At 52.0% G+C, this 137,926-nt stretch overlaps 9 protein-coding genes, 1 long non-coding RNA gene and 2 pseudogenes across 18 annotated transcripts; 3 read left to right on the top strand and 9 right to left on the bottom strand.

The window, feature by feature from the left end:
* Positions 1 to 3,246: 3,246 nt before the first annotated feature.
* On the bottom strand, positions 3,247 to 11,194 carry KLK5 (kallikrein related peptidase 5). Its single transcript, XM_059999789.1, is given in 6 exon segments — positions 3,247 to 3,654; positions 6,891 to 7,198; positions 7,201 to 7,379; positions 8,308 to 8,572; positions 10,395 to 10,476; positions 11,003 to 11,194. Coding segments are annotated over 5 exon segments (945 nt in total). The 5' UTR covers positions 10,438 to 10,476; positions 11,003 to 11,194; the 3' UTR covers positions 3,247 to 3,504.
* Positions 11,195 to 15,862: 4,668 nt separating this feature from the next.
* Positions 15,863 to 24,002, bottom strand: LOC132416415 (kallikrein-6-like). 8 transcript variants are annotated; one of them, XM_059999780.1, is made up of 6 exons: positions 23,792 to 24,002; positions 22,200 to 22,247; positions 21,568 to 21,724; positions 18,511 to 18,758; positions 17,293 to 17,429; positions 15,863 to 16,496 (listed from the first exon to the last, which is right to left on the bottom strand). In XM_059999780.1, the coding sequence occupies exons 1-6, from the start codon at positions 24,000 to 24,002 to the stop codon at positions 16,344 to 16,346; spliced, it is 954 nt and encodes a 317-aa protein (XP_059855763.1). In that variant the 3' UTR covers positions 15,863 to 16,343. The 8 variants fall into 8 exon arrangements, with proteins under 8 accessions (XP_059855763.1, XP_059855768.1, XP_059855765.1 ...); XM_059999785.1 differs by lacking the exon at positions 23,792 to 24,002 and adding an exon at positions 23,686 to 23,703; XM_059999782.2 differs by lacking the exon at positions 23,792 to 24,002 and adding an exon at positions 22,653 to 22,671.
* A 4,891-nt stretch (positions 24,003 to 28,893) lies between these two features.
* On the bottom strand, positions 28,894 to 33,510 carry LOC132416425 (kallikrein-7-like). Its single transcript, XM_059999799.1, has 6 exons — positions 33,474 to 33,510; positions 33,047 to 33,173; positions 32,433 to 32,589; positions 31,971 to 32,212; positions 31,609 to 31,745; positions 28,894 to 29,730 (listed from the first exon to the last, which is right to left on the bottom strand). Exons 2-6 carry the CDS (start codon positions 33,117 to 33,119, stop codon positions 29,575 to 29,577), a joined length of 765 nt encoding a protein of 254 aa, XP_059855782.1. The 5' UTR covers positions 33,120 to 33,173; positions 33,474 to 33,510; the 3' UTR covers positions 28,894 to 29,574.
* A 10,772-nt stretch (positions 33,511 to 44,282) lies between these two features.
* On the bottom strand, positions 44,283 to 50,567 carry LOC132416428 (kallikrein-9-like). Its single transcript, XM_059999801.1, has 5 exons — positions 50,430 to 50,567; positions 50,098 to 50,254; positions 47,374 to 47,639; positions 46,163 to 46,299; positions 44,283 to 45,749 (listed from the first exon to the last, which is right to left on the bottom strand). The coding sequence occupies exons 1-5, from the start codon at positions 50,470 to 50,472 to the stop codon at positions 45,597 to 45,599; spliced, it is 756 nt and encodes a 251-aa protein (XP_059855784.1). The 5' UTR covers positions 50,473 to 50,567; the 3' UTR covers positions 44,283 to 45,596.
* Positions 50,568 to 54,782: 4,215 nt separating this feature from the next.
* Positions 54,783 to 58,777, bottom strand: LOC132416422 (kallikrein-10-like). 2 transcript variants are annotated; one of them, XM_059999794.1, is made up of 6 exons: positions 58,644 to 58,777; positions 58,093 to 58,197; positions 57,203 to 57,386; positions 56,291 to 56,562; positions 55,973 to 56,103; positions 54,783 to 55,422 (listed from the first exon to the last, which is right to left on the bottom strand). In XM_059999794.1, the coding sequence occupies exons 2-6, from the start codon at positions 58,181 to 58,183 to the stop codon at positions 55,270 to 55,272; spliced, it is 831 nt and encodes a 276-aa protein (XP_059855777.1). In that variant the 5' UTR covers positions 58,184 to 58,197; positions 58,644 to 58,777; the 3' UTR covers positions 54,783 to 55,269. The 2 variants fall into 2 exon arrangements, with proteins under 2 accessions (XP_059855777.1, XP_059855778.1); XM_059999795.1 differs by lacking the exon at positions 58,644 to 58,777 and adding an exon at positions 58,494 to 58,586.
* Positions 58,778 to 60,892: 2,115 nt separating this feature from the next.
* LOC132417010 (kallikrein-7-like) lies at positions 60,893 to 65,270 on the bottom strand (annotated as a pseudogene).
* A 1,242-nt stretch (positions 65,271 to 66,512) lies between these two features.
* LOC132416435 (kallikrein-12) lies at positions 66,513 to 71,424 on the bottom strand. The gene is made up of 5 exons (XM_059999809.1): positions 71,388 to 71,424; positions 70,794 to 70,953; positions 68,611 to 68,849; positions 67,595 to 67,728; positions 66,513 to 66,668 (listed from the first exon to the last, which is right to left on the bottom strand). The coding sequence occupies exons 1-5, from the start codon at positions 71,422 to 71,424 to the stop codon at positions 66,513 to 66,515; spliced, it is 726 nt and encodes a 241-aa protein (XP_059855792.1).
* A 13,107-nt stretch (positions 71,425 to 84,531) lies between these two features.
* Positions 84,532 to 88,768, bottom strand: LOC132416431 (kallikrein-14-like). Its single transcript, XM_059999804.1, has 5 exons — positions 88,729 to 88,768; positions 87,731 to 87,896; positions 85,967 to 86,220; positions 85,520 to 85,656; positions 84,532 to 84,920 (listed from the first exon to the last, which is right to left on the bottom strand). Exons 1-5 carry the CDS (start codon positions 88,766 to 88,768, stop codon positions 84,765 to 84,767), a joined length of 753 nt encoding a protein of 250 aa, XP_059855787.1. The 3' UTR covers positions 84,532 to 84,764.
* A 10,804-nt stretch (positions 88,769 to 99,572) lies between these two features.
* LOC132416410 (cytoplasmic tRNA 2-thiolation protein 1-like) lies at positions 99,573 to 108,243 on the bottom strand. Its single transcript, XM_059999776.1, has 3 exons — positions 108,201 to 108,243; positions 104,152 to 104,695; positions 99,573 to 102,710 (listed from the first exon to the last, which is right to left on the bottom strand). The coding sequence occupies exons 2-3, from the start codon at positions 104,657 to 104,659 to the stop codon at positions 102,175 to 102,177; spliced, it is 1,044 nt and encodes a 347-aa protein (XP_059855759.1). The 5' UTR covers positions 104,660 to 104,695; positions 108,201 to 108,243; the 3' UTR covers positions 99,573 to 102,174.
* LOC132416453 (uncharacterized) lies at positions 102,623 to 123,493 on the top strand. Its single transcript, XR_011246314.1, has 3 exons — positions 102,623 to 102,731; positions 122,728 to 122,892; positions 123,111 to 123,493. It is a non-coding gene; the product is annotated as an uncharacterized lncRNA (long non-coding RNA).
* Positions 107,663 to 117,773, top strand: LOC132416878 (sialic acid-binding Ig-like lectin 7; annotated as a pseudogene).
* Positions 123,494 to 130,396: 6,903 nt separating the features above from the next.
* Positions 130,397 to 134,774, top strand: LOC132417009 (myeloid cell surface antigen CD33-like). The gene is made up of 8 exons (XM_060000623.1): positions 130,397 to 130,448; positions 130,515 to 130,892; positions 131,094 to 131,372; positions 131,605 to 131,652; positions 133,936 to 134,032; positions 134,379 to 134,411; positions 134,446 to 134,492; positions 134,719 to 134,774. Exons 1-8 carry the CDS (start codon positions 130,415 to 130,417, stop codon positions 134,772 to 134,774), a joined length of 972 nt encoding a protein of 323 aa, XP_059856606.1. The 5' UTR covers positions 130,397 to 130,414.
* The last annotated feature ends 3,152 nt before the right edge of the window (positions 134,775 to 137,926 follow it).

Below are 137,926 nucleotides of genomic sequence, written 5' to 3'. Positions count from 1 at the left end.
CCCTTTAGGTTTTATTCTCTCTGTTTTGAGCCCGGATATTGGAAGTCCGTGCCTGGAGCGGGTACTTAAGTAAGTCGTCAACAATGCAGGCTTCCTCTTGCTTCTTGCGATCGAATCTTTTTTTAAAAATAAGTTTGTTTATTTTATTTATTTATTTTTGGCTGCATTGGGTCTTTGGTGCTGTGAGTGGGTTTCTCTAGTTGCAGCGAGCAGGGGCTACTCTTTCTTGCAGTGTGCGGGCTTCTCATTGCGGTGGCTTATCTTGTTGTGGAGCACGGGCTCTAGGTGCACGGGCTTCAGCAGTTGTGGCACGTGGGCTCAGTAGTTTTGGCTCACTGGCTCTAGAGCGCAGGCTCAGTAGTTGTGGCGCACGGGCTTAGTTGCTACGTGGCATGTGGCATCTTCCCAGACCAGGGCTCGAACCCGTGTCCCCTGCATTGGCAGGTGGATTCTTAACCACTGCGCCGCCAGGGAAATCCCACAATCGAATCTTTATTTGTGGCTTTTATCCTCAAAGTGGCTGGTCTACCTCGGGCACCTACGTGCCAAGTGAGAAGAGAGGGAAGAGCCAAACATAAGGCTCTCCCTTTTATCGGCAAAACAAAAGCCTCCCAGGAAAACCCAGCTGCTAGGTTTCAGCTTACGTCTTCTTTTTTTAAAAACATTGATCCATGCATGACCCTCTTTTAGTTTACTTAGTTATTCATGCATTCATTTCCACAGATAATAAATATCTGTGAACCCAACACCCAGGCCCAGAACTAGAACACTGACTATTGTTTACATGTATCTTGACATTCCTTCCCAGTCTGTCCTCCTGTCTGTAGCTCCAACCCAAGTTATCTATCATACTTCAGCTTCTGTCTTACTGCTTAGAACTGGATCACATGGCCACCTGGTGAACATTTTTATTCAGGTCACGTGCCACCCCGAGCAACAGATGGTCTCAGGTGGCATGCAGTGCAGAGAATGATGACGATGTCTCAATTTAGCCCAGCTTGCTCTGTGCTGAGTCAGACAAGTTCACAATCCACGATGTCTGCCTCCTGGCCCACGCACTTCCCTTCTGATGTCCTGCTCACCCTTGAGCCTAAACCCGATCCAGGAGGCTTCTGGGTTCTGTCATCAGGAGTGATAAGCATGAGAATGGGGTGGTCGGAGCATCTAAGTACGCTGCTTCTCCTAAACTGTTTTCACCATAGTTTTAGCAAACGTTACATTAGGAAAAAGTCAAATGGTTTAAAACTGTTGAAGAAACTAGAAACTCTTCAAATGCTTATTCACTGTTAAAATGGGTAAACCAACGGAAGTACATTTACAAAATAATAGACTTGGCAACAGTGAGAAGGAAATGTTTACAACTATAGATGAAAATCTGGGCGAACCAGACAAATAAAATATTGACATCTGGATCCTGAAGACTGAAACTCGTGCCTCCGGATGCGTCCCTTTTCCTTGACTGCGCGCTGCTGCTGCTGGAAGGGTGACTGGAGGTTCCACCTACAGTAGGCGGCCCCACCTCCTCGGCCATAGCTGACTGGACCCAGAGCCAGCACCTCCCGTGAGCATCCAATCAGGTTTTTCCTCTCTCTCGACCGGGAACTAAGACAAGCCAATCACCGGAGCCAGTTATCAGGGGGATGATGGAAAATAGAGGATGCCCCTTGCAGGAAATGAGAAGAGAGAGACCGCGAAAGCAAGGTCACGTGGAGGAAGAGTGAAGGATCCCAGAGGCAGCTGCTTCTGTCCTGACATTTTCCAACTGCAAGTCATGGGTAGTCTGTTGTTAACGCACCTCCCTTTTCAACTCCGGCCAATAAGCAGCTCCATTTTGTTCTCCACCAACAGCCGGAATGATCTTCTTAGCTCACGTCACCATCTGGCTTTAAAACCTCTGGTGGCTTCCCAACCTTTTAGGAAAACAAACCAACCAGCTTCCGGGTATGTTGGTCTTCTTTGCGTCCGGAGAAATGCCCAGCCTGTCCCCATCTCAGAGCCTTTGCACTTTTGTCCTCCTATCTGGGACACCATTCACGGGGCTAGTCCCTTTTCATCCCAGACGTCTCAGCTCAAATGACACCTCCTCTGAGAGGCCCTTCATGTTAGTCTCCTGTTGCTGCTGTAACAAATTATCACAAATGTAGTGGCTTACAACACAAATTTACTGTCGTATTGTTCTGGAGGTCAGACGCCCAAAATGTTGTCTCACTGGGCGAAAATCAAGGCATTGACGGGCAGGGCTGAATTCCTTCTGGGGGCTCTAGGGGAGAATCCATTTCTGTGCCCTTTTCATTACCTAGAGGCCACCTACATGCCTGGGCTCGTGGCCCCTTCCTTCATCTTCAAAGTCATCAGTATAGCATCATCCAATCTCTCTCTCATTTTGACCCCCTATCCTGCCTCCTTCTTATAAGGACACTTTGGATTCTACTGGTCTCTGCCTCTCAAGATCCTTAATTTAATCACAGCTGCAAAGTCCCTTTGCCATATAAAGTCACATATTCACAGGTTCCAGGGATTAGGATGTGGTCATCTTGGGGTGAGGGTGGGGGTCGGAGTAGCTACTGCTCGCCCGCACCCTTCGGACCTTCCAGGGTAAATATACAACCCCCCAACGTTCCTCCTCTTTCCTCATGCCCTGTTCTCCTTTTATTCATATCACATACTTATTATAGTATATAATGTATTTGTTTTTTTTTTTTTTTTCTTGCGGTACGCGGGCCTCTCACTGCTGTGGCCTCTCCCGTTGCGGAGCACAGGCTCCGGACGCGCAGGCTCCGCGGCCATGGCTCACGGGCCCAGCCGCTCCGCGGCATGTGGGATCTTCCCAGACCGGGGCACGAACCCGCGTCCCCTGCATCAGCAGGCGGACTCTCAACCACTGCGCCACCAGGGAGGCCCTGTCTATTTTTTTATTGTCTGTCTTCCCCTACTACAGGGGGAGCTTCACGCAGCAGGAATTTTCCTGTTTTTCCCGTTGCAATATCCCCGGCATCTGGACACATTCCTGGCAGTCGATCAATATTTATGAATAAAATGAAAAGCAGATCGAGTGAATCTCTGTTTGCTGCAAGTGAAATAACCTAATAGAGTGAACGCAGCGGTGCCGAGGGGTGAGGGACTTGTCCCTGGCTGCCCGGCCGTTCAAGGAAGAGACCACACACGGAGCCCACTTCTCAGACGTTTTATTTCTGGGACCAGATTTGGGTCACAGCTGCAAAGAAGGTGGACTCTGGACCTGAGGAAGGAAGCACTGGGGAGACAGAGGTGCAGTGCAGCTCTCGCCCCGGTCATTATGGGAACTGTCTTCAGGATCCGACCAGAAGGACCTGTCCATCCACTGTCCGGGAAGGGGGACCTCGATTCCAGGAGACTGGGGGCGGGGCACTGGAGAGATGAACCACCTCAACATTTTGGGGAAGGAGGTGGTGTCTGGAAGGAGTGTTGGGGTCCCTGCAGGGGTCGAGGGAGGCCAGAAAGCCGGGTCCTAGGACGACTCATGCATTAGACTGGATAAGTGTCCTGGATCCACTTGGAGAACCGGCAGAGGTTGGTGCAGACGCCGGGTCTGCTGGGCTGGGTGCAGGGAAAGTCTCCCCAGGACACAAGGACCTGGAGGGAACCACTGCAGACCACGGGGCCTCCGGAATCACCCTGTGGAGGAGAGAGAGGGGCACAGAGAGGTGGTGATGTGGGGAGGTGAGGGAGGGAGTCACAGAGATGAAGAAGGACCAGGGCAGCAAGAATAGAGACACAGACAATGACAGCGAGGGAGACACATGTAAAAAGAGACACAGAGAGAGAATATTAATATCTCACCCCACGTTCACCCTTTGGAAACCCCCTCTGTCCCTGTCTACCCTCCCCCCAACCTCTTTTCCGTCTGTCTTCCTCATTGTGTGTCTCTGTGCTTCCTTCTCTCTCTCGCTCTCCCCTCCAACCTTTGAATATTGTGTTTCTCCTACTGGACACCCCTTCCTTTCCCTTCCTCACTCTTCACCCGTCCTTGACACCCATCCGCCTTGCACGTATACCTCACTTTTGCAGAGAGGCAGTTCTCAGCCCCTGGGTGAGGGGTTCTCAACCTGGGCGCCGCCGGCGTTGGGACCAGATGCTTCTTTGCTGTGGGAGGGTGTCCTGTGCTTTGTAAGGCATTCAGCAGCATCCCCCTACCCACTCCATGCTGGGAAACCCCTCCCTCCCCACCAGACAGCGGTCACGATGACGAAAAACATCTCCAGGCATTGCCATGCATGCCCTGGGGGGGTCAGAATTACCCTGGGGTTGAGAATCACTCCCTTGGACTAATTTAGGTTGCCTGTGCTTAATTCCCCATAGCTCCCTGTAATTACCCTTCTGTAATAATATTCAGCACTCTTTACTGTCATTTCTTATTTATGTTGACGCAAAATACCTACAACCTGGCTTCTTTCCCCATTATAATGCAGACACTCTTCCCCAGGCAAAAAAAGCTTAGCTGCCCCGATCGCTAAATTTCAACCTTTCTCTCATCATTTTTTGTTTGCCCTCGTTCCACATCCCTGCAGTTTCTTTTGCTCGGAAGGTAGTTAACTGCTCTGAGCCTTGGCTACTCGTCTGTAAAATAGAGTTAATAATAAAGGTTAAATGAGTAAATTGAGCTGATGCATCGGAAACACTTAAAAGAGTGTCTGGGGGCTTCCCTGGTGGTGCAGTGGTTGAGAATCCGCCTGCCGATGCAGGGGGCACGGGTTCGAGCCCCGGTCTGGGAAGATCCCACATGCTGCGGAGCGGCTGGGCCCGTGAGCCACAGCTACTGAGCCTGCACCTCTGGAGCCTGTGCTCCGCAACAAGAGAGCCCGCGATAGTGAGAGGCCCGCGCACCGCGGTGAAGAGTGGCCCCCGCTTGCCGCAACTAGAGAAAGCCCTCGCACAGAAACGAATACCCAACACAGCAAAAATTAAAAAAAAATTTTTTAAATAAATAAAATTTAAAAAAAAGAGTGGCAATTAGCTAACTGCTATTAGTGTTATAGTATTAGTATTATTGTTATTATTTCTTGCTTTTAGCGGCCACACCCAGACCACACTCTGGTATGAAAAAGCCACTGGAGGTCTAGGGAAAGAAAAGCAAGGTGCTACCCTTGGCTACAGAAAGGCTAGTGCTTTAAAATGCTGACATCCAAATCAGATTTGCCTTCTTCCGATAAAAACCCCTCCACCCATCCCTCTCTCCGGATGTGGGTGCTTCCAATGTTAAGTGGGGACACAGATTAAATTGGGAGATCTGGGGAGTTGCTGCAACTGTCACATTTGTGAGATTTGCGGGGGTGAGTGGGGTGGGTGGGGAGATTTTCCCAGCCATCAGAATGGGACTGGAGTGCTGTCTGAGCCCACAGCTTACTAAACACCAAGATTACTGAAACATACATCCTGCCAGCAGAGAGCTTGTTAATTTACATTCCTCTAGACCCTTCTGGGACCTGAATACAGGGAAGCGTCCTGAGCTGTAACAGTTTAATTTCTGTCATCCTCAACAAATAAAGCTCCCGTGAGAATACAAAGAAGGTCCGTACTGGGGATGAAGAAATATTTGCTGGACATTGGGTCCCACTCATCTCTCCAGCCTCGACCCCTGTCCCCCAAACACGCTGGCTCTTTTTTTATTCTTTGAATCAGCCGAACTCCTCCCTGCCTCAGGGCCTTTGCACATGCTTTTCTTGCCCTTAACCTTTGCAAGGCTGCTCCTTTGTGTCATTCAATCTCTGCTCCGATGCCACCTCTTTGAGGCCGTCCCAATCACCCTTCCAGATACTGCCCCCCATCACTTGCTTTCATAAAACTATGTCTTATTTCCTGCACAGCCCTTACCACTCTCTGAAATTACCCTGTTTATGCAGTTTCCTGACCATAGGATTTTTTTTTAACCTTTTTGCTATTCCAACACCTTTGTGATCCATCCTCTCTATTAAATATTTTCGTTTAAAAATACCGACCACGGGTTTCTGTTTTCCTTCCTTAAGACATTTTACTCGCATTTGCCAGAAAGCTTTCACACCACAGATTTTATGGGAATGAGACACTTCAGACTGCATCTGCCTGAAATGTGCCCAAATAACTAAGACAAAACTGCGATGTATATTGTATGAAGGGTGGCCCTTAGATGTGACATCTCTATTCAGGGCACATCCTGCCCTTCTATACAACACAGCCTTGATCTCTCCCTTGAGACCAGTGGCCATTAGCTACGTGGGGCCCTTGAGCACTGAAACATGGCTAGTCCAGACTGAGATATGCTGTCAGTGTGAAAATACTCATTGGCACGAACAAACCAAAAACAAACACACAAGGAAAAAATAGAAAAAGAAGAAAAAACAAATAAAACAAAAACAACCAAAAAAATACACACTGGCTTTCAAAGACTTACTATGAGAATAAAAGAACGTAAAACACTCCATTCATAATTCTTTTATATTAATTACCTTTTGAAATGATGGTACTTGGGATACATGGGATTAAATAGGGTATATTATTACAATAGTCGATTTCAGCTGTTTTTTACTTTTTTTACATGTAGCTACTGGAATGTTTAAAATTACATGTAAGGACTTCCCTGGCGGTCCAGTGGTTAGGACTCTGCGCTTCCACAGCAGGGGGCACAGGTTCGATCCCTGGTCATGGAACTAAGATCCCACATGCCCCACAGTGGGGGGGAAAAAAACCCCACAAAAAACAAATAAAATTACTCGTAAGGCTCACATTATATTTTTACTGGACAGCACTGCTCCAGAATGAGCTCTGTGAGCACCGATCTGATCATCGCAGGGTCCCCAGCACATAGCAAGGCTCCAGGTGACATGGTTGGTCTCAGTGTGTGTCTGCTGAATGAATGGAGAAGTCTCTAGCCTTACCTTGCAGGAGTCTCTGCCGGCCTGGTCACCAGCACAGAACATGGTGTCATCTATCTGATTTGGATAGGCCGTCTTGCACCTGTCCTCACTTAGCACGGTGATGTCCAAGCACTGGAGGACTTTGGGGAAGGGCCACAGTGAGTGCTGGAGGACGATGGGAAGGGGCAGAGTGCTCAGAGACAGAGAGGGGGAGAAGGCAGACACAGGTGGGCAGCGGAAGAGACCTGGACACTCCCCCTGGGGACTGCTGGTCGTTTCCCAGCCAGACGCCAAGCAGCTGGTCCCAGCGGATGGACAATGGGAGGCGTTGATGGCCTGACGTGTTGAGCCTCACAGATTCTTTTGTTCAGTTTGATGAGCGTCAGGTCATTGGAGTGGCCGGGGTGGGAAGAGCCAGGGTGGGGGATGGATTTGATCCCCTGAAACAGCTGCTGCCTGGATTCACAGATGGGTGACAGGGAACGGTGGCCAAGACGGATTCTGAAAACTCTGAGGAAGATGGTGCCAATCTCGACCGACTCTGGTCCTTACCCCCATATCCAATGTCAACCCCAATGCCAAACCTGCTCACAACCCCAATCTCACCCCATCCACAAATCCATCCCCGGCACCATCTTTATCTTCAACCCCATGCCTATCCCCATCCCAGTCACAACTCCAAACCCATCTCCATCCCCTCCCCAGCGCTAACCCTAATCCTCTCCCCACACAGAAACCACCCACATATGCAGTCTCAACCCCAGCTCTAACTAACCATGCCCAGCCTCAAAGCCAACCATCTCCAACCCCACCCATAACCCTAATCCAAACCCCATCTTCCATCCTACATCTATTCTGAAGCCCCACCCTATCCCCATTCCATTTTTATCTCCGCTCCATCCCAATCTCCACCGACCACTAATTCTAGAGCCAAACCTAATTCTATCTTCATCCCAAACCATCAGCATACGACCAAACCCAAATCCAACTCATTGATCGACCTCCAAACCCCACCCTAACCCCAGCCCCAATCTTCTACCCACCTCCAAATCATCAACATATGCATTCCCAACTTCAAATTCAGCCCTCTCCAATCCCATTCCTCTCTCTAATCCAGCTCCATCCTCATCCTGTCCCATCCCACCTCCCATCCCACCTCCAGTTCCAAAGCCAAACCAAATCACATCTCTATTCCTAACCATCCAGCATTTGCAATCCTAGCCCCGAATCCAATTCACCCCTAACTCCCAGCCAGTACCACAACCTCCTCCCCAATCTAACCCCATCCCCACCCCAGCTCTCCTCCCCAGCTCTACCTCCCCCTGCTTCCTCATCCCCGTCCCATCCCCCCCACCGCCATGCCCCATCCCCCCACCGCCATGCCCCATCCCCCATCCAACCTTCCCCCCTCAGCCCTCCTCTCGGAGCCCCCACTCACTGCTTTCGGAAGTGGGCAGCCGTGAGTAGCCACTGCGAGTCCACCAACACGGCCCCGCAGTACAGCTTGTTGGGTCCCAGCAACAGCGCACCCTGCCACGGCTGGCTGGGCCTCTCGCAGTCGGTCCCATTCACGAGGCGGCTGCTGGTGCCGTCAGACGCCCGGGTGTTCTCCCCGGCCCCAGGTCCGAGGTCCTGGGTGCTCCCGGAGGGCCCGACGGCAGAGGAGTCGTCGCAGGAAGCAACATCATTTGTGAGAACAGGCTCTGGGGGCAGAAAATAGGGGTGGGGGGGTTGCCGGAAACAGAGCTCGGGAGCGGGGCTTGGACTCGGGGGCGGGGCTTATAATCCAGAGGCGAGACCAGCCCGAGGAATTCTGACCCCCGAGGGGCGCTTTTGTTGCGGGGCGGGGCGGGGGCGGGGGCGGGCGGGCAGGGCTGTAGGGGCGGGACCTGGTTTTAAGAAGTGAGGGTGGGGGGCGTCAAGCCTTAGCGAATGGGGTCTGGGCTGGAGTCGGCAGAGCCTGAGATGTGGGAGGGGCTCGAAATCGACTTGGGCAGGGCCAAGGCCAGCGTCCTGCGGAGGAGTCGATCCTATAAAGAGCCCTGGCTTTGGGAGAAGAGGCAGGGGCCGGGTTCTAGGAGCTGTGGTCAGGGCAGGAGGTGGATCCTGGCCCAAAGGAGGAGAGCCAAAGAGGCTGGGCCTTTCTTGGGGGAGGGGCACAGCTCAAGGATCCCTGACTGTAGATAGAGAGTCTGGACTTGGGGTATGGATGGGGAAAAGCGGCAGAGTCAGAGCTTGTGGGCTGGGCCAGAGTTGGAGGAGCAGAACCAGGAAAAGTGCTGAGACTGGGGTGGGGCTCCCGTGGGGTGGGGGGTGGAGAGCAGAGCTATTTTACGAATTCTCGAACACAAATGTGCCTCCTGAATCATCCTGCCCTTCTCCCTCACACAAACCTGCAGATAGGGGCATAGATATCCTACCCCATCACCGGTTCCCCCATCGTCTGTTCACGCGGTCACTTGTTTATATCCTTGCTGAGGACCCCGACAAGTGAAACCCTTGCTGCTGTCTTCATTTATGCACACAGTCCAAGAAACAGGCACACAACGGCTGTCACAGACGTGCACACGCACAGTTACACAGGGAGGCGTGCGTCGTCCCCATAGGGACAGTTACACACGCAGCTCTGCCTCGCGGTACACACGCTTCCCAGGTACACACATTCGGGGGCAGCCTTACGTGATCTCACTCGCTCACACACAGTGTTTTAGTGACCTGTGTATATATGCCTCGTGTGCAGACGGGTAGAGACTGCCACTCACTTCCGCACACAGCGTGGTGGCATGTGACAAGGTTAGACTCAGTGGACCAAGCATGACACAGGGCAAGTGACCTAGCGTCATCCACCTTCACACAGCCACTGTCTCGTGGTGACAGCCTCTTCTGCACGCTCAGTCTGTCACAGGAGGGATGGGCGCTCCACACACACACACAGCGCTGCACCATCGCACGTACAGCCCCTACAGCCACACAGTCACACACAGTCACCCGTACATAGACCCTCAAGCAGCCACGTGTTTGCAAAGAGAGCCACACAAAATCCTGCACCCAGCCACAATCACACAATCACAAACGGCTACCCGAAGGCACCTAGCCACACATCTTCACGGTGCCAAGCACTTTTGTCACACACAATCCTGTCACACAGGGACAGAAACCAGCAGGCACACATACACAAAGCCACACACGGTAACACTCACAGTCAGTGACACACACACACCATCCTAAATGCACAAACACCCGGTCACACAATCCCATCTACAGCCTCAAAGAGTAGTCACACCTGTCACCAACGGTCACTCAGTATGGGAAAAGGCACCACACACACACACACACACACACACACACACACACACACGGTAGCAGTCATACAGCCACACACAATCACAAGTAAAGACAGACTCACATTCACCCAGCCTTGGAGCCATAACCAGTCACATGTGTTCCCCCAGTGCCACACAGAGAGTCACCGACAGCCCCACGACGCACAGTTACCCTGCGTGCACACACTGGGATTCTGGGTACCTGTCACCCCCAGAATCAGTGCTGTGATCAGTGCACCGACCATCCGCGCCCAGGGGTCCAGCTGTAGCCAAGGTCATTGCACCTGGCGGGGGTGGGGCAGGGAGGAAAAGAGAGTGGGGAGGCCCAGGTGATTCTGGGAACCCTTACCCACCCCCACCTTCTTCCCTTCCCTGTTTCTCAGAGCAGAGACGGACCACGAGGACATGGCCCACCCAGAGCGCTGAGATGAGTTGAGACTCAGGGCTTATAGACTTCAAAAGAATCAACATCCAGCATCCTCCAGTCTCCGAGAGAGGATGGAAAGAGGATGGGGGATGCATCCCAGACCAGAGCCAACGCAAAGACATCTCTCCCTTCCTATGCCCCGCCTCCCCAGCCCTCACCTGCCACGTCCCCCAGGTAGCGGGTGGGGGAACCCGCTCCCAGCGCCGCCGCCGCTGTCCTGCAGCCGCCTACGCCTCCGCTCCCGGCACCCGGCCTGGGTTATAACGACCCACTGATCCCTGGGGCGTGAGGCGCCCTGCCGGGCCTTAGCAACCACTCCTCCGGCCTCCCCCCATCTCCACCCCCAGAGCACCCCCTACCCAGTCCCGAAGGCCACTCCCTACCTCCCTGGCCCCGGGATGCGGAGGGGTCTCCGGAGGTCTGGCGTCTCACCAGCTCTGGAGCGCCCTTGGCGCAAGTGTTTTTCTGTCTTCCCCGTGCCTTCACTCATTCTACCTCCCTCCGCCCCCCTTCTCATCTTTCCTTCTTTCTGTGTTCCGCTTCCCTCGCAATCTTTCTGAGTCTCTCTCCGTATAAGGCGCCCACCCAGTGTCTCTTTCTGCTGTATTTTTTTTTTTTTACAGCTTTATTGTGGTAAAACTGAGGCACAAGAAATATACCATATTTAATGTGTACAGTGTGATGAGTTCTGACCCACACACTTCCAACCATCACCCCAGTCAAGATAATGAGCTATCACCCCAAAAGTTTCCTCAGGCCCCTTTATGTGTTGCTGTGATTCTCAATTCATCTCTTTCTCCACACCCCTGGGTCTCTCTCTGTATCTTTTCTTTTTTCTTTCTTTCTTTTTTTTTTTTTTTTTTTTTTTTTTTTTGCGGTACGCAGGCCTCTCGCTGCTGTGGCCTCTCCCGTTGCGGAGCACAGGCTCCGGATGCGCAGGCTCAGCGGCCATGGCTCACGGGCCCAGCCGCTCCGCGGCATGTGGGATCTTCCCGGACCGGGGCACGAACCCGCGTCCCCTGCATCGGCAGGCAGACTCTCAACCCCTGCGCCACCAGGGAAGCCCCTGTATCTTTTCTGTTATCTCTCTTTTCTCTGTGACACTACCCTTCTCTGTCTCCCTATTCTCTGTTTCTATCCCTGCATCATCTTCTTCTCTTTCCTCTTCTCCTTCTTCTTTCTTCTCCTTCTCCTCCCCCCCCCCCCCCGCCCTTTGTCACTGGCTCTGAGTATGTGTATCTTTGTGTCTTTCTGTTCCTCTATCTCCCTCACCCCCCGTTTGGGCCAGGAAGACTCTGGCCACTTTGCTGATGGACACCCCCTCAACCCCTTCTCTGCCCCTCACCCTGTGACCAGGGCCACCGGGCAGAAAGGGGCGGGGATCCAGTCTAGGCCCCCCGGCAGGTGCCTTACACAGCCTGTCTGACACAGCCAGGCGTGGGTGAGATTTAGGCAGGGCCACCTGTCAATGGGGAAAGAGACCAAGAGGCCAGGCTAGGGGGTGGGTGGCTCCCGGCCTCTTGGGAAATGGGGCACTGGGTAGGGAACCCAAAAGGTGTCTCCTCCCTCCCCGGTTCCTGGGCCACCCAGGGCTGCCTCTTCTGACCTCTTATGCATTCCAGCTCTTCTTTCTGTCTGCCCCCATACGCATCCATCTCTGTGTCTCCAAGTCTCTGTCTCCGCCAGGATGTAAGAGCCAAAGCCTCCTTTGACACCTATTTACTGAGCATCTACAGTGTTGCAGCCTCAGATCTGTCTGTGAAGAGAAATAGACAAACATGCCTGGAGATGCTGCCTTTGCAGAGCTCCATTCCTTGAGGGCAAAAGCAAAGCTGTCTTGTTCACTTCTGTAAGCCGGCGCCTGTTGAATGGGAGGTTTTAGAGCCCTGAGACTCGTTTCAGTGTATACGGAAAAAAACTTAAAAACATAAAATTCTGGGGTTTGTTTTGGCGATTGCAATGAATATTTCATGCATGAAGGGGACAAATCCAGCAGCCTACTTCTTTTAAGCCTACAGTCTTTTAAGTTTAGCTTACAAACCTTTTTATTCCAAATATGTGTTTTGATTACAGGAAGGGTTTTGTTGTTGGTTTTTGTTTTCGTTTTGCGTTTTAATTTTTTTAATTGAAGTATAGTTGATTTACAAAGTTGTGTTAATTTCTGCTGTACAGCAAATGGTACCAATGTTTTCTTTTTTCTTTTTATAAGGATATGGCTGAGTCTTTTTTTGTAATTTATTTATTTTCTTTATTATTTATTTTTGGCTGCACTGAGTCTTCGTTGCTGCACGCAGGCATTCTCTGGTTTTGGCGAGCGGAGGCTACTCTTCATTGCGGTGCGCGGGCTTCTCATTGCGGTGGCTTCTCTTGCTGCAGAGCACGGGCTCTAGGCACGCGGGTTTCAGTAGTTGTGGCACGCGGGCTCAGTAGTTGTGGCTTGCGGGCTCTAGAGCACAGGCTCAGTAGTTGTGGCACATGGGCTTAGTTGCTCCGCGGCGTGTGGGATCTTCCCAGACCAGGGCTCGAACCCGTGTCCCCTGCACTGGCAGGCGGATTCTTAGCCACTGAGCCACCGGGCAAGCCCCCAATGTTTTCTTAGGTCAGTCTCCCAAGGCAAGAGAAATAAAAACAAAAATAAACAAATGGGACCTAATCAAACTTAAAAACTTTTACACAGCAAATGAGGTAAGTCTTTATAATAATGTTGGGTCCCATTTACAAACTAAGTTAATTAAATATCTTCAAGCATTTAAAAACTACATTTCTAAAAAAACCAACACACTCCATCTCTTCTGGAAGTCCTTCAGTTTTTAGGCAAACCTTCCAGAGCATGTAAATAAATTTATACATCTATGTGTATTTTACTTATAAGTATGATCAACTGGGACTTCGCTGGCGGTCCAGTGGTTAAGACTCTGCACTCCCAATGCAGGGGGCCCAGGTTCGATCCCTGGCCAGTGAACTAGATCCCACATGCTGCAATCAAAAGCCTGCATGCTGTAACGAAGATCCTGCGTGCCGCAACTAAGATCCTGCGTGCCGTAACTAAGATCCTGCATGCCGTAACTAAGATCCTGCATGCTGCAACTAAGACCTGGCACAGCCAAATAAATAAGTGTATATAAATATTTTTAAAATATAAATATATATATAACTATTTTAAAATATATAAATATTTTAAAAAATATGATCAACATTGCATTCTTTCAAGTATCTCAACACTGAATATAAAGTTGGGATGACCCTAACTTAAAAATCACAGGGCAATGACCCATTCCAAGTTGAAGTCAGAAGACTCTCCCCACAGTAGATAAAATTCTAGTAGACATACAAACACCTTCAACACCAAACGTGCAGAGATTCTGCTTCCAACAATATTCATGTTAAGGGTCGGGCCTTCAAACATTTCCATGCTCATTTTGAAAACATTATCAGAATTGGAAGAAGATGTTAGCAGAGCAGTTAGGACCCCAAACTCTGGCGCCAGCCCCCCGGCATTCAATTCTGACTTGACCACCTACTGTCTTCGAGACTTTGGGCAAACCATGTTACCTCTCTGTTATTATTGTTAGTATCCATTAAGGAAGATGATTTCCTCTCAGTTAACGGAAGTTGATTTGGGTCTGGACGTTCATTGATTGGCTTCTTCCTGGTGATCCCAGTGAATTTCATGCCCCTATTTATTCTTCATAACTTCTGAAAGGGGTCGGTCAAGGTGGGCCCGGGCCATCACGTGACTTAATATTTTCATGTACTCATAAAAAGTCAATTACTCCCTCCCATCGCAAAAATTTCACCTTTGGTAAATTTCACCTTCATAAAATTTCACCTTTCTTTGGTTCTTGAGGCATCTAAGTGTGCTTTTTCTCAAATCTAAAGACCTTTAGACTCGAGAGACCCTGTTCTTTTCATATACTGCCTCTGTCTTTGGACCGCATAGCTCTTCTATCATAAAATGACACATGACTGACTTTGAATATCTCCTATGGTGTGGCCGCTCTGTGTAACGATTTCCAGCTTCGTTCTACTCTATGCTGGGCAAAAATAAGGTTGCGATAAATGTTTGTGAAGCAAATGGACCGTTGTGTCTGATTCTCCCTCTGTTCCTAAATATTTCTCTGCTCGAAACTTCAGCTCCCATGTTGGACCCTCTTTTCCCTTTCTCTGGGGAGCCACTTACTGTCCCATTCGTCTTCCTGGGAGGATGCCTGGCTTAGATGGCGTTTTGTCTTTCTTGGAGATGGTGCAGTGGGGGTCAAGAGAGGAAGGCCTCTCTGAGGACAGGGACAGACCTGGGGCTTGGGGATAGGCGTGCCTGCATCAGGGTGGGATCACGCGCGGTGCACGTGGGTGGAAGAACCCCAGAAAGCATGTAGAAGCCTGGGTCCTCACCCAGTTCTGCCTGTCTGCCCCCCTCCTTTTGGGGAGGGCCTCCAGTCTCTACACCTCCCTGCCCATCCCCCTCTCCTCAAATGGACTGCAGTGAGATCTTTCAAATACCCACATCTGACCCTGTCCTTCTTTTTCTCAAGACCCTCAGGATCAAGGTCAAGTGCTTCTGCCTTGTACTCAGGGCCCAACGCCATGTTCCAGTGACCTACTTTCCCAGCCACGTCACCTATTTCTCTGGCCTCAAACCCCAGCCCCCACCAACCTGGATGATTTGCCATCTCTGGAACACAGCAGATGTTCTCACACTCCCAGACTTTTCTACCGGTCATTAGCATCTTGAGTATGCCACCCACCCAGACTTCTCCCCACGGCGAATTTATATTCAGCCCCCCTTCCAGCTGTCCCAGCCCCAGCCCCTGCTCAGCCCTCATCTTCTCTCCCTGCACCATCACTTCTACTCCCCCCTGGCCTCTGGTCCATCCCGCACATGGCCCCAGAGCTGCTTCTGCTCTCATCCCTTCCATGGCTCCCCACTGCTCTCAGGAGAAGCCCTAGCCTCTCAACCTGGAGTCTGTGGTCTTTTGGGATGTGGACCCTGCTCTCTTTACCTCCCATCACTCTTACCCACACACAGTGGCCTCCCAGCCCTCTCATCGCCCTGCTTTTGCTGCTACAGAGGGAGTTTAGTGGAGAAAGCCACCCCTCAGGGCTAGCTAGGTGGAGGAGACAAGGATGTCTTCCCAGGGAGGAGAAAAAGCAAGTTGGGCTGTAAAAGGGAACTAAGGATATCTGGGCTTCAGAGAGGCAGAGGTGGGATAAAAGCAAAAAGTACCACTAATAATAAAATTCACTCTTTATTGTTCACACGGGTGTGCCAGGTACCGCGGTATGTGTTTCACGTGTTTACAGCCTTGAATCTCCCCAACAACGTAGCCACCGCCTTATGAGGGATATACGATTATTATCCTTATTTTAGAGATGAGAAAATCTATGCACTGAAGGAAGGCACTCCCGCGGTTGCACGGCTAAGCAAGTGGGGGAGCTGGGAGCCCAGCTCAGGTTCAGCCAGACTGGGGACCCCTTCTCTGTAGGAAGAAGTCGAGCCCGTGGAATAATTGGGGAGGGAGAGGTGCTTGGAAGGGATTTTCCTGTGTCTCTTAGTGGCAGGCTTGAGACCTTAGCTGGTGTTCCCATCACTCCTCGTGATGCAAGGATGGGACTGGAGCAAAATCAGGGGGGACTCGTGCTGTGGTGTCATCACTTGTATTAAGCATTAAGGGTCAGATCTGGGCAGGTGGGGGAAGGTCAAGAAGTGCAGGTCACCTATCAGGATCAGTTGGCCTGAATGGTTTTTCGGATCCAGTGGCCATATCTGCAGACGTCGGTGTAGACGCCTGGCTTCTCCTTGGATCCGCAGGGGACGTTACCCCATGACACAAGGCCTCGGAGACGGTCGCCACACACCAACGGACCCCCAGAATCACCCTGTGGTTAAAGAGGGACAGAGTCAGATACAGGCTCGCAGAGAAGGAAAGCCAGACAGAAGGAGACACAGAGACATGTAGAGAGGGGGAAAGACACTCAGAGATGGAGAGAAAGACACACATACGGGGAGAGAGAGACAGACAGACACAAAGTCACAGATAGGAAGATAGAAGAGACTGAGGGAGACTCAGAAACACAGAGATCTCTAAAGAGAGGACAGATGGTCTCAGAAATGGGGCTCATCTGCCTGCCCTTTCTTTGCATCCAACTCACTGTGTACCACTTTTCTCTCTCTTTGTCTCTTTCTCCCACTTGGCTGGTCTCTGCAGATCCTTCAACGCACAGGGCTCAGTTTTGGCCTCAAAAGGAGAAATCCAATGGACGATGGTGGCAGAAACCCAAGTTCCAAGCATTTGGGAATCGGGATGGAGCCCCGTCTCTCCCCGGCTATGGTCCCCCTTCTGCACAGTGTGGTTATTTCCAGGCAGACCTTGTGGGGATTCTGTTGGAGCAGGGACAGCCTCCTGGCACCATCTGCCTCCCTACTGTGTCTCTGTGGTTCCTGATCTCTTCATCTCCATCCTTGTCTCTGCATTTCCTGTCTCTGCTGACTGACTTTTTATCTCTGCCTGTCCCCGATGGTGTTTCTGTGTATCAAATTGAGTCTCTCTCCCTTATCATGCCTCTGATTTTCACCCAGCCTGTCTCTGTAAAGCTCTAGTTTGGCCTGTGTATCTGTCTCTTCCTGCCCATCTCTGTCCTTGACTATGTAACTGGTGGGTCCTGGCGTCCTCACCTGGCAGGAGTCCTTCCCGAGCTTCTCATCCCCGGCACACACCATGTTTTGGGTGATCTCGCCAGGGTAGGCACGCTCACACTCCTCACGGGGCACCAGGTGGAGGTAGGCACACTGGATGATGTTAGGGAAATCACCTGCAAAGAGAGATGGGCCAGGATCACTTCACAACCCACCCTTCCCATCGATCCTCCAACACCTATAAATCCTCCCTCCCCTATTGGACCCTATTTCCCAATGGTTCCCTTTTTCCTGTTTGTCGCTCATTCTCAAAACCCACTTCCATTGCCTGACTCCTGACTGGTCCCTCTTTCCATCAGTCTTCCCTCACATTGGCCTGTCTTCCTCACTAATTACCCCTCCTCTACCAGTTCTCATTTCCTATTGGTTTTTCCTTCTCTTAGTTCCTGCCTTCACTTGTCTCGTTTCCATTGGTCCCACCTTCTTCAGTAGTTCAGCTGACCGCTAGACCCTCTTCCTCTATTAGTCCCTCCTCTGTTATAGCCCATCCTCCTTCATTGGACCCTTCTTGCCCATTGGCTCATCCTGATTGGTCATCACTTGACTTTTGGCCTTTCCTAACTGGTCCCTTCTTTCCCCATTGGTTCTCCCTTCTATTGGCCCTTCATCCAAAGGTCTACTCCCTCACTGCTTCTTTCCTAAATGGCCTCATCCTCCCCCATTGGTTCTCCTTTCCTTTATGGCCCTTCCCTCACTGGCCTACCCTCACTGGTTCCTGCTGATCTATTGTTTCTCCTCTAGTCCTTCTTCTAGTGACCCCTCTTGACCACTGACTCTTCTCAATTGACCCTTCCGCCATTAGCTTTCTCTACACTGTTGGCTTTCTCAGTTCACGTCTTTCAGCTGGCTCCCCTGCTTCTTCCATTAGTCCCTCCTCCATTTATCCTTTTTTGATCATCAGTGCATCCTGGTTGGTCCCTTTTGACAACTGGCCCCCTTCCTGATTAGTGTCTCCACAGCGACCCTCCCTCCTCATCGACCCTTCATCTTATGGCCCACATCTCCATACCTTCACCTGTGGGTCTACTTTCTCCATTGGCTGTTCACTCATTGGCCCAACTCCCATATTTGCCCTCCCTCCCCATGGAACTTTCACCCACTCATACACTACCCCATTGATTCTCACCGTTAACCCGCCTCCCCGTGACCCATCACCCATTGATGATGGGTCAACTGCATCATTCTCCCCCTACTGACCATCTGCCGTCTTGCCCCAGCCTAGGATGTGGCAGCTGGTGTGGTTGGCTGCGCAGTCCCTTTCCAGGGACAGGGGCTGTATGTGTGCAGAGAATTTGGCTGGACGTGACAGGCGCAACAGCATGATGTCCTGGTCATGGGTGGCGGGGTTGTAGCCAGGGTGGACCACAGTCCGGACAACAGAGCTCTCCTCCTGGAAACTCTCCCTTTGCTGAAGGTTGTGCTTCCCCAGGTAGACCTGAAGATTCCTGGGAAAGAGAAGGGCTGGGTCTCACCTGGGGCCCTTGGGCTGCAGCTGAGGCTCCAGAGGGGGCTACGGTGGGAGGTGGGGTAGCCTGGTACACCATGAACCATCCGGTCTTCTCCCCTCACAGTCTTTCCAGCTCAGTAAATGACAGCTCCATCCTTCCAGAATAACCCGGAGGCTATCCTTGACTCTTTATTTCTTGACTCACCTCCCAGCTGTCCAGAAATCCTCTTGTCTCTCCAAAGCATAGCCAGAATCTGACCACTTCTCACCTCTCCCATTGCTGCCATCTTGGTCTGAGTCACCATAATCTCTTACCTGGACTACGGTCTCACTGGACTCCTGGCTTCTACCTTTGCCCCTCCATAGTCTGTCCTCCACAAAGCAGCCAGAGCTATTTTAACAATATAAGCCAGCTTTGTCCCTCCTGTGCTCAGAACCCTCCTGTGACTCCCATCTTGCTCAGAATAAAGGCCAAAGTTCTCACTGTGGCCTACAAGGTTCTGCACAATCCGTCCCCATCACTTGTCAGTTATCTCCCAGTCTCCCCCTTCTCCTTCTGTTCCAGCCACACCGGCTTCCCTGCCTTTCCTTGAACACAATAGTCATCCTCTCACCCCAGGGCCTTTGCACGGGCTGTTCTCTCTGCCAGCAACTCTTTCCCCCAGATATCTGCGTGCCTCACTCCCTCACCTCCTTCAAATGTCACCTTCTCAGTGAGGCCTTCCCTGAAGACCCAATTAAAATGCAAGTATCCACCCCAACAGGCAAGTCCTAGCTCCCTCTCCTGGTTTCCTTTCCACCAGAGAACCTAACATCACCATCTGACACACTATATACGTATTGTTAAATATGTACTTGTTTTACTGTCTCCCTCTGCCACAGCCGTGCTATTCGATCGAAGTTTCTGTAAGGATGGAAATATTCTCTATCTGCACTGTTTGAAACAGTGACCACTGACCACGGGCGGCTACTGAGCCCTTGAAGTGTGGCTAGTGGATTTGGAAATTCGTTTCATTTTTATGAATGTGAATTTAATTGGCCATGTGTCGCTAATGCCTACTGCATTAGATGACAGAGCTCTAGAATATCAAGGTGGGATTTTTGTTTTAGGCAGATACATCCTCCTCGGTGCCTAGACCAGTGTCTGGCGTAGGATAGGTGTTCAATAAATATTTGTGAAGTGGATCAAAGCATTACTCCCTCGCTCAGAAACTTTCCATAGCTCCCCATTACCCTCAGAATAAAGCCCAAGTGCCTTATCCCACTCTCCTCTGACCCTCAGTGAACCAGTAACTTTCTTTTCTTAGAACTCTTCACAGTGTTCCCACTTCTTTGGTCCTTGCGTTTCCTCTGCCCTGGCTGCTCTGCCCCCTTTCTCATTTTCCATGCCTCAGTTTGAATTTCATCTCATCAGAAAGTCCTTCCGGACGCCTTCTTCCATCGAAAGCAGGTACCTCTGTTCTTTTCTCTCATGGAACCATCCCTGTTTATTCGCCTTCATTGGACTTAGAGTCATTTGTAATGGTATGGTTTGTCGAGGATTCTAGAACTGTCTTCCTGCACCTTTCTGCTCCTGCGTCCCCGAGGGCAGAGACTCTGGGTATCTCCCCATCTGAGTCTTTGCTGAATTCCCACTGCCCAGCTCAGATCTGGCCCTTAGTGGGTGCTGTTGGCCAATGTGCGCTGAATGAATGAATGAGGATGGTGGGAGTGATGCCAGGTTTACCAGCGCTTGGGGGAGACCACCCTGGGGGGGGGTCCTTGTGTCCATGACCCTGCAAGGTGAGACCCCTGTTGGGGTCTCTCCCAGCTCCCACTGGGATGTGACACTTGCTCCTTCTCTGAGCTTCAGTTTCCTCAGAAGCCAAGAGTCCCTTATTGTGGGGGATTCCAGGAAAGGTATAGAAACTGCCTACCTGGGTACGTGGCCCATAGTTAGCGTGGAAAAAAATGGTGGTTCTTGTTCATCAAACTAGTGGTTATTAGTGCCCTGAGGATTAGCCCTGGGTCCTTTACAGTCCTCTATCTATGCCCACTTTTTGGATGATCTCATCCCATCCCGTAGCCTTAGATAACCACCTGTTTGTGGTATTTCAAGCCTTAATGTTTACCTCCATCTCTGACCTCTCCCCTGAGCGCCAGCAGTCAGCCTGGCATCCTTCCTGAACACCAGCCAGGTACCTGAGACTCACCTTGGCTAAAACAAAATGTCTGATGCTCCCCCACCCATATCCAAACTGCTCCTCTTTCCTTCTCCCCCGACTCAGAGAAAGACACATCCAAACAGCCAGTTGTTCTAGTCCCCTCCCCGGACAAGCCCTGCTTGTTCTCTTTCTCTCCCATTCCACACCACCAGGTCCTGCTGACTCAGCCTCAGGACCCCTCCCCGGGTTTTCAACTCCGCTCCATCCTCGGGGCCACCATCCTGGTCCATCTCAGGACAATGGCGACAGCCTCCACGTGCATCCCTTCATCCCCCGCCCCGTTCACTTTCCAGAGTTTTTTTAAAAATGGAAATCAGATCATGCTGCTTCCCTGATTAAAATTCTACGTGGCTCCCCCCAGCGCTTAGAATTAACTCCATCGCTCCCTACAGGGCCCTGTAGAAGGTCAGTTCATCAAAGCAGCAGTTTTCTTGTTTTCTTCACTGCGATATCCCCGCAGTGTATTTAATAATCAATTAAATACTGGCCAGTTGAACCTGGTTATCAGATGGCCTCATGATGGGACAGGGGGATGTGTGAAGTCTGCAAGACGCCCGCAGGGTCTAATTGCAACCACTCCTCATTCACAGCGTGGAGACTCACGGTTTTTTGCAGTGGGCAGCGGTGAGGACCCACAGTGGGTGAATGAGGACCCCCCCACAGAGCAAGTGGCCTGAGGCGTAAAGGGCAGCTTGGTAGGGGTGAGACGTCTGCTCACAGGGTCCACCATGCAGCACCTTATTCTGTTCCTCTGTCTGGGCTGAGGGAGGGAGGGTCTGAGTCAGAGAGAAGGTCTGGAGACATCAGGTACCTCCCCCCAAGGTGAACCCCATTGCTGTCTTGATCATCAAGATCTTCTCCATCCCCTGCCCCAAACCAACCCCATCCTCAAACTCTTCCTCAAACCCACCCCTTCTTCATCTCAATCCCCATCCCCATCCCCAAAGCCATCCCTAAGCGTTCTTACCTTTAACCCCACCTCCAGGCAATTTCCCCGTCTCTAACCCCATCTCCCAAGCCAAGCTCATCCTCAAACCCTTCCCCATCTTCACGGCCACCTCCCACCCCTTCCCCATCTGCATCCCTCGTCCCTAATTTAACCCCTGTGTCTTCCTCATTTGAAACCCAGCCCCCTCCATCCTCATGTGTATCCCCATCCCAGTTCCAATCTCTTCCCCATCAACTACCCCCACCCCATGCCCAAAGAGCCCCCTGCCCCTCCCTTTTTGGCCTACCTGCAGCGACCAGAATCAGTGTTACAATCAGCGTCTTCATGGCCATTCCTGAGAAGGGAAGCCAAGTGCTCCATGAGTCCCGGCCTCAGACTTCGCCCAGTCTCCTCCCTCTCCACCCGCCTCCTCTTCCCCTTCCTCCCCGGCCTGCCCTGCTCTCCTGAGCCTTGACTTCTGTCTTCCCCATTTAGCCTCTTGATTTCTTGTCTCCCTGACCCATGTCTTCCATCTGAGGGTCCCCCGGAGGCGGGTGCCAGGGAGGACCCAGAACCCGCTGCTCACGCGCACCTCACATGATTCTTCTATCCTCGGCTTCAGTCTGCCTGCTTAGTAACAGGAGGAGGGAGGGCCCCTGACGTTCTTCCCTCTGTGGGATTTCTCCTCCTCCCTTTGGCTCAGTGCTTACCTGTTGCTCAACCCCACACCTGTAGGTTCTGGTGGGAGGTGTGATCTTACCTGCTGGGGGCCGGCTGCCTGGGGGTCGACTCTTGGGTTGGGGGCAGGGACAGTACGTGTCACAGGCAGACAGAAAGGGAGACAGACAGAGAGTCAGAAATGCAGGGAACCGCGGAGAGAGAAGTGATGCTGAAAACACAGAGGACGCCTCGAGAGTCAGAGACGGAGGGCAGAAAGCAGAGGATGTAGGGGCTGTGGCGCCCAGGGCCTGGCAGACAGACACCCTGAGCTCCCTGGCCCTCCCGGAAGACACTGGTCCTGTCCTCAGATGCTCCTGGTGTGTCCTTTTAATCTCTGCCTCCCCGGGTTCCCGAGGCAGGAGGGGGACCCGCCCTTTTCCTCCTCACCCAGGCCTCCCACGCATATTCCTCCCACCCTCCCACAGCTCCCCGCCTGATGGCTCCCCGACCCCGGCTTCCAGGGAGGGCAGTGCAGGTCCCTGAGTGCACTGGGGGCCCGGGTTCCCAGGTCTGAGGGAGGAGGGGGCTGGGGGCTGAGTATTCCGGACCTTCAAGGAGAAAGGAGCTGGGAGTCTGCACACCTGGATCTAAAGGAAGGAAGGGCAGAAGCTTGTTCTCCTCAGTTCCTAGACTTCTAGGTCCTTGAGCAAGAAAGGATCTGAGGGGCTTCCGTGGTGGCGCAGTGGTTAAGAATCCGCCTGCCAATGCAGGGGACACGGGTTCGATCCCTGGCCCGGGAAGATCCCACACGCCGTGGAGCAACTAAGCCCGTGCGCCACAACTACTGAGCCTGCGCGCTGCAACTACTGAAGCCCGCGTGCCTAGAGCCCGTGCTCCTCAACAGGAGAAGCCACCGCAGTCAGAAGCCCGCGCACCGCAACGAAGAGTAACCCCCGCTCGCCGCAACTAGAGAAACCCCGCAGGCAGTAACAGAGACCCAGTGCAGCCAAAACATAAATAAATAAAAATAAATTCATTAATTTAAAAAGAAAGAAAGAAAGAAAGGATCTGAGGACCCAAATGCCTGCGTCCCAGGCAAACACACAGAACCCCCTGTCCTCCTGGACTCCCACCTCTCACGTGTTCTGGGGCCTGCAGGCTGTCACTCTTGGGTTCAGCACCCTTGGGCACCGGGAACCAGGCCCCACGGGTTCAGTGGGGTTGGGGTGACTCACGCACCTGCCTGTAAGTCCCTCTGTGGGTGCTGGAGAACCTCAGTGTCCTCGCGAGACACAGCAGAACCAGCCAGCAAGAAAGCGTGTGTCACCAAGCTGGTACCCGCCCCTGCCCCAGGCTGTGGTGTGGACCCAGGCGCTGTGGGGAAAGGGCCTTCGAACAATCGGGCTTTGTCTGTCCCCAGCACCCAGTGCCATGCTCCTGTCAGCTCCATTTCTCAAGCTCTCTTCCGGGCAGGTGGACGGCCAGCTGCATCAATAGCTTCCCTTTATCTCTATCGGACAGTCCTGTTGCTGTCCTTTGAGTGTCCACCCACCTCTGCCCGGATATCAGGACTCTTGACCCGCCTGGCCCCCCTTCTCCAAGTCTCTCGGTGTCCAGCTCTCTCCCTGGCCATGGCGGAGGGTGCCTCCGTGTCTGTCTCTGTTTGTGTCTCTCTACCCCTCTGCCTCTTTCTCTATATTTTTCTCTGTATCTCTGTCTTTCCCCTTGATTTTCCAAGTCTCCGTTAACACTCTCTAAATCTCTCCTTACCTCTCCTAGGTTCCACCTGCGTTTCCAAGAGAAGCATGTGTACGCACAGGGGGGAGTTAGCTCCTGCAGAAGGGGTGGCGTGGGAGAGGGCAGCGGGGAAGCTAGCGGGACCCGGGAGGACTTCAGGCCTTGTTGATGAGATTTAACGTGTACAGAGAGACACAGAAATAAACGGGAATGCAGGAAGCGTGTGATGAGAAACGGGGGTCCAGGAAGCTATGGGGGGGATCCAGGAAGATTTGAAGAGGTGTCTTTAAACTTGGGCGTTTTAGTCAGGAGGAGAGAGGTAGTTAAAGGGTCTGGTGCCTGTAGGGAAATGGCAGACTGGCATGAGCTGGAGGAATGGGTGTACGTGCGGCCGCCTGTAGGGAAATGGGTGTGATAATCACAGGGACAGGCAAGATGGAAAAGGGAAGCTTTGGGGAAAGTCATTGAGCAATAAGTGCAACTGATATGAATAACGTCGACCTCAGCACCAGCTTGGGCCTGGCACTGTGGGTAGCATTTAATTCTTTCATTAAATCTAATTGCTAACACCTTTGCTTCTCCCCGTCACTCTTGGGATGAAAACCGATTTGGCATTTGATATATTCTCTGGGGCTGCTCCCCTCGCCCCCCAGTTTCCCCCAGGCCCTTCTCACTCATCTCCCCACTGAACCCAGCATCTTGTTCTCAGGACCCACCATCCTCCCAGGTACCAGGTTGGACCGCTCATGGCCCATTGATCCCCAAGTCCTATCCCACTGCCCCCTCTCTCCGTGTGGTCCCTTCTCTCCATCCCTATGTCCCCGGTCCCAGCTCAGACCTGCTTCTCTCCCACCTGGACCATTACCTCAAACTCTTCCCCTTCTCTGTGTCCTTCACTTGACCTCAGAGGCATCTTCCCGTGTCAGAGCTGACGTTGCCTCTGTCTGGCTCACAGCCCTGGCCTGGGTCCCCCAGCACCCACAGCAGTACTGGCCAAAAGAAATATAATGCCAGGTACACATGCATTTTTAAAAAAATAAATTTATTTATTTTTGGCTGCATTGCGTCTTCACTGCTGCGTGCGGGCTTTCTCTAGTTGCGGCGAGGGGGGGCTACTCTTCGTTGCGGTGCACGGGCTTCTCATTGCGGGGGCTTCTCTTGTGGAGCACGGGCTCTAGGCTCTCGGGCTTCGGTAGTTGTGGCACACGGGCTCAGTAGTTGTGGCGCACGGGTTTTGTTGCCCCGCAGCATGTGGGATCTTCCCAGACCAGGGCTGGAACCCGTGTCCCCTGCATTGGCAGGCGGATTCTTAACTACCCCGCCACCAGGGAAGTCCCCACATGCACTTTGAAATTTTCTAGTAGCCACAATTTTTTTTAAAAGTAAAAAAAAAAAAACCCAAAAAACAAGAGTTCATTTTAACATCTCATTCAGCCCAATACATCCAAAATAATAGTATTCCAATGTGAAATCAAAATACAATTTTATTTTTAAAGATTTATTATTTATTTATTTAATGTATTTTGGCTGCGTCGGGTCTTGGTTGCAGCACACGGGATCTTCACTGAGGCACGCAGGCTCTTTCGTTGCGGCGCGCGGGCTCTCCGTTGTGGTGCGCGGGCTTCTCTCTAGTTGTGGCATTCGGGTTTTCTCTCTCTAGTTGTGGCGCCCGGGCTCCAGGTCGCGTAGGCTCTGTAGTTGTGGTGCGCGGGTTCCAGAGCGCGTGGGGTCTGTAATTTGCAGCACAGGGCCTCTTGTTGAGGCGCGCGAGCTCAGGAGTTGTGGCCCATGGGCTCAGTTGCCCCGAGGCATGTGGGATACTAGCTCCCTGACCGGGGATCGAACCCACATCCCCTGTATTGCAAGGTGGACTCTTTACCACTGGACCACCAGGGAAGTCCCCAAAATACAGTTTTAAAGAGGTGGTTTGCTTTCTTATTGTTTTGCATGATAAATGCTTGGAATCCGATGTGTCTTTTACAATTACAGCACAGCTCAGTTGCAGCTGCCGCAGTTCACGAGTCAGGAGCCACCAAGGCGAGCGGCTGCCACATTCTCAGTGCAGCTCTACCCACTTGTGTTCTTGTGCTCCAGCCGTGGAGATTACTTGAAGCTTTCCTGAACCATTCCATGTCTTCTAACCTCTAGGCCTTCGCCTAGGCTATTCCCGCCTCCCGGAATGCTCTTCCCAGCTTCTCCTGGTAACAACTTGTCCTTCAAGTCTTTGTTTAAACATTACCTCCTTCAGGAAGACTTCCCTGAACACCACCCAACTTCCAACCCTCTGCAGATGGGTTAGTCACTCTCAACTAAGATCCCACAGCAGGTGCCTCCTTCATGTCACGCTGGAGGGTGACCGTCTGGATCCACACCCACCTCCCCCACTGGACCATGAGCTCCTTGAGCATAGGCGCTGGTTCTCGCTCACCTCTACGTCCCAAGCACCAGCACAGGACTCGGCCCAGAGGAAACCTGAGCAAATGTTGACCAAATGACTAAATGACTTCATTCCTCCCACGGCTGTTTTACACAAAAGAAAACTGAGGCTCAGAGAAAGGAATTTCATTGCTCAACCTCAAACACCCAGGAAACGGTGGAGCCGGAATCGGAACTCAGCTTCCAACATGGCGGTGGACATGGCGCGTCTCTTGGGGCCCCGTCTGGTCCCACCTTACTATAATACGGGATGGGTGGATTTGGGAGGAGTTACTGGGAGCCCTGTGGGAAAGGAGGGAGGTGGTAGGCAGTGGGGAGTGGAAGAACCTCTAAGGGAGAGAATGAGGTCCCCAGCTCTAGGCATTTGCCAGTGGCCTTCATGTTTCTGCCATCCCCACACGCCGCGCAGGCTTATTTATGAGATGTTTTTCTCCCAAGTGACACGCTCTGCAAAAGTCTTCAATAAAGAAAATGTTTTACAAGAAAACTTTACGAAAGTGCAAGCAGGGAAGAGAGCCAGAAGCCACGAACAATAAAAACCAACACTCAGGGGCTTCCCCGGCGGTGCAGTGGTTGACTCCACGCTTCCAATGCAGGGGACGCGGTTCGATCCCTGGTTGGGCAACTAAGATCCCACGTGCCGTGTGGTACAGCCAAAAACAAACAAACAAACAAAAAAAGCCCAACACTCATTGCAGGCTTATTCTGTGTCAGACAATGTTCTAGCACTTTCTGAATAGTAAACTGATACAATCTTCATAACAGCCCTGGGAAATAGGTGCTACTTCTCTCATTTCAAGGTTGAAGGAACAAGGGTGGGGAGGTGATGTGCTCAAAGGTGAATAGCTGGCAGCTGCCAGAGCTGGGATTGGCACCCGAAGAGCGCAGTTTCTAGAGTCAGTGTCTTTAACTATTACACTTTATCAGCCACCCAAAGAAAAATGAAGTTTTTTTTTTTTCAGTATGCGGGCTTCTCACTGGTGTGGCCTCTCCCGCTGCCGAGCACAGGCTCAGCGGCCATGGCTCACGGGCCCAGCCGCTCCACGGCATGTGGGATCCTCCCGGACGGGGGCACGAACCCGCGTCCCCTGCATCGGCAGGCGGACTCTCAACCACTGTGCCACAAGGGAAGCCCCATGTTTTGTTCCTTTTTAAACTTTTAGGTTGAATGTGGATTTGGGGTGGCTTGCTGGAGAGAGGGGAAGTTGATGGAGTTTCATGAGGGTGGTGGCCAAATACTCTTGACGTTCCTTAAACTTGACACAGATCCGGAGGCGGGAGGGGCTGGGGGCCTGGACTGCTGGGTCTGAGGGAGGCGGGGGCTCAGCCTCCTGTGCACAGGAACACCAGAGGAAGTTAAGGGATTCCACGGTGGCTCCAGGATTCCTGCAATACGGAGACGCGTGGGAGAATAGGAGGCTAGGAGAGAGGGGAAGACGGCGGAGCTTCAACAAGAGGAGAATGTCGACCAGGCGAGGATTCTGGGGGAGAACCTGGAAAGACAGGTAGGAGAGGTGAGTCCTGGGCAGCGGAGAGGCTCCCTCTGTCAGCACCTTCTGAGGTATGGCTGCCCACGAGACTTGGATGGCAGGAGTAGGGGCATGGCCAGGCTGAGTCACTGGGACTCCTACCTCCACCCTTTCTGAGGCCCCTTCCCTGCCTTCTTGAGGACGGGAGACCACCTACCTGGGTTCCCAGCCCCCAGCCTCCCCTGGCATCCAGGAGGCTGGGGGCTCACTTTTGGCGGGCCCCCGTGGGACGCAGGTGTCCTGTCTTCCTGCCAGCCCTATGCTTCCCCCACACCTTCTCCCTCTCTCCTAGTCTGTCACCCGTGAAATGCCCAGAAACACTTTCACGCCCCTTTCCACCCTGAAGAAGTAGACATATTCTCTCCTCCCTCCCTTTTACTCTCTTTACCTTCCCTTTTCCTCTTTCGCTTCTCCATTTTACCGATGAGGAAGACGGAGACCCAGAAAATGGGGAAAAAATATGCCGCTGAGCAGGGAGGCAAGGCAAGGGACCAAGAACCAGATACATTTTTCTCTCCTCTCTAAGGGTCTCCTCTCCTCCACCTTAGAGCTCCAGAGCTTTTCCACTGTTGTTTTTCAGGTTATAAAAGTGCATACCCGCAGAAAAGTAAATGCAAGGAAGCAGGCTACCTTCCCATGACTACCACCGTATGCAGTTTGGTACACATGATCTCAGGTTTTATTTTGTGAATATTTTCATTTTACATAGCAATGATCACATACACATATATTTCCGTATCTTCCTTTTCTCATTTAACATCACATAGCATAAACATCCTTGCATAGCACTAATAATTCTGCGTAATTATCCTTAGCAGCTGCATAATATCCTTGTCTCAAGCTAGCCTATTGTTTACTTAAACACTCCACTGATTCCGGACATATTCAGTGTTTCCACTGTTTTGCTGTGATAAATAATGTTGTGATAAATTCAAACCTTGCTCCACATTTTGGATTTTTTTTTTTTTTTTTTTTTAGTAGTATCTTCCTAGAACTAGAATTGCTGGGTCAAAGGTGGAGAACAAGGGTCCTGATTCACGTTGCCCAATCAACTTCCATAAAAATCGTATGAATTTACAGTTTCAGTGGCCGAAGGTGCTGGTCTCACTACTTCTTTACCAGCTCTGAGGTTTTTGTGTCTCGTGTTTTGGTTTTAAGTCCTTGCTGATTTGATTGACTTACACACATGGCATATTGTGGAGGTTCTGATATGTCTTTGAGGAAAAGTAAAGTCAAGTATGACTGTAGATCATTGACGTCCTTATTTCTGTGAATTTCCTGTTCAGGGTGTAGGGATGGAGAGATGGGAGTACGGAGAGATTAGCAATACGTGCTGATGGTGGTGTTTATCCAATCGATGTACTTGCAGACTTGGGTATAGACAGCTGGGTTGTTGGGTTGGCCGCAAGGGAAAGCTCCCCAGGACACCAGGCCTTGCAAAGTACCTTTGCACATCAGTGGTCCCCCTGAGTCACCCTGGAGGGGACAAAGCAAATTAGCTTCAGCTTCAGCGTGAAGTCCCGCCCCCACTCCTGTCTCATACACCCCCACGGTTGTCAGTCTTTGTCTTGCCAGACCCTGGACTTCCACCCCGGCCAATGGGGAGAGACTCATAGTCTCTGGGGACCAATAGTAGAGCAGGAATTAGGGCCATCATGGAGAAGACAAAGCACGTTCTCTGAAGACATTGGCTTGAGCCCCGGCCAATGGGACCAATCCCAGGGAAGGGGCAGGGCTTCCAGGGGGTCAGAGCCCCATTTCTTCCCCATCTTCGAGGACTCAGCGTCAAGCCCATGGGAGAAGGGGCAGTATCTGCAGGGAATGGATACATGGGCATGAAAGAGGGACAGGGTGGTCTTGGAAATCGGGGTCCTAACCGATGACACAATTCATAAGGCCCCGTGCAAAATGATAGTGTGGGCTCCCTCGCTCAGAAGGTATTAAGAATTTCAAGACAGCAACAGCAGTGCTTTAAACCGAGGGTGGGACTCTCCTGAGTGTGGGAGCGCGTGTCACTGTACAACTTGCTCATTCGTGAAGCCGGCCCTCACTAGCGGAAGAGAAGGATGTCCCATTCTCTAGGACGCACATTCCTGGCCCATCACCCCATCCCTAACACTTACCCTCCCACCACCCCTGACAGCTGAGGGTGCAGGTGAGAGCAAAAGGAGTGGAGGTACGGGGAGAGAGACAAAGAAAGGGAATCACAGAGAAGAGGAAGAGAGTTAAGCAAAGGATGGAGAAAAGAACGGTGGAGCAGTAGAGGGAGGACAGAGAAACACTTGTGTAGGGGCTGGAGAGAGCGGCAGAGAGGTAGGCAGATAAAAAGAGAGACAGGCTTCCCTGGTGGCGCAGCGGTTGGGAGTCCGCCTGCCGATGCAGGGGACACGGGTTCATGACCCGGTCTGGGAGGATCCCACAAGTCGCGGAGCGGCTGGGCCCGTGAGCCATGGCCGCTGAGCCTGCGCGTCCGGAGCCTGTGCTCCGCAACGGGAGAGGCCACAACGGTGAGAGGCCCGCGTACCACCAAAAAAAAAAAAAAAAAAAAAAGAGTGACAGAAGCAGACAGCCAATGGGGGCGGGGGTGGGTGGCAACACTGATGGAAAGAATGAAATGAAATTAGGTGTAAAAGGGAGATGTGGGAAGATACTGTTCAGAGACAGGGAGGGGGTTACAAAGAGGAGGGGAGAGACAGTTCTTTGCCCGGGACCAGGACCCAAGTGAGGTGAGTGAGACATTAACTTCGGTAATTGCAATAAACAGTATTTTCCTGCAATACCTTAAAATTGAATTTAATATGAAAAAGTCCATGATAAACACAGTATCCCAATTTTAGATAAAGGGTCGGTACAGGGCTGTGCTGAGACTTACTGAAGCCTGAGGTAAGTGGGAAATTCAGTAAGACTGATGCCTCTTTATTGAAAATTCTGACATTTTGTTCATCGTGGACTTTTGCATAGATTTTTTTAAAAAAATATTGCATAAGAATGTGATTTATCTTGATTACTGAGTTTTCTGGGCACACCCTCCCCTTTAAGGTTTGGGTTTGAAGCCAAGGCTTCACTCGCCTTCCCCTAATCCTGGCCGCATGTTGCCCATCCCCAGCCCCTCCCATTCATCTTTCTGCCTCATCCTCAGGGCCATACCAGCCCCCACTGGGCTGCCACTACTGACCTGAGCAGAGAATGGGATAGAGAAAGCTAGGAAAGCTGGGCTAGGGTGGGGCGGGGGGTGATGATGGAATGCTCAGCGCCAAGGTCAGGTGCAAAGATTCTGGATAGAGGGGGGAGATGGGGCTCTGTGCTGAGATGAAGCAGCCAGGGACCCAGGGCGGGGGAGGAAGGAGGGCTCACGTTGCAGGCATTGGTGCTGGAGTTGGGGATGCCAGCACACAGCATGGAATCTCCCAGCAAGTCCCTGTAAACCTTCCTGCAGTCTTCAGAGGAGATGATGTCGACGTCTGTGCACATGAGTTTCTCTGGAAAGGTCGCTGCAAGATGAGGGTGGGGGGGCTTGTTAGTGAGAGGCCTGGGACTGTGGACCCGTGGGTCCTGATGGGGAGAGGATGGGGGTCCAGGATCCTAGACCTTGAAGGAGGAGGGGGCTGGGGTGCTCAACATTAGGATGTTGAAAAAGGACCTGATTCCTGGTCTCCGGGGTCTGAGGGAGGAGGGGTTCAGGATCTGGGGCTCCTGGGTCACTGAGGGAGCCTCACCAATAGGGCTGGTGGTGGTGCCCCAGCCAGAAACGGTACACGTGGTCCCAGGGGGTTCACAGCGGGAAGGCAGGTTGACCTTCTTCACGGTGGATGACAGCTTGGCCGGCGTCCTTAGCTTCACCAGCATGATGTCATTAGCCTGGCTCTGCGTGGAGTAGTCAGGGTGGCGGAATGACATTGTGGCCCTGATCTTCTGGCCTCTGCTCAGGTATTCACTGCCCATATGCACGTTGTACGAACTGGGAGAACGGAGCAACATTCATAGCGTCACTGGGAGTGAGAGAGTGGGACAGAGACCCAGAAAGAGAAAAACAGAGATCCTGGGCGGTGGTGGGGGGGAAAGACAGAGACCCAGAGAGGGGGGAGGGCAGAGACGGGGGTCGGTGGAACAGAGACTGGGGGGTGGGCAGGGACCCAGAGGGAGAGCTGGAAGTGCTCAGAGCACCCGTGCCCACGTACTTCATCAGGCAGTGGGCAGCAGTAAGCACCCAGTGCTCGTTGACCAGCACGCCTCCACAGTAGAGCTGATTGCCTCTGAGCAGGGCCACCTGCCAGGGCTGGGCGCCTGTTAGACACGGCATCCCATCAATAATCTTCTCGCTCTTCTTAACCTGGGCTGGAGAGAGACATGGAGAAAAACATGGGTAGTAAGCCTCAGAGGAAGGCTGAGTCAGCAGCGGAGGGATATGGAGACAGACAGAGAGACAGGGAGAAATGCAGAGGCAGAAATGGAGAACAGTGCAGAGAAAGCAGGAGATGGAGATGGAGAGAGACAGAGGCAGCCCACTCAGAAACCCAGGAGGAGCATCTTGTCTGTCTGGGGCTGACGACAGAAGCTCATAGGAGAGACCCTGAGTGCAGAAGACAGGGCCCGGGGGACACAGAGACCCCAGGAGTCAGAAGGAAGCAGGAAGAAAAGTGGCAGAAGAGTCTTGTCTTCTGAGGGAGAAAGCTGCTGGAGCAGAGGGAGGTCCTGACTCAGGGACCCCTTGGAGAGAGGGGCCCTTGAAGAGGGTCACTGGGGATGATGGGAGGTCCAAGGGTTAGGGCAGCCCTCCCAGACCGGCCCTCACCTTCCTGTGCAGCAGATCCCAGGGCTAAGGACAGCAGTAGGGTCAGCAGGGCTGGAAGAAGGAATCCTGCCATGGTGGCTTCTCTGAGTCTCTCAGGGGCTGCCAGGTAGAGGAGGGGTCTCTTTTGCTGGGGAGAAGGACAGAGTTCAGGAAGCAGGAGTCCTGGCCCCCAGCCCCCTCCTCCTTCAGACCCAGGAGTCTTTCCCCTTGGGACCCAGGAATCTGGTCTCCCATCTCTCGCCATCCATAAGTCTGTATCCCTAGTTCCTTTTCCCCTAAGAGACCAGAAATTGCAGACCTCCAGCCCCTCATCTGGCAGAGCCGGGCGCGGGCGTCCAGGCTTCCCACTGCCCCCTCCCCTCAGGAACAGGAGTCAGCTGTCCAGCCAGCCTCATCGCCCCCCCCCCCCAATGAGGCCCCTTCTCACCTCCGGAGGGCCTGATCTGACGTGGGGCGCAGACTCGGTTGGGAGTCAAGTGTCTCCAGACCTGCCGAGGGCGGCAGCCTTATATCACGTCCAGCCCCCGCCCCCGCCCCCGCCCTCAGCGCCCCGGGATGCAGGTGGGAAAGGCTCTGAGACACTCTTCCTGTGCATCTGGTTATCTCGAAGCCCCGAGGCAGCTAATTCACTTGGCAGCACTCTACTTCTTCCACCCTCCCGCAGCACCCTCTGGGCCCAGCATCCCCGGTGGCCGCTACGGAGGCGGGAGCCGCAGGTGCTCTGGCTTCGAGGGGCAGATTCAAGGAGTGGCTGAGCTCAGGAAATGCGCTGTGACTTGGGTCCTCCTTTGGGGCCACTTTCTTGCCCCAATCCCCTCTCAGGGATGACCTAGAGCCCATACCGTAATTCTGACGAGCTTGTGATAATTTGTTCAGGCTGGAACCCAGTCATGTCTTTTGAACGTAATATAGGGTATGAATGAAAAAGAAAACGCTTTCTCTAACTCCACCCTGATAAATGCTTACGTTTATCAATATAGTCTCTGTTCTCCTGTGATACAGAGATTTCTATACATATTACGTATTTATAACAAAAAGGTCTGTACTAAACATTGTCTAATATAACCTTTTTCTTTATAAATTACCTTGAAAAATTTTTCCTCCTAGTATATTTATCTATTTAAAAAAATTTTGGAAATATGTATTTATTTGATTGTGCTGGGTCTTAGTTGCGGCAGGCAGGCTCCTTAGTTGTGGCATGTGAACTTTTAGTTGTGGCATGCGTGTGGGATCTAGTTCCCTGACCAGGGATCAAACCCGGGCCCCCTACATTGGAAGCTCAGAGTAGCCACCAGGGAAGTCCCTCCTCTTAGTGTGTTTAAATGGGTCTCCTTCCTTCTTAATGGTTGCATAACATCCCATACTATAGTTGTACCCTGACTTATGTAGTCTGTTTCAAATTGGAGTATTTTGGGATAGTTTTAATTATAATAATGCTGGGTTGAGCTTCCTTGTACATTCATCCTCGCTGATTGTGTTCACTCAAGCAATATTTACTAAGCTTATACTCTGTGCCGGCAGTTATTCTGGTTCCTGGGGACACTGTGGTCAGCAAAGTAAACAAAAATTTCTTCATATAAAAAAAAAAATTTCTTCATACAGCCTCTTGTTCTAGTGGGTGGAGACTGTGAATACAAAAGTAAATATATAAAATAAATAGTTTGTTAGATGTTGGTAAGTACTACAGAGAAAAATAAAAGCAGGGAAGAGGGTATTTAAATCAATGCCACCATTCAGCCATTTAACAATCATTTAATAAATATATTTTATAATTCCTATGTGCCTGCAACTTACTATTATGCATCAGAAGGTCAAAAAACATCTTTGTTATGCCACCAGACTGTATGAGAAAGCAACAGACCTGTATTTAGTTCAGTCACCTTGCAACTAATAATGAACAGGAAGTAGAGCTCTATTCTCAGTATATTTTCAAGGTCAACCAAGCGGTCACCCGTGATTATTTTTCACGTCTAATATTTGAGGCAGTATCGCCTTGCTTTGTTGCAGTTTGTGCTTTTTCAAAGCAAAAGCTCTGCATTAAAAATACAACACCGAGGGGCTTCCCTGGTGGCGCAGTGGTTCAGAGTCCGCCTGCCGATGCAGGGGACGCGGGTTCGTGCCCCGGTCCGGGAAGATCCCACATGCCGCGGAGCGGCTGGGCCCGTGAGCCATGGCCGCGGAGCCTGCGCGTCCGGAGCCTGTGCTCCGCAACGGGAGAGGCCACAACAGTGAGAGGCCTGCGTACCGCAAAAAAAAAAAAAAAAATACAAGACCGAGAGAAATGTACATTGAAAAGGAAAAAAGCAGAAACGTCACGTGGAGAACCTGGGAACAAGGAAGAATATCGTGGGGACTGTCTGAGTCACAGTGCACCTTCAAATAAAATAAATATTTAAAATAAATAAAATAAAATTTTAAAAATAAATAAATTTAAATAAATAAAATTTATAAAAAGATTTAAATAAAATTTTAAAAAAGAGCAGGGAAGAGGGATAGGGAGTTATTGGTTTCCTCCACTCTCAGGGACCCCTGGGGTTATAATATTAGGAAGATTCCACATGAACGTGACATTTGAACAAAATCTCAAAGGAGATGGTGGATTGATCCATGTAGCTCCTTGGAGGTAGTGAGTCCTAGGCAGAGCAAATGGGCAGGTAAGTTAGGCAAGGGGCATGCGTAGAATGTTCTAGCAGGGGAGCCCTTTTGACTGGAGCTGAATGAGCAGGGGGACAAGGACAGGTCATGAGGTCGGGGAGATAATAGGACCAGGATGACATAGGACCTTAAAGATCAGTGTAGGACTTTGGTGTTTACCTTGAGTGAGATGGGAACCATTATACCTGAAGGCAAGTTCCTAAAAGTGGAATTGACCCCAACTTCTAAATCAGACCCCCAAAATGTGATTTGTTCCTCAGCCCTGAGCCCAAATCTTACCTCAATCCTGACCCCTACCCCAACTCTATTTTTGTCCCATAGTTTGGCCCATAATAGACATTATTGCTGCCTACTCAAACATTCATTCCTTCTGTCTTTCTATCAGAGCCCCAATTTTGTTTGGATAATCTTTTATCCTCATGGTGATTGTAACCTTCACTGCACCAAGCAGAAAAGCCATTTCTGCCTGCCAGCGATTGGTTTAGAAATGAACGTGTGATGCAGTTCTGTCCAATGAGGAATGAGGGGAAGACCACTGGGGCACTCTCGGAAAGACTTTCTTATTTCCAAAAAGAGACGCCAGAAGAATTCTCTTTTCTTCTTCTTCAAGATGGTGCCCCTTCTGGATGTTCACTCTGGAGTGGTAGAAGCCTTCCTGGGACTGGGGAGAGAAGTGGCCGGTGGACCAAGCAAAAACACCGCAGATGGTCAAGCAGAGAGATGGAGTGACATAACGAGATTTGTGTTTTCTAGCTGCTATACGAAGGGGATTTTAAGGGGATGTGGAGACATGAGGAAACTATTGTTATTGTTCAGATGAGAGATGATGACTTGGATAAAGCCATTGGGGAGGTGGAGATGGTAACAGTGGATGGATTCAAGATGGCATTTAGGATAATCAACAGGGTTTGGTGATGGGTTGAATGGAAGTTGTGGTGAAGGAGACAGGTGTTAAGGCTTCAAGGTCTCTTGCTTGGTGGACGGTGGTACCATTCATTGAGAAGACACGGCTGGATATGACCAAGCACCTATGAGAGAGTGAACAAGACCTCACTCTTTTTTAACAGAATGCTGAGGAGGCAGGGGCTGAAGAGAGAATCCAGGGACTTGATGCATAATTCTAACTCCAATCCTTACTTTGACACAATTCTCAACACCAATCTTTTTTTTTAATAATACAATTATTTTATTATAAGCCTGAATATCACATGACACATATTCCAAAACTGAACAATGTTGTATGGGAAACAGAATAAATAAGCATATTGAAAGATGGTAGTCTATCTTCTCATCCACCACTAACGCTGGTAAAGGATACAGTCAAATTATAGAAATGTAAAAAGGTAACACATAGGTTTCACTTTGAATTCTGACCAAGCTTGGTATCTGACGGTAGAAGACGCATATACTAAGGCTCAACACCGATATTGATGCAAGCATGAGTTTTAACCCGAAACCTTAAGTCGTACCCAATCCTAACCCTCAATTCTGCTATATCCTTGACCAATTCTAAACTTTTATGTCAACTTGGAATCTAGTTCCTACCAAGTTCCTGCCTCCAAATATCAACTCAGGCTAGATTCCACCCCTCAATCAACCTTAACCCTGACTCGTGACTCAAACCCTGGATCCCTAACCCTAACCCAAACTCAACCTTGACCCAAACACTGAATGTCACCATAGCCTCTGTCCCAAACCTGACCACATGCACCAGTCACACCAATCCCAACACTCTGACTCCAGTCCCGGCCCTACTCTCATCTACAGCCCAATTTCTGCATGAAATCCCATCCCATTTCCATGCCAAACTCTTTCCCTCACCCCACCTTCACCTTTCCAACTCCATACCCCACCCGACTCCATACTTCCTTTCACACACTAAAATAAAGTTCACCACTTAACACCATACAGTTGATCCCACACTGACTAAACTCAAGTGAAGTCCCCAAAACTTCTGAGACACTTACTCTCATCAAATCCCAAATCAGACCCCAGAATTCGGATCCCCGACCCCACTAATTCCACTGTGGGACCCCGGGCATGAGGTGTGTCAACCCTCTCGACTTGGGCTCCCAAATCAAGGAGGGGCAGATGCTAGGCCACTCGACCTCACAGCGCCATGAGCCAGCAAGCTGTATCTTTCCCTCCTGGCTTCCCAAAGAGAGGAACTTTGGCGAGACTTCCAATCTGTTATCTGTTGTCCAAATCTTCATTCCTGGATTCTCTCTTCAGCCCTCTGCCTCCTCGGCATACTGTTAAGAAGAGGAAAGCAGACACTACTCTGGAGCCCTGCTGTCCACTCCTCAATCATCAGAATGTCTCTTCTGGTGTGCTTGGTATATATGTCTTTTTTTTTTAAGATTTAATTTTTTAAAATTAATTAATTAATTAATTAATTTACTTATTGTGTTGGGTCTTCCTTTCTGTGCGAGGGCTTTCTCTAGTTGAGGCAAGTGGGGGGCCACTCTTCATCGCAGTGCACAGACCTCTCCCTATCGCGGCCTCTCTTGTTGCGGAGCACAAGCTCCAGACGTGCAGGCTCAGTAGTTGTGGCGCACGGGCCTAGTTGCTCCGCGGCATGTGGGATCTTCCCAGACCAGGGCTCGAACCCGTGTCCCCTGCATTGGCAGGCGGATTCTCAACCACTGCGCCACCAGGGAAGCCCTAAGATTTAATTTTTTATTTATTTTGGCCGCGTTGGGTTTTTGTTGCTGCGCACAGACTTTCTCTAGTTGTGGCGAGAAGGGGCTACTCTTTATTGCGGTGCTCAGGCTTCTCGTTGCAGTGGCTTCTCTTTGTTGTGGAGCACGGACTCTAGGAGCGTGGGCTTCAGTAGTTGTGGCATGTGGGCTCAGTAGTTTTGGAGTACAGGCTTAGTTACTCCGCAGCATGTGGGATCTTCCCGGACCAGGGATAGAACCCATGTCCCCTGCGTTGGCAGGCGGATTCTTATCCACTGTGCCACCAGGGAAGTCTGTCTTTCTGTTGTTGTGGGGATTTTTGGTCGTGTTGGGTCTTAGTTGCAGCAGGCAGGCTCCTTAGTTGTGCCGTGCATGTGGGATCTAGTTCCCGGGCCAGGGATCAAGCCTGGGCCCCCTGCATTGGGAGTGTGGAGTCTTAACCATTGCACCACCAGGGAAGTCCCTGTCCTTCCGTGTTCTTGACTATTTAATCTGACTTTATTGCTAAACACTGGTCTTCACAAGCAGAGGGAATGTGTCTGGTGTTCAAAGGTGTTTTTATAAGCACCCAGCCCAAACCAGGGAGTGTAGGAGGTACTTAAATAAATACTGGTTGGCAAAGCGCTGTCATCCACAGATTAGTCAACAGCCCCGTCATTCCTTGTTCCCTGAGCCATTCAGCCACAGGGCGTGATAGGAAGAACTTGACTTCACAAGTCAAACAAACCCAGGTTTCACCAACCCTAGGTGCCCTCCTCGTGATCTCAGGTAAGTGATTTAATTTTTCCCAGCCTCACTTTGCCCCTCTCTAAAGTGGAGGAAAGCAAAATCTACTTCTCAAGGCAAGTGAAAGAATGAAATAATATGGGCTGCCTTACCTCGTCCTACCAGGAACGAGGCAGCTTCCATTCCTTACGCATCTACCATGTGATGTGTCGGATGCTCTGCAAACCACCTGTCTATGCGTCTCATGGGACCAAGCGAGGCCTGTCTTCCCCATTTTACAGATGAAAAAAGGGAAGTTTAAAAGAAGGTAGAACCCTCGTGCAAAATCAACGGCTCAGGAGGCAGAAGGGTCAGAATTCGAATGCTGAGGATTGCCCATAGTCTAACCATTGTACAAACCCACAATCTGAGAAGGACGTTTCCCTGGGACACTGTCACATATGCTCAGAATCTCTTTTGGTTAAAAATGAACTCGGAACCCCATAGCCTTGTTATTAATGATGCATGCCCCCACGTTGACGAGAGCCCCAAATCCCCAGTCCTCTCGTGCCCTTTGGGTTTGGTCCCACCCAGACACCCAGCTTCATACTTCCTTTGCACACAGACTTATGTCCTGATCCTTTGCCAGATGACTCATCTTCCAGCTCATGATCACACCTGAGAACTGGTATCTTGCTGTGCGGCAGCAGCTGTCCCTGACTCTAAGGGACCAATCATAAGCAAAGGGGGCGGGGCTTCCATGAAGGGGACAAATCCAAGGGGAGCCGTGAGGACTGAAGTTGCAGCCAATAGGAAAGAGAGTGTTATATCTACGGCAAATCTCAAGATGTGTCACCTTGGGGTTGGGGAGTTCACTGAGGGAGCATTGAAGTCAGTGGCGCCGTTCCGTGGCCAGCTGGGAAGACAGCACTGCTCCCCAAGGAACCAATCATAGGAGAAAGCAATCATGCTAGGGAACCCAGTCAGGACTCGAAGAAAAACAGCTGACTACCTGATCATCGGTAAAGTCAGCACAGATTCCAGGCACTGACACTGAGAAATAGGGCAGGGAGCTTGCGCACCCTCTAGACGCAGACTCTTTCCTTCACGGACGTATCCTCTCACTCCCTTTAATCCCCACCTTGTCCCTGCACCCCACCCTGCAGACAAGCGTTCCCAAGAAAACAACAAGGACAATTCAATTATTCTGATTCCTGTGCTGTGTCACCTGCAGGGAGAGTGTGCCTTCTCTGAACCTGCTTCCCCCTCTGTAGAGTTAGGGGTGCTGACTCTTGGGGATCACCCCACTGCCAAGCCTCCAGTCTCTACAGGGCGAATGAGGGAAGAAGAGGGTTTCAGAAGTCACTCACCTGGCATGTATCAGCCCCACTGCTTTCATTTGCACAGACCATACTATCTGTGACTTGCCCAGGGTAGGCATCTTCACACTGCTTCTGAGGAATAATTTCTACTTCTGTGCAGTTGAGGGTGTCAGGAAAATTCTCTGAGGGGGCAGAGGTTGCAAGTTCCCAGAGACAGCAACCCTTTCCCCTCCATCCCTGTCTGTAGCTAACCTCCCTTCTGTGTATCCACAGCTGCACAGGGTTTTCTGACACATTTCACAGGGCACATCACTTCTCACCACATGAAACAAAGCCATGGCCCCTGCTGTTTCTTTTTCTCCACCTAAAGCAGGACCTTTGGACCCTACCTTTCGTTTCTTGCCCTGAGTTATTTTCAAATTAAGGTGTCCCCTTGGGACACCTCTGACCCTTTCTAATCTTTCCATTCCCAGACCACCAGGTCTTCAATCTCAGCTAAATCCTACTTCCTCCAAATATCACCTCTTCCTAGAAGCCTTCCCTGACTATTCTAATGAACACAGCACATCTCGGGACTTCCCTGGCAGTCCGGTAGTTAAGACTTCTTCCAATGCAGAGGGTGTGGGTTTGATCCCTGGTCGGGGAGCTAAGATCCCACATGCCTCAGGGCCAAAAAAACCCAAAACATAAAGTAACAACTTTAAAGACTTTCCAAAAAATGGTCCATATCAAAAAAAAAATCTTAAAAAAACCCCAAAACACCACATCTCCATCACTCCCTATTCTCTTCCCCCCATGATATTCCATTATAGCACTTGACTGTACGTAATATTTCATTTTACATGTATTTGTTTATTGTCTATTTCCCCACCTAGCATGCAACTCCACATGGCTTTGTACACTACAGTACCTGGGGGCATATCAGATGCTCACAAAATAAGTGCTGAATTGTTAATCTTTCTTATTAACCTTTGAAGAATAGACTTGAGAAGGAAAAAATTCTATCTGGTGCCTCTATGTGCCAGAAGGTATAGGCCCACAATCTCATTTAACCCTCACAACAGCTCTTTGAAGGAGGAATGCTTTCATTCTTTCATCCATGCATGCTTTCAACAAATGTTTATTGAACACATACCGTACACCAGTCACCACCCTGGGCACTAGGAACACACAGTGAAGCAAATAGATATAACCTGAGCCCTCATGGAGCTTAAAAGTCTCTTGGATAATTATCCCAGTTTTGTAGAGGAGGAAAGTGAGGACAAGAGGTGGGAAGGGACTTGCCCAGAGAAAAGGGGCAGAGCCATGGTTTGAAATGACCTGCCTGATTCGTGAGCAGCTAGGTTTCCACAGCATCCCATTGTCTTCTTAGGAGTCAGACAGGCAGGGACCTGAATCTTGACTTTGCTTTCCTGACGAACCACATCACCTCTCGGAGCTGAGCCCCGGTTTTTTCACTGTGAAGCAGAGCAAGGGGCTACCTGAGCCCTGAAGCCCCAGAGGGAGGACCTCCATGGAGGTCCAGACCTGTGGGTCCAGAGCGAGGAGGGAGCTGGGGACCTAGACTGTGAGTCCTGGAGGAGGAAAGGCCTGGACTCCTGGGTGTGAGGGGATCTGGGGCGAGGAATCTTGGGTTCAGGAGGGAGAAGAGGGAGCCTGTTTTCCTGGGCCACCGAGGAGCCCACGTATCCTATGTCTGTTGTGAAGACTACGTAAAATCCTGTACCCATAAAAGGTCTCATAACTCTCCACCTTAAGGGAGGGATGCATTCATCCATCCACTCATTCATTCATCCATCCACTCTTTTGAGCCCTGTTAGCAACCTGTTCATTTGTTTCCTTTCTCCCACCACTCCTGTTAATATTCTGGTCTTTAAGGTTTCTAACATGGACCACTCGTGAACTTCAACATCACAATCACTTCCCTTTCTTTATCTACTCTACAGGCAAAGCTTTGCCAATGGCTTGGGGTCCACTGGGCCAACCAGCTTCTCCTCTCCCTCCCACTACCTTGGGGGCTGGTGACAGAGCTCCAGCTTGAGATGGTGCACTTCTGGCCAACTTGAGGGCAGTGATCTGCCAGGTTGATGGGCTTCACTTTGGGCCCCAGGGATGCCCGTTCACACGGTCAAATGAGCATCAGATCATGGTTGTGGTCCTTGTTGCTGCTGTTGTAGCAGGGGTGTGGGATGGACTGAGCCACAGCTGTTTCTTGTTCTGACCCATCTTTATTCTGCAGACCGTGATCTCCCAGGCGGACTGTGTATTTCCTGTAATGATGGGGGTAGTTCGGGAGCCAGGCAGGGATAAGGGCTCCCAGCCCCCTCCTCTCTAAGACCCAGGAGTCCAGGTCCCCTCTTCTCTCAGACCTCCATTCTCGGAGACCCAGTCCCCAGCTCTCGCCTCCTGAGGCAAAGCCCCAGCGCCCTTTTGCCCCAGGCTCCAGCCCACCTCTGCCCCCGGAATCCACAGTGGGCTGCTGTGAGGACACAGTGGTCATCTATGAGAACATCCCCACATATTAGCTGGACACCCTGGAAAAAGGCCGTCTGCCAGGGCTGGTAACGGGGCCTGCACTCCTGGCCCTCCAGCACCTCGGTCTCCTGTGCTCTCAAGTATCCTGCAGCAGGAGAGAGAGGGTTGGATCACCATCCACTGGGTCAGTGCAGGGGCCAGGAAAACCACTGTGGTTTCAAACAGATACACACACACACACCCCCTCCGGTGTTTGCCTCCCAGCTTGCACTTGCTGCTACACAGATACACGTGTACACTCATGGAAGCCCATGCGTCATCACACACAGAGTCACACACCTGAGCATGTGTCCACATGCCCCGTATACTCCTGTATCTGTGCCCCTAAGCAGGCAGTCCTGCCGGCTCAGTGCACTCATGCGATACCAGCAGAACTCAACACATTCCTACCTGCTGCCGCGTGCCCCATGCCTCCAGCCATGCCGCAGAAGCTCCCACACATAATTGCGTGCTTCCCATCTCCCCACATGCCACCACATGCACCCTCTTAGCCACCACCATGGAATTCCCACAGGCTCAGGTGCTCCACGAATGACTTCCGGGCCCCCCCTCCGCCCCCCACCTGCCCGGGATTCCAACGGCAAGAGCGGGAACATCTAGATCCAGACTCTGCAGCAGCTGTGGGATGTCCCATGGTGGGGTCCGGGAGACAGACAGGACAGGGCTGAGACCCTAGGGGTCTTGGGATTGCAGAGGAAGCAGAGCTTCTGGAGTAGTGCTTCTGGGTCCCGCTGGAGGAAGGGGCTGGGAACCCAGATCCCTGGCTCTGAAGGATGGGATGGGGCCCCAGATTCCTGAATGTGAGGGCCTGGGAGCTCAGGGGCTGGATTCCTACCTTCCGAGGAAGGAGGGAGTTAGGATCCCAGACGCCCGGGTCTGAAGGGAAAGGGAACTGGGAGCTGGGACTCCTCAGTCTTGGAGAGCAGGGGCTGGGGTGCGGATTCCTGGGCCTCAAAGGAGGAAGGGATCTGAGGCTGAGGTCCTGGGCCCTGGAGGAGGGAGCTCAGGGGCCTGATGTCTGTGTCTGAGAACTCTGGCCTCTCACCTTACAGAACTCGGGGGGCGGGGTTACCTACTGATTCGGATCCGGAGGAAGAGCACCCCGAACTTCAGCTCTGCCTGCCTGTACAGGCTCTGGAGCCTCTTAACTGGGACCACCAGCCTCCTAACCCAGCTCCTCCCACTTGGGGGCCGGCGGAGCAGCAGGGAACTGGAACCCTGGTTATGAGTGAGGAGAGGCTCAGGGGCTGAGCGGAGAATCTTGAGGGAGGAGGGGCTGGAATCTCTAACTTTTTCTTTTTTAATTGGGGTATAGTTGTTTTACAATATTGTGTTCATTTCTACAGCAGGTTCTCATTGGTTATCTGTTTTATACAGATTAGCGTATATATGTCAATCCCAATCTTCCAGTTCATCCCACCACCCTCCCCTCTTCCCCCTTGGCGCCCATGCTTGTAAATTGATAACAGCCACTATGGAATCGCTAACTCTTGAGGGCTGGGAGCGAAATAGAAATGGCTGGGGGGCCCAGACATCCTGGTCAGAGCAAAGAGGGGGTGAGGGCCCCTGACTCCTGGAGCTGAGGGAGGATGGGATTGGGGTCCTGGACTCCTGGCTCTGAGCGGGGAGGGGGCTGGGGCCCGGGACTGCTGGGTCTGAGGGAGGAGGGGGATGGAGGCCCGGATTTGAGGTCTGAGGGAGGAAGGGCTGGCAGCTGTATTCTTAAGTCTTTTTGGAAGGAGTAATTTGGAGCCTGGGTTTTTGTGGGAGGAGGGGGCTGTCAGTAACCTGGAATGGAAGACAAGCCAGTCTTCTTGGTCCTGACTTCTGAGGGCGGATTGGCAGATTCCGGAAAGGCAGGTTTGGGAGGCGCTGTGACCTGGTTTCCCCTGGGGGCGATGGGACCAGCCCAAGCAGAACCCAGGAGCCTTGCTGCAATAGGGCTGATGGAGACAGACTTAGGCAGGACCTACTCGGGGCTTATGGGGAATTGCAACGCGGTGGTGGTTCCCTCTCTGCCCTCCGCCGCCCAGCCGTTCCCCATCCTTTAGCTCACAAAACAGGCGGTAGGAAGGCACGCCTCCTCACGTTTAACGTAAAATTCTCTGTCCCTTGGATCGGAGGGGACAGAGAATCTCTCCCAACTTCGCCCGGTCAGGCCCCCGCCAGGATTCAAACCCTGGACACGCCTAGAACGGGCCAGAGCTGGGCAGAGACACACTGCCTGAGTTCCACGTGGGGGAAGCTACCCTCCCGTGAAGTCACGAGGCTGGATCTATGACGAAGGAGGCGTGGCCACAGTGGGTAGCGTCCAGAGGGGAAATCTCATTGGCCAAAGCTCGGAAGGGAGGAGCTATTCAGTGGATGTCTTTACTGCGGTAGAGCCGAAGGTGATGCCATTCCATGGGGGCTGTGGCAGTTCTGGTGACGTCATAGATACGGGGCCAAGAGGGGCGAAGGTGTCTCTCCTCTCAAGGGGGCGCGGCTCTATAGTTCGCGGGGGCCGGGGTCTGAATATCCGGAAGCTGGGAACTTGAATACCCAGAAGGCGTCTCCAGACCAGCCGAAGCCAAAGGCGGAGACCGTTGAGGCTGGAGTCTTGCAAACCCTCCTACCCTGCGTCCACCCTCCTTTCCTCTAAGATGCGCGGTCTCAGTTGTCCTCCATGGTTTTTCGAATCCAGTTCAGGTAGCGGCACACACTAGTATAGACAGCAGGGCGCTGGGGTCTGGAGCAGGGCTCCGAGCCCCCAGACACCACACCCGCCAGGGCCCCATTGCAAACCAGGGGGCCCCCAGAGTCACCCTGTGCGCAGAAGAAGAGCAGAGAAACTGTTAGGCCAGTCTACTCAGGACATGACACAAGGCGCTTTCTCCCTCTCAGGAAGCTCCCACTTCCCTCCTCCTACAACACTCAGGAGTCCAGGTCTCCAGTCCCTCCTCCCTCAGACCCAGGAGTAAAGGCTCATAGCCCCCACCTCCCCCTAGGACCTAGCATTGTGGACAGCTCCTTCCCCAGGACATAGAGTCCAACCCCCAGTCCCCTCCTCCTTTAGATCCAGGAATCCTGGCCCTGGTCCCACCCCCTCCCACGACCCAGGTTTCCCAGCTCCTTCCTTGCTCTGATCCAGGAAGTCTGGGGCCCCAACTCCCTTCTCCCCCAGGACCCTGGAATCCCCGCAGGATACCCATCCCTCTCCTTCCCAGAGGAGGTCTCACCTGGCAGGGGCCCCGGCCGCCCTCCCAAAGGCCGGCACAGAGCATGCGGTACAAGATGTGGCCTGGATATGCCCGTTGGCAGAGCTTGGGCTCCAGGATGCTAATGGTCGCACACTGCAGGGTGAGTGGGTACTGCACTGTTGGGGAAGGAGGTGCATAAAGGATCAACAGCTGTTTCCATCACACTCAGCACCCCCCCCTTCCCTAAGAGGGACCCACGGGGCCACAGCGTAAGACTCCCAAGACAAAAACAAGAGAAAGTGACAAAGCGACAGAACCACAGCATGGAAGAGAAACAGATGGACACGATGGGGAGAGGGCCAGAGAGAGAGAGAGAGACGCAGAGAGTCAAGAGACAAGGAGAGAGACGGATATAACTCGCCCAGAGAAAAAGAGGGACCTTGGCAGGAGATAGAGACCTCTTAAGGGGAAAGAGATTCTCAGAGGAGGAAGTGAAGAAATAGGGAGAAACAGACCCAGAGATATCCAGGGAGAAAGCAGCGAGAGAAAGGAGAGGAGACATTTATAGGGAGATGGTCACTGACAGAGACAGAGATACAGATGTAGAGAGACTAGATAGAAATAGAGGGAAAGTGGGGGGAGGGGGCCTTGTAGGGAAACAGCAGCCCTTGGGGGGAACTGCAGTGGACCACAGAACCTGTATCTTGTTTGAAGGGGGCAGCCTCCACTGATTCTGCCCAACCATGGTCATTATTTTAGAAATATGAACCCAGCATTGCCAGTCTTGAATTTTTCAAGGGAATCCAGAAACTTGGCTTTGATGTAAACTCTCTCAGGTTTTAAATGTTGGCAGCAGCAAACTGAGGGTTTTTTTTTTTTTCAAGACATTTTGAAAACCAGTACTGCTGTGGGAGGCCAAATTTGACTGACGGATTTGCTGATTTGTGATCCTGAGTGGCGTAGACCTTATTTCAATTCTAAGATGCATATATTTTCACATTTAAACATCTCTGAAATCAGGATGTGCCTTCCCGTAAACGATGTCATACAAGGATAGATGGGACCTTTTTTCCTTTTCTCGTTTTTAGCGGGTAGTAGAATAATGATGCATCTTGTAATTTATAGCATTTAGATCTGATGAAATATATGGATAGATAGAACATAGAGATGAAAAAGCAGAGACAGAAAAAGAGAGGGGATTCAGAGCCCTGGCATGAAACATAGGGTGTGTGTGGTGGACAAGGCTGTACCCTTAGGACTGGATGTGGCCCCCCAGCCTGAGATTAGGCACTGGGTGCCTGGGGAGACGCAGGTCCGGCTGAGTTTGAGGGGCTGCACGGCAGGTCCCAGTAATGCCTTCCTGGGCAGACGAATCAGCATGATGTCATCATTGTGGTCGTGGGCACTGAGGTCCTTGTTGAACCCAGGATGAGGGAAGAAGTCTGTGGCCCAGAACAGCTGCTCTGTACCCTCCCATTTCCAGAGGTGGTGCTCCCCGAGTCGGACCCACAGAAACCTGTTGGACAGGTCCCAGAGGTCAAGGTGGGATAAGGTGAGGTGCCTTCTCAGCCCCTGTCCTCTTTCTTCTGTCCACCAGGATGCTATGTGACTCTCCACAAGCCACACACCCACTCTGGGCCCCTGCTTCCTACTCCATCTCTTTGTCTGCCTCCAACTTTGTACCTCTCCCCAAAAGCTCACACCTCTTCCTAGCCCCATGTCAAGTAAACCACCTTCCTCTCTGCCCCACCTGGAGCCTTAGTGGTGACCTGAGTCCCCTGGAACCATGGAGACAGGTGAAGGCTCCACCTACCACCCAAACACAGACCCCCCCCCCCCGCCCTCACAGATCTGGTGGTTTCCGTAGGGAGTGGCTCTCTGTGTTTTGGTGTGTGTGTATGGAAGGGGTGGGATATGGAAAATCCCCAAGTTGGGGTCATCTGTAGGCTCAGGCTTTTCCTGTCTGCCAAATCCCTCATCTCTCAATGCTTCCTGAGGTCTGGCCTCAAGCCCTCTCACTGCAGTCCCAGTCCAACTCCACTTGTTCTGCTCTGGGTTCATGCCCTGGATAGCTGGGGACCCTCAAGGGGTCTATATGTCCATCCCCCAGACTCTGACTCTGACATTAGGGACGAGACTAATGACTGAGAACTCAGGGTTTGAGGAGTATGAGGTGTTATTTCTACCTTTTCCCTCTCTGTCACCTTGTTGCCTTGGTTCTGTGTCTGGGAAACCAGTCCCAACCCCACCTCCCAGCCCCAACTTGTCCCTGTTCCTGAATCTCTTGTACCTCCATATTTCTGCTTCTCCCTTTCTTTGTCTTTGGGGCTGAAATCTGAACATTGTTTTCCTAGCCTGATGTCCAGGCCTGAGCTAAAAGAGGCTCCAGCCTAGAGTGATGCATGATGGGAAATTCTCACACAGCATCCTGTATAGCCTCTGCGCTTCGTTCCTAGAGGGAAGAACTTCAAACAGGAGGGATGGCTCCTTTCCCCAGAGAATATAAAAAGGATTTCTGCATCAGGTAGATTCTAGAATTCTGTTAGAATGCCCAGAATCTAAGATTCTAGAATTCTAAGATTCTAACACCTTAGAAATCCACAATTTTAGAATTCTAGGAGGCTCAAGTTCTAGAATCTTATGAATTCGAGATTCTGATGTTTTCGATTTCTCTGGATCAAAAAGTCTAGGATGTGGGGGACTTCCCTGATGGTCCAGTGGCTAAGACTCCACGCTCACAGTGCAGGGGTCCCAGGTTTAATCCCTGGTCAGGGAACTAGATCCCACGTGCATGCCACAGCTAAGAGTTTGCATGCTGCAACTAAAAAAAAAAAAAGATCCCTCATGGTGCAACGAAGATCCCGCATACCTCAACTGAGACCTGGCTCAGCCACAATGAAATAAGTAAATGTCTAGGATTTTTAAATTATCTGAATGAAATCGAGGAAACAAAGAACCTAAAATTCTAATATTCTGAGATAATAAGGCAAGAATTTCATCATTCTAGAATTCTAGAAATCTTTGATTTTAGAAATGTAAGGATTAGGATTCGAATAGTTTGAAACTCTTGAATTCTCTTGGTTAAAACTTTGGGGATTTTAGAAATCTTGAATGAGAGCATGCTGGGATACCAAATCCACCAGATTCTAGATGTGTATGAATATAAGCTTCTAGAATTCTCTTGGTTCAAGATTCTAGAATTCTACGGATCACAGTATTCTAGGGTACTGTAATTCAGAGATGCTAAGACTGTGAGCTTCTGTGCTCAGTGAACCTAGCTAGAACAGTTTGAATCTAAGATTCTAGGGTTGCGCTATCCAGCACAACTATTGAGCACTTGAAATGTGGCTAGTCCAAATTGAGCTATGCCGTACTTGTAAAATACATGTCTGATTTCGAATGCTTAGTATAAAAAGAAAAAAGACTAAACTATGTCATTCATAAATATTTAAAAATTGATAATTACATGTTGAAATAATATTTTGAGATGGCAAGTTAAATCTATTATTAAAATTAATTGCACTCATTTCTTTTTTACCTTTTTTAATGTGTCTACTAGAAAACTTAAAACTTTCCTCTGTGATTGGGGCTATATTTCCATTGGACAGCGCTGCTCCAGGCTTCTCAGAGTCTACCAGTCTCTGAATCTAGGATTCTACAATTTAGTGAAGCTAATGTAACATCTCCCGGATCCAAGATTTTAGGATTCTACAACTCTGGATTTTTCTGGGTCAGAGTCTAGGCTTCTAAGAGTCGACGTTGCAAATCTTACACTCTTAGCAACAGATTCTTCTGGACGCCAGAATTTGGAGAGTGGGCATTTTGTCATTCTGAAGAGTTGAACTTTGGGGAACAGAAGTGGAGGCTCGGCTCTTCCTGCCCACAGCTCCCTCCCTCCTCTACGAGGCTCCTTGCGCTCTCTCCCTTTCCTGACCTCCAGCCCCCCACCAGAGTGGCCCGCCCAGGTCACTCACGGCTTGCGGCAGTGGGCAGCTGTCAGCAGCCAGCGGTCACTGATGAGGGTCGCCCCGCAGAAGAGTCGGGTGAGGAAGAAGAGCCCGACCTGCCAGGGCTGCGAGTTGGGGCGGCATTCCTTGCCCCCGATGGCTCGGGTGTCTGCCCAGCTTTGCCCTGGGGTGGGGGTGAGAGGCAGAAGGGTTGGTGAAGAGCCAGGTTGGGCGGGCTGGGGACAGATGCTGGGATGCCTAGAGGGCAGGATTGGGCGCCTGGGCGACAAAGAGCACGGTAGAGGGGCGCCGGGGGGCCATGCAGGGGCAGTATGATGGCAGGACGGCAGGAACCTCACCTTCCAGGAGAGAAAGCAGAGCACAGATGAATCCCAGCCTCATGACCTCCAGGGTGCTTTGGTCCTCGAGCCTGCTCTCCAAGTCCGTGCTTCTTTACGGTAAATCATACTATATTCCTCCTCCCTGGGGCCGCCCCGGTGATTAATCTGGGCTGGGAAATACTCCAGGGGGAGGGGGAAGCCTCCTCCCCGGGGGCCTTGGGAAGGAAGACAGCACAGAGAGAGACCACTTGTCAGGATGAGCTGGTGGCCTGCAGCATCAGGGAATCCCGCTAAGTGGGGGAGGGGCTCAGGGATCCTGCTAAATGGGGGAGGGGCTCTGGGTTGTATAGTCCTTCTGGCGTTCACCAGAGGGAGGAGCCCAGAGTAACCCTGACTTCTGGTTACAGCATCTACATACAGGATATTCTGTGGCCTGGAGGAGGAAGAGGGAAAGGAGGAAGATCCCTCAAGTGGAGTCCTGGGGTGGAAGCAAGTTTATCTTGAATGTAGCTGCAGTGGGCTGGGACCAGGGCACTGGGCAGGCTGGAGGTTTACATAGAAGGACCTCCCAGAAATCAGGCAAGGAGTGGGAGAAAGAGTCAGGACTCAGAGCAAAAAGACAAGCAAGAAGGCAGGATGGGGGGAGGCAGGGAAAGAGGGAGAAAGAAAAACAAAACAAAACAGAGGGACGAAGACATTGAAGGATGCAGGAGGAGGTAAGGAAAGAGAGACAGAAACACTGTCTGGAGTGGCAGAGACTACAAAGAGAGCTGCACATGTGTACACACCCACAGAACCCTCCCTGCACTGGGGGTTTGGGCCCCTTTCCGCGAGGACAGAGGCCTCTCCTGGCATGGTTCCAGCTGGGTTAACTCATTCTTGTGATAACCTACTTCCTTTTTCACATCCTCACCACTCCAAGGATCCAGGTGCCCAACCTAGGTGGAACTAAGCACTTTTCCCATTCTCTTAATGCCACCATATCTTGGCTAAGTCCTGAGAACATGGTCTTGTTTTTTTCCACCCATCTCCTCCCCTCCACTGTCCTTCCCATCACCTCATCTTTCCTGCCTCTCCCCCCATCCCTCCTTCTCACCAGATGGGCAGCCCTTGGAGGGCCAAGCCCAGATCTGACTCATCTCTGTGTCCCTCACATCATCCTGTTCAGGGCTGGGATCATGGTGGGGGGGGGGGGTCTCAGGAGATGTTAATTGAATGAGTGAATGTCTTTCTCCACATCTTTCTTTTTCCAGTGAACTCCAACTCATTCTTCAAGATCCAACCTAAATGCCCCTTCCTCCAGGAAGCCTTCTCTGATTTCTCCAGGCAGAGTCCACCTTTTCCAGCCTGGGCACTTCCAGGCTTCTTCCACTTTCTGTTGCTGTAAGCCTGGTTATCAGGCTGGGTCTGGGCTCCCCTTGAATGTGTACAACTCACCATGATTTAGTGGTTTGGAGCATGGACTGTGGAGCTGGACCATGTGGGTCCAAACCTCAGTGCTGGTAATTATTAAGTGTGTGACCTTGGGCAAGTCACTGGACCTCTCTCAGTTGCTCCATCTATTAAGTAGCAATAATAACTGGGGTTGTGGGAGGATTATGTGAGTTAACACATATGAAGCGCTTACAACTGTGGTAGGCATTCAATAAATATGTTTGTCCCTCACCTATAGAGCCCTGCGCTGCCACCGTCATAATACATTTTATCCATGGCTGCAGTTGCCTTATACCCTCTGCAGACTGAGAAGTCCTCGAGGCCAGGGACTGAACACGCACTATGTGCTAAGTGTCATACTAACCGCTTTATAGAACTTTTTTTTTTTTTTTTTTTTTTGCGGTACGCGGGCCTCTCACTGTTGTGGCCTCTCCCGTTGCGGAGCAACAGGCTCCGGACGCGCAGGCTCAGCGGCCATGGCTCACGGGCCTAGCCGCTCCGCGGCATGTGGGATCCTCCTGGACCGGGGCACGAACCCGCGTCCCCTGCCTCGGCAGGCGGACTCTCCACCACTGCGCCACCAGGGAAGCCCTATAGAACATTTTGATTGCTAACTTTATTGACTGTTTACTCTGTGCCAGGCAGTTGGCTAAACATTTCATGTATGCTTTCTCATTTAATTCTCACAAGGGTCTAACCAATCTCTATTTCATAGTGGGGATAACTGTGGTAAAGAGAGCATTCAAGTTTTTTGCTCAAGTCACACAGTGAGTTACAGAAATATATTTGCTTCCTGGTGAACTCCTACTGATCCTTTAAAACCCCATGCATATATCCCCTCACCTGAGAAGCCTTCCCCGATTCCTTCAGGAGGAGTCCTTAGGCCCTCTTGGGGCACCCTATGCCTCCTTCTGTTAGAGCACTGATCAATTTGTGTTATTTGTTAATTCAACAATGTGTTAAATGCCTTCTGTGTGTCAAGCATCAGACCACGTGCTTAGAAAACCACAGTGAATTAATCAGAGTCCCTGCCCACATTGACTGGGTGAGGGGAAGTAGGGGACAGACCATTATGGAGTAAACAGATAAATGAGATCATTTTTGCTATAACAAGTGCTGCAAAAGAAATAAACAGAGCAATGGATTAGTGGCCAGGGAGGAGGAGTACAGGGGGAGACCCCTTTAGCCAGGGCAATCCTGGAAGGCCTCCTTGAAGAAGTGACCTTTAAATGGAGACCCAAATGACAAGAACGCAAGGCTTCCTGACCTGACTAGCAGCTTCTCGAAGGTAGGGCTCACTCTGACTCATCTCTAAGACCTGGCATAGGACATGGCTCAGTAAACATTTATGATGTGACTAAAGGAATGGGTGAATTACCTTTAAAAATGAATCGAGTTTTTGAGTTCCTACCTACTTCGCTTCTGATTCTTGCGTAATGAACTCAGCTGATAAGCCTGACTGATGTTTCCTGGGTGTGCTAATAGGAGTGGGGGGATAGTCAGCGGAAGAGAGCTGTGTAGTCTCTGCTCAAACCCTGTGCCCCGATCTCCTGTGGGCTCTGTGGGGCAGGGACCTTGTGGTCACCACTGTGTTCCCAGCGCCCAGCACCGGGCCTGCCATACAACAGGTGCTCAATAAATTGGTGTGGGCTTCCCTGGTGGCCCAATGGTTAAGAATCCACCTGCCAGTGCAGGGGACATGGGTTTGAGCCTTGGTCTGGGAAGATCCCACATGCCACAGAGCAACTACGCCCGTGCGCCACAACTACTGAGCCTGCACTCTAAAGCCTACGTGCCACAACTACTGAGCCCACGAGCCACAACTACTAAAGCCCACGCGCCTAGAGCCCGTGCTCCGCAACAAGAGAAGCCACTGGAATGGGAAGGCTGCGCAACGAAGAGTACCCCCTGCTCACAGCAACTGAAAAAAGCCCACACACAGCAATGAAGACCCAACGCAGCCATAAATAAAGAAATATTTAAATATTTAAAAATAAAATAAATAAAATGAAACTGAAATAGTATATTTTAAAATAAATAAATTGGTGTTTGAAAGGGGAAACAGGGAAGTAGTTAGGGCTCCGTGCTCTCACTACCAAGGGCCCGGGTTTGATCCCTGGTCGGGGAACTAAAATCCCACAAGCCTCGCCAAAAAAAAAGGGGGGAGGGGTGTGCAAGTGGACAAAACAACCTGTGCTGGATGGAAAATTTCTACTGTGCATGTGTTCTGCTTACGTTACCACTCCAAAGTCTGGGCTAAGTGGAGACACTGAAACTTCTGTTAGCTTTGCCTGGATTTTGTGTATAATAGCCCCCAGCATGGGAATATTTACACAGGGACAGTTTCAGGGACAGGACAAGAAGCCCTCCTCCCAATTTTCAGGGCAAAATTTCAAAGCCAATTTGGGATGGGGGTGGGGATGGAGCTGGACTTAGGGTGTCTGGGTGTTGGATCAGGGAATGAGAATGGAGACGTGGTAGAGCTGGAATTGGAGCCGGTAGTAGGTGAGGGGATGGGGACGGATCTAACAAAGAAAGCAAAAAATTTCCTCTAAATTTCCGAGGGCTTCTTTGCATAAACTTAGCAACTGAAGTGGGGTGAGGTCCTCTGGTCTTAGAGGCTGAGACGGATGCAGGGTGAGGTCCCTTGAGTTCCAGTGGCCCCAGGAAGGCACAGAAGGTACCAGATGACTCAGAGACAGCCCAGTTCCTCCTGGGACAGGAGGAACAGGTGTTGGGTAGACCCAGACATGGGAAACAGTGGGAGGGAAGAAGGAAGTGGTTAAGAGGTGCTTCATGGAACTTGACAGGAGGGTGAGGAATGTAATTCTCCCATCAGCCCTGAGGGATGGGGATGGGGATGGTATGGGGGGTTGGGATGGTAGGGTACCCCTGTGCTTTTCTCCCCAGGACACAAAATCCACACATTCCCACCAGGACCTGTTGCCATTTAATCAGAACTCACTACCCACCGTGTTAGTACTTTGCATGACAATGACCATAACAATCTACACACGTTAGAGTCTCTTCATAACACGTTTATGAGGTACACACTTCATTGTTCTCATTTTCCAGGTGAGGAAACTGAGGCTCAGAGAAGACGCTTGGCTTGCCCAAGGTCACACATCAGGGAGTGGTGGAGGAAGCCAGGTTGGGTGATTGATAACTTCTCTCAGAGACTAGTGACCACCGGCTTCCTCGTTTCTCATGAACAAAACTTTGCCACCACGTTCTGCATCTTGGCTTCAACGCGGGCAGAGAACAGCAGTGGGCAGGAGGCATGAGGGAAGACGAGAGATGTTAATAGGTGTGGATGGGTGACAGAAGTTTGAGTGGGGCAGGGGGAGAGTCCAGCTGTCTTCGGGGGAAGGAGGGGAGGAAGGAGGAAGAGGGCAGATGGCGAAGCAGTTGCAGGGCCTTTGGGTCACTTGGAGCCGATGGTTTTCTCTATCCAGTTGCGGTATTTGCAGATCTCAGTGTAGACAGCTGGACGCTGAGCAGAGCCGCAGGGGTAAACTCCCCATGAAAGGATGCCCTGAAGGGTCTCATCACAGACCAGAGGGCCACCTGAGTCACTCTGGGGGTGGGAGGAAGGAGAGATCAAATAAATACACCAGTGGAAAGGCTGCCACTTGGGGGCTGGGGTAGTGATGGGGAAGGGAGGTGTTGGGTAGGGTTGGAGCTGGGTTGGGGTTGGGGGTGGGGTGGGGTTGTGATGGAGTTGGACTTGGGGTTTGGGGGCATTGGGTGGGGGATGAGAATGGAGAGTCGATGGAGCTGGGACTGTAGTTCTTGGTAGGTGAGGGATGGAGCTGGATCTAGAGATAGGGCTGAGGTAGGGGCTTAGGCATGGCTTGAGGATGGGAATGTGGTTGAGGATGGGGTGGGAAGGGGGTTAGGGCTAGGGATTGGCTTGAGAGTAGACTTGGGGACAGGGTTGGGCATGAGAAGGTGGACCCAAGGAGGTAGAGTTGGACATGGGGTTGATGTTGGCGTAGGAATGGGATAGTGCTGGACGTGGGGATGAAATTGGGCTGGGAGTGGCTATGGGGTTGGGGATGTCTGTTTTCCCATAACCTCCCTATGCTGCTCCCATGAGTCAGAGACCCTCTCTGGCCAGTTCCTACCAGGCAGGGGTCCTGACCCTTGCTGAGTCCTGCACATATCATGTTGTTGGTGACCACGCCAGGATAGAAGACGTCACACTCCTCAGGGCTCAGGATCGAGACACGGGAGCAACTCAGGCGCTTGTACTTCACTGATGGGAGAAAACATCAGGTAATCCTGGGGTCCGGCCCCCAATCCTCCAGGATCCAGGAGCCCAGATACCCAGACTGTTCCCAACACAGGCTTCAGGCCCCCAAATGCCCCTCCCTCAGGCCCAGGAGTCCAGGCCCCTCGTCCTCCTTCCCCAAGATACAGGCCCCAGGGCCCCCAGCTCTTGCCTCTTCGGGAGGCCGTGGTGCCCCAGCCGGCGACCTGGCACTGGTCTCCGGGCTGGGCACAGCGATAGGGCAGGCGTAGAGGTTGGATTCGAGGCCCCAGCACAACGGGCATGGCCAGATGCAGCAGCATGAGGTCATGCTCATCTGTTCGCCTGGGCAGGATGGGGCCCGAGCTCTTGTACTTGGGGTGGATAATAGGAAGAGAGGTCCTGCGGATCTGCTCTCCCTGGGGAAGCAGCAGGTGGTCATCCCCAACTCGAGCCCACAGAGGCCTGGGGAGGGAAGAGTCTCATGGATGCAAAGCCTTCACGGGGACTGAGACTGAAGGCTGAGTCCCTGGGAAGGAGGGTACAGGCAGTGGGGTGGGGATAGACACTTGGGTCCTGGCAGGGGAGGGGCCTGGGGGCTGGGACTCCTGGGTCTGAGGGAGGAGTGGGTAGGGGAGAAGGGAGCTGGAGACCTGATCTGGGGGGACATGGGGAAACACGATCAGGTGTTTGGGTCCCTGAGTTCTGCAGGAATTGAGGGCAGAGGGTCTACCTTGGTAAACCTACCCTTTTCTTCCTCCCTCAGTGGGGACTCATGAGATGAACAATTTCTTTTAGTTCTGAAGTCCTAACCACACCAGATCCTGGCTTCTGTCTGCTGCAAACAACTATCTACACCTAAATGGAACCCTAGCAGAATCAGCTGGTCAGTGGCTCTGGATGGGCCCAGAAACTCTGAGAAAGACCACACTGCCCCCTCGTGGCCACAGCACAAGCCCACCTCTCCTCCTACAGGAAGCCTTCCAGGGCCGACCCCACATCGAGCTGTTAGTTCCATACCCTCAAGTACCCCAGCCCTTCCCGCCCCCTCCCCGGGACCTGCCTCCACAGCCCCTCCGTAGCGTCCCTAAGCAGCTCTCCCTACTTATTTTTCCCGCAGTGCGCAGCCGTGAGCACCCAACTCCTGTCCACCAAGACGCCGGCGCAGTGGAACCAGAAGCCATTGAAGAGGGACACCTGCCAGGGCTGCGACCTATAAGGGCAAGGGGCGCTGGAGGCCACGGAGAGCGAGTGCGTGTCGTTTCCGGGGAGCTGCAGAGCCTCCGCGACTGGAGAAAGAAAGGAGGTGGAGATCAGAGCAGGCAGGACAGCAGGGCAAGCACTGGGTGCGGGATCCGAGTGGGGCCATGGGACGGGGCTTCGGGGGGGGCACAGCCTGAACCCGAGAGTGTACGTGGAAATTGGGGATCCTGAAGGAACTGAATGGAAGTGGGCGGAGAAGAACGGCGTGAAAGGGCAAGGAGGCGGGGTTAAGAATGGAGTAAGGCGACCTAACAGGTTGGGTCTGGAGGAGCAGGGACGCTGCAGCGAGCTTGAAGAGGTCAGGAATGCAACAAGGCGGGGCAGAAGGGGCGGGGCTAAGGTGGGCGGGGCGGAAAGGGGCGGGGATAGAAAGCAGGTCCTGGTGGGTGAAAGTAGTGGTGGGAATAACGCAACTCGCCGGAAGAAGGGGTGAGGGCAGAGGGCTCTTAAGGCAAGACTTGGGGTAAAATCGGGCGAAGTAAGAAGGGGCGGGGAAAGGACGCGGCGAGGAGAAAGGGGGAGTACGGATCTCGGAAGAGTGAAGGGGGCGGGATACCTAGGGCGGAGCTAGAAGAGGGGCGGGTCTGACTTGGGGCGGGACTTCTCCGGATCTGTGGGTGAGTGCTGGGGTCCCAAGGGGAGGAGAAGTGTGCGGGGCTTGGTGATAAGAGCCCACTCTGCCATCGCCCCCGGTGTCCGGCACCTCCCGCCGAGCCCTGTCCCCGGCCTCACCCCAGAGTTGCGCCATCAGTAGCGGCAGCAGAAGGTTCTCGAGGCCCCAAGGGCCGGAGGCGGCGGAGAGGTGGAGGTGTGAGGGTCTCATGGCCAGGACCTAGGCTGGGGGGGTGCGGGTGGGCGGGGGACGGTTCAAAACACTTGCCGGGTCAGACACCCCAGCCTGCCACGCCCGTCCGCCCGTCCTGGGCCACCCCAGCCCGCGGGGACCCGTTTAATTTGCGGCCGACAAACGCAGGGGTGGGCAGACGGGCGATCGGGGCCTGAACAGGCGTAATGGGCGCAAATACCCTAATGACGCCGCTCTGGCGTCCTGCTCTCCCTACGCCCGAGGGGAGCGCTCTCCTGGCCGGGGCTGTCCCGGCTGCCAGCCTCTCAGCGCTTCGGGGTTCGCCTACCTTCACAGGTGGGCTGGGGATTCGAGGCTCCGAAGTGCGTCCCGTAGATAAGGAAACTAAGGCTGGAACAAGTCTCCTGCCCGCTACCCGAGGGTCCCCACCTGTGCTCTCGCGACCCACCCCAACCAAGGTGAGGTGCATGCCGCTCACCTGGGAGTCGTGGAGGGGAAGTGCCTCAGTCCTGCCGTGTGGGCCGCCGGTAATCCTCTGCCCAGGGACCCCTTTCAGGCCCTCCCTTTTAACCCCGAAGAGCCGTTTTCCCCACCCTCCCCCCAGGGATTTACCTCCTCCCTTTCCCTCTCCCTAATTACACCCTGGGTGAGGCTGGCACCCAACCTGGGCCCCAGATTCCTGCTCTGGGAGGGGCCCGGGAATACAGGCTTCTCCCAGTGCCCGAAACACCCTTTTTAGAGGTGGATTTCATGGAGGTTCCCCAGGTCCCTGTTCCAAGAAGTCTTCGCAGATGGGGAAAGAGGGTGCCACATCCCCAGGGGCCGTGGGGGTCGCGGGGATAGTGTCGGAGACCGATGATTGTAAGCGAGAGAGAGGAAAATAAATAAACAGGGACGTGCATACCTAGAGTGGCATAATGAGAAAAGCCAGAATGCTGACCCTGAAAGAGGGAGGCAGAGAGATAAGATAGATCGAAGGAAAGAGTAGGAACAAGAGATGCACACAAACGAGGGAAAGAAAACACAGAGAGGGAAGAGGAAGATGCAGACCCAGAGGGACGCTCTGTGCTTGAGCCCTCATCCACGGCCAGAGCAGCGTCGTGTGTCCCAGCAACTAGCCCATGTGTGGTCACTTCACATACTTCCTGCCCTCTTCATGTCTCCAGGTGACACACAGGCCCGTGAATCACAGGAGGCCAAAAGCTACAAGGGGCATCAGTGTCACTTCAGCCAGCTCCCTCATTTCAGGTGAGGAATGGGAGGCTCAGAGAGGGCAGTGACTCACAGGAGGTCACACAGCAAGTCCATTTAACAACCCAGACGCCCAGTTCCAGCTCTGGGCTCTTAACTGCTCATGCCCACTGCCTCCCCTGCAAGGTGAGCAGAACAGCAGAAGAGACCCCGAGTTCTGGACTATTTGTGAAGCATCTTCTCCAGCGAGAAGTCAGTTAACTCTAGAGGTTGTCCAGCACAGCGCCGTTCAGTTGAACTTTCCGCCGTGATGGAAGTGCTCCGTTTGTGCTATGCAACGCGGTAGCCACCAGCCACATGTGTCTAGAGAGCTTTTGATATGTGGCGAGTGCAACTGAGGAATTACATTTATTTTTTTAATTAAAAATTAAAAAAAAATTTTTAACATCGTTATTGGAGTTTAGTTACTTTACAATGGTGTGTTAGTTTCTACTGTATAACAAAGTGAATCGGCTATACGTATACATATATCCCCATAGCCATTCCCTCTTGCGTCTCCCTCCCACCCTCCCTATCCCACCCCTCTAGATGAAGAATTACATTTCTGACTTTAGGCAGTTTTAATTTAAATAGCCATGTATGGTTAGTGGCTACTGTACTGACCTGCTCAGGTCTCGATGAACTACCTATTACCCATTGCAGAGGTTGGAAAGAAAACAATGATAGCTCCCTTTTATTGGGTCTTAGCTATGTGCAGGCTGACTGACTTTGTGTACTATCATACGTTTGCATGCACGATTTTACAGATAAGGAAAGGAGTCTTTTTTTAAAAAAAATTATTTATTTTTGGCTGCGTTGGGTCCTCATTACACCAGGGCTCGAACCCAGGCTTGAATCCATACCCCCTGCGTTGGCAGACAGATTCTTAACCACTGCGCCACCAGGGAAGTCCCAGGGAATGGAGCCTTAATCAAGGTAGTATTGCTTGTCAGTTAAGAAATCACCTTGCTTCAGATTCCTTGCTCTTCTACTTGCTGGCTCTGTGATCGTGAACGGGTGACTTCGTTTCTCTGTGCCTCAGTTTCCTCAGCTGCAAAATGGGTATAATGATAATAGTACCAACCTTGTAGGGTTTTGTGAAGATTACGTCAGTCGATACATTTCAAAGCCCTTGGACCAGGGTCTGGCACGTAGTAAGCATTCAAAAGATTCATTTGTTTAGTAACTATTTACTGAAACCTTGGTGTGTGCCAGGAATTGTGTTTGAGACTGCAGGTACAACAGTGAACCAAACAACTATTTTCACTCCCAGAGTCACAAGTTAGTATGAGGCAGGAGGAGAACCCAGGTCTCCTAATCCCAAACTCCAAATTGATTATTAAGGTACAGCATCTCTCATAGTCAAGAAGGCCCCCAGAAAAGTATATAAAGGGGTCCTGGCTCAGGCTTCATTATTAACAGAATGAACAGGTACCACAGCACCAAGTAGGGAGCAGGGGATTGGGCCGTGATGAGCTGGTCCTGGCTAACTGTTCTCTATAGTCTTCTGGATCCGGACCACATATTGCAGACCTTTGTGTAAACCCTGGGCTTTCTGCTGACAGCACATGGATCCTGGCCCCAGGAGGTGATGCCTTGAAGAGACCCATTATAGACCAGTGGGCCCCCAGAATCACCCTGGAGATGGGGAGGAAGAGAACCAGTCAGAGAGGAGGGGAGGCCTCAGGAGAGGGGAAAGGGTTGGACATGGTGTTAGGGAGGAGGGGGGAATTGTGTTGAAAGTGAGGTGGAGGTTGAAATGGGGTTGGCAATGGGATTGAGGGTGAGGTTAGAGTTATGGGTGAGAACAAAGATGGGGTTAGGGTCGAAAATTGATTTGGGGATGGTTAGGGTCGGAAATAGGGGTGGGACTGGGAATGGAGCTGGGAATCGTGTTTATGTTAGAAATGGGACCTGGGAGTGGAGATGGATTGGGGGTTGCAGGGGGAGGTGGCGTTGAGGTTGGGGATGAGATTGTGGATGTAGATGAAGACATGGTTGAGGTTGGAGATGGGAATGGAAATGTGACTGGAGACCCAAGCCCTGCCCTCTGAGCTGGCAGGATTCCTTGCCCTCTTCTCGAACGCTGGTACATCCCATGGTGTCTGTGATGTCCCCAGGGTAGGCGTCCTCATACTCCTTGTGCTCGATGATGGTCATGTTGGTACATCGCTAGGTGTGGGGAAAGTGCACTGTAGAAATGACATGAGGGGGTACAGAAAATTAGATCCCTTTGTTCCCCTTCCCCACACTGCAGGGCTTGCTCTGAACCCAGCAGAGAACCAGGGACCTTGCTCTGAATCCAGTTCCTGTCCTTCTTGCTTGCAGTCAACTCACCTCTCTGCTTGTAACCATAGCAACAGTAACGCTATCAAGTAAAACTCTTTACGTCAGTTGCTCTATAAACATTATGTCTAATCCCGCTCTAGTAGGTGGATGTGATTATTCTCATTTTATAGAGAAGAAAACCAAGGTTCAGAGACTTGCCTAAGGACCTACAACTAGCAGGTTGTGGATCTGAAATTGCACATCATGTCTGCCTGAATCCAAGGCCCAAACTTTTGTCTCCGCCCTCCCCAGCCCTTACTTTTCCACACTTCCTTTCAACTTATCCCACTATTGACACCTCCAGGGAGCACCCTCTTGTATCACTATGAATCTCATCTTTGAAGGTTCCTCTGGTTCCCTATTTCCTTCCACAATCATAAACACCTTCCCCCACCCCACCCCCCATCACGCTCCTCTCTGGAGCCCCTACACTGGGGGCAGGACGTGGTGCCCCAGTCGGAAATGAGGCAGCGGGTGCCAGCAGTGACACAGTGTGATGACACCCTGTGGGTCGCACGGCCCAGATGACGAAGGCTGGGGCCACCATGTTCAGCAGCGTGATGTCATCGCAGTGGGCTGTGTTGGGCAGGCTACTGTTGAAGTCTGGGTGGGGGAAGGACTCGGTGGCTCCTCGGGTGTGCTCACAGCCATCCCGTCAGTGGAGGCTGTGTTCTCCCAGATGAGCTACATATCAGTTGAAGTGAGAGAGATGGTGGTCAGAGATGGAAGGGGAAGGAGAGACAGGAAATGGAGAGTGACATTGTGGGGGGGGGGAAGGGGCGAGATGAAGAGAATGAAGAAACATAGCTCCACTTCCAAACTCATCCCCATCTCCCACCAAAACCTTATCCCCAGCCCAGCATCCAACCCCATTCCCAACACCATGCCAGTTCCAACATCATTCATCCTTCCATCTTCAATCCCAACCCAATCCCCATCATCAGTGCCCGTCTCTGACCCCACTTTCCCCACCCCATACACATTCTCCCCATCCCCAAGCCCTTCTCTATCCACCTCTCCATCTCCAGCCCCCTCCCAGCCCCGCCCCTGCCCCCGCACTCATGGCCTGTGGCAGTGGGCTGCCGTCAGTAGCCATTTGAGGGCGATGAGGTTGCCCCACAGAGCAGCTGTGTCTTCTGGAACAAAGCCGCCTGCCAGGGCGGCTGGGAATGAGGAGAGCACTCATATCCTTTATTGATCCTGGTCTCTCCCCCTACATGTCCTAGAGAGGGTGAGAGCAAAAGAGGCTCGGCCATGAGACGACTCCCAGAAATGGGGCAGCGGCGGGGAGGACCATAGCCTGGTGTCCTATGGGGACGCACTGAATGGACAGGCTGGGTATTAAATGATTGAAATCCTTCCACACCCGTCGGTCAGTAGCCACTTTCCTGAGCTCTTTGAATGTCTCCCACACCACCCCAGCTGCCCCGGTCCCTCCTCTGGGACCCTCTTGGACCTCTCCCCATCCTAGCTCTAAAGAGATTACACCTTTGGAAGGCAAGGGGCATCCAGGACCTTGTTATGGCTCATATATCCATTCAGATGCCCTATGGTTGTTCTATATTTTTAATATCAGCCCCGTCATTGTCTAGACATAGAGGGTTGGGAATCCTAGAGATTGGAGAGGGAGACCCCTGCCCATCCCCATCTCCACCGTACCTGTCACCAGAGCAAACATGATTAATTGCAGAATCATCATGGCCTGGAGGGGGGCAGGGCAGGCCCCAGGTTCTTCTGGGAACAAGGAGGGACAAGGGGCCAAATCACTCCATGGGGAGATTTAGGGCTGGTTCACGCCCTCTCTCTCCCCCATGCCTGCTCCGGCTCTCCCCAGGGAGAAACAACCAGGTGTGAGGAATCCCTTGGCTCACACAGCATCCCAACCTCCAAACTTTCAAAATAAATCTTTGGTATGGAGTGTGGCCTTGCAGGGGCCTAATCCCAGTTAGAGCCTCTCATACCCAAGTTGCTGGGAAGGCATTGCCCAGGGCAAGCGACAGGCTGGCTCCGTTTAAATCAGCCACGGGACCTCGTAGGTGGTTTGGAAAATGTTTTCCTTCTTACCCACCTGAGACCTGGGGCCCAGCAGCTTGGGGTGGGAGGATAAAGGGAACCAGGCTCCGTTCAGTAACCACGCCAGGGTGATACGAGCCCTTTGAAGGCTACCTGGGGTACAGTAGGGGGCTCGGCCTGGGACATCATTCTGGCCCCCCCCCCTGCTGAACCCCTGCCCCTTTGAAGAACAGTGAGGCAGAGAAGGGCTGATCACTGGAAGGGCCAGTGCCCTTAGCTGCCCTGGCCAGCGGGAGTGGGGCTGGAGGGTTGGACTCAGTGACCGAAGGTGGGGTTGCAGGATACTGAGGTTGGGGGGCAGCTGCTGGAGATGCAGATCAAGGCAGAGAGACACAATCCCCCCCACCCCAAGAAGTACAGAGCAGAAGGAGAAATGATGCTGGGGCAGAGGCCTGGCACACTCGGCAGGGCAGGTGCCTGGAGGGGAGCCCTCCCTTCCCTTCTGGACTCACGGGCTCTGGGGGCCTGGCAGTGGTGGCAGACGCGGCAGGCTGGGTCTCGGAGCGGGAGGCACCAGGAAGGCGAGCAGGCAGGGGTGCCCCCTCACCACACACCCACTCCCTCGCAGGCCCAGGATGACTGGGCTTCCCAACCCTGCCTTACTGCCCTGGGGGCGGGGTGTGTGGGAGCCCTCCCCAGTCCAGCCCTGGGCCTTGGAGGTGCTGCCCACCTGTCACTGTCACCTCCCCAAGCCCCTCTTCTCTCTGCTTCTCTGTTTCCCCACACCTCTGTGTCCGTCCATCTGTCTGCATCCTTCCCTGTGTCTCTTTACCTCTCCCACATTTCTATAATTCTTTGTGTGTATGTATGTGTGTGTCATTTTTCTTTCTGTTCCTATGTCTCTCTGGGCCTTTTTCTCTTTGTCTAACTCTGTTCTTCTCTCCCCATGTCTCTCTGCACATCTCCTCTAATGCTTTATATCTTTCTTTGTGTCTCTGTCTCTGCCTGCCTCCATCCCTGTCTCTTTCTCTCCCTCCCTCCATTTCTGTGTCTAAATCCCTCTCCATCCTCATCTCCCAGCCCCTCCCTCCCCACAGCCCAAGTCCAGGTGGGACCCTGGCCCCTTCTGGCCCCTCCCTTCATCATTCCAAGGAGCGGGGTGGGGGGACTGGGACGTCACACAGGTGGGGCTGCTGCCAGCCGAAGGGGCAGGCAGGAGGGTGGGGAAGGCAGGTTGGGGCCTGTGGGATTCAAGGCCCAGGAAAGGGAAGTCAGCCCTGGGCAGGTACCACAACCCCCAGAGCTCCTCTGGGGCTTTACTTCTCTGCCGACCCTTCCCTCCACTCCCTTCTGCCAGCCTCTTAGGCTGCCAGGAACCCAGGGTCCCCAGAATCCCACTGTGGCATTTACTTGCTCTGTGACGTAGGTCCGATGACTTCCCAAATCCGAGCCAACTCAATTTCCTCGTCTGCAGAACTCAAGTGACGATCCCTACTTCTCCCAGCTTGTTTGTTATCAGTTAGTTCTCCGTCTCACCCTCCTCTCTCCCCTAACGACATGTGAAGCAAGACTACGGGGTAGGGGCTTCCCTGGTGGCGCAGTGGTTGAGAGTCCGCCTGCCGATGCAGGGCACACGGGTTCGTGCCCCGGTCCGGGAAGATCCCACGTGCCGCGGAGCGTCTGGAGCCTGTGCTCCACAACGGGAGAGGCCACAAAAGTGAGAGGCCCACGTAGCACTTAAAAAAAAAAAAGGACTACGGGGTAGGCCTGGGTTCTCACAGCAGCCAGCCCTGGCCCCAGATCCCAGCACTGCCTCTTCCTACCACAGTGATGTGGGACGAGAGACTCCACCCCGGCGAGGCTCAGTTTCTTCATCTGTGAGATGGGGGTGACAGCCCTGCCTCAGGGGGTTGGGATGATGACTCCAGGAGAGCCAAGTACAATAGGCAGTCAGCAAATGCTCCCACAGCTGCCACAGTCACCCCTCACCCTCTCCCACCTCAAATTTCCCTTCCATTCATTGCGGAGAAGAAACTCTCTTTCCAACTCCTGGAGAGGCTGTGAAGACAGAATAGTGGGCAGAACTATTTTTAGACCTAGGCTGGGTCCTCTTGCTTTCCAAGGCTGCACCCCACCCTCCATCATCGCAGATGTATTAAAGCAAACCCGCACCCCACATTAAGTATAATACGTGCTCAGCTCCAGCTGAGCCAAGTTGCAGTTGGCTAGTTGGAAGAAGGTTACGTTCTATAGACACAATTAAATGGTAGTGGATTTTGATTTTGCAGTTTTCATTTGGTATTTTGCAGCCAACAATCCTGTCCACACACACCCCTCCCCCATTTCGGCTTATAAGCTCTAGGCAGTGTTCCTGTTGCGGCAGATGGAGAAAAATGGCCTTAATTTTTTACTGTTATAAGTAACTTTCTCTAGTCCATTCCTGTGTGGCCCCTGAGGGAAAACCCTCACCCTCTCTGATCTCTATTTCTACACCTGTGGGTAGGGCAACTGATGGGTAACCCTCCCTCCAATCTCAACCAGCAGGGGGATCAAACAGACAGACACAGCCCCTCCTCCAGTTATATTTATCCCAGATAGTTGTATACTCCCTCCTCCCCCAACCATGGGTCTTAGAAGGGCTGGCTGGAGTTGGAGTTCCAGGAAGAAGATCCCCAGTCCAAGAAGAGTGGGAGCTGGGGGTGATGATGGAGGAGGTATTGGCGCTCTGAGGGTCAGAGTGGCCCCCAAGCTGAGGCATGAAGGTGGAGGGAGCAGGTCAGTTGTTCCTCGTGACCATCCAGATCCAGTCCACGTATTTGCAAATATTGGTGTAGACCCCTGGGATTCCTTCTTGCCCACAAGGCTCCACGGATCCCCAGGACACCAGACCCTGAAGGACTCCTCCGCATACTAGGGGACCCCCAGAGTCACTCTGGAAGGCAGAGGAGAAGGAGCATGATCTGAATATGGGAGAAATCCTTTTCCAGTTTTCCTCTCCACAGCCTCCTGCCCCCTCACCCATTCCTGGGCCTTGAGGACCGTGGCTCCAAGCCTCGTCAGCAGAGAAAAAAGAACACACAAGTTCCCAGAGGACAACAGCAATGACTAATAGAGAACACACTGTCCCTAGGGGCCAACGCCAGGGAAGGAGGGCGGGGCTCTATGCTGGGTAGAGCGTTCCCTCAAGGACAATGGGTAGGCTCTGACCAATGGGGGAAGAGAGCACAGGCACCAGTGACCAATCCCAGCGAAGGAGGACGGGACTCCGTGTCAAGGAAAATGGCTGGGGTTCTGACCAATGAGGGAGGAGAGCACCAGAACCAGTGACCAATCCTAGAGAAGGAGGGCGGGACTCCTTAAGAGTTCTCTCCAAGACGGTGGCTGGGGCCCTGGCCAGTAGGGAGGGGCAGCCTCCTCTGTGAAGGACCGAGAGGATAAGGTAGCAGAATTACAGGGTGAGAGAGTCCTCCAGCCTCCTTTCCTCCTCCATCCTGGAATCTCTCGCTCTTAATTGGGCCAGCACCAACTGGATGGTATGGGGAAGACTCGGAACTGGAGAGACAGCCGGCTACCTGCCTGAGCTCCAGATGCCGGCTGCCTCTTTCCCTCCCCCATCGTCTGTCTTTGTCTCTTCCTCTCCCTCCCTTTGTGCCCCACCCATCTTTCCTTCTCTGTTTCTGCCCTCCCTCTCTCTGTCCTCCACTCCCTGGCTCTCCCTCCCGCATCCTGTGCCTCCCCTTCTTTCTGACCTTATCTCTCTCCCCATCTCCTTTCCCTGACTTACCTTCTCCCCCTTCCCCACCTCCCCAATTCTCCCTCCCCTACTTTCTGTCCCGGATGTTGCCTGCAGTCGCTCACCTGGCAGGCATCCTCCCCAGCGATGCCGCCAGCACACACCATGTTGTCCGTGATTCTCCCGGGGAACGCTGCCCGGCAGGTGGCGTTAGAGACGATAGAGAGGTTAAGGCATTGGAGTCGGTCTGACAACTGGTCTGGGGATGGAAGAGGGATGCTGCAGGATCCCCCAAAGCTTCCCTCATGTCCCCAAAGAGGCCACATCCCTCTTCTCAAGGAAACCCAATACAAGTCTATACCCCACCCCCTCCCTATGACCTCCACTACAATCTTCCAAGCTCTAAATTTCAGATTATGACTTGATTACACAGTAGCTCTTGATTTCAATTCATTGGCCCCATCTCCCTGACCTTCAGCTTACGACTCAGATACAGTGAATCCAGACCTGGCTTTCTCCTTCAATCCCAGCTACTGTGACCTTTGACCTTCAATCTTATTGCCCTTTGATCCCAACTTGGCCTCATGTCTTCTCTCTGTCTCTTGGCCCCATGTTCCTTGTCTTCACCTTAACCTCCAACCTCAGCTCGGAATCCTCCAAAGTGACCTCTGATCCTAGTTTATTTGACTCCAGACTCCATGACCCCTAACCTCTACCTCCACACACCAAGCCCTGTGGCTTCCAGTCCCAGACCAGTGATCCTTGATCGAATCCCAGTTTCCATCCTCGGATTGTGGCCAACATCTGGATCCCATGACCTCAACTCTACAATGACTAACATCAGAGTGCCTGACCCATGACCCCAAGAGCCTATCTACATATGTCTTTTGCTCCATCCAGTCTGATATCATCACTCTGACCTCTAACCACATCCCTGACCCATGACTCCTAACTCCATACACAACCACTTAACCTCTTTAACTCCCAAGACCCCTACGCACCATGATCTCAGACCCTAAAGCATGAATCCTGATGTGTGACACTTTACCCATCCTTCCTCTGAGATGGCATGACTCCTGACCTCTCACCCTCTGCCGCAAATTTTTGCCAATCGTGACCCCTGACCCCAGCACCCCCTTACTCCTTGTGTGGTTGGCGGTGCCCCAGCCCGAGATGTGGCACCTGGTGCCAGCCACTGCACAGGTCGTGGGCAGGGGCAGGGGCTGGATACTGCGGGTCAAGAGAACAGGGATGCCCAGTTGCAGAAGCCGGAGGTCATTGTCTTGGTTCTGCAGGGCTGCCTGGTAGCCAGGGTGGGTCACGGAGAGGCCACTGTGCCGGATCTGTTTGGTCCAGTCCATCTGGCTGAGGCTGTACCTGCTGGGGGTCACAGAGGCTCAGCAGGGGCAGGGTGGGCTGGCCTGGGGCTCCCAGACCCGCCTGCCTCTCTCTGCTGCTCCGCACCTTGATGGTTGTTCATTCCCTTGCTCTCACTCTCTTAGTCTCTTCCCGCCTCTTGGTCTCTATTTCCATCGCCATCTTTCCGTTTCTAGTGTTGGTCCTGTTGCTCCTCTCCATGCTACTGCATGTGTGTCACTTTCTGATTCTCTTAGCTGGTGATGGCCATGGGGGCAGGGACATCCATTAGTCCTATTCACTGCCCTGTTCCCACCACCCAGCGGGTGGCCTAGGCCATCAACACCGTCAACTAAACGAACGGGGGAATAATGAGTGGACTCTGTCCTGCTGGTGTCCCTCCCTGTCCCCAAATATCTCTGTCTCTCCATGTCTGAAACTTCCCTTTTGGAAAAAGAAAAAAAATCGAGAGCATCAGACCTACAAATCCCAATCCCCTCATTTTACAGATGGGAAAACTGAGGCCCAGAGAGGCGCCAGATGTAACCTCTGACCTCATTTTACAGATGGGAAAACTGAGGCCCAGAGAGGCGCCAGATGTAACCTCTGACCTCATTTTACAGATGGGACCACTGAGGCCCAGAGAGGCGCCAGATGTAACCTCTGACCTCATTTTACAGATGGGAAAACTGAGGCCCAGAGAGGCGCCAGATGTAACCTCTGACCTCATTTTACAGATGGGACCACTGAGGCCCAGAGAGGCGCCAGATGTAACCTCTGACCTCATTTTACAGATGGGACCACTGAGGCCCAGAGAGGCGCCAGATGTAACCTCTGACCTCATTTTACAGATGGGACCACTGAGGCCCAGAGAGGTGCCAGATGTAACCTCTGACCTCATTTTACAGATGGGACCACTGAGGCCCAGAGAGGCGCCAGATGTAACCTCTGACCTCATTTTACAGATGGGACCACTGAGGCCCAGAGAGGCGCCGGATGTAACCTCTGACCTCATTTTACAGATGGGACCACTGAGGCCCAGAGAGGCGCCGGATGTAACCTCTGACCTCATTTTACAGATGGGACCACTGAGGCCCAGAGAGGCGCCGGATGTAACCTCTGACCTCATTTTACAGATGGGACCACTGAGGCCCAGAGAGGCGCCGGATGTAACCTCTGACCTCATTTTACAGATGGGACCACTGAGGCCCAGAGAGGCGCCGGATGTAACCTCTGACCTCATTTTACAGATGGGACCACTGAGGCCCAGAGAGGGGCCGGATGTAACCTCTGACCTCATTTTACAGATGGGACCACTGAGGCCCAGAGAGGGGCCAGATGTAACCTCTGACCTCATTTTACAGATGGGACCACTGAGGCCCAGAGAGGCGCCGGATGTAACCTCTGACCTCATTTTACAGATGGGACCACCGAGGCCCAGAGAGGCGCCGGATGTAACCTCTGACCTCATTTTACAGATGGGACCACTGAGGCCCAGAGAGGCGCCGGATGTAACCTCTGACCTCATTTTACAGATGGGACCACTGAGGCCCAGAGAGGCGCCGGATGTAACCTCTGACCTCATTTTACAGATGGGACCACTGAGGCCCAGAGAGACGCAGATGTAACTCTGAAGCTGCGCAAAGAGTTTGGGTCAGACGTGGGTCCCCAGCTAGACTGGGTCAGGAGATGCTGAACTGATGACACCCTATGGGAAGGAAGGGGGACATGAGGGAACATTGGGGGGGTGGGCAGATTCCAGGGCTCTCCCCTGACCTCCACCCCACCGATCTCCACCCAGGTCCACCCCAGGCCCATTGTGAAGAAGTCCTACTTCTTGTCTAACCTCAGACCCTCTTGTTGCAGGACCATCTCCTTACTCCTGTGAGCCCCCTCCGCCCAGTGCTACCCTCCCCATCACCCTCCCTTCCCACCCTGAGTAGGCAGGGACCCAAGTGGGGGGCTTACCTGTTGCTGCAGCGAGCAGCTGTGAGAACCCACCTGCGGTCGATGAGGACTCCCCCACAGCGCAGCTGTGTACCTTCAAACAGCCCCACCTGCCAAAGCTGAGAGTGAGGGATACGCTCCGTGCCTTTAAAAACCTTCTGTGTGCCCTCGTGGCTGAGCCCTGAGGACAGTGGCATGGGCCAGAGAGACAGTCAGGAACCTAGAGACTGTGGACCAGATAGAAAGAGAGATACAGAAAGAACAAGAAAGAGGCAAGAGAAAGAAACCGAGAGGGAGAGAGAGAGAGAGAGAGAGTCACAGGCAGGGAGACACAGACCCAGTGATATATAAAGACACAGTGAAACACCCAAAGGACACAAAGAGGAAGAGAGAGAGATGCTTAAAGATAAGCGAAACAGAGATTCAGAGAGAGAAAGGACAGAGACATAGTGACAGGGAGAGACAGAGGGGAGATGGATCGGAAGATACAGGGAGAGCGAGGTGCATAGGACTCCTGGAGATGGAGGTGAATGGAGGCATAGAGTCAGCCAGCCTCCCTCCCCTCCTCAGCGCCAGGCATCCTCGTGAGGGTTCCTTGCCTTCTGGGGAACTCACCAATCAAACACAGGAGAAAAAAGGTGCTGGACACCATGGTGGTCCACTTCCAGGTTCTGGGGAAAAGGCGAGGCATCTCAGAGACGGCAACTGGACCCTCCTTTTCCCTGTCAAGTGGACCCTCCCTTTCTCCTCCCCTTCCACCAGCAATTCCACGAGGAGGGGATGGTCCACAGGCCCTTTCCTCTCTGTCCCCATCCCCCGAGCGTTACCCCCTCACTGATGTTGGCCTGCCCCCTGCTCACCTTGCTTCTCCGCCTGCCGGTTCCTCCATGTGACCGTTGCAATCTCAGCCTGTCGGTCTCTCTGCTATCTGTCTGGCCCCCTGCCTGCTTGTCTCTTCATCTGCCAGCCACCCTATCAGGCAACTCTCCTGCTGTTCACCTGGCCTCTCAGCCACCTGTCATGCTGCACCACCTGTCTTCTTCCTTCCGTCTGTCTGTCCCAGACCAGCAGCTGATACAGCTTTTAACTCTGTCCCAGCTCATGCGATTTACGGGTTGAGGGAAGGAGACAAGGTAGACATGGGGCGGGACACCCTCTAATCAGGTAGAAACTCTTCTTGGCTAATGACAATTAGTGAGATTTACAGTTAAATGGAGGGGGGCGGGGGCCCCAGTATGGCTCTGGAGGGAAGACCCAGGCCCTTTCCTTCTCCCCTCCTCTGCAAACTAGCCAGCAGCCCTGAGGCCAATGACGCAAGGTGATCTGGGATCTTCCCCGACTCCTGTAATGAAGCCTCAGGGAGAGTGGGGCAGGTAGATACCTGGACTCCTCCCTGAGCGTTTCATGGAAGGGGCAACAGGGTGGAAGTGAGAGAGTCAAGGAAACCAAGGGCAGAGAGAGCCTGAGACAGAAGAGGAGGAGAGGGAAGAGGTTTCAAAAGAGGGGAGACAGGGCTTCCCTGGTGGCGCAGTGGTTGAGAGTCCGCCTGCTGATGCAGGGGGCGTGGGTTCGTGCCACGGTCCGGGAAGATCCCACGTGCCGCGGAGCGGCTGGGCCCGTGAGCCATGGCCGCTGAGCCTGCGCGTCCGGAGCCTGTGCTCCGCAACGGGAGAGGCCACAACAGTGAGAGGCCTGTGTACCGCAAAATAAAAAGCCAAAAACAAAATAGGGGAGACAGAGGAGTTTCCAAACTGGGATCCAAGGAAGCTTGGTTCTAATTGATGTTTTTAAATTCAGAGCACAGGTCTTAGGAGGTCGATTTATCTAACTCCATGAAAGTTGTTTGCATAGGGCCGTCCACTGAGAAAGAGAGACAGGGGACAGGAAACAGAGAGAGGGAGAGTGAAAGAGACTCAGGACAGAATCCTTCTCTTTCTCCTCTTATCTTTTTATTTTTTTTTGGAAGTAAAATTTATATAACATAAAATCCAGCCTTCGAGCCATTTTAAAGTCTACAACGCCGTGAATTCCACTGCACTCACGGTGCTATGCTATGCTACCACCGACTAATTCCAGAACATGCTCGTCACCCCCAAAGGAGACCCCATACCCGTTAAACTGATGTGCATCAGATGATGAAGGGACAAATAAAAGGCGATCTGTCCATGCTATGGAGTATTATTCAGCTACAAAAGGAACAAAGTACTGATGTGTGCTACACGTGGACGGACCTTGAAAACACTGTGCGGAGGGAAAGAAGCCCGTCATAAAGGCCCACAAACCGTATGATCCCATTTATATGAAATATCCGGAAAAGGCCAATCGGTGGAGACAGAAAGCAGGCTAGTGATTGCCCGGGGCGGCAGGGAGTGGGGGTGGGGAATGACTGCTTAGCGGTTCTCTTTTGACACACAGACTTGCGGCTTGTGGCTTCTGGATAAAGTCAATCCCTTTTTGTAGCTGGAGACTCAGAGAGGACAGACCTCCTGCTCTCCGAAAAAGCTCTGAGCAGCTTTGCCACCTCATCCAGGGAGCCCCTGGAGCGCTCAAGTCCCTGGGTCTCATGCTTTCCTCTTGGGCGTCATCATAAGCTCACCATGAAGCCCATTCCCTAAAGACAACTCAGGCATCCCAACACGTGGGGTGATGTCTCAGGGCATGGATACCATCATAGGTGTGGAAACCGAGACACAGCTTGGTGGAGCTGCTTGCCCAAAGTCACACAGTTGGTAAGAGGCAGAACTGGAGTTTGAACTGAGGCAGACTGGCTCCAGAACTTGTATCGTTAATCATTATCCAAATATGTGAATGAGCAAAAGAATGACTAACTGAGGGCTTCCCTGGTGGCGCAGTGGTTAAGAATCCGCCTGCCAATGCAGGGGACACAGGTTCAAGCCCTGGTCCGGGAAGATCCCACATGCCGCCGAGCAACTAAGCCCGTGAGCCACAGCTACTGAGTCTGTGCTCTAGAGCCCGCGAGCCACAACTACTGAGCCCACGTGCCACAACTACTGAAGCCCACGCACCTAGAGCCCATGCTCCACAACAAGAGAAGCCACCGCAATGAGAAGCCTGTGCACCGTAACCAAGAGTAGCCCCCGCTCACCGCAACTAGAGAAAGCCCGCGCGCAGCGAAGAAGATCCAACGCAGACAAAAATAAATAAATAAAATAAATTTTTTAAAAAGTGGGGCTGGGAGGAAGCTAAATGTCTACCTACCACTTCCTCTTGGGGTCCTCGAACAAGGCAACAAAAGATGGGTGGGAGACTTCCCTGGTGGTGCAGTGGTTGAGAGTCCGCCTGCCGATGCAGGAGACACGGGTTTGTGCCCCGGTCCAGGAAGATCCCACATGCCGCGGAGTGGCTAGGCCCGTGAGCCATGGCCGCTGAGCCTGCATGTCCGGAGCCTGTGCTCCGCAACGGGAGAGGCCACAACAGTGAGAGGCCTGCGTACTGCAGAAAAAAAAAAAAAGGAGGAATTTTCAAAGCTGACTTGGATGACAGAATCTTTTTCTCTGTAGTCTTCAGTTTACCTTTACACCTCTCTCTCACTCTATTTCTGTCTCATTCATTCATTCATTCACTCTGCAAACATTTTGCTGTGTGGGCCTGATAATCTGCTGGGAGATGCCGGGGCCACAGAGTTGAATCGCAACCCACAGTCCACACGCCCCTCAGTTACTGCCTTGTTTTCCTACCATTCTTCCCAGCAACACTTCTCCCTGGAGATCTACTCACTGCTTGCACCCCATAGCCACAGTCTTTTTGGGTCTCCAGAGACTTCCATGTTGAACAATCCAACAGTCACCTGCCTGTCCCCGTCTTACTCAACCTTTGGGCAGCACTCAACATGGCCGGCCTCCCTTCTCTGGGTTTCCTTCTGGGACACCATGCATTTCTGGTTTTCCTCCTTCTCCTGACTCTCCTTCCCAGCCTCCTTCATTAATAGGCCTTTTTTTTTTTTTTTTCCCTCCATTGGTGTCTGTACAAACAAGGGTGTTCCCAGGGCTCTGTCCTAAGCCTTGTCCTCTGCACTGATTGTATACACCTGACAGTTTCACCTGTCACCTGGGGCAGGTTGGTTCTCATTCCTGTGCATCCAACAGCCTCCTGGACAATATAAACCCACCTCACCATCTGTCCCCACCAACCTGTCCTGGTCACAGAGCTTTTAAAAACTCTTGGGGAGGGGCTTCCCTGGTGGCGCAGTGGTTGAGAGTCCGCCTGCCGATGCAGGGGACGCGGGTTCGATCCCTGATCTGGGAAGATCTCACATGCCGCGGAGAAACTAAGCCCGTGCGCCACAACTACTGAGCCCACGTGCCACAACTACTGAAGCCTGCGTGCCTAGAGTCCGTGCTCCACAACAAGAGAAGCCACCGCAGTGAGAAGCCCGCCCCCGCTCACCGCAACTAGAGAAAGCCCGCGCGTAGCAACGAAGATCCAACACAGCCAAAAATAAAATAAATTAATTTATTAAAAGAAACCCAACTCTTGGAATTTCCCAAGTGGTAGGGGAAAGATGAGCCTCTTTTGCTTTTCATAATAAATCCCAGTAACCCTATTTGAGTTTATGTTAATGAAGTGACAGGATGGGGGAGGAAATGGGGGCTGGCTGCTAGGGGAACCAACCAATTGATTGGAGGGGTTGGAACTCAGAGTCCCACCTTCCGACCTCAGGGAAGGAGAGAGGCACAAAGGTCCCGGCTGGAGATGCACAACCCAGGGCCCCTTGAAGGAGGGCCCCATACCCCGTTCCTGAACACCAACTATGGAAACTTCTGACTTAGGTCTGTTAAATCTACAACGGAGTCTCCTTAGGTCTCAGCAAACAGAGCAGCTGGCGGCACACCTCAAAATGCCTGGCCGCGGGGCCAGTGAGCCAGACGGCAAGATGAGAAAGACCTCGGAGGCCGTGGACAAAAAGTGTCACCTGCCGTACCAGTAAACAAAGGACGTTGCAGCCGTCGAGCCATCGACAGCCACTTCGGCCACCGAGGACTGTGCGCCCTGCCGGGATTCAGGATGGAGAGAAACGGGCTACTGGCCCTGCATAGCTGAGGTGCACAGCAAAGGAGTGATTTCAACGAGCCCAGACTCTGGCATCTTCCCATACATAGAAAGGCATGAAATTCACTAACTGGAGGTGCTTGTTTGTTGACTTTCTTTAATGCACGGTAATCTCTTGACGTTCCCGACTGTCTGGCTTTTGTTGCTAACGCTCCAGTGTATATCCTGGTTCCTCCCTTATCTTTGACGCTGTCCCTCAGAGCTCTCTGAGAGGCCGTCTCCCGGGCTTAAGTCCTCAGCATGTCTGCTGAATAAAACGTAATTCCCACCTTTTAGGTTGTGCGTTTTTTTTTCAGTGGACAAGGTGGTGGTCCCATCTAGACCCCCACTCACAGTGCCAATGGTGGTCACCCCACAGGGGCAGAAAGGACCCTTTGCTGCAGGTGTGGCATCGTTTTGTTTGTTTGAGTTTCTTTGGGGGGGGGCCGGGGGGCGCACACCGTGCAGCATGTGAGATCTTGATTCCCTGATCAGGGAGCAAACCTGCACCCCCCTGCAGTGAAAGCATGGAGTCCTAACCACTGGCCCGCCAGGGAAGTCCCCATGTGGGGCATCACGAATCATGACATCTGAACCAATCCTTGGATGGCGGACTCCGTCCTATTTCTGTGGGATGGCTACATTATCCTTCCTTATCCCTTCCTCCAAAAAACCTGACCTGGGTCTCTGGCCTCTTCAACCCTCTCACGGCCTGTCCGCTTCTTTCATCTTAGCGTTGAATTTGTTAGAACGGAACTGCGGGCTTCTATGCGTGTTGTTCCCGTTTGCCTGGTAAGTCCGGCCTCGTCCCTTAAACAAGGCCTCCCACATCGGGCAGTGGTTCAGCACGGTCTGGGCCCTCCTTCCAGACTTGAGGGGGCTGCCCCTGAAGAGGGTCTCAGAAGAGAGATACAGGAATGTGTCTCCATCAGCCTGGATGGATTCAACTCACCGGCGGATTTTCCTTAGTCTAGGTCTACACTTCTGTAAAATGGGGAGCTGACATTTCCCCAACCGGGGCCTTGGGGAAATGGCATGAAAGGGCTTCATCTGCTGGACCAAAGACAGGAAGTATCGTTATCTCTTTGACTCTCCTCTCTCTGCTTTGTTCTCTTCCCCAGTATTTTCACCTCCTCTCTCCCTCCACCAGCCTCCAAATTCCTTCCTGCCCAGGATGTTAAAACTCCCCTGGGCAAAAACAGGGAGGAGAGGACGTGTGGCTGCAAAGTCCCTGGAGACGGCAGGGAGGAGGGTGGTCTGAGAAGCCTGCCACCTGGCTGGCCTTCTTGAATTAAGGTCTTGTTGGCAGTCAGAATCTCCGTCTCAGCTATGTCCTTATTTTCTGTCCCACGGGAAGGATTTGGGCGGCTACCTTTCATTCTCTCAAATACACAGCTGCCACCCAAGGTGTCTTGCTCTGGCACTGGGGCCTTGGAGGAAGCATAACAATGACATCAATAATAAGAACAACAGTAATACTAATGAGAGCAACCACTTAGTAAGCGTTCACTCCGTACCGGGCGTTCTCCTTAGGGAGCGCTCTCACACACTAACTCAATCCTCCCAAGAACCCTCTGAAGTAGGTTCTATTTTTTTTAAGTTCATTCATTGACTGAGAGACTTCTTAATCCTCCGATGGAGGGAACTGAATTCGTTGGTAGCACCTTATCATGAGCACAAGGCCCTTCTTTTTTTTTAAAATTAATTAATTTATTTTTGGCTGCCCTGGGTCTTTGTTGCTGCGTGCGGGCTTTCTCTAGTTGCGGTGAGCGGGGGCTACACTTCGTTGCGGTGCGCGGGCGATAAGAAGCGCTAACATGAATTCACCAATAGATGCGAAACTGGCTTATTCTATATGGAGGGGAGAGAATTGTACTTCCACCTGACAAAACTCATGTGCACGGTTACGGACGAGAATTATTTGCACTACGATCCACTAGTTATCATTTACAGAGTTGTAAAGTAGATCAAAGACAGTGAAAGAAGCTGAGACCCCATAGAATCAGATAACCCCCCTCGTGTTCCATTGATGACGTCTGTTGGGTCCATCTGAAAGTCTTTCACAGTTTTTCCCTACACTAGGAAGAAAAGTGTGTGGTCGGGTTTAAGATGGTGGTTGGTGTGGGGGGAGGGGCTCTGACGACTACACAGGTGAGTTTGGGGAAGAGAATGGACCTGGGGTGAGGATGGGGTTGGAGTTGGTTTTGGGGATAGAATTAAGCTGTAGATGGGAGGGATCTGGGGATAATGTTGTTGAGAGTCCAGTTGGGGTGGGGCTGGAGATGAGGCCAAGATTGAGTATTTGGGTGGGGAGGTGTTGAAATACAGTTGAGTTGGTGTTGTGCGTTGACATTGTTAATGAGCGCCAGATGTGAGGTCCAGTATCTGCGTCAGGGTAGGGTTTTGGTAGGAGCGTGCTGGGTCATAGCTGTGAGTACCTCTCATGGTGACAGAAAGCCACTGTCCTTCCCCACCTTGGAATTACCCCACTTCCCAGGACTGGACCCAGAGTAGGGACCGAGTTCACTCTTTCTGAGTTGAGTTGGGTTCAGGCTGAGTGGCAGGAGGGAGGATGCGGGTTAAGTGAGGTGACAGGTTTGTGTGGGAAGTCGGGGAACCTGTGCTCCTTTGTGGCCTAGGTCCACACTTCCAGAAAAAGTCTTTCTCCCTTGGGAACGGCTGGAACTTGCAGTGGGGTGGCTGTCTTTGGTATTTGTGGAGGGGTGAGTACCAGGTCAACACTGACAGTAGGGCTAATGATTGGCTGACTCTTGTTGAAGTGAGGTCATGGACCCACCAAGAGTTGGGGGTACTCTACCCCCTCACTTGATCAATAAGGCAACTGGAGCCCACGGAGTTCAGTGAGTAGCTGAAAGTCACATGCCAGTTAGACCAAATCCAGGGGTACTGTCACATAGATCAGGGTCTGTCGCCCTCAGAGAGAAGGGCTAGAGCAAGAAAGAAAAAGGACTAGAAAAAGAGACAGTGTTCCTAGTGGATCAGAGCTCAGTTCAAGTGACATGGCCACTCTGTGCCTCCGTAAAATGGCACTAACCACAGCACCTGCCTCACAGAGCAGGGTTAAATGAGTTAATATCTGAAGATGCTTAGAGGAGAGTTTGACACGAACCAAAGGCCACAAACACGCTTGTTAAATAAGTAAAGCTGGAGATGGAGGCAGCCTGAGGTTCCCGGGGGCCCCCACCCTATAGCTTGGCTTCAAAATGAGGTTCTTTGTCAAGCAGGAACTGGAAGTTCTGGTTGGAATTGCTGGCTGGGATGAGAAAGTTGGCCCTACACCCATGCCCAGAGCAGAGGCCCTGATGCAGATGTGAAGGGATGGGGAGACTAAGAAAGACCCAAAGGGATAAATACACAGAGACAGAAAAACAAGGTGGATGGGAGAGAGCAGAGGAAATGCAGGGAGAGACAAAGGCAAGACGATGAAAGAGGTAGAAAGAGAGACGCCTGGGGAGAAATCAGACTTGGTCTTTTGGAGAGACAGATGCACAAGAAATTGACACACTGAGGTGACTTCTTCTTTAGAGCAGGATCCATGTTATTAAGGATGTTGGTCCCAGTCATCATCTTTCTCACACATCAACGAAATACCACTTTTCACCCGTCAGAATAACAAACGCTAGAAAGGTCAGACTTGCCATCTACCTGCATCTGTGCTCACATGCTCCGCCCCCCTTCCATTTCTATAGGTGAACAATCTTCACCTCCGTCTAAGAAAGACACCTCCACTTGTGCGAGGTACCCCATCCCCTCTCACCTCCTCGAGGACACTGTTCCAGCCAGCAGTCCTCTGCTCCCTTGCCTGCATCATCAATTTTCTTCTTCTCCATTAACATACACACATGCTACAATGTCTCCCATGTTCCATGAACAGAATTTTTTAAAAACCTTCTCTCAACCTCTGTGCTCTCCTTCAGCCCCTGACCCGTTTTGCTGCCTTTGACTGCAATACTCCAAAATGTTGGCTGCACGTCCTGTCTGGCAGTCCTCTCCTCCTGTTCTCTTGAGCCCACTCCACGCAGGCTTCCACCCCCACTGCTCCACCGAGGGTGCCTCTTTTAAGGGCGCCAATAAGATCCATGGCGCTGAACCCAGTGGCTACCTCTTTGGGGTTCATCTTACTTGAGATATCAGCAGCATTTAACAAGTGGTTCACTCCCTGGTCTTTCAAAGTCTTTCCTCGGCTTCTGAGACGCTACCTTTCTCCCGGTCTTCCTCATAACTCACTGACTGCTTCTCTTTCATGACCGGTGTTGTTTTCTACTCACGTCCCCAATCTCTACATGCTGGAGCATTTGACCCTCTTCTTTGCTCTGTCTATGCTCACTCCCTCCGTGATCTCATCTGCTCCTGTGGCTTTAAATACCATCTACATGCTGATGACTCCCAAATGTTATGTCTCCAGCCAGACCTTGCTCTTAAACTCTCAACTTGACATCCCACTGCCTACTCAACAGATTCACGTTCAAAACCAAACTCTTGTCCTTCACCCCTCTCATGTTCCAGATGGGCTCCTCCTACAGTCTTGATCGTCTCAGTAAATAGTTTCTTCGTCCTTTCATTCCTCAGCCCAAACCTCAGTCTCGCCCTTGAATTCCTTTTCTCACACACCACACATCCACTGTGTTACCGAACCCTGCCAGTGCCGCCTTCAAGATAGATCCAGAATCAGACCATTTCTCAACATCTTCCATCCTCGCCGCCCTGGCCCCTCCCAGCCGCCATCATCTCTCATCTGGATTATGCAAGCTTCTTATCTGGTCTCCCTGTTTTTGTCCTTGTCCGCCTGCACTGTTTACACACAGCAGCCAGAGTGAACTTTTATTATAAAGTGTAAGTCAGGGCAGGCCACGCCTCTTCTGGAAAGCCCACAGTGCCTCCCACCTCCCTCAGAGTGAAAGTCAGGTTTCCTTATGGTGGCCAACAAGGCCCCAGACCGTCTGGCCCCAGTAGTCCTCTGACGTCACCTACCGCTTCCTCTTCTCCTGCCCCTCTCATGTCAGGCACAATCCCATCTCAGAACTTTAGTATTTTAATTCCCACCCCCGGACCCCTCTTCGAAACCAGACGTCTGCCTGGTTTCTTCCATTCTTGTCATCCTCTCCATGAAGACTTCCTTGACCATTGTAGTTGGAGATCCCTGAGATGGGTTCAGGGAATTACTAGAAGGACTCACAGAACTCGGAAAACTCCTGCACTCATGATTTTGGTTTATCACAGCAAAATAAAAAGACGCATGGGGCCAAGTGCAGGAGAGACCAGGCACGAGCTTCCAGCTGACCTCTCCCAGACGAGTCGTATAGACAGCACTCACTTTGCCCAGCAACAACGTGCGACAACACGTACAGAGGATTGCCCACCAGGAAAGTCCACCTGAGCCTTGGTTGTCTATGTTTTTTATTGGGGGTCAGTCACATAGGCACATGGCTGCCTGCCTGCATGGCTGGCCTTCGTCTCCAGCTCCTTCTCAGGTCAAATATGCCCCAAGACCTCCATCACAAATCATCCCGTTATGATAGACTATCTGGCATGGCCCAAGGCCCCCAGGTAAAGAAAGACGCTGTTATTAGGCAGAATATTACAAAGGCTTAGAGGTTCTCTCCCAGATGCCAGGCAAGGGCCTAACTACTTTTTGTAATACGCAGGGTTTGGACAACATAGCCCTGCGGAGTTAACCACCCACTGCATAACCCACTTAAAATTAGAACCTTCCTCTGACATTCTCTATCCCCTTACTCTGCTTTAGTTTTCTCCAAAGCACTCGCTCCCGTCTGTAATATTTAATGTTTTTTTTTGGCAGTACCATGAGGCTTGCAGGATCTCAGTTCCCTGACCAGGGATCGAACCTGGGCCATGGCAGTGAAAGTGCTGTGTCCTAACCACTGGACTGCCAGGGAATTCCCAATATTTCATGTTTTACTCATTTACTTGTCCCTTGTTTGCCTCACCTCCAGAAGTGAGTTCCCCGAGGGCAACAATATTACCTGCCTTGTTCCTAGAGCAGTAACTGGCACATAATAGGATTCAGTAAATATTTGCTGAATGAATGAATGAACGACGGGCATTTTTGAGGGTGTGGAGAGATGTGAATCTTTCTTATCCGGGCAAAAACTTGCCAGTACTTGGTGAAATTGATTAAAAGTAAGGCTTTTGGCCCAGTGGTCCTGCTTCTGTGATAGTCCAGAGAAGTCTTCTCTAGTTATATAAGGGGCCTGCCCCCTAATAGTCAGTGCAGTATTGCTTGGGTAGTAGAAGGAAACTAGGTGTCCATCACTGGCGGACTGGGTCATTAAACATGGTGGATGTACACCACGGAGTGGTACTTCTCAAACTCTAATAAGCATTGAGACCCCTGGGGGTCTTGTTAAAATGCAGATTCCGGTTCAGTTGGTCTGGGGTGGGGTCCAAGACTCTGACTTCTAATAAGCCCCAGATAATTCTGGTACTGCTGTCCCCTGGACCACACTAGGAGCAAGGGTATAGACTCGAGCAGTCCTGTCCAACAGAACTCTCCGCAATGATGGAATTCTATTTATCTGTGCTGTCCAATACGGCAGCCACCAGGCACATATGGTTATAGAGCATCAGAAATGTGGCGAGTGCGACCGAGGAATGGAATTGTAATGCACATTCAATCTAGATAATTTTACTTTAAAAATTAAATGACCACATGTGGCTAGTGGCTACCATCTTGGACAACACAGGTTGAGAAAACACCAACACCGTGGCAGTGAGCAGTAATAAACCAGATGGGCAGAGAGCAACATGGGTAGGCTGTTAACACGGTATTTTGGTGTGAAATAACGTCACACCACCTTTGGTGGAATAAGGTCGCCTGTTTAATACTGAAACCTGACTCCTCACCCACACCCACCTGCCTTCACACCCTATTGCATCGATCTAAAATGCCTCAGTAGTATTGGCACTATCACTTTGTATACCACTGAGAAAGAAAAAGGGGCCATCGATGAAATTAGGGCGTAATGCTAAGACATAACCCTCAGCTAATTATAAGATGCCTCCCGCTTACGGAGGTTGTAAAAACGGGAACCGGATGTGCATCTAAGAAGCAATAAAATAGGGTACGTAACCATCACAGCTGGGAATATGAGTTGGAAATCAGGTTAAAGATTACTTTAAACTATTTTTACTTAGCTTTATAGTAGGATGCAGGCCAAGAATTATAGGGTGGTCCGTGTCTTCATCTCTCTGGGGGCTCAGAGCTACTCAAGTACACAGCTGCTTTCAACGCCTTTCGTCCGCAGAGCTTGGGTGGTTGCCACACATGAGAGCCAAGGTGTGTCTGTATCACCATGACAGAAGGTGCAGTCTCCACTTCCCAGCAATCTTCTTTTTGTTTTTTTAATGCTGCATTGGGTCTTTGTTGCTGCGCCCGGGCTCTCTCTAGTTGTGGCGAGCAGGGGCTACTCTTCGTTGCGGTGTGCGGGCTTCTCATTGCGGTGGCTTCTCTGCGGAGCACGGGCTCTAGGCGTGTGGGCTTCGATAGTTGTAGACCGTGGCTCTAGAGCGCAGCCTCAGTAGTTGTGGCCCTGGGGCTTCGTTGCTCTGCGGCATGTAGGATCTTCCCGGATCAGGCATCGAACCCATGTCCCCTGCATTGGCAGGCAGATTTTTAACCACTGTGCCACCAGGGAAGTCCCCCCAGCCATCGTGTTTTCCCCTCTTTTTTCTTTTTCTTAATTGAAGTATAGTTGCTGTAAAATATTATATAATTTCCAGGTATACAATATAGTGATTCACAATTTTTAAAGGTTAGGCTCCATGTATAGTTTTATAAAATATTGGCTATATTCACCCCAGCAATCTTTCATGTGGGATCTTCCTGGACCGGGGCACGAACCCGTGTCCTCTGCGTCGGCAGGCGGACTCTCAACCACTGCGCCACCAGGGAAGCCCTCTACTTTGCTTTTAAATTATGTTTACTGTTTCTCGTCTGTGACCTCCTGCTAGAATGCAAGCTCTGTGACGAGAAACATTTAGATTATCTGGCTCGTTCGCAGCCCTACTTCCAGTACCTAGAACCATGCCTGGCGCATAGGAGGTACCCAGTAAATAGACCAATGCCTGGTGCATAGTAGATGCCCAGTAAATAGACCAATGCCTTGCATACAGTAGGTGTCCGATAAATAATCATTCTTGAATGAAAATAAGAAAGAGAATGAGATTCATAACACAATGATTTTGTGTAAATTAGAAGCAACACAATGTGACAATGCATGTGTTCCAAGGATGCAGGGTATTCAAGGCCATCTGTGTTGATGCCTTTGGGGAGGGAGGGGAACCAGAGCCAGGGATGAAAAATGGAAATAAATAAAACGAGAGCAGAGCTCTCAGGACCTGAGTGTGATTAACTCAACTCTCCTCACCTGAGATCTGATTAGGGAAACGAGGATCTCTTCACTTCCATAGTGTTTTCCAGGAAACAAGCTAGGTCTTTGCCCTCCCAGTCCGGGACCTCAGCGGTCCCTGCTCAGGGTCGCAGCGCAAGGCTGGGGCGCTTCCTTCTACCGCACCAAGTACAGTGGATGGTGAGGGGGCAGACCCCCAGGGGACACCATGCGCTTTGGAACATGGCTTCTGGCTGGGCACGATTGGACCTGTGTGTGCATATCTGTTGGGTGAATTAAATGAATGGAGAATGGAATTTAGGATTGTTAAAGTTTTATTCGTAGTATTTCCCTGGTTTTTACAGACACCAAGAGTTTTGAAAATTGTCTTCTTCGGAATATGGTGCCAGTGCAGTGCCTTTGCCTTCACACTCCTGCTCTGTGTGTCTCAGGGGCACCTTGAATAATGACGGGGATGTGGTGGGGTGCAGAGAGAACCCCTGAAGGAACTGCTCTGGGAAAGAAGAGCAGGGTCTTGGGGAGCATGTGGGCAGGTGATATTCTGTAACACCAGCTAAGATCTGCTCTGTATGGTCTCCTGGATCCAGGTTTGGTACTTGCATAGGTTGGTATAGACGCTGGGGTAATCAGGCTGGGCACAGTTCTCCATCCCCCAGGACACGAGGCCCTGGAGCTCTCCTCTGCACACCAGGGGTCCCCCGGAGTCACCCTGAGGGGGAGAGACAGAGATGGAGACATCCACAGACAGATGACCAGAGCCGTGGGCATGGAGAACCCGAGAGGCAAAGATGGGATGGGGGTGGGCTGAGACCCCTGGGCAGGGGCTCTGGAGACCTCAGCCCCTGGGTGTTGGGGTCACTGGTTCCCACTCTGTCTCTGTCCCTTGGGCCCCTCTTCATCTTAGCTCTGTCTCTAGAAAACTATGTGTGTGTTTCCACATCCCCTGCCTCTGGAGCCATTGCTCAGGGATGGATTAAGACCTCTAGAGGACCTGAGCCCGGCTTTCCAGGTACCAGTATGTGATGATGGCAATGACAGTGGTCATCAGAGCTCTGTGCTCTCTCCATGGACTAGCTCATCTCATTCCACCGACTAAGACCTGCTACCCCCAGGGGACAGATGAGGAAACTGAGGTCCGGTACCCAAGGGCGAATGGCGTGGAGGAAGCCCGGCTATTACAACCTCTCTCGTTCTCTGTGTGTGTGGAGTTGGGGGGGGGCTCCCCTGATCGTCATGTTCCTGCGGTCCTTTTGTACCTAAGTCCCTGCCCCAAACAATCCCCCTGCCCATGCTCTCCCTGGGCCTCACCTGACAAGAGTTCTTCCCACCTTGGGGGACCCCTGCGCAGACCATGCCAGCGGTGATGGCTCCAGGATAGGCCCACTGACAATCCCGATCCGAGGAGATGTTGATGTTCACGCATTGCAGAAACTTGGGGAACCTGGCTGCAGGGGCACTGAGGGGTTACGACGGAGTCGACCCTCCACCAAGCCCCAGGAGTCAGGGCCTGAGCCCCTCCCCCTCAGCCCCAGGATCCAGGCCCCAGCCCCTCCCCCCTCAGACCCAGGATCCAGGCCCCCAGCCCCTCCTCCCTCAGACCCAGGAGTCCAGACCCCTAGCCCCTCCCCCCTCAGACCCAGGGTTCCAGGTCCCCAGGCCCCTCCTCCCTCAGACCCAGGATCCAGGCCCCGGCCCCTCCCCCCTCAGACCCAGGACGCAGGCTCCCGCCCCTCTTTCCTGACGCAGGACTCTCACCGTTGGGACTGGATGTTGTGCCCCAGCCCGACACAAGGCAGGGAGTCCCTGCGCTGGCACAGGAGCTGGCCACGGCGATGGGCCTCACTGCCCTCCGCAGCCGAGCGGGCTGCTCCAGCTGCAGCAGCATCAGGTCGTTTGCGATGGTCCAGGGGTTGTACTGGGGGTGTGGCACCTGGCGGACCACACGCAGCACCTGCTGTGTTACCTCCCAAATCCTCAGGTTGTGCTTTCCCAGGGCAACTCGAAGGTTCCTGGCCCGTGACCCCCAAGAGTAGCGCTGCTCAGGATCTGACCTGGAGGCCTCTCCCCACCCTCCAGCGATGCTCCCTTCCCTGGTGATGTCTAACCCTCCCTCTAACTGCAGGCTGAGTGCCTCCTGGCATCCTGTACACTCTCCCCCAGCCTCGGCTTTCTCTCTGGACCCGATCCTACCATTCTCCCCTTCCCCTTGTGGGCTGCACTTTGCCTTCCCCCTTGGGTATCAGGTGGTGGTTGAGCGGTCTTGGTTCTGTCCTAGGGTCTGCACCTGGATCAATACTCTGAGTTCTAAGTGAGACTGTGGGCTGTGGCTCTAGGTCAGAACTGATATTCTGGAGTATTCGTTCCAGTTACTCCATTGCTTCAGGGAGGCTCCATTCCAGTTCTAGCCTGGCCTTTGGACTCATCCGGAACTTTGGACTCTAAGCCGGGAGCTGGGTTCTAGATTGAATCTGGACGATAGCACACTTTCTAGATACTGGTGTGAGCTCCAGTTTCCAGGTTGAGTTCTGGGTTCTTGATTAAGCTCTAGTTGATGACCTGGGTTGTAGACAACGGTTTGAGCTCTATGCTCCAGCTGGGCTCGGGGCTCTAAACGCTGGTCTGCATTCTTGATTCTAGGTTGGGTTCTGTCTTAGATCAAATTACAGGTGATAGTCTGGGCTCTTGGTTCTAGACTCTGGTCTGAGCCCTTGACCTCAGGCCAGGCTCTGGGCTCTAGACGGAGCTCCAGGTCCCAGGTTCTAGATGTTGGTTCCCATTCTAGAGTCTGGGCCCTAGGTTCTACGCTGAACTTCCGTTTATGACATTACATCTGGTTTATGGGCACTGGGTGAGCTTTCATCTGGACTTTGACTTCTAGTCTGGGGTCTGAGGTCCAGGTTTCAGTCTAGAATCTGAGAAGGGCTCTGGGTTCAATATGAAGCTTTGGATTACGGCCTCCATTCTGGGATGTAGATGGTGGGTTGAGGTCTGGGCTCTAGGCTGCTCAGAGAGGAGCCGTAGACTAGACTCTGGATTAAATGTTGGATCTAGAACAAGCTTCAGGTTCTGTCTCTATCTTATGCTCTGAGCTGTGAGCAGGTTTCTGGATTTAGGGCTGGACTGTGGGTTCTGAACCTGACTCTAGATTCCAGGCAGTGTTCTGAGGGGGTCCTGAGCTTCTGAAGGTAGACTGTGTGCAGAATTCAACCACGACTCTGGAACAGACTCCTAATCTTAGTCTCTATGTAGAGCTGGGCCCCTGGATGGAGCTCAGGTTATGTGTTAGATTCTAGGTTCCGTGTGGGACTCTAAGCTTGTGTGTGGGTTCTAAACGGTTGATCTGCTTTTAGAACCTAAACTGAGTTCAAGATTTATGGCTGGATTCCACGTTCTGAGCTGGGTCTGTTGTTCTAAGCTCTTATCTAGACCCCAAACCAGGGTCCAGCTACTACACTGGGTTCCACACAGGGCTGGACTCTGGAATGCACTTGGCAGAAGAACAAAGAGGGGTTCACTCACGGACGGGCGCAGTGAGCAGCAGTGATGACCCATTCGTCAGACAGCAGGGACCCTCCACAGAGAAAACTACGGTGGGGACCTGCCAGCAGGGCCGCCTGCCATGGTTGGGAGTTCCGGATGCATCTGGAACCACCAATTATCTTGTCCCCTTGGTTCTGTGCCGTGGCTAGGAGAAGGCAAGGGTGGGGTGGAGTGGGGAAAGCAGATGAACAGATGCTCTCCATCTACCCCCAACTCTCTAGGACATCTGGAATCCACAAATCCCCCCTTTTCTGCCTAATCCTTAAACCCCCCCACCTTTATCTACCCCACCCTATAGGAGATATGCCCAACACTGCCCCCATTATTGTCCCAACATAACCAGGGAGTTTTCTGACACCCCCCCCACCCCCAGGCACCTCCATAGTATCTATTATTGGATCCCAGGGCCACCTCCTCCAGGGTCCTGATACAGCTACTATGATTGACTCTGCTTCTCCATGAATACTTTCTGTCATCACTTTTCACAATACAGCACAATTCCACCCAGGAATCCTCCAACACCTTCAGGGAGCTCCCTGTTCCTTCCCCAAACTTCTCACTCAGTGTGACCCCCCCAGGATCCGCTATCTCTCCCCACACCCACTCTCCCTGCCGAGAGCTCACCATCCCATCGTCCTTCCCACCATCATTTCTGGCAACACGTTGTCTTTCCCGTATCAGTTCTTCCCTAACACAATCAAGAAGTGTCCTGCTGTCCTTTCTAATAAGACCCAGTCAAGACCTGATAGTTTTTCTCAATTCCTCTTTTATTTCTCCCCGTCTCCTACAACCCCCTGGACCCTGCAACCTCCTAATACCTCCACAACTTAGAACTTAGGCGCCCCCTCCAGCTTGCTCCTCAGCCATGATCCCCAAACGACTCCCTGCCCCTTCTCATCGGGTCATCTGTGAGCACATCGGGTCCCCAGGACCCTTCCCCATCTCTTCTCAGAGTCCAGGCCCCACTGCTGTCTTACCTACAGCCAAGATCTGAAGCGCCGTCAGCAGGAGGAACATTCTGAGGGCTGGGGGTCGGATCCTGGCAGATGTAGAGAGAAAGTGAGGGTTAAGGAGGCTGCGAGAGACCCAGAAGTTATAGGTCAGAGGCAGAGCGTCTTAGACAGAGACTAAGACCTTAGAGGCATGGATGAGGGACAGAATAGAGGCCAGAAACCAGGAGGGCAGGGTCCGGGGGCTCCTTGGTGGCTGGAGAGAGGATGCTGAGATGGGTTCAGGTCCTGCCCTGGTGTCTCCTGTCTGGAGGAGTGGGGAAGATGTCTTCCTTGTCATTCATGGAGGCCTTTTATCTCTGGTCTGAGTAGCTGACGCTTCTCCTCCACCCTTCTGACTTTTTTTTTTTTTTATTGCCTACTTCCCATTCCAGGATAGCCTGTCCCATCTCTTCTCTCTCCTCTCTCACCAGAGAAGTAGTCCCAATTGTTAATGAGAACCTGCCTGCCTGGTAGGTGAAGGTGTTGTAATCTGGAAGGAATCCCGGGAGGGGGACCCCAGGGCAGGGTGGACGGGGTGGGGGTGGGAGAGAGTCTGAGAGAGGGAGGGACAGAGACAGAGACAGGGGCTGCCATGGGAGGAGAGAGAATCTAGGAAATGTGAGAGAAGTAGCATATGAAGGTGGAGAGGCAGAGAAAGAGTAAGAGAAATACAGGCCAGAGAGAGAAGAGTCAGAGGTAGAGAGAATTTAGGGAGACGGACAAAGAGCAGATGAATATAGATGCGGAAGGGAGGCAGATAGAAAGAGACAAGACAGATGGGGACAGGACACAGGGACAGACACTCATGGAGAGGTGAGTGTGGAAACGTGAGAGACAGAAGCAGAAAAACAGAGGGAAGAAGGGGGAGGCAGAATAGAAACAGGCACAGAGAAAGAGAAAACAATGAAGAGAGAGAAAAGAGGCAGAGGTACCCCAACTCCAAACACACTCATACAGAATAATAGCAGTGATGATGAAAGGAGGCCAAGAGATGACAGATAAGGAAGTGGTGATACGGGGAACAGTGAGGCGGAGATGCAGGCCCAGGCAGGGGACCGTGGGGACATGGAGGGAGAGCGGGACGCAGAGGACACACAGCCGCAGAGGAAGAGAGAAGGGGGTGGGGGTGGGGAGCTGGCAGGAGACTGGAGGTGCTGGAGGCAACTGGTGCCAGGTGGTCCTGTCTCCTAGGCTCTCTCACCTTGTGGTCCACACAGTCCTGAAGGGTGGGGGAGCAAGGGCCCCGGCAGGGAGTGAGGGCGGGGGCTCAGGGCAGAACTTGTGCCCCCCAACTCAGGCTCTGCAGAGAGGTCGGGGGAGAGTGGGATACAGGGACCCAGAGAGAGGGGGACAGAGACCCAGAGAAGGGGGACAGGGACCCAGAGAGAGGGGGAAAGAGACCCAGAGAAGGGGGACAGGGACCCAGAGAGAGGGGGACAGAGACCCAGAAAGAGACCCAGAGAGAGGGGGACAGAGACCCAGAGAGAGGGGGAAAGAGACCCAGAGAAGGGGGACAGGGACCCAGAGAGAGGGGGACAGAGACCCAGAAAGAGACCCAGAGAGAGGGGGACAGAGACCCAGAGAGAGGGGGACAGAGACCCAGAGAGAGGGGGACAGGGACCCAGGGAGAGGGGGACAGAGACCCAGAGAGAGGGGGACAGGGACCCAGAGAGAGGGGGACAGGGACCCAGAGAAGGGGGACAGAGACCCAGAGAAGGGGGACAGGGACCCAGAAAGAGGGGCACAGAGACCCAGAGAGAGGGGGACAGGGACCCAGAGAGAAGGGGACAGAGACCCAGAGAGAGGGGGACAGGGACCCAGAGAGAGGGGGACAGGGACCCAGAGAGAGGGGGACAGAGACCCAGAGAGAGGGGGGCAGGTGGGGAATGGCTCCAGGCAGACAGAGGAGGGCCTGGGTTTGGGGGACTCATCCTAACTTTGGGCGGGGCTAGCTGGCCTCAGCCCCTCCCCCAGCCTCTTAAATTCCCTAATGACTGCGTCTGTCTCTGGGCTTGGGCAGCCCATCCGAACCACCACGCAGCGACTCAAGAGGCCACGTCTCTGCACCCTCCCTCCCTCACCAACCCCGGGGCTTGCTCCCAAACCACTTTCCTCCCCTTTCCCCCGGGCTGGTCTCTGCCCCTAGAGAGTCCCTCTGTGCCTCTGAACCCACGTGCCCACCTAGCCCCCCGTGCGTGTCTGTTTCCCGTGCACTGGCTCTGCTGAGGGGCCTCGCTGCTTTGAACTGAAGGTCTTGGCTCCGGCCCTGGCAAACCAGAAGGGCGAGATGCACAAACAGAAACCCCCCTGAAGGCGTGGGGTGGACAGGCAGCTGCCCTGTGAGCGTTCAGATCTGCATCTTGATGCCATTGTGGTTACACGGATTCACACTTGGGATAAAATGACACAGAAACACACGTGCACATAGGTGCACAGGCAACTAGATGCACGTAGACAATGAACCCCGAATGAGACCCGTAGTCCCGTCAATAGCACGGTACCCTCGTCGATCTCCCGACTCTGAGTTTGGGCTGCAGCTATCTGAGCTGCCGGGACTGGGGGAGGCTGGGGAAAGGGTGTTGGGACTCTGTACTCTCTGTGCAGCTTCCTGGGAGTCTATCATTATTTCAAAATAAAGAATTAACAACAAAACAAATTCCTGATAAGCGCAAGCCCTGCCCCCCCTCCATTTGAGCAGAAGGCTGTGATTTGGGGGACGCGTGGGGACCCTCTGCTGAGCTAGAAGGCTTAGGTAAACCTGAGATCTCCCTCTTCCTAGAAAGAACACTCAGCTCGAGCACAAGCCCCGGCAAACCCCAGGGAGCGCAAGAAAAAAGCGCTGGGGATGCAACCACGAATAGGGCTCAGTTAACTGCCTTATCCTCCCCGTTCAGCCCCTAGTTCCCTCGGTTCACTGCCAGGCTACTCATTCCCCTCCCGTCAGACTCCACTCTGGGTTGCTTTGCTCCCTACTCCACCCGCCACAGGGCTGTTTGCCATGACAGGGGGCCTCAAAAAATATTTGATGATGAATGAATGCATGAACATATGGCCACAGTCCTTGCCTTCAAGAAACTCACAGTCTGGCAGGAAAGGCCTAAGAGGCAACAGGAAAGTCAGTCTGGTGTGATCTGTGCTCTAATGGGGGTGGGGGGTGGGAAGGGGTGGCGGTGTTGAAGGGCCTGATGAAGCCCCAGGGGCGGGGACAGTGTTTGCAGAGGGCGGTCTGTCTAAGCTGGGTACCGCGGCTCAATATTATAAAACAACCTAAATGGGAAAAGAATTTGAAAATACGTGTATATGTATAACTGGGTCACTTTGCTGTACACCTTAAACTAACACAACATTTTTTTGTTGGTGTTTGTTTGTTTGTTTTAAACGTCTTTATTGGAGTATAATTGCTTTACAATGGTGTTAGTTTCTGCTTTATAACAAAGTGAATCAGCTATACATATACATATATCCCCGTATCTCTTCCCTCTTGTGTCTCCCTCTCTCCCACCCTCCCCATCCCACCCCTCTAGGTGGTCACAAAGCACCGAGCTGACCTCTCTGTGCTATGCGGCTGCTTCCCACTAGCTGTCTATTTTACGTTTGGTAGTGTATATATGTCAGTGCCACTCTCTCACTTCGTCCCAGCTTACCCTTCCCCCTCCCTGTGTCCTCAAGTCCATTCTCTAGTAGGTCTGCATCTTTATTCCCGTCCTGCCCCTAGGTTCTTCATGACCTTTTTTTTTTTTTTTTTTAGATTCCATATATATGTGTTAGCATACGGTATTTGTTTTTCTCTTTCTGACTTACTTCACTCTGTATGACAGACTCTAGGTCCATCCACCTCACCACAAATAACTCAATTTCGTTTCTTTTTATGGCTGAGTAATATTCCATTGTATATATGTGCCACATCTTCTTTATCCATTCATCTGTCGATGGACACTTAGATTGCTTCCATGTCCTGGCTACTGTAAATAGAGCTGCAGTGAACATTGTAACACAACATTGTTAATCAACTATACTCCAATACGAAATTAAAAGTTAAAAAAAAAGAATTTCCAGCTTTAAATTGTCAAAAAACAAAACCAAAAACAAACCCCACACATGTACCGAGGTGTTGGTTCAGCCAGGTGCTGTGTCATGTTCTTCTTTCTGCTTTCTTTTTAATGTTCAAAACTTTTTTAAAAATAAAATTTTTTATTGTGGTGACGTATGATACATACATAACATAATAAACACATAAATATAATAGATACATAACATAAAACTTACCATTTAAAACATTTTTTTAAATAAATTTTTATTTATTTATTTATTTTGGGCTACGTTGGGTCTTCGTTGATGTGCTCGGGCTTTTCTCTAGTTGCGGCGAGCGGGGGCTACTCTTTGTTGCGGTGCGCGGGCTTCTCATTGCGGTGGCTTCTCTTGTTGCGGACCACGGGCTCTAGGCATGCGGGATTCAGTAGTTGTGGCACACGGGCTCTAGAGCGCAGGCTCAGTAGTTGTGGCGCACGGGCTTAGTTGCTCCGCGGCATGTGGGATCTTCCTGGACCAGGGCTCGAACCTGTGTCCCCTGCATTGGCAGGTGGATTCTTAATCACTGCGCCACCAGGGAAGCCCCTTAAAACATCTTTAAATGGCATGCAGCACATTCACTTGGTTGTGCAGCCTTCACCATCCGTCTCCAAAACCTTTTCATCTTCCCCAACTGCAGCTCTGTCCCCATGAAACACGGGCTTCCCACCTTCCCTCCCCCAGGCCCTGGTAACCTTCATCCTCCTTTCTGTCTCTATGAATTTGACTACTCTAGGTATTTCATGTAAGTGTCATCATGTAGTCATTGTGTGATTATCTCGTGTGTGTCTGCCTTATTTCCCTGAGCATAATATCCTCAAGGCTCATGTCAGAATTTCCTTCCTTTTTTTATACTTTGTTTTGCTGCAGCATGCGGCATGCAGAATCTTATTTTCCAGACCAGGGATCCAACCTGCACCCCCTACAGTGGAAGCGAAGATTCTTAACCCCTGGACCACCAGGGAAGTCCCAAGAATCTCCTTCCTTTTTAAGGCTGGATCATACAACACCGTGTGGATAAGCACAATTTGTGTACCCAGGTAACTTCTTTATGTGGGTTAGCTTCTTTCGTTCCTCCTTCCCTCCCTCCCTTTCTCCCTATCCTTCCTTCCATTCAACAAATATTTCTTGAGCACCTACTAGGTATCAGGCATGGTTCTAAGTGCTGAGGATATAGCAATAAACAAAATAGACGGAGATCCCTACCCTCCTGAGGCTTCCATTGTGGAAGGAAAGGCAACCAAGCAAAAGAAAGTTAAATAAACACAATGTATACTATTACAAGTTATGAGTGCTAAGTGCTAAGGAGGAGGTCAGTGTCCGGGGAAGGCCTGACTGAGGGGATCTTTGAGCAAAGACCTGCAGATTGTCAGGGATACCGGGGGAAGACTGTTCCAGACAGAGAGAGCAGCATGTGCAAAGGCCCTGGGGTGGAAGGAGGGCTGATGTGTCTGGGGACCAGTGAGGAGGCCAGTGTGGCTGGTGCAGCATGGGCCAGGGAAGAAAATAGAAGGAAATGAGGGCGGTGAGGTCGTGGAAAGTCCGGGCTCCATGGGCTAGGGACTATCTTGGGCCCATTTTACAGTCTGAGAAACGGAGGCTGGGGGAAGGGGGAAGTGGCTTGTCCAAGGTTATCCAGCTGGTAAGCGCAGGAGGAAGCGTACAAACTCCTGGACTCTCTGAATCCTCCCTATGGTCTCCCGAGGTGATCTGAGCCTCAGTTCCATCTGAGCGCTAATTTGTGTGTCCAACACTGTCTTAACGCATTTTTCGTAAGTTAACTCATCCAACCCTTCCCAGGGTCTGGCGAGAAAGGTACACGTATGATTCTCCACGTGCAGAAGGAGAAGTGGAGACGCCCGTCCAAGGTTACACAAAGCTGAGTGGTAGCACACGACACAAACCCAGGCAAAGGGCTCTTAACAACCTCAGGGATGCCCGAACACAGAGGCGTGGGTGGAGCAACTGCCCAGCAGAGTGGTGGGATGAGCCCCAGACCGAAGGAGAGACACGTCTTTCCTTGCTCAGGAGGGAAGAAGGCAAGGGTGGGGGAGTTTGCAGGTGGACTGTGGGTCGGCTGGCCAGACGTGGAGGGAGGGCTGGGCCAGGGAGACGGGGAGGCCCGGGCCAACTCATCTCAACGGGCACCTGGTTGGGGAGGGGAGGACGGCTAGCAGGTTCCCGGGTGAGGTTGGTGGTGAGGAATTTAAAGAGGTGTCCTCTGAGCGGCTGGATGATTTTGTTTTGTTTTCCTCCAGCAAAGGACAGTGGGAGGGGGTGTGGTAAAGGAGCGGAATGTAGGGATAAAGGAAGTGCAGAAAGAAGGGCCTTGGTGGAGGGAGGGCTGCACAGAGAGGGTCAGGGTGTCTTTGCGGTGGAAGCATGGGAGGCTGTGGTCAGGGAGTGGGACGTGGGCTTTTGTGGTTTTAGGGGTGGAGCTCTTCTGATGGAGGTAGTGGCCAGGGTGTACCTGTGGGAATGGGTGATGGGGGAGGTGGTCTCCGGCCACCTGGAGGCTGAGGGGCTGTGAAGCCAGGGGGTCCTCTCTCCTGGGGGCTCCTGACTCCCTGTCAGCAAATGCCTGTCTCTATCTCCATTTATAATACAAATCTGGCAGGTTGTCAAGGACTTTCCATACATTATCACATTTAATCCTCACAAGAGCTTTATGAGGTTAGGGTTAGGGTTAGGGTTAGTACCACGTTAGAGATGAGGAAACTGGGTCTCAGGCAGAAGTCACTTGTGCAAATGGCATTAGCCGGGATTGGAAGCTGGGTCATCTGGCTGTTAAATGCCACGCCATTCTGTCTCCAAATCTGTCTCCATGCCATCGAGGGCGGGGAGTTCTCTGCTGGATCCTCGTCTCCTGGAACAGCCCCAGCGTCTGAGAGTTCGTGCAAAGAGTGTTTCTGGTATGTGCAAATGGACCCTCACCTTGGGAATTTTCTGGCAGTCCAGTGGTTAGGACGCCACCCTTCCACTGCAGGGGGCATGGGTTCGATCCCTGGTCAGGGAACTAAGATCCCACAGGCTGCCAAAAAAAATAAACAAACAAAAAACCAAAGGACCCTCACCTTTGTCTTCTGTCCCCCATCAGCTCTTGGTTGGCAATTTCTCTAGTACCTCCTAAGTGTCACGTCTTGTTTAATTCCCCCATTGGCCCTGTGAGGGGCACACAATCACACCCATTCTACAGATGCGGAAACTGAGAGAAAGGAGGTCAGTTGCCCAACGAGCAAGTGGTGGAGCTTGGATTGGAACCCCAGTCCATCTGACTCCATGCTCCTCTGCTGCTGATTTCATGTGTCTCTTTGATTACCCAGACTCTCTCTGGGTAATCTCTTAGATGGCTCTGAGTCAGCACCTGAATCTGCTACATGCCAGGCAGCTTCTGCATACACACCTGGGTGTCCCTGATGCCCCGTCAACAGCCAACGAACATCTCTGCCCCACCTCCCTCCATCTCCATCATCAATCACTTATTTTCCTTTGTTGGTGGTGACACCGTCCTCTCCCCAGTTGCTTCTGTCAAAAGCTGAGAGTGGTCCTTGATCCCTCCCTCACGCCCACTTCCTACTTTGGCAATTCACGTCACCTTAGTGTCAAAATAGACACTGAGTCCACCCACTTACTCCCTCTCACTCACCCTTGTCCAAGCTACCCTTATATCTCACCTGGACAGGTGCAAGAGCATGCAAGCTAGTCTCCCTGCTTCCACATTCAACCCCGTTCCCACCTCCCCCCACTCCTACCCCACACTAGGTTCATTCTCCACTTGGCAGGCAATGTGTTCTTAAAATATAAAAGAGTATCATATTAAACCCTGCTTAAAGCCCATCTATGATTTCCCACTGCAATTGTAATAAAACCTAAACACCTCCAAGGCACTCTGTGTCTGGCTTTATGTCCGCCTCTCCAGCCTCACCATTCCGTCACGCACTATGCCTCGGACCCCCTAGACTTCCTTGACTTTCTTGACATGGTAGGTGCCTTCCCACCTCAGAGCCTGTCTTTGCTGTTCCCTCTGCCTGGGACACGCGTCCCATCCCTCTGTCCATGATCACCTTCTCTAGAGTAGACATTCCCTTCTAGTTTCTATCTCGGCCCCTTGTTGGTTTCCTTCCTATGCCTCATTTCAATCTATAATTGCTTTATGTGTTTGCTTCCTTTTTTATTGTTGTTTTTTTCTCTATGGCATTTATCACCATTGGATGTCCCTCGTGTTTTATTTATCTCCTTTTCTGTGTAGTCTATCTCCCACAATTTGAGTGCCATCTCTGACGGGGCACGGGGTTTTGCCTGCTTTCTTGGCTTCTGTTCCCTGGCACCTAGTAGGTGCTCAGTAAACATTTATGGAATGAAGAAACATTTCTCTCACTCAGACTGCGGCTTCATGAGGGCAGGGACGTTGTCTAAGGTGTTCACTGCTGAATCCCTGGAGCCCACTCTGGTGCCTGGCACGTGCTGGGGCTCTATGAAAGCAGGCTGAATGAGAGTGACATTGAGAGCCTCCCTCTCCCCAGAATCCCTGCACCCAATGCCCCCACATCTTCAGACCTGACAGGAACCTCTAATTACCCAGCCCTGGGAGAGCACGCACAGGGGGAAGGTGGGGAAGCCCATCTTTCTGAGATTGGGTTCTAAATCCTTGCAGGGAAGAATGCTTCTGACTCCAGGGGATGGTACCTTAAGGCGTGGGGAGCCTCATCAGTCCTGGTCCTTTCACAGACATTTGATAAGCATAAAGGACCCCTTGTGTTTAGGTAAGGGCTGCCTTCACCAGGGCCCATGGGCTCCCAGACAGAGAGCCCACTGAGGGCAGGGACTGGGGCTCACCCAGCTCTGTTTCCCCAGTGCCCCATGCAGGGCCTGGCTCCTGGGAGATGCCAGCAGACGTTGGCTTCGTGAATAAAGGGGTGATCCTTATCACTCCTCTGCCCCCAAATCTCCTGACCTCCGCCCTAGCCAAAGCCCTGCCCCATGATGACTAGGCTTCGTGCCTGGGCAACACCCGCGCCCCACCCTCCTTGTTTACCACGACTTTCTCCCTCAGAAAGACTCGGCCGTGTTCACCACGGCCATCTGCCTAAGTGGCAAACATCTTTATGTTTGGTCAGCGTGTCTAGGAGAGGTTTCTCTTGTATTTACAGTTTTGGGGGTTTAGGCAGGAGTTCTTAATACTTACAAAGCACACCCTAGAGTTTAGTAGGATTTCCAGACTTCTTAAATAGCCCTCATCTCTGTTCCCACCATTCCCACCCCCTAATGGTTTTGGCTTCTCCCTGGCCTCTTGGCCTTTAAGTCCCCCTCCCCCAGCCCCACCCCACAGTCCTCCTAGACACAGACCCAGAAGGCTCTTTCTGACATCCAGGGAGAGGCCTGTCTGCTCTAAACCCTTCCTGGTGCCCCATCACCCCAGCGGGAAATCTGCCTTGTGCAATGGCATTCTGACCCTCTTGGGGGTGGGGTGGGGGGACGCTGGCCGCCCTCACCAGCTCCTACCCAGGCGTCCTGCACCAGAAGCAGCCATTCCGCCCGGTTCACGGTGTGTCCTTCCCTGCAGGCTTTCCACCTGCTGTTCTCTGGGCCGCAGGTGCACTCGTCCTCCTCCACGCTTTTCCCCGTGCTCATTCTTACTCATCTTCTCGGGCCTGGTTTAAACACTACCTCCTTCAGAAAGCGTTCTGTGACGCCCCACGCTAAGTTGGTCGCCCCACCTCTGGGCTCCCCTGTGCCCTTACTAACCCCTGCGGTGACACGTATCCCTTTGGGTCTTGATTTGCCAGTGTCGGTCCGTGCCGCCTCCCCCATCAGACAGAGAGCCCACTGAGGGCAGGGACTGGGGCTCACCCAGCTCTGTTTCCCCAGTGCCCCGTGCAGGGCCTGGCTCCTGGGAGATGCCAGCAAATGTTGGCTTCGTGAATAAAGGGATGATCCTTTATCACTCCTCTGCTCCAAAATCTCCGTCGCTTCCGCCTCAAAATCACAGCTGCGTCCATGCAGTCCGGCCCCTCTTACCTCTCTCCTCCAGTTACCCGCTCCACCACTCGCCTGCCTCCCTTGGCGTGCGCACACGCTGTTCCCTGGCCAGCATCGCCCTTCCCGCACATCTGCAGAGCCCACTGCCTCACGCTGTGTGGGTCTCTGCTCAAATGTCGTCTTCTCCTCGAGGTCTGCCGTAGCCACCCTACATACATGTGTGGCATGCTTCCCATCCTCCGATTAATCAGTTTGTCACCAGCTGACACACTACATACTCTACTTATTTTCCTCCTTTTCTGGCCTCTCCCATGAGGGCAGGTTTTTGTTTTGTTCGTTGCTGTCACAAATTGGGTGCTCGATACATATTTGCAGAATGAATGAATGAATGAATGTACACATGGATCTTGAGGTCATGGAAGGATTCCAGTGTTCACAGGGGACCTTCAGGTTTCTGCCAGACTGTGTCTCTCGCCCTTGGAGGCTGGCTCAGGCCAGGGGGACCGGTGGGGAGGTGGGAGGAGAGAGCAAAGCTCCCCAGCCAGGCAGCGGAAGGAAAGACTTTGCTCTTCCGTCAATGGCCACCCAATGCAAGGTGCGGTCAGTGACCCCCTTGTGGTTGGAGCTGAGAACAGCCTTTTCCCCAGCTCCCACTCGAGGCCCTCTTGTCACGTTTGCCACAGAACCGTGGTTGAATCTGAATAGAGACGGGTTGTTAAGTGTAACATACACACCGGATTTTGAAAATTTAGTACCAAAAAAACGTAAAACACCCTCAAGGTTTTAATTAATTTATTTACTTTTGGCTGTGCGGGGTCTTCGTTGCTAGGCGCGGGCTTTCTCTGGTCTACTCTGCCTTGTGGTGCGCAGGCTTCTCATTTCTGTGGCTTCTCTTGTTGCGGAGCACCGGTTCTAGGCGCGTGGGCTTCAGTAGCTGTAGTTCGGAGGCTCTAGAGCGCAGGTTCAGTAGTTGTGGCACACAGACTTAGTTGCTCCGCGGCATGTGGGATCTTCCCAGACCAGGGATAAAACCGTGTCCCCTGCCTTGGCAGGCGGATTCTTAACCACTGAGCCACCAGGAAGTCCCATCCTCAAGGTTTTAAAATATTGATTACATGTTAAAATAGTAATATTTTGGATATAGTGGGTCAAATAAAATACATTATTAAATTTTCCCCTCCCCCCCTTAAAAATATGGCTACTTGTAATTTTGAAATTACACATATGGCTCGCATTATATTCCTATTGGATAGTGCTACTCTAAACCACAACAGAAATCTAACCAACCACCCACCTCCTGGTGTGAAGGTGTGAAGGTGTGACGGGAGAAACTCGGTTACAGAAAAGTCCCTTGCCCCAAACCACAGGGTCAATCAGTGGCCGACCTGCAACAAGGGCCCAGGTCCTCTTGCTTCCAGCAGGCGGCATAGCAAAAAGGTTCAAAAGTCCTAGCTCCTTCACTGATTTGCTGCTGTGTGACCTTGGGAAAGTCACTTCACCCCTCTGAGTCAAAAATTTACCCTTTGTAAAATTGGGGATCAAAACGCAAGGAAGGAGCGTTCCGCAGTGCCTGGTGCACTAGAATCATTCCAATTGACCGTGATCATCTTGCGCCCCCTAGAGCCCGTTCTCTCCACCGCAGCTGCAGGGATTTTTAGAAAACGGAGATGGGCTCCTGCCTCTGCGAGACGTCGCAGGACCAGCCCTGGCTACCACCTGATCTCAACTCTTGCTCTTCTTCTCCCTGCCCACTCTGCCCTGACCACACTTCCTTGCTGTTCCCTGGACTTACCAACTTTATTCCCACCTCTGGGCTTTTGCATCGGCAGTTCCCTCTGCCTGGAAAGCTCTCCCCCAAGATGGCCTTATAATTCACTCCTTTGCTTTATTCAGGTCTCAGCTCAAATGCCACCTCCTCAAAGAGGCCTTGCCCTGACCCCTATGGACACTGGCTCTTGCTGTCTCCCTCCCTCTTTATCCTGCTTTATTTTTGTTGCATTAATCACTATCTGAAATTTTATTTTTATTGACTTATTGTCTGTTTCTCCCAGATTGTGAACTTCACGGGGGCAGGGGCTTTTTGTCTTTTGCTCACTGCAGTATTCCTAGCACTTGGCACATGGGCCACAGATGAGGTGCTCAATAAACGTCTGTCGAATGAATAATTATCCTGATGCTCAGTTAACTCACGGAGGAGGTGGGGCCTTTGGTCCCTGCCTTCCAGCCCAATCTAATTAGGAAAAGCGAGCCCCAAAGAGTGTGGATGGCTGGAGGACAGGACCCAAGGGCTGGGGTTTGGGAGAGTCCTAATGTCCTGGGCTGGGCAGGGTGGGAGGAGAGAATCAGGGATGCTTCCAGGAGGCCCCTGGAGGATGTGAGCTGGAAGATGGGAAAGGAGGGCACTCCTGACAAGGAACCAGCCCAGCACAGCTCGGAGGTGGGACCGAGGACACCAAGTCTCCCCAGGGGTCAGGCAGGAAGTTTCTGAGCCTCACACCTGTCTGCACCGGCAGGGAGGCAACCCTGCAACCCAGAGCCCCCGGGGGGGCCGAACTTTAATGTGAACAACGAAGTTGGACACCATTATCAAATACTCACAACAGTGCTTTGCTAGGAGGCTTTGATTCCATTCTCAGAGGAGGAAATGGAAGACCAGAGAGGTTAAGTCACTGACCCAGGTTCACCCAGCTCTGCCTCCAGAAATCTGAGGTCTGGGGAGCTCACCCAGCGGCTCCCCACCCATCACACAGAGACTCAGGTGGTGGTGGGTGGGGAGAGTGGGGGTAAGGGCTAAATACACCGTCTTGAGGAGCCCCAGGCAGACCTGGGTGTGAGCCCCCAGTTGGGGCTCCAGCGAGGTGACCTCAGGCCAGTTATGGGGCTCAGGCTACAGCCAATGAGATCGTGGTGAGGATGAAATGAGATGATCCAGCGCCTGCCCTGTACACAGCGCTCACACAGAAGCATCACGATTGCTGTAACTGACGTGCCCATCACGTTACATGGCTTTGCTTATCCCACTGCAGGCAAACATGAAACATGAGGCACACAGTAGGCGCTCAAGAAGGGTCAGGACTATCTGAGCACGCCCAGAGCCCCACAGAGGTACAGGCAAGCGGCCCCCTAATTCCCACTCGCTCAGGAATGCAAAGTTGTACAGCTCTCTCCTCTCTGAGGCCCAGGGGTCCCCCAGACACCCAGGAGTCCTCCGCAGCCCCAGGAGCCCAGAGCCCCAGCTTCTGCAGGACCACAGGTAAGAGGTTCCGACCCCTTCCCAACCTCACACCGAAGCCCGGGCTAAGGTAACTCGGGTTCCTTCACAGTGTCATTTACAGGCGGCCCCGCACTCCCACGTCGTCGGATCCCAGCGGAGAACTGGAGTCTCTAGAAGCCGGGGATGGGCTCCGAAGTCGGGGGTCCGGACGGCTGTGGCTCCCGCGGCGACCCCTCCTCGTCCAGCCCCCGGCGGCCCTTGCCGATGGCCAGGCGGGGCCGGCCGCGGTTCAGGCCTTCCAGGAGGGCGCAGGCCTGGCAGAGCGCGCGGCTGGCCAGCGCCCCGCAGCGGGAGCAGGCGCCGGGGGGCGGGGGCCGCGCGGCCGGGGCCAGCGCCAGGCGCTCGGCCGAGTGCACGAGGTCCAGCACCGCCGACGGCCGCGCCGCCTCCAGCAGCTTGAGCAGGTCGCGCGCGTGGCCGCGGAAGGCCTCGGGCGCGTACACGCACTCCTCGGAGAAGTAGTCCAGGCGGCGGAAGTGCGCGTACAGCACCACCTCCTTCTGCGAGGCCAGCTGCAGCGGGCGGCAGCGCGGCAGGGCGCCCCCCTCGCCCGGAGAGCCCAGGCCCCCGCCGCGCGCCAGCCGGCCCGCGTCGCCCCGCAGGAAGTTCATGAGCACCGTCTCCGCCATGTCGTCGGCGTTGTGTCCTGGGGGAGAGACGCGAGCCGGTGAGGAGGGGGCGCGGGGGCCGGCGGGTCCGCGGGAGGAGACCCCGCGGTACCGTGGGGCGGCCGGGGGAGGCTGCGGGTGAACCCCGCGAGAAAGGAGAGGGGAACACACCAGGCTCCCGTGGAGCAACTTGGGATGCCCTCATTTGCCCCCCTCTTATTGCAAACCAGGCTCTGTGCTCGGTGCCCTTTCAGGTAGTGAGTAACACTGCTTTACGCTACAGATATAATTTCAGTCTAGTGAAGTGTACTTCAGACCGCACAGACATCAAAATGGCATTTGATGGAGATGCTCAAGTGGGCTGTTGACACAAGTGCCTCTGGGAATGCAGATTATGGTATTTAGAAGGACCAGGGAGAAAGTAAGTGCATAGTTACACAACAGTCACCATAAATTTGAAGCTGAATCTCTGCTTATTCTGCAACTTGTCATCTTATACTTGGGTCTATAGTAAAACACCGGTCTTACGGCTTCTCAAGTCGGCCATACTTTCCCTCCTCAAGGCCTTTGCATAAGCTGTTTCCTCTGCTCAGAACCTCTCCCACCCCCTTTTTGTCCTTCACCTAGTTACCCACTCGGCTTCAGGTCTCTGCTCACTCAGGAAACACTTCCTTAATCCCCATGTTTCTCCCTTCACTAGGTCCTCCTGTGTCATTTTCCTTAGTGGCACAGGAAATAATTATAATCAGGTTATAATTACGTATGTGAGAAACGGACAGGAGCAGAGACTGTGTTGTGCATCATCATAACGGCAAACATTTATATGTTTACCGTTTCTCAGTGTCTTGTCTAAGTGCGTCATACGTAATTCCCATAATTCATCCAATTCCCAGTAACTCTAGGTCCTAGATAGTATTAATATCCCCGTTATATAAAAGAGGAAACCAAGGTTAGGTAGTTTGTTCTAGGCTATATAGCTTGCATCTGGCACACAATAAATGGTCAACAATTATTTGTTTAAGTAATGATTGGTACAGAGAAAGTGTTATCAAAGAGGAGAAGCGAATAGAGAAAAGGACACAGTTGCGTTCAGACTAGATGCTTCTGATGGGAGATGCCCCTTCATACCCCTCCTTTTGTGACAAGGGACACAATGTCATAAAAAAATAAGCGCAGAGAACCACAGCCCTAGCCCCTAGAGAGTACCCTACCACCCCTCTATTTGCCAGCGTGTGTGTACAAAGATGATGGCAGTGACTCAAAAGCTTACGATGCCCAACCTAAGGACACGCACATACTATGAACCTTCAGTGTGCATGCACAGCCCCTCCTCCTTTTTTAGCGTCTCCAATTAGGATATACGCAGTCTCCTTTACGACCTCTGGGGCATGCGCCTCAGTGGACTTACAGTGTCCGCCCCTCGCCCGCGCATGCGCCCGTTCCTCCCACCGCGCCCCTCTGTGCCGCGCCTGCGCTCACCCGTCACGACGTGCGTGGCTCCCACGCGGCGCGCCCCTTCCTCTAGCGCCCGGCGTCGCAGCACCCCGCAGAAGGTGCAACAGGAGCGGCTGCGGCCGGAGCCGGCCGTGCTGCGGGCCACGGCATCCATCGTCCAGCCCCCGAAGAGCTCTGCGTAGGCCACGACGGTGAGCGGGAGCTCCCAGCGTGCTGCTTGCCGCCGCACGGCCGCCAGCGCCGCGTCCCGGTAGCCGCCGATGCCCTCGTCCACGGCCACGAGGTGCAGCGAGATGCCCAGGCGCGGGGCCAGCTCGCGCAGCACGTGCGCCAGCACAGTGGAGTCCTTGCCGCCCGAGGCGCCCACGGCCACCACGGCGCCGGGCGGCAGCAGGCGGCCCGCGACCACCGTGTGCAGCACCTCGGCCTCGAAGGAGGCGCAGAAGCAGGTGGTGCACAGCGCCTGGCCCGAGCGCGGACGGCGGAGGGCGGCTCGCGCCTTGTGGCAGGAGGCGCACCGCGGGGCGGGCATCGCGGGGTCCTGGCGAGACGGGAGGGTCGGCTTCTCCTGGATGGGTGGAGAGGGGAGGCGGGTTACACGTGGATTCCGGATTGCAGGAGTCTGCCTACAGAGAGGCTGCTTGCGTAGTGTCTCTGCCAGGAATAATGCAGGCCGAGTAGGCCTTTTCCAGAGTAAGGGAGGGTTATACGTATACAGTTGACCCTTGAACAACACGGGGGCCAGGGACGCAGCCGAAATCCGCATAACTTTACAGTCGGCCTTTCTGGTTCCGCATCCGCGGATTCAACCAAACCGCGGATGGTGTAGTACTGTATGTATTTATTGGGGAAAAAAAATCAGAGTATTAGGGGACCAGCGCAGTTCAAACTCATGTTGTTCAAGGGTCAACTGTATTCCAGTTTAAGAAAGCTTAGTGCCTCCAGGAAGACTTCTTGGATTACACCCATTACACACCAAGAAGAGAAGGAGCTGGTTGGGAGAGGTGGAGGGGAGAGGGAGAGACAGGCAAGTTACACCCAGAATTAGGTCGGATTCTGTTTGGAGGGATGGAGGTGCCTATTAGGGCCAGTTTCACAGTCTCCAGGGAGGCCAGCCCTTTTACAACCCTGGTCGGAAAGACAGGGTGCTTATCACTGACCTGGGCTCCCAGGGCTGTTCAGAGAGCTTGGGAGGGGCAGTGATCTAAGAACAGAGGGAGTCCAGGGAACTGCAGCTCTGTTAGGGGAAGGGGGATGGACAGAAAAGACCAACTGGATTTCACTTTGGTGGGGGTGGGATACTGTCTCTAGGCATTGGTCCCAATTGTATCCTCTGAAAGGCAGGGCAGTCATCTCCTCCAGGGAGACACAGAGGCAGCATGGGTCGTACCTCCAAGGAGATCGACTGTGGCTTCTTCTGTTTTGGGGGCGAGGGGAGGGCGGGCTGTGGGCCTCCAGGATTGCTGTGGTCTCAGAATCTCCCGAAAGCTTCTGTGGCCTTACCAAGACTTGGATCAGCCCAGTTTTAACTCATTTCTGTTCCCCCCACCTCATCCGTCCCCACCCAGCCAAAAATTCCAACCCTCTCTCCTCGGGCCCACCTGCTTGGGGAACCCATGAAAACCCACCAGACTGAGTCCCTCCTCCCCAAGCCACCATCATCTCCAGGCTGAACTAGTGCAGTAGCCCCTGAGCAGGCCACCCTGTTTCCAGGATTTACCACAATGTGTGGAATCATTTTATGTGACTTGTATGTTTACTGCCTGTAACACCAATTAAGGACCAGTGTAACCCAGACGTCTGACAGGCATCTCAAAACCTAGACTCCTGATTCCCCTTCCCAAACCTGCTTCTCTTGCGGTAAAGGGCAGCTCCATCCCTCCAGCTACTCAGGGCAGGAGCCTTGTGGTCCAGGACCCACGACTGCTCTTGCTTCTCACTCTCCCTGTGGGTGACTCCCAACTGCAATGGCAAGTCCCAGCCTTTCCTCCAAATGCGCCACTGAAGATGCACCTGGGGCATCCTCCTCAGACCTCAAACCCCAGATGCCCAACCAGAATGGAGCAAATCCTGTTTGTAGCTTCAAAACAGAAGCTCAACGCTCCTTAGCATCTCCACAACTGCGACCCTAGTCTGAGCTGAGCCATGTCGCTCTTACTGCAGGAGGCTCCTCCTTGGTCTCCCCGCCCCACCCTCCCCTCCTCTACACACACAATTCTCCACAAAACAGCCAGTGGGATCCTGCCCAGTATCTCCTCTACATTCTCCCATGCATCTCATCTCACTTTCGTAAAAGCTTACGTCTGATGAGGCTCCCTTTTTCTCTGACCTCACATTCCACTCTCCTTCAGCCACTCTGGCCTCTACTCTCCAACACCCCAGGAAACACCTACCCAGGAAAGTGTTAGCACTGCTCTTCCCTCTGCCCAGAGTACTCTTCCTTGTCACTGGGCCCAGCAAGCAGCCCTCAGGACCCATTGGCCATGACCATTCGGCACATCCGTCACAGCTGAGCAACGCCCTCTTGAAATCTTCCCCCACACACACACCCTATCCCACCCCCGGCTTTGACTTGATTCTCCCTCGCTCTCCTGGTCTGCTTCCTGCTCAGCCTCCAGTCTCGTTTGGAGAGCTCTCTATGGTTCTCAGGTCCTGCCCAGCTCATTTTCCTTGTGGGTGACTCTGAATAATGACGTCCATCGGGCTGGTCCTCCAGATGCCCCCCTGAGGATCCCCGCTGGTCCTCTGGGATCCTAGGCGCCCAAACTGACCAGCAACCCTGCTCCCCACAGGGAGAAACCTGTGCTTGCCCAGCTGTTCCCTGTCTCCTGAGAGGACTGCCACTTCCAGCTCCTCCCCAGGACAAGACATAAAGTCACCCTGGACTCATCTCTCTTCTCCCCCTAAATCTATGGTCACTCGGTCCTAGGGGTCTACCTCCTGAGTGAGGAAGACCCTGGCAGGCGATGAGTCTGTGCAGACTGTCAGAGGCTCATAAGTCATGATACAGTTTTAATCTTATTCAGAGAGAGATGGGAGCCATGGGAGGGTTTTGCGTGAAGAAGGGATACGATCTGACTTGGGTTTTAAAAGTTTCCCTTTGGCTGCTGTGTGGGGAACAGGCCGTGGCAGGCAGGATCAGAGGCAGCGAGGCCAGGGAAGAGGCTATGGCAATAGTCAGTGAGATGATGGTGGCCTGGACTGGGGTGCTGGCAGTGGAGATGACAAGAAGAGGTGGGATTTTGTATCTATTTTGAAGGTAGGGTCCACGGGACTTGCACAGAACTTGGATTGGGGTGGAGGATGTGGTCATGAGGAAAGAGAAAAGGATGAGTTGGAGGTTTGGGCCTGAGCACCTGGGAGGATGATGGGACCATTTAGTCAGAGGGGAGCTGACCAGAATTCCATTTGGACATGTCAGATTTGAAGTGTCTGTTATGCATCTCCCCCTCGAAGACGTTATAGACCCCAGGATGGGTCAGGCGCCTCCTTTGGGCTCGCAGAGCCCCATGTATGCCCCCACCCCAACCGGATCATGACGGTATCCTTCGTGGTGACAGGCCTGTCTCCCCCGTTGTACTATGAGCTCACTAACGGCAGGGACAGGGTCTGCTTCGGCCACCACTGACTTCTCCTGCCTCGCACGGGATTTGGCACAGGGTCGGTGCTCAGGAAAGATCTGTAGGCTGAGGGAATAATAAATGCGCCCGGAAGACGAGACCCAGACCCCCAGGGATGCCTCCGAATCGCAGCTTTGTCGGAAGGACGGAGAGTGTGTAACATCATTCTATCAAAACAGAGGTTCCAGGACAGAGTAGGGACCTCCCGGACGTACCCAGTTGGAAGCGGGGGCAGGGAAATGGTCGAATTCCAGCCTGGGGGAGGGGATGGGCGAGCAAGAGACAGGCCGGACCGCAGTGCCCAAAGTGGGGATCCCGGTCAGAAGGCCTCTGCGATACAAGCGTTGGGAAATCAAAGGCGAGTGGCTTCACCCCCAGAGAGACCCTCAACCCTCACACGGCACCGCAACAAAGAGCGGGCGCTCACGAGCCGACCAGCTGGTGAGGAAATACCTGAGTAGAACGCGGTGCTGGATGGTCCAAACTGCCGAACACGCGGAACTCCGGCGCGGAAGTGGCTCCAGAGACTACGACTACCACAAGGCCTTGGGGGCGGTCTTGCCTACGACTCCCAGAACCCCATGCAACAGCTCCACCTGAAGCGCCTGTGGTTACTGGGCCCTCGGCCTTCAACTCCCAGCAGTCCCTGCTGCCCCTTGTTTCGCTCTGCCTACCACTCCCAAAATGCACTGCCTTGTTTCCGTCTGCGCCTGCGCACGGACAAGGGACGTGGGGTGTGTACTGTTTGCTGTGGTAGTAATCTGTTACCATGCAGGACGCTTAAAAGGCGAAATGGCTGTATTCGGATGATCTGCTTTAGTGGGATTATTATAGGCTTTTAGAGGGATTATAGAGCATATTATTTTTACCCTTTGAGGTGGGGTTGCGGGTGGGAATTGAAGGTGGGAGTGCGGGGTTTGGTCGTGGGTGTAAAAGGAGACAGCGCATGCGCAGCGCAGAGAGCCTGAAGGTGGGGGTTCGGAATGGATCTAGGCATTGCCTGCAGGGGTGGTAATGGTGCGTGTGGACGCGTAGGGTGGGGAGAGGGAGCAGTGTGTGTGTAAGCTGACGTCTCTGCGCGTGCATCAGCCCTAGAGCCTCCGACTTCTGAGACTGAGGGTTCCAAAGACTCAGATCCCTGAAACTCACTAGTCCCTAGGCCCCGTGTCATAGAGACTCGGAGTTCCAGTGACCCAGAGACCCAGACCCCTGAGACTTCAAGCAGCCGAGAGAACCAGGACTCCAGAGACAACTCTCCCCAACCAAAGCCCAGAGACCTGGAGGGTTCACCCCCAAGGCCCTCAAAACTGAAATCTGGGGGCCAAAGAAGACCAAAGATTCAGATCTCTTAGACGCAGAAGACCAGAGATCCTGGGCCTCAGAAACTGAGACCCAGGGTCCCCAAACCAGATCCCCCAAAACTGATGCTCAAAGGTCCTCACGATGAAGGGACCAGAGCCTCAGGGATCCCAAGACAGAGGTGCACAGCCCCAGGGTGTGCGGGTCTGTGGTGAGTGATGTCACGAGTGGCTTGACAGGCACTGTGGAGGCCATGCTTTCCTCATGACAGGGGAGCCATGATGCCTTAGTGTAAGATAAGATGGCCTCCATGAAGTCACCATCAAGGGTCATCATGGGCCAGTTCTTGTCATCACTGGCTCGTTGGTTCTTCTGTTGAATGGTCATTTCCTGAGGTCTCCTTGTGCCAGGCTGGCCCTGTGCTAGGTTCTGGTGACACAAGCGAAGTCACAGTCCTCTTAGCCCGCTGCCTGGTGGGGGTGAGAGAGTCATAGTTAATACAGGTGACAAAGCTTGACGTCGGTGTTAGGAGCTCTGGAAGCTGAGCCTCAATCACTGCTAGCCAGGGCATCACGGGAAAAACTTCAAGCAGAGGTTATTAGACAGTGTGCTTAGCACTTTACATGCACTGTCTTAGTTTGCTCATCTGTAGAATGGGGATGATAATAGCAATACCTGCCTTAAAGGGCTTATGTGAAGTCAAATTGAATTAACAACACCTACAAAGAGTGGTTTGTGCTCTAGAAAGTTTATTCCAGTTGCCAAATTAGAAAGAACTGGTAAAATGAATCTCCAGAGGTGGTGAATTTAAAGCATTTTGGGGCACTTCCCTTGGAGATCCAGAGGCTAAGACTCTGGGCTTCCACTGCAGGAGGCACAGGTTCGATCCCTGGTCGAGGAACTGAGATCCCACATACTGCGCGGCACAGCCAAAAAAAAAAAGAAAAGAAAAGCACTTTCACTCAAGATAAAGTGGAAGCAAAATAAATGCCCAACCTCATTTGAAAGTTTTATTAAATATAGCACATTTCCTCTTTTTTAAAAAAAAACAGTGAGGGGACTTCCCTGGTGGTGCAGTGTTTAAGACTTTGCACTCCCAATGCAGGGGGCCGGGGTTTGATCCCTGGTCAGGAAACTAGATCCCACATGCGTGCCTCAAATTAGAGTTTGCATGCCACAACTAAGGAGCCTGCCTGCCACATCTAAGACCTGGTGCAACTAACTAACTAAATATATATATATATATATATTTTTTTTTTAAGTGAGAATTGAATTTAGAAGACTAGGTAATTGCCCAGAAAAATAAAACAGAACAACATAAAATCATACTTCCAATAGGACATATAATAGAGAAAACAAATGCCCAGAAAAAAAAAGAAGGAAGTCTACCAAGGGGGTAATCAAATGTCGTTGGCTCTGGGAAGCTGGACCTGGTGTTGATGATGTTATAGACCATACCGTGACACCATTTAACCTCATGTGTGGGATGGTGCTTTGCATAGAGTAGATGTTCAATCAACATTCAAGAATGAGGGAAAGTCAGCTGGTCCCTCCAAAACCTAGATCTAAACATTCTATTTAATAAGTACAAATCATACCTAGTAAGGTCTTATGAGAAAACATAGTTTAACATTTTTCCTGAAATATAATAGTTAATGAGGATTATGAATACTTCTCACTATTATTATAATTACTTGCTGAAACTGACGGTCCCTCCCCGATGAGTTCCTATCAGTTCATTTCTCAATCTCTCTACATAAGGTCCGAAACTCTCCTGTAATCCTTCTCTCTCTGGTCCCCATTAGTGTCCTCAACCTTAGGCCCCATGGTCTTTCCTGTAGACTCACTGTCCTTTATTCCCTTAAGCAATTAGGACAGGCAGACATGCAGAAGCATCCCTGAGGATGAACTAGGAAGCAGAGAGAAAAATAAGAGAACCCCAGCCCACTGATAAGAGGGTCTTCTTGTCCCCCAATCCTTTTCTGTTAAGAAGACCTTATCTTTTCACCACTCCAGGTTATATGGCTTCCTTCCTGGCCTGAGTCTTGGATCCCATGCTTGAGGGATCAGACCCCTCCTGGAGCTGGGCGATTTTTGAGCTCAGGACCTGGCTCTATTTCAGCACCACGGGCAGCGCCACCCTGTTGCTTGGAGCTCACCAGCCTGACAAAGACGCCACAGGTTATCTTCACTGAAGGCTTCAAGTTACCATTTAAAAGTCATCCTTTAAATACAGTATGTGGGGGACTTCCCTGGCGGTCCCGTAGTTAGGACTCGGTGCTTTCACTGCCATGGCCCGTGTTCCATCTCTGGTCATGGAACTAAGATCCCGCAAGCCGTGCATTGCAGCAAATAAATAAATACGTATGTACCTACCTACGTACTTACAGTACGTGAGAAAATTGGTGGTGAGTAAGCCTCCAATTTCCCTTTTCCCCTATTAGCTATAATTCGTGTGGGCTGCTAGTTCGGTTATGTATTGCTGCACAGCAAACCACCCTAAAACTCAATGGCCCCAACAATCATTTAATGCTATCTCATGGTGCTATGAATTGGCCAGAGACCAGGTGGGCAGTTTCACTTCTAGTTTTGCCTTGAGCTCTTTCAGGCAGTCATGTTGAAACTGTGGCTGGGGCTGGGGCTGAAGGTCTAACCCCTCAGGGTTTCCCTGTGTAGCATCTCTTTCCATCAGAGTTCCCTGGACTGCTTACACAGATACCCAGGGATCCATGAGACAGGAGCAGAAGCTGCCAGGCCTTCTTAATATCTGAGTCATACAAATCTCAGGACGTTTTGTCCTCCACATTTTATTGGGAAAAGCAGTCACGGGCCCAATCCAGATTCGAGAGGAAGACATAATAAATTCCATTATGTAATAAAAGGATGACCATGTTTGCATAAGGCAGGGGTAGGATTGTTTGGAGTGGTCTTTGGAGACTAGTACCTACAGCTACTCCTCCGTCTGTCAGCTGCACCCTCTCTCTGTTGGGGGATTACCCCTTTCTGTCAGGGGTGTTCAGAAAATGAAATGAGACCATATCTGTAAAAGGGTAGCACAAAACTTTCACCTTCCCTGAGCTTGGACCGGTGTCGACAGCCTATGTTATTGAATGTCCATAGGACATTCCTGAGGGTTGCCAGAAGGTCAAGGAGGAGAAACAGAGGTCTTCCTTTCCCCTGAGCGCTTCCTCGCAGGCAGACCTGGACCCTTTCCAGCACATCTGACATATTGACCCTCCTGAATACAGACCTAGGGTCCCTGTTCTTTGTGATCAGCTCCCCCTCCTCTGCCCCAGAGCTGCAGACATCCCGAGTCAGCACTCGACTCTGAATCAGCACCACGGACAGCGGCATCGCCTTTTCCCAGGGATCTCCGGCATCCCTAGGAGCAAGTCTTGGGCAGAGGCCCGACCCCTGCTGGGGCAGAGGTGGGGGTGGTCCCGAACAGAGCACAGAACTTGGTTGCTGGTGAAGGATCCCCAGCACAGTGGGAGAGTAAGTGGGATGGAGAACATAGTACCTGAGAGTCCAGGACCATCTGCAGAATTCACATACCCTGTGAGTGCCTGAAAGTCCCTACTATGTCTACCTGGCCTATTCCTCTCTGAGAACTCACCTTCTAGTCCAGAAGAACAACAGCCCCACCCATCACCTGCCTTTGTTTCTCCCATCACAGGCATTTTCCCTATGGCACTGAAATTGTCACGTAACCTGTCCCCCCAATCAGATGCTGCTTTCCTCAAGAGCAAGAGCTGAATCTTTACTAGAAACCTAAAGGCACAGTGTGGATGGTGGATGAGTGACTGAAAGTTCTTCCCTCGCCTCACTGTAAGAGTAGACAATTCTTCCTTCTCATATTAACATACACTTCTTATCACCCAGCCAATGAACCCTGGGCAAAGATTGATGAAGTGTGTCCCTGTGCAGTCCATGGTGCATGAGACAGGGCTCCTGTGTGATTTGGACAATCCACTTGCCCACTCTGAACCTCAGTGTCTTCTTCTGCGAATTGAATAACTGGGGCTAAAAGTCCTCCTAGCTCTGATGTCCTGTGGTCATAAGTTCCTCTTTCACACACTGTTAGATCCTCTGTGGCTTCCCTGTGTCTCTCCTCCAATTATTCTGCTTTTCTTTGCAAATTGAGGACCATGGGAAATAGTTTGGGCATAGCCCCGCGCCTCTGAGCACAGAGATGCTGTAACTACCCCTGCTAGGAGAGAGTGAGTTGGCCAGGACGAGGAGGGGGATGGGGCTGCAGGATGAGATACCAGCTGAAAATGCAGGAGTTGCTGATGGCGTGCGTGTGTCCTGCGTGCTTAGACCCCGCACCTTCCCTTCTCAATTATCCCAGCACCGACGCTACCCCGTGTTATGGGTAATGGTTCCAGGAAGGGGATGATATAGGACGGGCAGATTCATGAAGCTGAATGGAAGAAAACAGATGGCAGTTCTCTCTCTTTATACCAGGTCTTAAGAAAAACAAGTGCAAAGCCATAGTACTGAAGACAGCATGCTCGGATGTTAAAACTACAGAGAAAAGCAAGGAACCAAATAGCATTAAAGTGAGGCTAGGGGCTTATTGAAGGAGTGAAGTGTGGGAATGGGGAGGAGAAACAAGAGAGAGATCCTGGGGCCTGGCAGTGTTCTGTTTCTTGGAGGGTGTTCGTTTTGTGTTGAATCGGTAAGTTGTCTTATATCTTTCCCCAATAATATTTCAAAAAAACCCAGCATGGCTCTGAGGAGTCACCGCTTGCCATGCCTTCCAACCACTTCCTCCCAGCCCCCAGCCACACAGTTAAAAATAATCTTCTGTCAGTTCGGTGCATGTCTCTTCTCGCATGAAATCCTTACCATCCCCGAGGGTGGGCGACTGCCAGGCTGGTGTTCCTCGCTCCAGGTCTCCTGCACACCTGTACTTCTGGGGGCAGAACCTGCGCGGGCAAAGCCCCAGAGGCTGACAGACCCCCACCACACTCTGGAGTAACAAAGAGAAGTGTGGTCATGAGACACACCAGCAGTGAAGAAATAATCCTGGCACCTGGACAGCCACAACACATGGGCTAGTTTCCATCCCTTTCGAAATCCGTACAGAGAACCATGCTCTGTTTCCCAGGCATCCTGAAAGCCCACCTCCCCTCCAAGTCTTCCATGTGTGTTAATACACAGAATCCTCAACTCCACTGCCCGAGATTCCCCTCTACTCAGTCCTCCTGACACTCAACTTCCAACCTTGTGGGGACAGCGACACCCTACACCCCTGTGCATCCCCCATCACAGCTCCAGGTGCCAGGACATCTATTGTCTCCCCACTGGACGGTGACTCAAAGGACAGCGTCTAGGCCTGGTGTGTGACATCATGAGCAGAGAGGGGATGCCCATCACATGGACACTGGGAGAGGTCCCCTCCACCTCCCATGTCCCTACGTCCCACCCTGGCTGGACCGACCTCCACAAATTACACCCTGTGACTCAAGGGGTCTGGCCAGAAGGGACCAACTTTCACTTTGCAGAAAATGACCCCTGAGGGGAAGGGCATTGACAGGGAGGCAGGAAATGGAGCTCAGGCCCAGCATGGGGTGTGGATTTGGGCAAGTCTCTCACCTTCCCTGGTCCAGTGTCCCCAGGAGTGGACGTGGGGTGGTGCGTGGTTGATCTCTAAGGGCTCTCCTGGTGCCAACAGTCTCTGGCTGTGAAGTTCCTCCTCTGAGGAGGCTCAATGTTCTGACCTCACTCACATTTTCCTGCTGGGGCTCCTCTAAATCTTGCAACATTTAGTTCCTGAAAGACGAACCCTGAGAAACAGACTTTCCCTGGGGGACCCTGGCACTGTCACCCCCAGATGTGCTTCTGCTGCTGCTGGTGGCCCTGTTCTGGTAGACGGAGGGGGCCGAGGGCCAGAGGGAGTCCAGGAAGGATTACATGCTGCAAGTGCAGGGGCTGGTGACGGTGCAGGAGGGCCTGTGTGTCCATGTGCCCTGCTCCTTCTACTATCCCAGGAGATGCTAGACTGACTCTACCCCAGTTCATGGCTACTGGTTCCAAGATACAGACTGGGAGGCTCCAGTGGCCACAAACAATCCAAATCAGAAACTACAGGAGGAAACTCGGAGCTGAATCCTCCTCCTTGGGGACCCCCAGACCAACTGCTCCCTGGACATCAGCGATGACAGGAGGAGGGACGATGGAAAATACCTTTTTTAGGATAGAGAGAGGAAGAATGAAATAGAATTACATGTGTAACCTGGTCTCCTTGTATATGGTGGATAATGAAGAGGATCCAGGAGCGGTCACAGGGGAAGGCCTTAGAGGTCCCTGGGTAGGGCTGGGAAGAGACACTCCTGAGATGGGGGTCGGGGTAAGGCAGGTGGGGGCTCAGAGGGAGTAGCTGGACCCAAGCCTGAGGCTTCTCTCAGGGCCGCACCTCTAACCATCTTCTCTTGTTTTTCTTTTCCTTTTTTTTTTTTTTTTTTTTGCGGTATGCGGGCCTCTCACTGTTGTGGCCTCTCCCGTTGCGGAGCACAGGCTCCGGACGCACAGGCTCAGTGGCCATGGCTCATGGGCCCAGCCGCTCCGCGGCATGTGGGATCTTCCCAGAACGGGGCACGAACCCATGTCCCCTGCATCGGCAGGCGGATTCTCAACCACTGCGCCACCAGGGAAGCCCCTGCTGTGCTTCTCTTGACTCGTCGTGGCGATTTATATTTGCTATTTAATGTCGCTCTAGGAAAAATTAAAATTTAAACTATTAGCATTAGTTTACCATTCGTCTTTCTATTGTGCAATGCCAGTTTTGAGTACAAGAACATTTAACTCGTCTATGAAATCCTGGAGTTTGCACGATTCCTAATTTGTCAGTGGTACATGTGTATGTATTTTGTTCTTAACAGAAGAGTGGAAACACCGCACTGCACTAATTCAAATTTGTGTGTGTGTGGCAAAGTCTACAGAGCATAAAATGGACTCTTTTAACCATTTTTAAGTAGTACACAGTGCCGTGGCTTTGAGTGCATTCACATCGTCGTGCAACCGTCACCACCATCACTCTCCAAACCTTTTTCATCTTCCGAAACTGGAAATCTGCACTCATTATACAATAAGGTTTTGTGTTAGTCTTCTCAGCCTGCCGTAACATAGTACCACGGACCGGGTGGTTTAAACAACAGACCTTTATTTCCTCACGGTTCTGGAGGCTAGAAGTCCAAGATCAAGGCGTCTGCAGGGTTGGTGCCTTCTGAGGCACCGTCTCTCCTTCACTTGTGCGTGGCGGTCTTCTTGCTGTCTTCATAGGGTCTTGCCTCTTGGTGTGTCAGTGCCCTCATCTCCTCTTCTTATATGGGCACCAGGCAGATTGGACTAGGACCCACTCTAATGACCTCATTTTTATTTAATTATGTCTCTAAAGGTCCTGACTGGGGGGTTAGGACTTCAACATACGAATTTAGTTGGGGGGAAACAGTAGGTTCATAACATTCCCTGTTACCTCAGTGTTTTTATTTCACTTCCTGATACAGGTACATTCTGCCCACGTGCTCTGCCCTCAGATTCCTGATGGGTAAGGAAGGATGAGAAGGAGAAAGAACTCTGGGGCCGTATCCTTCCATTTCCTCCTAGGTCATCATTTTCAGTATAAGCTGTTGGCTAATGCAGGGAACTAATGTGATAAGAAAGGATGTAATTGAATTCTTCAGTCTTTTGTGTTTCTTACAATGTCATTGCCTTCTTTCTGCGTCCAAAGCAAGTTCTGATTTGGATGAAAAGCATAGCCTTTCTGGGGGGCATTGTCACCACCGCCACCCCCCACTTTCTCAGTCTTAGAACACGCTTACCTTTTTATTTTCTTCTACATTAGTTATGTTTTTAACATCTTTATTGGAGTATAATTGCTTTACAATGGTGTGTTAGTTTCTGCTTTATAACAAAGTGAATCAGTTATACATACACATATGTCCCCGTATCTCTTCCCTCTTGCATCTCCCTCCCTCCCACCCTTCCTATCCCACCCCTCTAGGTGGTCACAAAGCACCGAGCTGATCTCCCTGTGCTATGCGGCTGCTTCCCACTAGCTATCTACCTTACCTTTGCTAGTGTATATATATCCATGCCACCAGATGGCTTCACAGGCGAATTCTATCAAACATTTAGAGAAGAGCTAACACCTATCCTGCTGGAACACACTTACCTTGATTCACGTTGAGTTTCACCAAACTCCCACACGTTGTGATGCTATCAGAATTCTGCCCCTGGGTCATCTTGAATGTTACATACAAAAGGGGCGGGAAAGAACAAGTGTCCATTGTGGGGGTGGGTGGGGAGGGGGGTCTTTATTACTAAAGAGAAGTGGGGGATAATAGGAGGAGACCAGCAACCTCTCTCACAGAGAGCTTCTGACCGGACCTCTTTGGCGACATCCGACATGGAGCTGCCCCATCAGATAGAGTTTTGTGCCAAGTTATTGCAGAGAAATGTCCCTCCCTTTTATTCAGACTGTACGTGATCAGCGATGACTGGTCCAAGATAGATAGAACCGGTTTCATTCAGAGTCCAGTTCCGGTTCATCGCACGAACCTGAGAGTTTAATGCAGTGAGACCCTCGGGAGGTGATTGCAGGCTTGCAACACCTCCCAGCCTCCAGAGACTCACTCTCCTGCCTTCAAGCAGATGCCGGAGCTGGCCCTGGCCCATTCCATCCTGGATTCCCTCACTTGGAGCAACTTGTCTGATCCCTAGTCAGGAGCGTGAGGTTTCCTACATCATCAGCCCCTGAACATCCGGAATCAGAGAAGTCTGACCGATGTTGCGGAATTGATTCCCTCCGGAAACACATGCTAATACCAGGTATAGCTCCCCTTAGCCAGCCCCAGTGCTCACCTGGGAGCAGGGGGCAGCCAGGGGAGCAGCTTTGTTCTTTCTTATCGGAAGAGCAAAACGTCACAGCCCCGCCCACGGCAAAGTCCTGCCCGGTGCAGCCAGCACGGACGTTAATAAGCTTCCACTCCCACCTATGTATCAGGCCTGGAGAGCACAAGGAATATTAACCTGGAATCTTTGTGGAACTCTAAACAAGGTGGAGACCTAATAACCCCCAGCCCCCATCCTTGTGGACCTGCCTGGGCAAACCCCATCACCCCAAGTGCATCCGACCACCAGGGGGGGCCATGGAGTTGTGAAACGCGGCAATCCCGTTCTTGGTCTACATCCTCATGGGGGTACAGTAAGCATTGGATGGAGAGGGTAAGTGGCAGGGTCCCCTATCAGCTTCCAGAGAAGAAGGGAGTGGAATGGGAAAATAGTAATAAGTTTAAGATTAACAGTAGCGGGGCTTCCCTGGTGGCGCAGTGGTTAAGAATCTGCCTGCCAATGCAGGGGACACGGGTTTGAGCCCTGGTCCCGGAAGATACCCACATGACGCGGAGCAACTCAGCCCGTGCGTCACAACTACTGAGCCTGCGCTCTAGAGCCCGCGAGCTACAACTACTGAGCCCGCATGCCTAAAGCTACAAGAGAAGCCACCGCAATGAGAAGCCCGCGCACCGCAACGAAGAGTAGCCCCTGCCCGCCACAACTAGAGAAAGCCCGCGTGCAGCAACGAAGACACAACGCAGCCAAAAATAAATAAATAAAATTTTTTAAAAACAATAGCACTGTTAATAATAACAGTAATAATAATATTATTATTTCCTATTTATCATACCTATGTAATGAGACTATAAATCTTGAGATAGATTAGCCCCTGAGTGATAGGGTGGGAACTAGGCATCAGGAAGAAGTTGATAGTGAAAAAATATGGATTGAAAAAGTTGAGGTGTTCCCTGGAGGTCCAGTGGTTAAGACTCAGTGCTTTCACTGCCGTGGTGGGTTCAATCCCCGGCGGGGGAACTAAGCACAGCGCTGCCAAAAAAAAAAAAAAAAGATGATCAGGGCAGTGGAAACCTGTGCAGTGATCCCGGTAATTCCCTGGATGAGCAGCAGAGGGCGCGCTACCAACGTTCCCCAGGGAACGTTGAGCTAGATGCGCAGCTGCAAGGGTCAGGACCTCATGAGACAGTGAGATGTGCCCAGACTCCAGTTTCTAAAGGAAACTTACCTAACCTCTGCAGGCATCAGTGTCTTCATTTGCAAAGTGGGCATCACAGCTCCTACCTGTATGAATCTGAGAGCAAAAACCAGGCTGAATCAAATCAACAACAACACCAAAAAAGCGAGGAGAGAGAGAGGCCCTTCCATCATATGCACCCTGAAATCCAGCCACATCTAAAGCCAGGTCAAACTATGTCCTGAATAAAAAAAAATAAAAGGGACTCAGGAGGCAGAGACATATAAGACAGGAGCCCCAGACCTGGTGGACGACTCAATACTTAACTCCAATCCACATTTTATCCCTCACTATATATATTTTTGTGGGGTGGGAGGCAGGTTGGGGATTTGGAGTATACTGTTAAAAACAGAAACAGACCCACAAACACAGAAAACACACTTATGGTTACCAAAGGGAAAAGGGTGGGGGTGGAGGAGAGAGGGATTAATTGGGAGTCTGAGATTAACATAGACACACTACTATATATAAAATAGATAACCAACAAGGACCTACAGTATAGCACAGGGAACTCTACTCAGTATTTTGTAATAATCTATAAAGGAAAAGAATATATAAATCTGAATCTCTTTGTTGTACACCTGAAACTAGCACAACATGGTAAGTCACCTATACTTCAATTTAAAAAACAGAAAAACAAAAAAACCCCAGATGCTCTAGAGCAGCAGTTCCTAACCTTTTTGGCACCAGGGACCGGTTTCGTGGAAGGTAATTTTTCCATGGACAGGCGCAGGGAGGGGGGATGGTTCAGGCGGTAATGCGAGAAATGGGGAGCAGTGGGAAGCAGCAGATGAAGCTTGGCTCACTCGCTCGCCCTCCACTCACCTCCTGCTGTGCGGCCCAGCTCCTAACAGGCCGAGGACCGTACGGTCCACAGCCCGGGGGTTGGGCACCCCTGCTCTACAGACAGGAAGATGAGATTCAAATCTTGTCTCCAAGCAAGAGCTGGATCTCCTCTCTAGAAAGCGGGGTCATGAAATATCACCATGTGGTAACAGTCTATTATAAGTTGACAACAGTTTAACTTTAATCCCATAACCAAACGCTACGATTTCACCCCCAACACTTCACGTTCTTCGTGTGGCAACTTATATCTTCTGATCTTATGTATCCATTAACAAATAGTGGATACTACAGTTATCCTTAATAATTGTGTCTTTTACTTTCAGACTCAAATTCAAAGTGATTTACACACCACCATTGCCCTGTTACGGTATTCTGTATTTCTCTCTTTATCTGCCTTTACTGGTGAGTTTTATGCTCCCGTATGCTTTCATGTCGTTCTTTACCATCCTTTCGTTTCAACTTGAAGAACTCTCTCAAGCATTTCTTGTAAGGCATTATGCTAAGTGGAATAAGTCAGTCACAGAAAGACAAATGCTTCCTGATTCCACTTCTAGGAAGTATCGAAAATAGGCAAATTCAGAGAAGCAGAGAATGGAGTGGTGGTTGTCAGGGGTTTGAGGGAGAGGAAATGGGGATATAAAGTTTCAGTTATGCAAGATGAATGAGTTCTAGAGATCTGCTGTACAACGTAGCGCCTGTAGTTACCGGTACTGTGCACAGGTAAACTCTGGGAGGTGATGAGTATTTCTCTTATTTTGGTTGTGGTCATTGTTTCACAGGTAAATGCATATGTCCGAACTCATCAAATTGTATACATTAAATGTGTCCCATGTTTATAAATTATATCATATATAAATGATATCATATATAATTATATGATATATAAATTCATATATAAATTATATCTCAATACGCAGTTTAAAACAAAAAAAGAAAGAAAATGTGTTGACATCTCTGAACCTCATCACTGGTAAGTGGATCATTACTACTGACCTCGGCAGGTTTTCCTAAGGCTCAGAGGATCTGCTGTAGGTAAATAATTTAGAACAGTAATTAATTGACACTAGATGCTCACCCTAACATGCTTCAACCATAACTGGACTACATCTGGCTAATCATACAAGTCTCAGATAACCTGTCACCTGATTCCAATAGCTGTTGGGTTTAATTAAGACTAGAAATTGAGGAATTGTTACTGCCATCTGATGGCCACAACCTGATTTCTGCCTCTGAAAATTCCCAAAGGAGGGTGGTCTCAAACAGGCAAGAATGCCCTCCCTCATCCTCGTTTGGTGAACTGCGGTTTCACGGTAGATTCTGTTCTGGCTTCTCTGCACTAGATGGGAGGTTGGTAAAAAGTAGCATTCCAGGAACCTCTGCAGAGAGAGAGGAGGGCTTTTCGCGGCCGCTACACAGGAAATTTTGTAACAGAACCTTACTGCACACTGATACAAACCTAGGTCCTGCCTTCATACCAGACACAATTTGCTCTTCCCACCACAGAATAAACAGTAGTCTGTGTGAATCAGGCATCTCCGGGCACACGCGTACAAGGTGCTCAGAGCATGTGAAAAGCAAGAGAAACAGTCGCACGTGTTAACCTTGAGTAAAGGAGGTGCTGCCCAGAGCAAGAGCCTCCGTTAAAAAAAAAGATTGATGTGGGATGCAAGTTCCAGAGCAGCTTTGCACTTTGAATTAGGCGGAGAGGAACAGCCTTCACCCATGTACTCAAGCATTCTTTCGTAGAAACCTGTAGTGAGCTGCTGTTTGGACCACCTCTTCACGTGGGAAATTACAGAAGCAGAAGTTCAGGTTGTGGCCACCGGATGGTAGTAATGACCCGCCCACCCCCACCTTTTAAAACAAACAGATGTTGGGATCAGGTGTGTGGTGATTCAGGGGAAAACCTAGAAGAGCGAGGGCTCTGCTCTTCCCCTGTTCCAGCTCCTATCACTGAAATGCTGGAATTGCCTATGACGCATCCCACTAAACAGTGAGCGTTGAGGCCAGGTCTTAGTCCCAGCCCCTGGTGCACTGAATGTGTTCACTCTGTATTGCTAATTACACGAAGGAGTGAAAATTTTCCTCCCTCAGCTCACTTGGGGTTCTTCCACACTCTTCTGCCTTTAAAGCCAACTCGGGCCACTCCAGAACTAATCCCCAGCAGGAATAATATGCCAGCATGATGAAAAGTAGTGACTCTCTGATGCCTGCCCGGGAGTGCCTGGGTCCCTGGTATGCAAAGCAGGTTCCAAAGGACAGGACGTGGAGAGGCAGCCAGGAGACGGGGGGAGCAGATCTTGCCTTTCCAAGTATCTTGGGTTGTCCGTTGCCCTCTCTGGACTGCAGTGTCTCTCTGAAAAATGAGTAAGTGAGGACCATCTCCCAAGACAGCCTAGGTCTGATGAGAGCAGGTCTAAGACTCCTCTTCTGCAAACACACACAATCTCTCTCCTCTCTCTCTCTCTCTCTCTCTCTCTCTCTCTCTCTCTCTCTCTCTCTCTCTCTCTCTCTCTCTCTCTCTCTCTCGCCCTGCCCCTCCCTCTCTCCCCCTCCCCCCCCCACACACTTGTTTTCAGGACTTCCTCTTGGTCTTAGCGCTCTTGGTTCCTTGAAAGAGGGAACATAGACGCCAGAAAAGGGCTTGGCCCTTCCCATTCCAGAGCTGGAGCTGCCCCTACCATCTGGGAATGAGTAAGTAGGATGGGGGCGGGGGGCTGAGGTCAAGCCTTTCACCCCCAGGGCCTCAGGCTGAGCATCTGGATTTCCAGCTGGAAGTGAATAAGTCCTTGATGATACAGGAGGGCTTGTGCATCCCTGTGTCCTGCACCATCTCCTACCCTCGGGATGGCTGGAATGAATCCACACCTGCCTGTGGCTACTGGTTCCAGAAGAGGGACAAGCCTGGTAAGGATGTACCTGTGGCCACAACCCACCTGGACTAAATACTGCAGGTTGGGATTCAGGGGGTGATTCCAACTCCTTGGGGGACCCTGGGAAACATAGCTGTGCTTTCAGCATCATGGAAACCAGGATGATGGCGAATGGGACATACTTCTTTCCAGTGGAGAGAGGAGAGGCAGAACATAATTACTAATGTGGCTTGCTTTCTTTGCATGTGACAGGTATGGAATTTCCTATGAAGAGGACAAGACGGAATGTGGGGACCCCATGGAACCTGAATGCTACAGACTGGATGTTGTCCCCTGCAGATTCATATGTTGAAGCCTTAACTCCCCAGCATTGACTTATTCAGAGAGTGCTTTTCCAAGATCATTGAGATTCAATAAATGCATAAGGGTGGAGTCCTAAGATTGATGGCCTTATAAGAAGAGGAAGAGAAAGAGCAATCTCTCTCTCCCCGCCACACTCCCTGCCACATGCATGCTATGAGGAAAGACCTTGTGAAGACACAGCAGGAAGGCAGTTATCTGTAAGCTAAGAAGGGAGTTCTCACTAGGAACCAAATTTGTTGACACTGCGATCTCGGACTTGCCAGCTTCCAGAACCGTGAGAAATAAATGTGTTTGTTCAAGTCACCTGGTTGGCATTTTGTGACAGAAGCTGAGCTGACTAAGACAAGTTCCCAATCAGCGGTGGGATTATTCAAACGAGCCCATCAGATCCTCTCGCGGGAACCGGGGGTCAATTGTGAGCGCAGGTGTGGCCTCCAGCAGGAGTGGCAGGATGACAGAGTGTCAGCCCAGGACGAAGGGAGGTGAGAAATAAAGCAAGACCTGAAGGCCAGCTGAGGGCACTGTGAAATGCCAGGTGTCCCATGAGCAGCGAGGATGAGGGAAGAGGTGAGAAGAGCCCCCCTCCCCTGATCTACCCCCTTGGCGATCTGGCCTCTTCATTGACCCTGGGCCCACAGCAGGGTCCAAGAGCTGAGAACCTTCCTTCTTGTCCCCTCAGAGTCCAGGCCATGTCCAGTTGATCACTTGTGTCCAAAGCAACGTGCTGACAAAGCCTGTAACCCTGCTGCCCCAGCCCGTGTTTCCATCTTCAGGGTCTCCACCAGATGCTTGTAGATTTGTCTGTGTCTCCCCGGGGGTGGGGGGGAGCATCAGGACATGAATAGAGTTGGCTGTGTCTCCTCTTTGCCTCCAGACTCATCACAGACCAGATGCTCACTCTGTGTTTGTTGAGTGAATGAATGAAGGAGTGAATGAATGAATGGGTGAACTGCTTCCAACAGTTACCTAAGACCCTTACTCATCTGTTATGCCCCAGACACCCACACAGAACCACCAACACTCTGTTACCAAACCAAGCTTGGGTCTGCATAGCAAAGCCAATCTACTGATACCAAGATGTGGTGAAGGAGAGTACAGCATTTATTGCAGGGCACCAAGCAGGGAGAATGAGTAGTTCGTACTCAAACGACCTGAACTCCCCTCCCCAGTGGCTTTCAGAGAAGGTTAGTTTTTTTTTTTTAATTTATTTTTGGCTGCATTGGGTCTTCATTGCTGCACGTGGGCTTTCTCTAGCTGTTACGAGTGGGGTTACTCTTCGTTGCGGTGCACAGGCTTCTCACTGTGGTGGCTTCTCTTGTTGTGGAGCATGGGCTCTAGGCGCCCGGGCTACGGTAGCTGTGGTGCGTGGGCTCTAGAGCGCAGGCTCAGTAGTTGTAGCACACGGGCTTTGTTGCTCTGCGACATGTGGGATCTTCCCAGAGCAGGGCTCAAACCTGTGTCCCCTGCATTGGCAGGCAGATTCTTAGCCACTGCACCATCAGCAAAGTCCCTAAATGCATTATTTTTTATTGTGGAAAAATCAGATAAAATAATATTCACCATTTTAGCCAGTTTAAAACATACAATAGTTGGCTTTGAGAACATTCACGATGTTCTACAAACATCACCACTACCTAATTCCATCCATCTGATGTTTTCATCACCCCAAAGAGAAGCCTGGTACCCATGAAGTAGTCACTCCCCACACTCCCCTCCCCAGCCCCTGGCAACCACTGATCTGCTCTCCATGTCTCTGGATCTGCCTATAGTGGATACTTCATACACGTGGAATGTTACAAAACAGTGGCCTTTTCTGTCCGGCTTCTCTCACTAAACGTTCTCAAGCATCATCCATGGAGCGTGTATCATATCAGTTCCTTTTTGTCTGAATAACATTCCATTGCGCGGATGCGCCAGCTTGTCTCCATCCAGTTAGCAGTGGATGGACGTTTGGGTTGTTTCCACTTTTTGGCTCTTACAATGCTGCTATGAACGTTGCTATACTTTTCCTTTTTATTTTTATTTTATTTTTTTTCGATCATTGATTTCAGTTTTCTCGGGCATGTACCTAGAACTGAAATTTCTGGGTCAAATGTTAGTTTCTAATTTTAAATTTCGGAGGAAATGCCAGATGTTTTCCACACTGGCAGCACCATTTTACATTCCCACCAGCAATGTATGAGGGTTCCAATTTCTCCAGATCCTTGTCGACATTATTTTCCTTAAAAAAAATTCGAGCCCGCTGGTGGGTGTGAAGAAATATCTCATCATGTTTTGATTTACATTTATGGAGCGAGTAATGACGTCGTTCATTTTATTCATGAACGTATTGGTCATTTGGAGAATCTTTTTATTCCTTTGGCCGTTTGGAAAAATTGCACTGTTTGCCTTTTTGTTCTTGAATTGTTTTTTGTTTGTTTGTTTGTTTTTCCTTTTTTTTTTTTTTTTTTGCGGTACGCGGGCCTCTCACTGTTGCGGCCTCTCCCGTTTCGGAGCACAGGCTCCGGACGCGCAGGCTCAGCGGCCATGGCTCACGGGCCCAGCCGCTCCGCGGCATGTGGGATCTTCCCGGACCAGGGCACGAACCCGCGTCCCCTGCATCGGCAGGCGGACTCTCAACCACGGCGCCACCAGCGAAGCCCTTGTATTGTTTTTGATATAGCTTTTATATAGGCTGGATATCACACACATATCGAATCTATGATTTGCCAATATTTTCTCCCATTCAATGGGTGGGTTTTTCACTTTCTCAGTCGATTGATGAGCCGAATTTTTAGTTTTCATGAAGTCCAACTTATGCATTTTTGTTTTCTGTTCAGCTGCTGGAAGGCAAGGGCATGGGGTGGGCTGATACCCCGGGCACACGGGATTCGGCATCCGGTGCATGAGGAAAGCCTGGAAGACCAACGTCCAGAGTCCTCCTGGGAGCAGAAGGACACAGGATTGAGCAGATGATTCCATCCTTGTCCCGCTTTCCTGCAGGGCAGTCGGGGCGCGTCACAGCGCAGGTGATTCTGACGGCCATCTGGGAAGCGGCTGTCAAGATCCCGCTACTCTTCTTGGTCCTCATCGCCCTCCTGTGAGCACCCCCAGGGAGAGGGGAGAGGGGAGGGGTGGGGAGGGCAGGGCGCAGGTGGCTGCACCCCGGAACCAGCGCTGGAGGGGGCGAGGGCGTGGCCGGCAGGAGGCTGACGGGAAGGGGCAGTGGGGGGGCGGGGCTTGGGGGCGGTGAGGAGTCCCCTGGGGCAGGGGCTCCTCCCCGCCCAGTGTCAGGGTTGAGGGTAGCCGCTGTGCTCTAGAGGGTCTGTGGGGCCAGACCTGCCCTCTCCCACCTCAGTCATGCCCCCGCCCCTGAACAAGGAACAGGGTGAGTGTGCGGCCCGCGGCACCCGATCTGACCAGAGCCTGGTCTCTTCTCTGGCTCAGAGTGACGTCCCGCAGGAGGAAGGCAGCCAGGCCTGCAGGGGGCGCGTCTATTGCAAACGCCATTCCGGGTTACCCCTCTGGGTGAGTGATGTCGGCATCCTACCACCCAACATCCCACTGCACACCTGCCCCAGAATGGCCCCCAGGATTGCTCCGCTCAGCGTACCCAAAGTGGAGCTGCCATCTTCCTCCCCAAACCCACTTCTCCGCTGGGTTCCCTGTCACACTGATGACAAGGTGGCCCCCATCTCTAAGGGCAGAAGGAAGGACGGGTTTGCCCCATTTCATCCCCGCTCCTCTTCTCCAGGAGCCAATAATCACTACGTGCTGTCCATCCTTCTTCCTAAGCACAGCTCGTCCTGATGCCCGTCTCCTTCCCATCTTGACCCCAGTCGTTCCAGCAGCCTCCTCTCTTCCCTGGGTCTCTGAACCCACCCACCTCCTGCCTCCATCTCCCTGGGAAACACAGGCCTCCGCACTGTTCGCAGAGACCGTTACCATCCACTTGCTGCACAGCAGGGACAGCTGTGTTTCTTCTCCACGGCCAGAGACCAAGGTGCACACACCACTGGCTGGAGTTTCCACCCTGGCGGGCTCTGCCCTGCTGGACCCTCCACCCAGATCCCTCCTCTCCCTGCATCTCCCCACGTCTCCACACCCAGCCTGGCCTGACCTCTGTGACTCTGAGACTTTGTATGTGCAGTCCCTCCCCTGAAACATCCTTCCCTCCCCATTCCTGCCTCTCCAAGTCCTGAGAATATCCTCAGGCTCAGGCTTAAATGTCACCGCGTGTGAGAGTGTGTGTGTGTGTGTGTGTGTGTGTTTCATTGTCTGGTTTTGGGTGGAAGAGTGGCATACACTTAATTACAGACTATTCGGCAAGAACTATTGAACATGTACTCTGTGCCCCCTTGTTGGAGGTTCCCAGGGGGCATCAGTGAGCACAGCATCAAACATCTCTGTCATCGGGCTTCCCTGGTGGCGCAGTGGTTGAGAGTCCGCCTGCCGATGCAGGGGACACGGGTTCATGCCCCGGTCTGGGAATTTCCCACATGCCGCGGAGCGGATGGGCCCGTGAGCCATGGCCGCTGAGCCTGCGCGTCCGGAGCTTGTGCTCCGCAACGGGAGAGGCCACAACAGTGAGAGGTCCGCGTACCGCAAAAAAAAAAAATTCTCTGTCATCAAGCATAGAGAATAAGCTTGTGGTTACCTGGGGGTCGGGGGGGGGGGATGGATTCGGAGTTTGGGGTTAGCAGATGTGAACTATTATATACAGAATGGATAAACAAGGTCTTACTGTACAGCACAGGGAACTATAGTCAATATCCTGGGATAAACCATATGGAAAAGAATATGGAAAAGCACATGTATTATATGATATGAATAACTAAGCCACTTTGCTGGACAGCAGACATTAAACACAACTTTGTAAATAACTACGTTTCAATAAAGAAATTTTTTATATCTCTGTCATCAAGAAGCTGTCCTGGATTAAGAAGGATAGAAACATTTTTAAAAAATAAGGAAAAATATTGAGTGTGTTTGATGGTAACATGTGTCTGCAGAAGAATCGGACAGGGAGCGAACACGTGACATTCAGGGGCTGTTTTCTGTTGCTGAGAGTGTGCCCGAGGTGATGTTTGAGCGAAGACTTGAAAGTGGAAGAAAGCAGGTTCTGTGTTCCCGTAAGAGACAATTATCCCAAGGGCTTCCAGGCCAATGCAAGTATCCGGAAGCCTTTGAGGAGAGCAGAGACAGGATTGAACTTTCATTTGAAAAGGATCCTCACAGAAATGCAAATCCAAACTACAATGAGGTATCACCTTACACCGGTCAGAATGGCAATCATCGAAAAGTCTACAAATAATAAATGCTGGAGAGGGTGTGAAGAAAAGGGAACCCCTCTGCACTGTGGATGGAAATGTAAACTGGTGCAGCCACTATGGAGAACAGTATGGAAGTTCCTTAAAAAACTAAAAATAGGGGCTTCCAGGTGGCGCAGTGGTTGAGAGTCCGCCTGCTGATGCAGGCGACACGGGTTCGTGCCCCGGTCCGGGAAGATCCGACACGCCGCGAAGCGCCGTGCCCGTGAGCCATGGCCGCTGGGCCTGCGCGACCGGAGCCTGTACTCTGCAATAGGAGAGGCCACAACAGTGACGCATACTGCAAGAAAAAAAACAGAAAACAATAAAAACAACTAAAAATAGAGTTAGCATATGATCCAGCAATCACACTCCTCGGCATATATCCGAAGAAACCTCTAATTCAAAAAGGTATGTGCAACCCAATGTTCATAGCAGCTCTATTCACAACAGCAAAGACATGGAAGCAACCTAAGTGTCCATCCACTGATAAATGGATAAAGATGTGAGATATATATATGAATATATATAGTGGAATATCACCTAGCCATGAAAAGAATGAAATAATGCCATTTGCAGCAAGCTGGATGGACCTAGAGATGATCACACTAAGTGAAGTAGGTCAGACAGAGATAAACATAATATAATATCACTTTCATGTGGAATCTAAACACTAATACTACTAAATTCATTCACAAAACAGAAACAGACTCACAGACATAGAAAACAAACTTATGGTTACCAAAGGGGAAAGGGGATGGGCAGGGATAAATGAGGAGTTTGGGACTAACACATACACACTGCTATAAATAAAATCGACACTCAACAAGGACAAAGCAGAACACAGGGAACGCTACTCAATATTCTGCAATAACCTATATTGGAAAAAATCTGAACAAGAATAGATATATGTATATGTATAACTGAATCACCTTGCTGCACAACTGAAACTAACACAACATCGTAAATCAACTCTACTCCAATACAAAATAAAAATGAAACTAAATTGAAAACTAAATAATTTGGAGGCTCGTTAAAAAAAGAAATTTCCTTTGCGCTGACATAGACCATGTGCTTGCCCGTTTGTTTTACATGAAGATGCTACATGGTTTTTATTCTGAAGATGCCATTGAAAGTTTGCGAATCAGCATAGTAGAAGTTAAAAAAACATCCCATATCATATTTTTAGAAAATACCCAGTATGCTGCCGGACACTCGGCAATCTCACCACTGATGCAGCTCTAAAGCCCGACAGTGCTGCCTGTTTGGGGAGGAAGTGATGGGCCCGGCTGGGGGCATCTCCTGGGCAAGGACCAGGCCAGTCGTAGCCCTTCTGGTCTCCAGGTCACCAGCCCAAGGTGCTCAGTGTTGGGGGAAGGAGTGAAGGCATGATTGGCGGCTGCCTTCACGTCACCCAGGAGCCCCTTCTTGTCTTCTGCCCCAGACGCTCACACAGACCCTAAAGAGCCCGACATCTTGCGGGACCGACCACCCGAGGGTCTAGGTGAGGCTGGGACCCTCCAGGTCGAGAGAGGAGCTGAGCGGCTCCCTGGTGTAGACAGCGGTGCTCAGACGGGAAGACCTTAGGAGGCTCACCGTGTCCTACGCGTCCGTGTCCTCAGAGGCTCTGGTGCTGGAAGGACCCACCCGAGATGGGGGACAGGGCAGGGCTCTCCTCCTTGCCTGCTCCTCTCTGGGCAGGTCTCCGGGGTCTCTGGACCGAGGGGTGTCCGTCCGCTCTGTGCGGAGGGGGGCCGAGCTCCGGCTCTGCAGTTCCTCTTCTGTGAAGAGCTGGGTCTCGTGTTCCTCCCCGGCTTCCCGTGGGTCTCCCCGCAGCCTTACTTCCCTCTCTCCTTCCCCTTCTCTTTTCACACACAGGACGCCCAGAAGCCCTCCGTCTCAGAGATGCTGCCGCTGCTGCTGTCCCTGCTGTGGGCAGGTGGGTGGGTTGCGGGGAGAGGGGTGGGCAGGGCAGGGGCTGCGGCTGACCCTCGTTTCCCCGCAGGGTCCCTGTTTCGGGACAGAGAATACAGGCTGGAAGTGCAGGAGTCCGTGACGGTGCAGGAGGGCCTGTGTGTCCGCGTGCCCTGCTCCTTCTACTATCCCTGGGACAAGAAGGACAACTCTGCCCCAGTTTTCGGCTACTGGTTCCCGGAAGGGGCCGATGTGAAGCTGGATGCCCCTGTGGCCACAAACAACTCAGAACGTGAAGTTCAGGAAGAGACCCAAGGCCGATTCCACCTCCTAGGGGACCATGGAAACAATTGCTCCCTGGACATCACAGACGCCAGGAGGAGGGATCAAGGTTCATATTTTTTTCGTGTGGAAAGAGGAAAGACATTATGGAGTTATAGGTCTAACAAGCTCTCCTTGCATGTAACGGGTAAGGAGTGGGGTCCGGGAGAGGCCTCAGGGGAAGGACCTGGAGCCCCAGGGCAGGACTCGGATAGGACCCCCTCCTGGGAGGGGTCGGGGGGAGAGCAAGTGGGGGTTCAGAAAGATGGGCTGGACCAAAGCCTGAAGCTTATCTCAGGGCTGCACCTCTAACCCTCCTCCTGACCCCATCTCCCCCTTTCTTCATCAGCCCTGAACCACACACCCCACATCCTCATTCCTGCGACGCTGGAGGCGGGCTGCCCCGGGAACCTGACCTGCTCTGTGCCCTGGGCCTGTGAGCAGGGCGCGCCCCCCATCTTCTCCTGGACGTCAGCCGCCCTCACCTCCCTGGGCCCCAGGACCCACCTGTCCTCAGTGCTCACCATCACCCCACAGCCCCAGGACAATGGAACCAATGTCACCTGTCAGGTGAAGTTCCCCGCAAGCGGTGTGATCGTGGAGAGGACCATCCAGCTCAGTGTCACCTGTGAGCGCTGCGCCGTGATGCCCGGGGCGTGAGGGGATGGGGACAGGTGGGCCAGGCCGGGGGTGCTTGGTGCTGTTGCCTGGAGACCCGGCTGAGTAGGAGGGCCTGGAAGGACAGAAGCCCTGTCCCTCCTGTGTTTCTGTGGCTTCTGGGTGTGTGTGGGGGGGGATGCCTACCCTTATCTCACCCCAGTCCTCTCACTGAGGAAGGAAACACTGTGTTCCACTGCTAGGTGCTCCACAGAGCCCAGCAAGAGGTGTGTGCTCAGGGGATGGCACAGGTAAGACGGAGCCCCCCATCCATGGGGCATTGAGTGGAGTGGGGTCTCTTCCAGGTTGGGTCAGAGCTGCACTTTCAGAGCTCAAATGGTGCAGGTCGGGTGTGGTCCTGCAATTAGACACAAAAGGCCCCCATTAGGTCTCTTCCTGCCGTATCCTCTGACTCTGGTCTTGCCAAAGTGACCCACACCTCCCTCCCTGCCCATTCTAAATATGGTCTTTTTCTTTCTCCGGTCACTGAAGTCCTGGCCGGGGGGGGGCATTTCTTAAGTAGACTTTATTTTCAGGAACTTATTTGGGTTCGTAGCAGAATTTGTCAGAAGGTAAAGAGACTTCCCTCGTCCCTGATGCACTTTCCCACACACGCACGGCCTCCCCCCAACAGCACGCCCCGCCAGAGGGTACCTGTTACAATCGATGAATCTCCACTGACACGTCATTTTCAACCAAAGTGCATGATTGACATTAGGTTTCCCTCTTGCAGTTGTACATTTCATGGGTTTGGTCAAATGTATAATGACATGTATCTGCCATTATAGTATCATACAGAAGAGTTTCATTGTCCCAACATCTCTTTGGGCCATTTTTGTGACTGTCAGCCCCTCAGCCCTCACCCTGAGCCCTCTCTGGAGCCCAGCGCTCCCCTCACTGCTGTATTCCCACTGGTCATAACACCTGGTCCCCCATCTGGACAGAGCCCCATTAGGGCTGTCTCAGCAGTGCCCACCACACTGTTGACAGGTGACTCCCGGACGCACATCCCTTGCCCTGGGTGTTTGGGTGCCACCAGGCAGGGCCAGGAGAGCTGTCTGGGCCTGACCTGGAGGTCTGAGAAGCTTCCTGCTTCCACCTCCTTCTGAAGGCACAAAAGATCACCGTGGACCCTGAGGGACAGGGCCAATAGGGGCCAGGAGAGCAGATTTAGACCCCCTCCCTGGAAGGAAGGAGAGACAAGGCCCTTCAGCCTCCCACAGTGCTCTCTGTCTCTCTGGAATGTCCACGGGGCACAGAACCTCAAGGCTCTGCTGTGGCCAGGTCTGGAGGCTGCTCTCCATGTCTCTGGATCTGCCTATAGTGGATACTTCATACACGTGGAATGTTACAGAACAGTGGCCTTTCTGTCCGGCTTCTTTCGCTAAACGTTCTCAAGCATCATCCGTAGATCGTGTATCATATCACTTCCTTTTTGTCTGAATAATATTCCATTGCGCGGATGCGCCAGCTTGTCTCCATCCAGTTAGCAGTGGATGGATGTTTGGGTTGTTTCCACTTTTTGACTCTTACAATGCTGATATGAACGTTGCTATACTTTTCCTTTTTATTCTTATTTTATTTTTTTTTGGATCATTGATTTCAGTTTTCTCGGGCATATACCTAGGAGTGAAATTTCTGGGTCAAATGGTAGTTTCTAATTTTAAATTTCGGAGGAAATGCCAGATGGTTTCCACACTCGCAGCACCATTTTACATTCCCACTAGCAATGTAGGAGGGTTCCAATTTCTCCAGATCCTTGTCGACATTATTTTCCTTAAAAAAAAATTCGAGCCCGCTGGTGGGTGTGAAGGAATATCTCATCATGTTTTGATTTACATTTATGGAGCGAGTAATGACGTCGTTCATTTTATTCATGAACGTATCGGTTATTTGGAGAATTTTTTTATTCCTTTGGCCGTTTGGAAAAATTGCACTGTTTGCCTTTTTGTTCTTGAATTGTTTTTTGTTTGTTTGTTTTTCCTTTTTTTTTTTTTTTTTTGTGGTACGCAGGGCTCTCACTGCTGCGGCCTCTCCCGTTGCGGAGCACAGCCTCCGGATGCGCAGGCCCAGCGTCCATGGCTCACGAGCCCAGCCGCTCCGCGGCATGTGGGATCTTCCCGGACCAGGGCACGAACCCGCGTCCCCTGCATCGGCAGGCGGACTCTCAACCACGGCGCCACCAGCGAAGCCCTTGTATTGTTTTTGATATAGCTTTTATATAGGCTGGATATCACACACATATCGAATCTATGATTTGCAAATATTTTCTCCCATTAAATGGGTGGGTTTTTCACTTTCTCAGTCGATTGATGAGCCGAATTTTTCATTTTCATGAAGTCCAACTTACGCATTTTTGTTTTCTGTTCAGCTGCTGGAAGATAAGGGCATGGGGTGGGCTGATACCCCGGGCACACGGGGTTCGGCATCCGGTGGATGAGGAAAGCCTGGAAGACCAACGTCCAGAGTCCTCCTGGGAGCGGAAGGACACAGGATTGAGCAGATGATTCCATCCTGGTCCCGCTTTCCTGCAGGGCAGTCGGGGCGCGTCGCAGCACAGGTGATTCTGACGGCCATCTGGGAAGCGGCTGTCAAGATCCCGCTACTCTTCTTGGTCCTCATCGCCCTCCTGTGAGCACCCCTGGGAGAGGGGAGAGGGGATGGGTGGGGAGGGCAGGGCGCAGGTGGCTGCACCCTGGAACCAGAGCTGGAGGGGGCGGGGGCGGGGCCGGCAGGCGGCTGACGGAAAGGGGGAATGGGGGGCGGGGCTTGGGGGATGGTGAGGAGGCCCCTGGGGCAGGGGTTCCTCCCTGCCCAGTGTCAGGGTTGAGGGTAGCCGCTGTGCTCTAGAGGGTCTGTGGGGCCAGACCTGCCCTCTCCCACCTCAGTCATCCCCGCGCCCCTGAACAAGGAACAGGGTGAGTGTGCGGCCCGCGGCACCCGATCTGACCAGAGCCTGGTCTCTTCTCTGGCTCAGAGTGACGTCCCGCAGGAGGAAGGCAGCCAGGCCTGCAGGGGGCGTGTCAGATGCAAACGCCAGGCCGGCAGGGGGCGCGTCTATTGCAAACGCCATTCCAGGTTACCCCTCTGGGTGAGTGATGTCGGCGTCCTACCACCCAACATCCCACTGCACACCTGCCCCAGAATGGCCCCCAGGATTGCTCCGCTCAGCGTACCCAAAGTGGAGCTGCCATCTTCCTCCCCAAACCCACTTCTCCGCTGGGTTCCCTGTCACACTGATGACAAGGTGGCCCCCATCTCTAAGGCCAGAAGGAAGGACGGGTTTGCCCCATTTCATCCCCGCTCCTCTTCTCCAGGAGCCAATAATCACTACGTGCTGTCCATCCTTCTTCCTAAGCACAGCTCGTCCTGATGCCCGTCTCCTTCCCATCTTGACCCCAGTCGTTCCAGCAGCCTCATCTCTTCCCTGGGTCTCTGAACCCCCCCACCTCCTGCCTCCATCTCCCTGGGAAACACAGGCCTCCGCACTGCTCGCAGAGACCGTTACCATCCACTTGCTGCACAGCAGGGACAGCTGTGTTTCCTCTCCACGGCCAGAGACCAAGGTGCACACACCACTGGCTGGAGTTGCAGCCCTGGCGGGCTCTGCCCTGCTGGACTCTCCACCCAGATCCCTCCTCTCCCTGCATCTCCCCACATCTCCACACCCAGCCTGGACAGAGCTCTGTGACTCTGAGACTTTGTACGTGCAGTCCCTTCCCCTGAAACATCCTTCTCCCTCCATTCCTACGTCTCCAAGTCCTGAGCATATCCTCAGGCTCAGTCTTAAATGTCACCGTGTGTGTGTGTGTGTGTGTGTGTGTGTGTGTGTGTGTTTCATTGTCTGGTTTTGGGTGGAAGAGTGGCATACACTTAATTATAGACTATTCGGCAAGAACTATTGAACATGTACTCTGTGCTCCCTTGTTGGAGGTTCCCAGGGGGCATCAGTGAGCACAGCATCAAACATCTCTGTCATCGGGCTTCCCTGGTGGCGCAGTGGTTGAGAATCCGCCTGCCGATGCATAGGACACGGGTTCGTGCCCTGGTCCGGGAAGATCCCACATGCAGCGGAGCGGCTGGGCCCGTGAGCCATGGCCGCTGAGCCTGCGCATCCGGAACCTGTGCTCCGCAACGGGAGAGGCCACAACAGTGAGAGGTCTGCGTACCGCAAAAAAAAAAAAAAATGTCTGTCATCAAGCATAGAGAATAAGCTTGTGGTTACCTGGGGGACGGGGGGGGATGGATTCGGAGTTTGGGGTTAGCAGATGTGAACTATTATATACAGAATGGATAAACAAGGTCCCACTGTACAGCACAGGGAACTATAGTCAATATCCTGTGATAAACCATATGGAAAAGAATATGGAAAAGCACATGTATTATATGTGTATGAATAACTAAGCCACTTTGCTGGAGAGCAGACATTAAACACAACTTTGTAAATAATTATGTTTCAATAAAAAATTGTTTTTAACTCTCTGTCATCAAGAAGCTGTCCTTCTGGATATAAGAAGGATAGAAACATTTTTTAAAAATAAAGAAAAATATTGAGTGTGTTTGATGGTAACATGTGTCTGGAGAAGCGAACAGCTTCTCAGGGAAGCGAACACGTGACATTTGGGGGCTGTTTTCTGTTGCTGAGAGTGTGCCCGAGGTGATGTTTGAGCGAAGACTTGAAAGTGGAAGAAAGCAGGTTCTGTGTTCACGTAAGAGACAATTATCCCAAGGGCTTCCAGGCCAATGCAAGTATCCGGAAGCCTTTGAGGAGAGCAGAGACAGGATTGAACTTTCATTTGAAAAGAATCCTCATGGAAATGCAAATCCAAACTACAATGAGGTATCCCCTGACACCCGTCAGAATGGCCATCATCAAAAAGTCTACAAATAATAAATGCTGGAGAGGGTGTGAAGAAAAGGGAACCCCTCGGAACTGTGGATGGAAATGTAAACTGGTGCAGCCACTAAGGAGAACAGTATGGAAGTTCCTTAAAAAACTAAAAATAGGGGCTTCCCTGGTGGGGCAGTGGTTGAGAGTCGCCTGCCGATGCAGGGGACACGGGTTGGTGCCCCGGTCCGGGAAGATCCCACATGCCGCGGAGCGGCTGGGCCCGTGAGCCATGGCCGCCGGGCCAGCGCGTCCGGAGCAATGGGAGAGGCCACAACAGTGACGCGTACTGCAAAAAAAAAAAACAAAAAAAAACTAAAAATAGAGTTAGCCTATGATCCAGCAATCACACTCCTTGGCATATATCCGAAGAAACCTCTAATTCAAAAAGGTACGTGAAACCCAGTGTTCATAGCAGCTCTATTCACAACAGCCAAGACATGGAAGCAACCTGAGTGTCCATCCACAGATAAATGGATAAAGATGTGAGATATATATATGAATATATATAATGGAATATCACCTAGCCATGAAAAGAATGAAATAATGCCATTTGCAGCAACCTGGATGGACCTAGAGATGATCACACTGAGTGAAGTACGTCAGACAGAGATAACATTATATAATATCACGTTCATGTGGAATCTAAAAAATAACACAAATAAATTCATGTACAAAACAGAAACAGACTCACAGACATAGAAAACAAACTTATGGTTACCAAAGGGGAAAGGGGATGGGCAGGGATAAATGAGGAGTTTGGGACTAACACATACACACCGCTATAAATAAAATCGACACTCAACAAGGACAAAGCATAGCACAGGGAACGCTACTCAATATTCTGCAATAACCTATATTGGAAAAAATCTGAACAAGAATAGATATATGTATATGTATAACTGAATCACCTTGCTGCACAACTGAAACTAACACAACATCGTAAATCAACTCTACTCCAATACAAAATAAAAATGAAACTAAATTGAAAACTAAATAATTTGGAGGCTCATTAAAAAAAAGAAATTTCCTTTGCGCTGACATAGACCATGTGCTTCCCGTTTGTTTTACATGAAGATGCTACATGGTTTTTATTCTGAAGATGCCACTGAAAGTTTGCGAATCAGCATAGTAGAAGTTAAAAAAACATCCCATATCATATTTTTAGAAAATACCCAGTATGCTGCCGGACACTCGGCAATCTCACCACTGATGCAGCTCTAAAGCCCGACAGTGCTGCCTGTTCGGGGAGGAAGTGATGGGCCCGGGTGGGAGCATCTCCTGGGCAGGGACCAGGCCAGCCGTAGCCCTTCTGGTCTCCAGGTCACCAGCCCAAGATGCTCAGTGTTGGGGGAAGGAGTGAAGGCATGATTGGCTGCTGCCTTCACGTCACCCAGGAGCCCCTTCTTGTCTTCTGCCCCAGACGCTCACACAGACCCTAAAGAACCTGCCATCTTGCAGGACCGACCACCCGAGGGTCTAGGTGAGGCTGGGACCCTCCAGGTCGAGACAGGAGCTGAGCGGCTCCCTGGTGTAGACAGCAGTGCTCAGACGGGAAGACCTTAGGAGGCTCACCGTGTCCTACGCCTCCGTGTCCTCAGAGGCTCTGGTGCTGGAAGGACCCACGCGAGATGGGG

Source organism: Delphinus delphis, chromosome 20 (genome assembly GCF_949987515.2).
Source record: "Delphinus delphis chromosome 20, mDelDel1.2, whole genome shotgun sequence".
NCBI lineage: Eukaryota > Metazoa > Chordata > Mammalia > Artiodactyla > Delphinidae > Delphinus > Delphinus delphis.
The sequence above is the reverse complement of the archived record's forward strand: the minus strand, read 5'-3'. Positions and strand labels throughout refer to the sequence as shown.

Bases quoted from the DNA above. Each gene is read 5' to 3' on its own strand.
- LOC132416428 (XM_059999801.1), bottom strand. From the start codon at position 50,472: ATGAGGCTGGGATTCATCTGTGCTCTGCTTTCTCTCCTGGAAG. The intron at 50,255-50,429 runs GTGAGGTTCCTG...CCCCCACCCCAG, and splicing joins TCTGCTTTCTCTCCTGGAAG to GGCAAAGCTGGGCAGACACC. The intron at 47,640-50,097 runs GTGAGTGACCTG...CCTGTCCAACAG, and splicing joins GCTGCCCACTGCCGCAAGCC to GTTTCTGTGGGTCCGACTCG.
- LOC132416435 (XM_059999809.1), bottom strand. From the start codon at position 71,424: ATGGTGTCCAGCACCTTTTTTCTCCTGTGTTTGATTG. The intron at 70,954-71,387 runs GTGAGTTCCCCA...CACTGTCCTCAG, and splicing joins TTTTCTCCTGTGTTTGATTG to GGCTCAGCCACGAGGGCACA. The intron at 67,729-68,610 runs GTAAGGGGGTGC...TTCCATCCCCAG, and splicing joins CACCGCCAACCACACAAGGA to ACCAGTTGTCAGACCGACTC.
- LOC132416410 (XM_059999776.1), bottom strand. From the start codon at position 104,659: ATGCCCGCCCCGCGGTGCGCCTCCTGCCACAAGGCGCGAGCCGCCCTC. The intron at 102,711-104,151 runs GTGAGCGCAGGC...TCTCTCCCCCAG, and splicing joins AGCCACGCACGTCGTGACGG to GACACAACGCCGACGACATG.
- LOC132416431 (XM_059999804.1), bottom strand. From the start codon at position 88,768: ATGTTCCTCCTGCTGACGGCGCTTCAGATCTTGGCTGTAG. The intron at 85,657-85,966 runs GTGAGAGTCCTG...GTGCCCCTGCAG, and splicing joins CACAACATCCAGTCCCAACG to CCAGGTTCCCCAAGTTTCTG. The intron at 84,921-85,519 runs GTGAGGCCCAGG...TCTCCCCCTCAG, and splicing joins GTGGGAAGAACTCTTGTCAG to GGTGACTCCGGGGGACCCCT.
- LOC132416415 (XM_059999780.1), bottom strand. From the start codon at position 24,002: ATGGAGCTGACAGGAGCATGGCACTGGGTGCTGGGGACAGACAAAGCC. The intron at 18,759-21,567 runs GTGAGTCTCCAC...TCTCTTTCCCAG, and splicing joins GCTGCCCACTGCAAAAAACC to GAATCTTCAGGTCTACCTGG. The intron at 16,497-17,292 runs GTGAGGACGCCA...CTTTAACCACAG, and splicing joins TCGGGAAGGACTCCTGCCAG to GGTGATTCTGGGGGTCCGTT.
- LOC132416425 (XM_059999799.1), bottom strand. From the start codon at position 33,119: ATGGCAGGATTCCTTCTTCCAGCCCTGCTGACCCTACTGCTGTCCTTA. The intron at 32,590-33,046 runs GTGAGGGCCGGT...GTCTCTCTCCAG, and splicing joins GGGATCTGCTGCACAGGAAG to CCCAGGTTAAGAAGAGCGAG. The intron at 31,746-31,970 runs GTGAGGCTCCCT...CTCATCTTGCAG, and splicing joins CACCACCACCAGCCCTATTG to CGACCTTTCCAGAGAAACTC.
- LOC132417009 (XM_060000623.1), top strand. From the start codon at position 130,415: ATGCTGCCGCTGCTGCTGTCCCTGCTGTGGGCAG. The intron at 130,893-131,093 runs GTAAGGAGTGGG...TTTCTTCATCAG, and splicing joins GCTCTCCTTGCATGTAACGG to CCCTGAACCACACACCCCAC. The intron at 131,653-133,935 runs GTAAGACGGAGC...GCTTTCCTGCAG, and splicing joins GTGCTCAGGGGATGGCACAG to GGCAGTCGGGGCGCGTCGCA.
- LOC132416422 (XM_059999794.1), bottom strand. From the start codon at position 58,183: ATGAGACCCTCACACCTCCACCTCTCCGCCGCCTCCGGCCCTTGGGGC. The intron at 57,387-58,092 runs GTGAGGCCGGGG...TTCTTTCTCCAG, and splicing joins ACTGATGGCGCAACTCTGGG to TCGCGGAGGCTCTGCAGCTC. The intron at 56,104-56,290 runs GCAAGAGCTGGG...TTCTCCCATCAG, and splicing joins CACCACGGCCTCCCGAAGAG to TGAAGTACAAGCGCCTGAGT.